The 138,322-nt window shown below is 50.2% G+C and overlaps 2 protein-coding genes and 1 pseudogene across 2 annotated transcripts; 2 read left to right on the plus strand and 1 right to left on the minus strand.

Annotated features, from left to right (window-relative positions):
- The first annotated feature begins 7,347 nt into the window (after positions 1 to 7,347).
- Positions 7,348 to 63,159, plus strand: TP53BP2 (tumor protein p53 binding protein 2). The gene is made up of 18 exons (XM_036277558.1): positions 7,348 to 7,414; positions 29,246 to 29,393; positions 35,083 to 35,196; positions 38,543 to 38,625; positions 42,384 to 42,485; positions 44,355 to 44,529; positions 45,325 to 45,506; positions 45,870 to 46,034; positions 46,379 to 46,607; positions 47,792 to 47,899; positions 48,199 to 48,359; positions 49,035 to 49,494; positions 50,767 to 51,539; positions 54,176 to 54,313; positions 54,993 to 55,126; positions 58,147 to 58,313; positions 59,276 to 59,475; positions 62,263 to 63,159. Exons 1-18 carry the CDS (start codon positions 7,388 to 7,390, stop codon positions 62,302 to 62,304), a joined length of 3,408 nt encoding a protein of 1,135 aa, XP_036133451.1. The 5' UTR covers positions 7,348 to 7,387; the 3' UTR covers positions 62,305 to 63,159.
- LOC118640728 lies at positions 42,846 to 43,797 on the plus strand (annotated as a pseudogene).
- A 2,449-nt stretch (positions 63,160 to 65,608) lies between the features above and the next one.
- Positions 65,609 to 117,434, minus strand: CAPN2 (calpain 2). Its single transcript, XM_036277463.1, has 21 exons — positions 117,170 to 117,434; positions 112,631 to 112,700; positions 90,965 to 91,083; positions 88,754 to 88,887; positions 87,521 to 87,689; positions 86,390 to 86,473; positions 84,479 to 84,564; positions 83,552 to 83,626; positions 82,705 to 82,865; positions 80,424 to 80,593; positions 79,055 to 79,066; positions 78,204 to 78,415; positions 77,114 to 77,150; positions 76,163 to 76,228; positions 75,149 to 75,206; positions 72,498 to 72,562; positions 71,086 to 71,154; positions 70,313 to 70,391; positions 68,979 to 69,095; positions 68,694 to 68,752; positions 65,609 to 66,540 (listed from the first exon to the last, which is right to left on the minus strand). Exons 1-21 carry the CDS (start codon positions 117,404 to 117,406, stop codon positions 66,517 to 66,519), a joined length of 2,103 nt encoding a protein of 700 aa, XP_036133356.1. The 5' UTR covers positions 117,407 to 117,434; the 3' UTR covers positions 65,609 to 66,516.
- Positions 117,435 to 138,322: the final 20,888 nt, after the last annotated feature.

The raw sequence follows: 138,322 nt of genomic DNA on the forward strand, positions 1-138,322 counted from the left end.
AGCGGAATAAACCCTTGCACTGGGGAGAGTAGAGCCCGAAGCAGGCTCTGTGCTGGCCGACAGCCTTTGTCACTAGTTTTTGAAAGTGTCTGTTCTCAGTATTTTCGGCTGGATTCCTCTTGCTTATTAATAGTGAAGCCTCCGTGTTACTTTCAGAAATCTTACCAAGTAGATCTCCCTTCTTTTCGAATGCTGCATAGTAACTATAAATCTAGTTCCTGTGGATGATGACCTCACGGGCCAATCATCAGAAGGGCCCACTTAAGGTCTGTATTCCCGCAGAGGGTTTGAGTACCATAGTCCTTTCACCCCGATTCAACAAGAACCTTCTGTAGCCATTTGTGAAGTGGGTTAGGGGGATAATGAATATAATCTATGGCCACAGGACTGGGAACGTGTACAAAGCACTGGCAGTTATGAACTGAATTGTGTCCCTTCCAAAATTCACTAACCCCCGGCCCACCATGTGGTAATATTTGAAGGCGGGGCCTTTGGGACATGACTAGGCTTAGATGAGGTCACGAAGGTGGGGCCCTCGTGATGGGATTAGCGCCCTTACATGAAGAAATGCTCGAGAGCTTGCTTCCTTTTCCTCCCCCTGCCACGTGAGGATACAGTGCAGAGACGGCAGTCTGCAAGCTAGGAAGGGAGCCCTCACTGGGGAACCAAATTGGCTGGCACCTTGATTTTGGACTTACCAGCTCTAGAACTATAAAAAGAACAAATACCTGTAGTACAAGCCACCTAGTCGATGGTATTTTGTTATGGCAGCCCGAGCTGACTAATGCACTGGCTTTAACCGCATGAGCTACAGACAGGTGAATAACTCATTCATTTAATCACTCTTTTGTTAATTCAATTATTCATTCTACTACTATGTACCAGGCCCCAGTTAAGGTACTGAGGAATGAATGATAAACAAGCACGAGCAGAAGTCCCTACCCTATGGCTTACGGTCTTGTGGGAGAGACAGACATGAATTGAAAAAGACCAGTAACACAAACTGGTCTAAATATTCAGTGGTGATACATGGAGGGTCCTTGGAGTGGAGGAATCATGGAGGGCAAAAGGGACAGAAAAAAGATGGTATGGCTGAGTCTCAGGAGGGGAATGTGGTACCTATGAAGACTGGAGGATGGGCAGGGGCAGATATTCGAGGGCTTGGAGGCAATGTTAAGGACAGACTTTAAGCAAGGATGTCTATGATCAGATTTGTTAGAGACAATGGAGGCTTAAACAGAGTGGTTGTGGTGATAGCAGATGGGGAGTTTGAAGAAATACTTAAGATAGAAAGGACAGAGCTTGAATAGATGTTGGAGATGAAGGAGAAATAAAGTCAAGCATGAGTCCTAGATTTCTGGTCTGAGAAAATGGATGAACACTTGTGCCATCCACTGAGATAGGAAATACTGGAAGAGGACCAGGATTGGGAAGACAGACTATGTCTTTGGTTTTAGATGAGTTGAGTTTGTAATACTTTGAGACAGCCAAGAGGAGGTACCAAGCAGGCAGTTGGATATGACAGTCTCTAGCACTGTTCAATAGAACTTTCTGTGATGATGGAAAGTCTGTACCTACACTCTCTAGTATTTTAGCCTCTACCCTCATGTGGCCATTTACATGTAAATTAATTAAAATTTTAGTTTCTCAGTTGCACCAGCTGCATTTCAAATGCTCAACAACGACATGTGGCCAGTGACGTGCATGGGATGGTGCAGTTCTAGAGCCCAAAGAAACAGTCTGGGTTGGACATGTAAAAATTTGACCCCTGTGTAGATGACATTTAAGACTGTGGATAAGCCTGTCTAGGAAGAAAGTAGTCATGAAAAGAGGAAATGGCTAGGAATGAGCCCCAAGGACCTTCAGCATGTACAAGCTGGTGAGTAAGAGTGGTCCTTCAAAGGACACAGAAGGGAGGCAGTTGGGGAGGTAGGAGAACCCTGACAGCATCGTCCGAAATGTCAAGGGAAATGAGTGTTTGGGAAGGAGGAAATGAGCAACAGCTCAGTGCTACTGGAGGTCAAAGAAGATGAGGGTTGAACATGTTGATTGTACATGTTCATGGAAAAAAAGGTCACTGGTGACTTCAGTTGGGGCTGTTGGGAGCAGGGATGGAGCTGAAAGGCAGACTGGATGAGTAAGAGGGAAGCGAGGTAACAGAGAGAGAACTGACAACAGAAGGTAAGAACTCACGAGCTCCTGGTTTCCATAAAGCAGGAGCTTAAGCCGAATCAAGGTATAGTCTATAGCACAGTTGTCTTCAAAGCACTGGGTTTACCCAATTTTGGATCTTTTGTCATGAATATAGGGAGGTACACATCTACTGTTCCTCCTTCCTACCCTAACTATCTTGGAGAGTGGGTATGAGCTAGACTAAGTGGGGGCTTGGAGGCCATGTTGACAGCATAGTATCCTAACAGAAACAGAAAGAAATGGAAAGCATTTATTTTTCATTAAAAAAACCCAGTCCTGGCAGGTTTGGCTCAGCGGTTAGAGCATCGGCCCACGGACCAGAGTCCTGGATTCGGTTCCCGCTAGGGGCACGTACCTCGGTTGCAGTTTGTCCCCGGCCCCGATTGGGGTTGTGTGGGTGGCAACCAGGTGATGTGTCTCTCTCACATCGATATTTCTCTATCTCCCTCCCTCTCTCCCTCCCTCCCTCTCTCCCTCCCACTCTATCTGAACATAAATGCAAAAGTGTCCTCAGTGAGGATAAACAAACAAACAAACAAACAAACAAAAAACAAACAAAAACATTTACTAACTAGAATTTAAAGCAAACACAGAAAGACAGAAAAGTATAATAAAAGCTCCATGGACTATTCATTATCTGGCTCCAACACATTCAACCTTCAATCCTGCCACATCCATATGCCTGTCCACTTCTTAAAAATTTCATTTATTGATTTTTAGAGAGAGAGGAAGAGAGAAGAAGAGAAACATTGATTTGTTGTTCCCACTTATTCATGCATTCATTGGTTGATTCTTATATATGCCCTGACCAGGGATTGAACCCCCCAACCTTGGGATATCAGGGTGATGCTCTAACCAAGTAAACTGTCTGGCCAGGGCCTGCCTATCCACTTTGAAGAGTTTTAAACGTGGCCTTGATTATATTTCTGCTAAGATCATTCTTGCTACTAGGTAGAGCAGGGATCAGCAAACTTCCTCTTTAAAGGGCCAGACGGTGAATATTTTAGGCTGTGCAGGCTACTCCCCTTTGCTGCCACAGACAATAGGTACACAGGTAAGTGTGGCTGTGTTCCAACAACACTTTACTTAAGGACACTGACATTTACATTTCATATTTTCACCTGTCACAAAATATTCTTTTTCTTTGGAATCTTTTTCTCCCCAACCATTAAAAATATAAAAATTATTTTTGCTCATAGGCCATACAAAAACAGGAGGCAAACCCCATTTGGCCTGGAGTTCACCAACCCCTAAGTGGAAAAAAATTGGAGGGAGCAAGACAAGATGTAGGAAGACCTGCCTGAGGCTATTACAGGAGCCAGAACAAAACCTCACTACACCAGAAGAGAGAAGAGAGCAAGGTAAACATTTCAGTACCATCAACTCTACATTTATTGAGTGCCTACTATGCTCTAGGCACAATGTTAGGGCTGAAGATACACAGGGTCTAGTTGGGGAGACAGATTTTTTTTCCTGTATCATATGGTAAGTGCTATAATAATTAAATTATACATGGCTATGGAATATAGATGAGATATTGATTAATTCTGTTTGAGAAACATCAGACATGACTTCCAAGAATGACATTTAGGTAAGGACTTCAAAGATGAGTAGAAGCTTACCATACAGGAGAAGGGGGGAAGGTATTCAAGGCAAACTCAAGCTTCTGCCCATCTCGCTCTTGAATTGCTGCTAACTGGGAGGGAATGCAGGGAGAAGTGAATAGATCTGTAGGCTAAGAAGCCTGTAAAAATGGAGAAGCTGAGGTTTCCAGAGGGAGGATAATAGGTGAAACATTAAATGGTTCTATGTGATGCAGGCCCTGGCTATACCTTCCACCTCTCTTACAATCCCCTTCTTTGTTCAGTCAGCTCCAGGCACACTGGTTCTGCTGTTCCTTCAAAATGCTACATACTGCCCAGCTGGTGTGGCTCAGTGGTTGAGTGTTGACGGTTTGATTCCCGGTCAGGGCACATGCCCAGGCTGTGGGCCAAATCCTAGTGGGGGTCATACAGGAGGCAGCCAATTGATGTTCTCTCTCATTGCTGTTTCTATCTCTCTCTACCTCTCCCTTCCTCTCTCTCTAAAATCAATAAAGAAAAAAAAAAAGAATCTTTAATAAAATAAAATGCTACATACTTCCGGCCTTTGCCGTTGCTGTTTCCCCAGCCTAGAGTCTGTTTCCTTCTTTACTTCATTGCTCAGACACCTTCTCTGACCACACTATCAACACAGACATTACTCTCTTAGGTTTCCCTAGTCCCCCCCTCCCCCCCCAGTATTCATTATTACCTCATTCATTTGTTGTCTATCTCCACTAGAATATAAGCTTCATGAAGGCAGAGTCTTTGTTTTATTGACTGTGGTATTTCTAGAGTCTAGAACAATGTGCCTTGCAAAATACAGACACACAAGAGTATTAGTAAAATAAGTCAGTGGGAAGAAAGTAGAGAGGAGGCATGGCGGGTTGGAGGTGGGGGGAATGAACTGCAGGAGTGAAGCCCTCCTAGCCTCTACTTTCTTGGCTAAGGAAGGTGGGAGCTGATCTTTGGAAAGGGGAGAGGGATACAACGGTTGGAACCACCATGGGAAATGGGGAGAAAGTTGTGAACTGAAACATCTGAACGCAAGCCAAATAGATAGTTAATTGTTTGTGCCTGGGGGTGAGGTGAGGTGCAAAGAGAAGACAGCTCCCCACCCAGCTGGTGGTAATGTAGCTTCTCTTTCTTGGGGTTGAAGACAGAATTATAGAGGGAGAAGCAAGGAGAGGCTCAGCAGACTAGGCAGCTGAGGGGGCTGGAATGAAGAAGGGCGGTGAAGCCTGGAAGGGAGAAAACCCTCTGACAGCCCTCTGTGAATGGCACAGAATTTAAGGAATAAAACCAAAGCGTTTGTTTTTGGTTTCATGCTTCTCTGATTAAAAAAAAAAAGAAGAAGAAAACAAAAAACCCTCAACATAAACATACCTGCTATTTGGCAGCAGGGAATCTCTCAGTTGGCTGGAAATGAGTTTCGGGACAGGGTGCCAGCTGCTGTCCCTTTTTCCTTCCCTCTCTCAGGCAGGTCATCTGTGAAACAGGCAGTAAAGAAATAGAATCGGAGCATCTTACTCCAATTCTTCTCTCCTTGCTTCTTTCCATCGTAATTGTTTTATTAACAAGCTAGGGCTGCCAATACTCATATTAGATATAATTTGTGTGCGGTCATTTCAGTTTTCAGGTGGTAAAAAGAAATGTTTTTTATTGTTGAGAACTGGAGGCATAGTGATCCATATCTGGAATTGTTTTTCTGGATGAATGTGCATCATGACATTTAGGTTGCTTCTGAAGTTTCTTTGTATGCACAAAAATAATGAGAACCAGTGGAATGTGAAGTTGGTTTTTTGGTGCTAAATAGTCCCTTATGAGCTCCAGGTTGGCAAAAAAGGATTCTGCTTTCCACAAATGTGCTAAATTTCAGGATGAGAGTTTCTTTGATTCTTATTTTCTCCAATTTAACATGATCTTCTCTTCCCAGCAACTTGCTTCACTCCTTATAACTATACTTGGTAATTTATGTAATTATTAATTATTATTATTCTTAGTTATTGGGTTTATTGTTCATACAGTTTTTGTTTGGCTCATTAATGTATCTCCAGCACTTAGAAGAATACGCAGCACTGGGTTGGTATTTGATGAATGTTTACTGAACCAAGGAAGGGATAAATTCCCTTTACTTAGGACAATTCTCTTAAAATAATTAAGCTTTAAACTAGAGTTTTGGAGAACTTTGAATTCTAAATGAATTAGCCATAGCTGACTATTTCCAGGTATGTAACTGGATGGTGCAATATGGAGTTTGATGGAGATTCTGCTTAGGGGTTTGTTGGACTCAGAAAGAATTGTTCATTCTTGAAGCTAGATAAATCTAGATGTTTTACTTCGCTTTCTAGACTCTCAGAGAAAAATGATTCTGAGTGAGCCTGCAGGGAGGACTTGAGCACAACGAAAAGCCCCAGGAGTTAGATTTCCCGGAGTCTGTTCCTCTGGAAGGTGGCGGAAGGTGCCAGAACCAGCTGCTCCTTTTTCTGGTGAGCCATTGTAACTTCCTGCGCCCTTGCTTCGCTCCCTCCGAGGATGATAGTACGAAATCCAAGATATTCTTGGGCATCAGAAAAGCAGCTCCTTAGAATGCTGCTTTACACATTTTTAAATGTGTGTGTGTGGGGGGGCTTTATTTATTTTTCAAATTTACTCTTTGAGTCATTCTTAAGCGTACTTTTTGTAAATTACAGAAAGTCACACATGATTTGAAATTACAATTTGGGATGAAAGGCTGAGAGCTCCTTCCCCCGAGGATCTCCCGGAATGAGCCTGGGGCTGAGCGTCCGCCGCGAATCTCCATCTTGTTGGGACCCGGCGGTGCTTGTGGCCTCCCGGGGGATCGGCTGTCCCCGTGGCCTGCAGGTCCCCCCACGAGGGCCCGTCGCCTGGCTCCGGCCGAGCCCAGCTGTCCAGGAGGACCCAGTCCAGGCGCCGAGTCTCGGCCCAGGGATCCCGAAGGCCGAGTGTTCAACCCCCTGCACTGTTGGAGCAGTGGAGGTGCCGGCCCTTTGCTCCTCCGGTGTCTTTCGTTCCCATCTTATCTTTCCGAGGCGTCGCCCCCCAAACTCCGGGATCCGCCAAGAGGCGCGCGCTCCAGCCGCTCCGCCGCGCGCCCCCGATGGCACGTCTTCCGCGGCAAAGAAAAGGACGCCGGCTCCCGCCCGGGCGCGCGCCTGCCGCCCCGCCGCCCCGCCGCCCTCCCCAGGCGGGCCCGCGCAGGCGCGCCCCCGTCTCCGCACCTCCCCTCCCCCAGGCCCGCCCCGCGCGCCGAGGGCGGGGCCCCGCGCGGGGGGCGGAGCCGGCGCGGGCTCGGCGGGGGCCAGGCCCCGGCGTTAGTTGGTTTCGGAGCAGAGGAGGGAGCCCGGCGGAGGCGAGCGCGGAGCAGACAAAGCCTCGTTCGGAGCCCCGCGGCGGTTGGGCCCGGGGCTCGGAGGCGCCCCAGCCAGCGGGGAGGGCTGTGCGGACCCGCGCGCCTGCCCGCCACCCACCGCCACCAGCTCGCAACAGGTCCGCCGCCTGCCGAGCGGCCTCGCTCTTGCTCCCCTCCCCCTCACCCCGCGACCCCCGGGGCGCCTCCGCTTGGCTTGGGGCCGCGTCGGCCACCCGCTTCGATGCGGTTCGGGTCCAAAATGATGCCGGTAAGTGGGCAGGCGGGCTGGGGCCGGGGCGTCGGGCCCGGAAGTGTGCGGGGTCGCGGATAGGGGTCCGGTCCGCGCCAGTGGTAGGGGCCTGAGCCCGCGTGGCGGTGGCCGGTGTGTTGCGAACCTCGGGGGAGCGGCCACGGCTCCACGCTGAGGTTCCCACCCCGATCCCCGATCTGCGTGCGGGATCGGGGAGACCCTGCCCGGGAGGAGGGTCCCAGCAACTGTTCCAGAGCAGCCACGCAAACTTTCCTTTCTCTCTCTGGCTGGGTCCTGACGTTTTGCATTTCTTGAAGGTCAAGAACTGGGAAACCGGGAACCTCATTGCTTTGTCTTAAAACAACAACAACCAAAACCAAAACCAAACAACTTTTCGTTGGAGTGAAATATACATCCAGAAAAGAGCGCCCTTGCTTTCTTTTTAACTGAATTTCCATCTTGGTATCTGCAGTAGTCGCCAAGTCGCTCGGTATCTTTCTGGAAAACTGGTTTTAGTAAATGCAATCGCAAAGTTTTTGATCGCAGTAAAACGTCTGTGCCTGCTCGCTCTGAGCATCAGAGTTCTCCCTTGGCTCCGCGGGCCACAGGTGTACAGCAGGTTTGAGACATTTTTGAAATGCCTCTTTCCTTAAACGGTCGCACAATCTGGGAGGTTGCAGTGGCCCATGCAAACTTTATTGTACTGTGTTTTCTCGAGGAAGTTGTCCTTGCTCCTCTCCCACTGAAGCAGGATTATCTTGCAGTCATCCGAAGTTTTCTCCTGGCTTCATTTGTTCAAAGAAACAACTTTTAATTTTATACAATCAGTGGATTGGAGTGACGACACGTTTTGTTTATTTGCAGGCACAGATGCAGAGTATAATTATTCTGTCCTCCTCTACTTGTGCTATGGGAGGTGTCCTAAACTTTCACGAAGGGGGCAAACTGAATTTATTAGAATTGATAATTGAGTTTAGATGACTTTGGGATATTTTGCCCTGCCAGGAGCCAAGGACTATGAAAGTGTTAATAGTAGTATGTGTCCTGTTTTAGTTTATTTTATTACCTTGTTATGAAGTTAGGTTTGTGATGTGAATGCCCAATAAATGCAGACAATGGATAAGGGGAAGGATTTTGCTGTTAAAATTTTTATTCCTGGAATTTACTTTTTTCTTTTTCTTGAAATAATTCTTCCTGGCTGGCTGTGATCCCCCCCCCCCCCCCTTAAAAATAAGAGCATGACAAGTGTTGGTCATTGTTAGATGATTTCTTCCTTAAAGGTCGGTTTTATGTCAAGGTATCCTTTTGGACTTTCTTAACACTTTTGTTTCCTCTTCCCAAATGCATATCAGATCATCAGAATTTGTAGAAAGTTATATAGCTCTTGAGACTATATTTAATTGAGCAGTATGATCCTTCTGATTGTCTTTCTAAGGTCAGAGTAGAATTTTAACAGCGAGACTGGCAATGTGGTGTGGCATGTGTACCACCTTTGAAGCCAGACTTTGAAGCCAGACTAACTGTCAATAATGGATTTGCTCAGCTACTACCTCTGTGACCATAGGCTTTTTTTTCTTTTTTAATGGTTTGTCCCTCAGTTTCATCATCTGTAAAATGGGGATTATAATAGTACTGAGCCCTTAGGGTGGTTGTGAAGATTAAATTTACTGTTTATGAAGCAATTAGTTCAGTGCCTAGCTTGGAACAGATGCTAGGTAAGACTTCTTCTGAATTCACAATACTGGTTAAACTGAGATTCTTATCCTTGCATTACATAAACATATGAAACATTTTCATTAAGTAACCTCATGTTATAGGTGTCTTTATCCTGGGATATTTTGGGTACCTACAAATAAGACTGTTTTCTTAAATATATTTTTCACCTTTAGCTTTTTTTTTTTTTTAATCCTCACCTGAGGACATTTTTGCATTTATCTTCAGATAGAGTGGGGGTGGGGTGGGGTGGACATCCATGTGAGAGAGACACATGGAATGGTTGCCACCCACACAACTCCAACCAGGGCCAGGGACAAACTGCAACCGAGGTACATGCCCTCAGCGAAAACTGAACCCGGGACTCTCCAGTCTGCAGGCCGACACTCTAACTGCTGAGCCAGACTGGCCAGGGCATCACCTTTAGCTTTTTATTTTATTTTTTTTATCCTCACCCGAGGACATTTTTCCAATTTTTGTACAGATAGAGTGGGAGGGAGAGAGAAGGAGAGAGAGAGAGAGAGAGAGAGAGAGAGAGAGAGAGAGAGAGAGAGAGAAACATCGACGTGAAAGGGACACATCGAGTGGCTGCCACCCGCACGACCAACCAGGGCCGGGGACAAACTGCAACCGAAGTACGTGCCCTTAGCGGGAACCGAACCCGGGTCTCTCCGGACCACAGGCCGACGTTCTAACTGCTGAGCCAAACCGGCCAGGGCACATTTAGCTTTTAATATTGATTTTATTCCAGCATTGAGTGAGGTTTTGAATTTACTCTGAAAAATCTAACCAACTTACCAGGAAAAACATTATACTTTCTATGAAAAAATGGACAGTTTCAGAATGTAGACAATTGCCTTGATAGGCTTTTTTGTTGTGGTGGTGAAATGAACACAATCAAAATGATCATTTTTAACCATTTTAAGTGTATAGCTCTGGGACATTAAGAGGGCATTCCTTGGTTTGCTTGTAAAGGCATTTTAAAGGTTAACAGTTTGCTGTGTAGACTACATTATATTAAAAATGTGCAAATAAGTTGTGTTCATGTGTTTTCTCACCCAGTAGAGAAGTGATTTTCTTTCATATGGGATGTGAAGTGATAATTGGACCTAAAACCAGAAGGGGAAGGTGCATTTTAATAGGCTAACTAAAAATAAGTAAATAGTGCTGAGAATCACAGTAGAATAATGATGGGGTACTGCAGAAATGGGCGTGCTAATTTCACTCATTTTCAGATACCTGCCATAGTCAGTATCTCTGGTGGTCTGATATTTCCACACCGTAGCAAGGAGAAACTGATTAATCGTCTATACTTGACATCTAATTTTTCTTCATTAAACAAAGGTTTATTTGCAGTTTGAGAGCATGACTTGGAAAAAAAGATATTTATTGATTTTTAGAGAGAGAGGGAGAGAGAAAGAGAACCATCAATAGGCTGCCTCCTGCACACCCCCTACTGGGGATCAAGCCTGAAACCTGGCCATGTGTACTGACCGGGAATCGAACCGGCACCCTCTGGGTACACAGGATAATGTCCAATCAGCCAAGCCACACAAACCAGGACAAGAGTGCATGGATTTTTAGTGAGCCACTCTCATTGTATTTGCTTATCAAAGAGAAATAATTATTAAAAGCAAAATTTCTCAGCTATTTAAAATACCAGATCTCTTTTGTCGTTACTTTGATTTTGTGAAGTGTTCTAGTCAAACAGTATTTTTATGGAAGAGCTTAGCTAACTCTAAAAGCCTTCGCTGTTCTTTTTAGATATGATTTTACAAACACTTCTGTTTTGACCTGCTGCTGAAATGGTAAGTTAAGTTAAAAAGCCCACACACAAAACCATACACAGCATTCTGCAGTGCCACGTGGAGGACCAGGGGACTTGCGTTTGTTCATGTCTCTCGGTAGGAGGTGTCATGTATTGGACATTTATGTCGAGCTATGATGGAGGTGTTCTCTTTCTGTGCTGTCCAGTATGGTAGCCACCAGCCGCCTGCCACTACTGCATTTGAATTTTGACTCGTGGGACTGAGGAACTGACTATTACATTTACTTAATGTTAATTATATCCAAATAGCCACAAGTGCATGGTGGCCCCTGTATTGACAGTGCAGTCCGTTTGACAAAGTAGTACAAAGAATACCTTACATTTGAATTGCTTTGTTGCAGCCTTACCATTACATTAATACTCTAAAATGAAGTAACAATGGCCTGTTTATCCCTCATCCTTTGGGGAAAGGGTTTTCTGATGATTTAATTTAGCATCCTGTTTAAACCAGTTTCATCTTATAGCCCTAATACAGAATAGTATTTTCAAAAAATAATAGCTTATTTTAAAAAGCTCATTTGGTCCAGCTGGTGTGGCTCAGTGGTTAAACATCAACCCAGGCACCAAGAAGTTGCCGGTTTGATTGCTGGTCAGGGCACATGCCCAGGTTGTGGGCCAAATCCTGGTGTGTGGGGGGGGTGGCATGCAGGAGGCGGCCAATCGATGCTCTCTCTCATCGATGTTTCTCCCTCTCTCTCTCCTTCTCCCTTCCTCTCTCTCTAAAATTAATATTAAGGGGAAAAAAAAAAGCTAGGTTGAACTGATCATGATTTAATTTTGAAATGTATGGTGTTTTGTCTGGCCGGTGAGGCTCAGTGGATAGAGCATCATCCCATGCACTTAGAGGTCGCCAGTTCAATTTCCCCTTCAGGGCACATGCCTGGGTTGGGGCTCAATCCCCAGTAGGGGGCATGCAGGAGGCAGCTGACCAATGTTTCTCTCTCATTGATGTTTCTATCTCTGTCCCCCTCTCCCGCCCTTTCTATCTAAAAAGTCAATAAAAATATATTACAAAAGAAGAAATGTATGGAGTTATATCTTTCAGTGCTACAAGAGGCATCATAATTATTTCTAATTATCTGTGATGCTGTACAGTGATGTCTGATTATGTGTGCTTCTAATTTGGGGAGCTTAGGGCAAAAATAAAAAAAGGGATATTACAGTAACTCCTTTAAAAGTTTGATACCTGGTAGGTAGAATTGATACATTTCTAAAGGTAACTGTGCAGTTTCTTCAGCTCCACAGACCAAGAGCTCAGCTTTTGCTTAAATATTTATATTATTGTCAGGTGAAAATCTGGCTTTATTTGTACATATTTTTCAAACTGAAATTGTGTTTCAAATGAAAAAGTTTTCAAGATACAGCTTTGCAGTATTGTATTTATATCACTACAAGTGCTGAAATAATTCCTTTTTGAGTAGGTAATGTAGCAAGTTAGCATAGGTTTTATTCCAGAATAAAGTTTAAGGTAGATTGTAGAACTATGACTCCCAAAGGCTGCTAAATACATCATGTGTTTTAAAGAAAAAAATGTACAGCCCTGGCCGGTTTGGTTCAGCGGTTAGAGCATCGGCCTGCGGTCCTGAGAGACCCGGGTTCAGTTCCCGCTAAGGGCATGTACCTCGGTTGCAGTTTGTCCCCGGCCCTGGTCGGTTGTGTGGGTGGCGGCCACTCGATGTGTTCCTTTCACATCGATGTTTCTCTCTCTCTCTCTCTCTCTCTCTCTGTTCCTCTCTCTCCCTCCCACTCCACCTGAACAAAAAATTGGAAAAATGTCCTCGGGTGAGAGAAAAAATAAAAAAATGTACAAAGTATCTCACATTTCATATGCTGTAGTGAAATTTGTTGCCTTGGGACTTCTGCTGTATTAATTAAAAGCCAAAAGCATTTAGTATTTTCTGTCGTTTTAGCTGACATTTTTTGGTATTTATCTTCAGATAGAGCAGGAGGGAGAGAGGAAGGAAGAGAGAGAGAAATGTCTATGTGGGAGAGACACATTGACTGGCTGCCTCCCACATGACCCCAACTGGGGCTGAGGACAAACTGCAACCAAGGTACGTGCCCTTTCCAGGAACCGAACCTGGGACTCTCTGGACTGTGGGCCGATGCTCTAACTGCTGAGCCAAACCGTCCAGAGCCAGGGCTGTATTTTTAAAATAACAGAATAGCTCTGGCCGGGTTGGCTCAGTTGTTAGAATGTTGGCCCATGGACCAAAGAGTCCTGGGTTCGATTCCAGTCAAGGGCACATACCTAGGTGTGGTTTGGTCTCTTGCCCTGGTCTCTCTCTCTCCCTCCCACTCTGTCTGAAAATAAATGGAAAAATATCCTCGGGTGAGGATTACAAAATAAATAAATAACAGAATAATCTGGAGGGTACATGGAGGGTCATTTATTCAGATATTGCTTCTAGGAGGACCTGTTTCTCTTCCTCTTCGTGTCCCCTGTCCCCCAACAGCAGACAGTAAAAACAGTAAAACAAAACCTCTCTTTTCTGGAACTTTTAAGGAATATCGTAGATCTTTATCTTCTGGTAATTGACCATAGTGTGTGGCACTCCTTAAAACATCTTTCTAATATGTTTATTTATTTTTTTTCCTCACCCGAGGACATTTTTGCATTTCAGATAGAGTAGAAGGGAGAGAGGGAGGGAGAGAGAGAGACTCACACACATTGACTGGTTGCCACCCACATGACCCTAACCGGGGCCGGGGACAAACTGCAACCAAGGTATGTGCCCTTAGTGGGAACTGAACCTGGTCCTCTCTGGTTGGTGGACCGAGCTCTAACCACTGAACAAAAACCGGCCAGGGCTGTTTTTCTTGATTTCTTTCTTTCTTTTTTTTTTTTTTTTTTTTTTTAGAGAGAAAGGAAGGGAGAGAGATAGAAACATTGATTGAGAGAGAAACATTGATCGGCTGCCTCCTCCATGCCCCCTACTGGGGATCAAACCTGCAACCTGGGCATGTGCCCTGACCAGGAATCTCAGGGGACCTCTCAGTCCATGGGATGACACTCAATCCACTGAGCCACACCGGCTGGGCTAAAACGTCTTGCTAAAGCTGGCCGAACACTGAGCCCTTCTTCAGCTCAAATAGGGTAACAACATACTGCTACACGTTATGATTTGCCATATGTATTATAAACCTCTCACCAACCTTCTCTACTAAGTATCTTTTTTTTTAATCCTCACCTGAGGATATTTTTCTATTTATCTTCAGATAGAGTGGGTGGGAAGGAGAGAGGAGAAGAAAGGGAGGGAGGGAGAAACATCAGTGTTGAGACACTGGTTACCTCTTGCATGACCCAGGGCCGGGGACAAACTGCAACCGAGGTATGTGCCCTTGACCAGAACCAAACCCATGACTCACTGGTCAGCAGGCCGATGCTCTAACCCCTGAGCCAAACCAGCCAGGGCCCTACGAAGTATCTTAAAGAACAAGGAAGGGTGGGATGCAGGATTTAGGAATCCAGAGTGTTCTTTCAGCTCCTGCCACTCCGTCAGGTCAAACACTACTTGAAATACTTGTTTTGATGGTGTGCTGGGTACTCAACAGAACATTCTTCTGTAATCAGAAGTAACAGAAAAGAAAACAGTGCCAGACTGGGTATGAAATTTAGACTTACACTGGAGTGGTAGATGAGAGAATTTTACATTTCAGGAGGGAGAGGCAAGAAAGTGTAGCGGCTGGGATCCTGCAGGGGCACTGAGCAGTGGTTCTCAAACCTTCACGCGTCATATCAGAGGAGAAGGATCGGATCAAAGAAATGCCAATTCCAAACATCATCAGATTGAGTGCTGGGAAAGTAGCTTCGCTAACTCAGCAACCGTGGTCACTTTTAGGGTTTCTTTTTTCTACATAAAGTTTATCCAAAAACATTGTTTATTTGAATGATAACAGAACCAGATTTTCATTGAAAATGTTCATTCGGCCAGTAAATACTGACCTTCCATGTTTGAAATGTAGACTATAATTGTTTTTCTTTTTTTTGAGATAATGAATTTTTAAAAAATTAATTTATTTATTATTGTTTTTCTAGAACACATTTATAATTGGTGCTACTTTGTTTAAATCAAGCGTTTCAACTTAAAATTCCTAAGGCACAAGTTGAGAAAGATAGTAGAAAACCTTAATGAATAAACTATTATAGAAAACCAGTTTAAACTACTAGTGTTAGTAATAAAAAACGGTTAGGATGGTTTATTGCTCTTGCACAGTGGAATGAACCATTTCCGTGTGGCCAGTGGGGTTGAAAGCCCTGTGCCTGGTTTCCCACCCAGGGAAGATGAGGGCGCCTCCCCTGAGAACCGTTCTGTGCCTAGCACTGTGCCCAGGGATTTATTTAGGTTGGTCGTCCCATCTAATCCCTTCAGGATCCTGTGAATGCCAGTCTTATCATTCTCAGTCACCAGATAAGGAATTTGAAGCCCAAATGGTTTCTGTAACTTGCTCCTGGTCCCTCAGCATAAATGAGATACGAATCCAGGTCCTCCTGCAAACAACCCCTTTGAGGTGGCAGTGCCTGGATTAGATACTTTCATACGCTTGCAGGGCAGAAAGTGGTGATTGCATCCTCTTGGTTAATCATAACTTCGAGTATTGCTTTCTAGAGCATAGCTTTATTTATTTCTGGAGTAGTAAAAGGGAAACAGAGACATCTTTCCATCCTTAAATCCAAACTGGAGGGGAAGATTGGCAAATGGTTCTCTTACCAAGCTTCAGGGGATGTGGCGGTGATTATCACACGCTGGCCGTGGAAATGTCTCTGTAACTACTCTCTTTCTGCCTGTGATACTTCCATAGAGACCGCTGCAGGGAGAGAGAAGGGGTATAGTTTACCTTTTGTGTGAGGGGTGTTGGATAATCTGTATCTTTCAACAGGGCTTCAAGGTGGTGGTGTCGGAAGGAATCAGAAATTGAACAGTTGTGTTGGGAGATGTGGAGGATGGGGAATGGTAAAACACCCGGGGAACTTGCCTTTGTCATTCCTCAGCCGTTTCCAGTGGCTCAGGTGGTGCAGCAGTGACCCGAAGGAGGCCCACTGCTGGGGGGATGTCAGGATGGGGGCGCAGGACACGGTCTCCACTCGCTGCTTCGGGGTTATCTGTGTAGCAGGGAGTAGTGATTCCATTTAATCAGATGAATTTATTGGAAATAAACTAGGAACTGATGTTGAATGAAATCACATTGTATCGTTGTTCTCCATTCCTCATTAACCTGTTGATTATTTTTGGATGGCCTTTTGGGGACAACATCTGTTCGACAGTGTTTGTAAGCATCCTCTACATTCCAAGCACTGTTCTAAGTGCTGTGGACACAGGAACGAATAAGACGGTTTTCATGGAGCTTAGTGGGGTGGGGTTGGGTGGGGAGATGGAAAGTAAATCAAGAAAACGAGAGTGGGGTGTAAGTAGCGTAACGTGACTGGGATGGCTAGGAAGTGACAGGTCAGCTGAGACCTGCTGACCCAAAGGATCTGGTCCTGGGAAGGTTTGTGAGTAGAGCATTTCAAGTGGGCAGGATTCCTAGGGACTGGTGCGCAGGCCCAGAGGATGCGGCGAGGCTGGCCCGGGGCCAGGGGAGAGTGGGGAGCTGAGGGGGAGGGAGGGACAGCAGGTAGGCTTTCGCAGGTGCGGCGGGGAGTCGAGGTGGCAGGGAAGGGCTGTGGCAGCCACTGGAAGAGTTTCAAGCTATAGAAGTGACATGATCTGACTGATTAGGCAAGGTCGCTCTTGCTGCGGGGAGAGTGGACTGTGGAGATGCCAGAGTGAAAATGGAGGAAAACACCTGCTGCAGGAAAGGCTTCAGAAAACCATCCAAAAGGAGCACGCGTGTTACTATCGCTCCAAGGGCCAGCTGGGGCTGTGACCCAGTTGCGAACTCGGTCAGCATCGCTGGTCCCCTGTCCTGAACATCCAGAAGCCCCAGGGCTGAGAGGAGCAGTGACACCTCCCGAGGGTGGGGGACGACCAAGTCAGCCATGGGGGAGAGTGCTCCCAGAGCCACAAGCTCCTGCCTGCGGGATTGAGGAGATCCCAGACCTTTTATGTCATTAGAGAGCTCTGAAGGGCTTGACAGAAGGCTGCTTCTGTTCCCTCACTGTGGGTCTGTAAACCGAGTGGAGCACCTCGGGTGTCTTAAGGAAGCTGTAACCTTCAAAATGCTTTACATCATCCATACTTGACCGCACAACCATACAACCTTGGACGCTTCTGATGTGTTCACCTAAAAGTTCCTTGACCATTAAAAAAATCAGTGATGTCTTCATTTTATTGACAGAGGTACAAAGTAGCAAATGATTCAGAAAAATCAAGAGAGAGAGGTGACTTTAATTCTAGAAAGGGGCTCCTCAAGCCAGTGTTTTTCTGCCTCACGAGGTCTAGATGGTAACTGCTAGCTAGCTTGTGATACATAGGTCATTTTTGGGTAATCTGTTATTTCCTGGAGAGGGAGCTGTTTTGGACAACACTTTTATATTAAAGGGAAATAGGAGCCTTACACTAGGGCTGGGGGTTTTGCTTGTTGCCTTCAGCAGCAGGAGAGGTGGGTGCTTACCTCTGTCCTTCCATTCTTCCGTTTTCTCCCATGACTTCCAGCCCTGGGTCGCGGTCCCTCCTCTCTAGTCCCTGGGCTCTCCTGCCTTACCCCCTCTTGCCTGGGCTGTTGCAATCCTCTCTTTAGTTATTTTCTTACCTTTACAGTTCTCGGCCCTTCAGTCCATTCATGGTGTTCTTTCTGAAACAGAAATTTGTTCCTTTCCTCTCCAGAATTCTTCCAGACTGACTTCTATTCCATTATCACAGCGTACAATAGACACTCCCTGGTCAGACTGAGAGTGTCTTTGTTGTCTAGCCCAGTGGGTTTCAGCCCTTTATGCCAGCGATATACCTTCATTCCCGAATATCTGCTTCACAGCGGAAATGAGCACAAGACTCAGAACACCGAACACGTCAGCATTGCAGACAGCACCCCGTGGACGAGGAATACGTAGTGTAAGTGTTCGTGGGCGCAGAGCATCCACTCACCTCACTCTCCGTGGCTTTGGTTTGGAATCGTGTTGATTTCAGGGAGATCTGCTCACTGCCTCACACGTGCTCCCCAGGAAACGTGCAGTAGGGCTGTGTGGGGGCTTGAGGTTATGGTGTCTTCTTGTTCCCTGCAAGTTGTACCTGCTTCATGTTGCTGTCCGTGTCCTGCTGTGTGCCATCTGACTTTGCTGGAATTGTGTGTGTGTGTGTGTGCGCGCACGTGCGTGCATGTGAACAAGAATTATTATTATTATTTTTTATCCTCACCCGAGGACATTTTTCCATTTTTTGTACAGATAGAGTGGGAGGGAGAGAGAGACAGAGAGAGAGAGAAACATCGATGTGAAAGGGACACATTGAGTGGCTGCCACCCGCACGACCAACCAGGGCTGGGGACAAACTGCAACCGAGGTACATGCCCTTAGCGGGAACCGAACCCAGGTCTCTCCGGACCGCAGGTGGACGCTCCAACCACTGAGCCAAACCGGCCAGGGCAAGATTTATACACTGAAAGTTTTTCAGCACATCTGTGGCTCCTGGCTTGCGAAGAACCTGTCCCTTCTTATTTGTCCAGCCTTGTTCCCACCTTCATGTTCCAGCAATTTCAGGGTTATAGTTAGACAACATGCCAGGTTTTCCCACGCCCCTGTTCCTTTAAATGTGATTTTCTGCCTGGATGGTCCTCTTCCCGCTTGTCTTACTCATCCTTGGGTGTTCACTTAGTAGCAGTCCTTCAAAGGGGGCAGTGTTTTTTTCACCTCACTGGACGTCATGTGGACCTCCACGAGGAAGTTGTCGCATGGCGTGTGTTTGTTGTTCCTGGCCCCACATTGTTCTGTGTGCTCACAGGGGGTGTGGACCGTACCTTTCATCTTTGCGTTCCTGGCACTGAGCGCCGAGCGTGATAGGCTGTAGGATTCAATAAATACTGTGTCGGTGGACGAGTGTTCTTATTTTTTATTTTCTTCGGTGAGGGTAGTTCTTGTGCCTTGAAATTGAGGTTCAATTATTGCCTTTTGAGCTTTCTTAAAGATTCACAGAGGTAAAATCTTTAAAAGTGGAGAAACACTGCCAAAGTGCAAGGCAGGAAGGGAACAGCTAGAAGCTGTGGATTGCTTGTGCTCATGGCATTGTGGATGGAGCTTAAAAATACAGTGCTTAGTGATTAAAAGTACAAAATAGAGTGAACTATATAACAGCACCTTGATGTCAAGTAAGACATGCCTACGAAGCACTCAGTTTGGAAGAAAGCTTACCAACGCTAAACATACAGAATGGCTGGTGGAGGTAGGAGTTAACTAGTTAAATATGTATTCCTAGGTTTTTACTTCATTTGCTGTTGAAAGCAAAGTAGCTAAAGTGAGTTTCTTTGGAGGATATACTCAGAATTTAACATCCAAGTCCAAGCTTCAGGCATAGTTGAAAAGGAGATAAAAGATTTCTAACGTTATCCTAACATAAGCAGACCGCTTTGTTTTCTTTCTTGGGACATTGTCTGGCTTTTCACGTTGAAGTGTTATACCATGTATTTGTCTGTAAACGTTTCTTGGTGTAATGACGTGGATGCACTCTGTCAGGTTCGGGTCTTCTGTTAACTTTCTCATCTTCCACGCAGCTTGGACTCTCTGAGCAACCTGAATCTCTGAACCACATGCATTGCACATGCGCTGTGTGCGAGACACTGAGATGGCTTTTTGGGGAGCAGAGAAACTGGAAACATTGAAACCTTTGTCCTAAAGGAATCTGTAGACCAGGAGGACAGAGGAGGGGGATGCAGACAGCTACGTGTGACTGGTGTTGGGGAAGCAGGGGGAGGCAGCTTCTGGCGAGGCGTGTGGGGTGAGATGGAAGGGACTGGAGGCAGTGTCCTGGTCATTGAATTATTCTAAGAGTGTAGAGGTGACTCTGACACTAAGGGACAGGGTGCAGGGAACAGGCAAGCTACTGCAGGGAGAGGAGCGAGGAAGAGTGTGGGTTTCTTAGATTTCTCATTGAGTGACCTGAGGCTGTGGAGCGGATAATTTAAAATAAATTTTAGGTCTTAAATGAAAATTCCCTGAAATTCAAAATATGCAAAGGTGAATTCCTAGTCTGTATAAACCTGTGATGTTTGGATGTTGTTGTTGGTATTGTGACTGTCAGTGTGTACTGGACAGGTTAGTGAGGACTGCTGCTGATTGCTAGTGAAACACTAACGATGTGCACTACTTACAGTAAACGAGTAGGAAGCCGAGCTTGGCGGTGCATCCCGGCTTATACCCTCCAGTGCAGTGGTTTGCAAACTTTGGTGGGATGGCTGGACCCCCGACCCCAAGGGTTTCTGATTCAAGAGGTATGGGGTGCGGCTGAGACTTACTGTTTCTGATAAGTTCCCAGGTGATGCTGTTGGTCTGGGGACCACACTTCGAGAACTGCTCTAGTGACTTTGCGCTTACTCAGAAGCCTGCACGCCTTATGTGATGGCCCGTGAGCTGGCCCGGTTACCTCTTTGCCCTGCTCGCCCTGTGTTCCTGGTCGTGGACAGACCATCTCAGGGCCTCTGCAGGCCGTGGTTTCCCCAGGTTTCCAGGGCTGGCCCCTTCAGCTGCCCCACCCCGGGACACCTCCCCTACCACCCAGCGTCCTCCGCCCAGCACGTCTTCCTGACACATCCCTTTAGGGAACTCGCTCGTTGGTTTATCAGTCTTTTCTCCCTGCCTCCAAAATGCTAGCCTTTCCGGGTAGCAGCACTCTTTCTTCTTAGCGAGGGCACAACTGGAACCGTGAAATAGCCAGAACTTCCATTCTTTCCCGCTGGAGGCTGGTTAAATCCCGGCTGTCCGGACTTCTCCACGCTCGCTCGAGCAGCATTACCTGGCTGTCCCCACGGCCAGTCTCCTGTGACCGGAAGGTTTGGGGAGGATTTATGTCACTCTTTCCACAGATTGTTCATCTTTCTCTAACGGATATTTTCCCTCTCATATTCTTTTTTCTCTGAGGCGAACCTAAGGGATTTGAGTTTTTATAAATCAAGACTCTGAAGGTGTTATTGCATAGGTTAATTTTCTTTCACAAGGAACATCACTTGGTTCCTTTTTTCTTTGTCTGGAACGTCATGGTTTCTTAAATCAAAAGAATGAACTTCAGCCCTGGCCGGTTTGGCTCAGTGGTAGAGCGTCAGCCTGCAGTCCAGAGAGACCCGGGTTCGGTTCCCGCTAAGGGCATGTACCTCGGTTGCAGTTTGTCCCCGGCCCTGGTTGGGTCGTGTGGGTGGCAGCCACTCGATGTGTCCCTTTCACGTCGATGTTTCTCTATCCCTCCCACTCTATCGGAACAAAATATGGAGAAATGTCCTTGGGTGAGGATTAAAAAAAAAAAAAAGAATGAACTTCAGCCTCTGACACAAAGTAAATTTCTTGTAAATGCTTTAGCTGTGTGAGTGTGTGTTTCTTCTTGGAAAAGTCTTCCCCATTTTAATCTGAAGTAATGCCTCTTTGAAAATGAATCATTCCTATTAATAGCATAACATCATGGTTCCACCGAACACGTGTAATGTAAAAACGGAACTCTTAAAAATAAATCTCTGACCCATTCTTTTTAAATGAAAATCGTCTGGGACTTTGGTTATTTGGAAGGGCAAGTCTTCACGCGGACATGACTTGGGCACGAATTGCTGTGCGGTGTTGGAGGTTACCTGGCACAGCAATGCTTGATGTTGTACAAACAGTGTTTGTCCTTCCCAGAATTTTCTTTCTCTTCAGATTGATCACTTTAAGAAGCAGACATAAATAATAATGACCTTTAACATTTTTAATGACAAATTTTCACAGTTTACATGTCCTGATAACCCTGTGTTTTCAAATTGTAGATTATTGTAAAAATATGTTAATGCTGAGATTTAAAAAATTTGAAAGTGACATCTGCTCTCCTGATGTTACTGGTTTCTTCTGCAGTATTTCGCACAGGTCAGTTCATGTGGACATATTTTAAATGGTAATAATCTATAAATTATTTTTCTGTTTCATAAATTGATCTTCCAATTTCTAACACTATGCTTATAGAAGTTGGTAGCTGGGTCAGAGCCCCTTCAGCAAATATTTTTATTTTATTTTATTCATTTATTTTTAATGTATTTTTCTTTATTGGTTTTAGAAAGAGCAAGGGAGGGGGAGAGAGATAGAAACATTGATGAGAGAGAACATCGACTGGCCACCTCCTGCATGCCCCCCATTGGGGATTTAGCCCACAACCTGGGCATGTACCCTGGCCAGGAATCGAACCGGCGACTTCTTGGTGCATGGGTTGACACTTGGCCACTGAGCCACACCAGCCGGGCATCAGCAAATGCATTTTAACATACTTTTCCATTGCTGGGTATTTAGTTTTCTGTCTTAATCTTCACAGATCTAACACTTGGAGTGTTAGAAAATCTTTGGGCATTTAGAGTTTTCTTCATTTTAGTGATTTTTTTGAGGATAAATTCCCAGAAGGTTATGAGGTGCCCATAATTTTACGACCTTTGATACATAACTCATTTTACTTTCTAAATGAAATTTTAAACAATGTATCACCGTCATGTGGGGGAGGGGGAGGTTAAACAAAGTATCATCATCATCATGGTGTTGAGATTTGAACAATGTATCTCCATCATGTCCTTGAGTGAAGCACTTTTTTACAATCTCATCTCTGTTGGAGCTTATGTCGAATTGAAAACTAATTTAATAGTTGTAAGTGGTTCCTCGTTGTTTAAATTGATATTTATTTCCCCCTCAGCTGTTATCATTTATATTGTCTTACATGGTCTGTCTGTTATATCCTCTGCTCGTTAAAAGTTTTTTTTAGTTGATTTGAGAGTGAGAAACGTCAATTTGTTGTTCCACTTTCTTGTGCATTCTTGGTTGATTCTTGTATGTGCCCTGACCAGGGATTGAATCCCCCAACCTTGGGGTATCAGGGTGACGCTCTAACCAAGTGAGCTACCTGGCCAGGGCCTGCCTGTCCTCTTTGTCACCAAGAAGGGCTGATCTGGCACACACTCTAACAAGGGGAGAAAAGCCCTCTACTCTGTCCTGGGCACTGTGAGCATTTTCAGCCCCAGCACTGTTGTCTTCAGTATCCAGTAAGATGCTCAGTACATCCGTGAAGGCTGAGGTGTTGTTTTGACCTGATCACTGCTGCACTCTTTATGATGGGAATACTTTAGCTAGTAAGTTCCCAGGAACACATTTGTAGCTTGAGTCAGAGAGAATAATCAAGTTTCTCACAGCTGTTTCGCAGGGGAGTTAACTGGAGGGAACCCATTCTGCTGCTTCCGAATGGGAAAGAAGCGAATGAAGTCATCTCTGTTTCTTTGGAATATGGTGTCTTATTTGGAATATGGTGTATTAAAAAATAGTATGAGCCAGGAAAAGATGGCATTTTGGAAATAAGATTACTATAGATTAGTTTTTATGCTTTCCATTAATTTATGTTTCTGGGCTGAAACCTCAGCCTATTTCAGCTCACATTCATTTTTTTCCCATTTCTTTCTTTCTTTTTACTTTAAAATTTTTTTTTCCCTTTATTGATTTTAGAGAGAAAGGAAAGGAGATGGAGAGATAGAAACATCGATAAGAGAGAACATTGATTGGCTGCCTCCTGCATGCCCCCCGCTGGGGATTTGGCCCACAACCTGGGCATGTGCCCTGACTGGGAATCGAACTGGTGACCTCTTGGTGTATGGGTCGACACTCAACCACTGAACCACACCGGCCGGTCTTTTCCCCATTTCTGAAGTTCTATTTTACCTACAAGTCTCATTCATGTAACTTAGTACTAAATTGTTCTCTGAATTTTCCATGAGTAAAATGTATCTTCCTAAAGAGATTTTTATATCTTGCCTGGCTGGTGTGGCTCAGTGGCTGAGCATCAACCCATGCACCAAGAGGTGGTCGGTTCGATTCCCCATCAGGGCACATGCCCAGGTTGTGGGCCTGATCCCCAGCAGGGGGCATGCAGGAGGCAGCCAGTTGATGTTCTCGCTCATAGATGTTTCTGTCTGTCTCTCCCTATCTCCTTCTCTCTAAAATCAATAAAGGAAAAAATGTTAAAAAAAAAGATTTTTATATCTCACAGAGTAAGCATGTAGTAGGCCTTTTTAATTGTGATATAATTTGTATACCATAAAATTCACTCTGTAAAGTTTACAATTCAGGGGTTTTTAGTATACTCACAAGGTTATGTAACCATCAGTGCTAACTCCAGAACATTTTCATCACCCCAGAAAGAAGTCACTCTCCAGCCCCTGACAACCACTAATCTACTTTCTGCCTCTTAATGGATTGCTTCCCACGGCCTCTTAGATTAGAATCCCAATTCTTGTTTGGGCCTTAGAACAATGATTCTCAGCTTGTGTTTTCTGGACCAACATTATCAGTGTCACAGGACTCTTGTTAATAGTGTAGAATCTCATTCCCCCTCCCAGATCTACTGAATCAGAAACTCCAAGGCTGGGGCTGAGCTGTGTGATGAGCAGCTCTGTCCACACCATTGTTGAGGACCAGTGGCTTATAAAGTCTTGGCATGATCTGGCCTCATTGAATTAATGTCTAGATCATCCTTTCCCCTTGCTCTCTCTAGTGACCTTCCTCTTCCACAGATGTGGCCAACTCGATCCTTCCTCAAGGTCTTTCCACTTGCGGCTTCCTCTGCTTGGAACGTTAGCTGGGCCATGCGCTCACTGTGTCGAGTTCTTTGCTCAGGAGCCCTCTCTAACCAGGCAGGTGCTGACATCATTGAGTATGAGTATGGGGAGGATTGGGGACCTGGGCACCTTTTGCTTGTCCTCCAGATTCAACTCTACCTTTCCCCACCCTGCTTTGTGCCCCAGGAGGTTGATTTCTATAAACTGCTCCCCGTGTCCACTGACTGCTAGTTGTTTGTCCAGTGGGGAGTGATAGGCGACGGAAGAGGGAGGGAGCCAGGCTGGGGCATTTATTGACCTGGCTCTGACCCTGGGGGCTGGCTGTGCCCCTCTCCACACAGCTCTCTCTCTCTCTGTCTTGAATTTTGTACTGTGTGCGGTCTTAGCTCTTTATTAAAGATCAGTTCTTAAGAACTTAGAGAATAAAATAGATGGCCCATAAATATCGAATGAATGAAAGAATGTTGAAAGGAGGGATGACTGTAGCATCATATAAGCTGAAGAAAGGAGGAGAGGACACACTCCTTTCTCTCCTGTATGCTGTACCATTTGTCATACCTGGAAGAAAGCTTACTGTGAAAATAAATCAGTAACTGTAAAATGCAGTAATACCTACAGAACTTTATTGATCATAAACAAATGCTGATTGTTTGCTTGTTACATACCAGGCACATTCATGATGCCGAGGATAGAGCATTGAACGGACAAAACCCTGGACTGTTCTAGTAGGGAGGACCGATAATAAAACCGTGTTAAATACATGTGATAATTAAATAAATATAACACATTAGTGACTGTGCCAAGAAGAGACATAAAGCAGGGAAGTGTGCGTGTGCATGTGTGGGGGTGGGGGTGGCATTTTAGGAAGAGTGGCCAGGGGAGGCCTCACGGAGAAGGTGACATTTGAGTAGAGACCTAAAGGAACTGAGAGGCCTCTGGTAGCCTACAGGGAAGAACCTTGCAGAGGAACAGAGGGTGTAGCCTCCCAGAGTGGACTGTGCCTGGCGTGTGAGGAACAGCAAGGAGAACGCTGGTGGAACAGAGAGTGCGAAGGGGATGCGGGCTGGGGAGGGAGTGGGAGCGGTGTTGGTGTGGGCAGGATCAGGCAGCTAACTCAAACCCGACTGCTCCCTCTCCTGCCCTGTCCTCCGGATGCTGTCACAGTCACATGGCAAAGCAACCTGGTTTTCTTCCTGAACTGATTTTCTCATCACTGGATCTTTCAGTTCCCACACGCGCTGTGCCCCCACCCTCCCTGTCACCAGCCTGTCCTCTCTGTCTAATCTGCCCCTTTCTCGGGCCTCCTCACCACTGCCTTCCTTTAGGCCCTCACTTCACGTCTGAATTGCTCAAGTCCAACTTGTGGGCTGTTGTAAAGATGTTGGCTTTTACTCTGACACCGAACAAACACCTAAAATAATGGTAGCTCTTAGAGAATTTGAAGACTCTTATTTTGAAGATATGGAGGCTGTGATTGAGGGAGGTGATATTACTTCCCTAAGGTGATTTAACTAATTATTAACAAATCTGGGCTCAGGACCCAGACTGCCTGCCCAGGAATCTGCAGCATGTCACTTGCCGGCCCAGCATCGAGGATTCAGCACAATGACTAACATTGCCTCGGAGCTAAACTTCATACAGGCCAGGTAGAAATGGGGTCAACTCGTGGATTCGCCATTCGTGCCAGTATGAAGTCCATGGTTTGGGGGGAAATAGTAATCTTAAACAGCACACCTCTCACCATTCTTATTTGAAATTTTGCTTTGAACTAAACAAAGCTGTCGTTTTCCAGAAAGTAAAAGACCAGATCTCTGTAAGGTTTGGGTTGCTGTGGTGAAACAGAGCATTTCCTCATGTTTCTCTGCTGTAGGGGCAGCATGAAGGCTGGGGACGGAGGGGAAGGATAGAGCTTACCCTGCCCTCCCCTTCGCCAAGTAGCCAAGTAGACCTGAAGGCTGGGGACGGAGGGGAAGGACAGAGCTTACCCTGCCCTCCCCTTCGCCAAGTAGCCAAGTAGACCGCTTCTCTGAGTCCTCTGTTAAACATTTATTTATGCAGAGAAAATAATACCTGTTCTGCCTGAGAGTTGATGTAAGTTTCTGAGATAATACGTGTAAAAGCACTCTGCAGGATGACATTGACCAGGTAAGCTGCTATTACCTTATGTAATAATGGCCTTTTTATTTGTTGATACAATGTGTGTTTAGTAGGCAGACTGTGTATTAAATATTTCTGTATTTAATAAACACCCCTAAGTCTCATAATTACAGTGAAAATAGTTACTATTCTTGAAGTGTTCAACTTCAAAGACAGTTTTGGTGTGGGTGGGAGGACAGAGGAGAGAAGTCCTGCTTCACAGTGAAGTGTAGATCGTTGACCTCTGTCATTACGTACGCTGTGTATTTTGCCAGAGCAGCAGCAGGTGGAATTCTGTGAGCTTAATCTTTATTTTTTCAATGTTTTACAGTTTTTTTTATAGCAGTTAAAAAAATTTTTTTTTTCTTTATTGATTTTAGAGGGAGAATAAGGGAGAGGAGGGAGAAAGAGATAGAAACATCGATGAGAGAGATGAGTTGGCCGCCTCCTGCATGTCCCCCAACTAGGGACCTGGCCCACAACCTGGACATGTGCTCTGACCGGGAATTGAACTGATGACCTCTTGGTGCATGGGTTGACGTTCAACCACTGAGCCACTCTGGGCTTGTGTAACAGTTTTAAAGTGCTGCCTTGGCCCGGCCGGCATGGCTCAGTGGTTGACTGTGGACCCCTGCACCAAGAAGTTGCTGGTTCGATTCTTGGTCGGGGCACATGCCCAGGATGTGGGCCAGGTCCCCAGTGGGGGGCCTGCAGGAGGTGGCCAGTCAGTGTTCTCTCTTATCGATGTTTCTCTTTCTCTCTCCCTCTCCCTTCCTCTTTCTCTAAAATCAATAAAAATAAAAAAAATCAAAGTGCTGCCTTGTTGGCCGAGTTGAGGCCTAGAACTATGTATCAGAATGTGCAAAACCTGGTATCATTAGCTCGAAAGGTTCTGACCTCATCCTGGGAAACTACAGCTTTTTTTTTTTTCATTCATCTTATTTATTGTTTCAACAGAATCCACTATTATAACTTTTCTGGATTACCTTCTAGTTGTAATGGGTTGCTGTCTATGTTTTCTAGTTTTCTGGGTCACTTTCTGTGTTACACACATTTATGGGGGTTAAGAGCTTTGGCTGCAAGAAGTGGTGACTTGGATTCCCTTAAGAAAATATGGTTTCATTGCAAGGCTGAGCTTGCCCCCCCCCCCACTTGTGCACACCTTCTCCTCATACTGATCAGATCCTTGAGGCACCCAGTCTGGTGTCTTAGCCAGTTTCCGCCATTGTCCCTCGTCAGATCTGCCTTCTTCACAAAGAGGAGCCCCGTGCAGCGTGCCCAGCTCTGCGGTGATGGGTGGACAAGTTGAAGCTGGAAGGGCAGTTGTGTGACGTTCTTGTGTTGTGTGATCACAGTGCAGATCTTACCCATTCTGCTTTTCACGGTCTTAAAACCCAATTTCCCCCAGTGGTTAGCAGAGTCTCACAAATTATTTTTGCAGAATGTGCTGTACTGGTTCATCAAGCCCACGTTCCACAGCCTTTGCATTCTTTTTCCTGGATCAATTATTTTTGCAGGATGAAGTCTCACAGTGGGGTTACTCTTTCAAATGGTTTGTTTTTCTATCCTGACTCATACTGATTTGCACCGAGTAGGTACTCATTGAATTGCATGAACATAGTAGGTGCTCACTGAGTTTAATGAACCATAGGGGTTTACTGACTGACATCACCATCGACAATTTGTTGTTTCTCTCAGTTTCTTCAGCACTGCTAATTAACAGCATTTTTTTTTCTCTCGGTAATTTAATAGGTGTGAAAACTTGAATTCTTTAGTAGCAGTGTTTTTAAGATACAATGTCTATTTTTGCTGGGGAAAAGATTATTAATGAGTTTTAGATTTAAATCCTCTGCTGGCCTGAGTGTGTTATCTACAGGTCAGATATGTTGTAGCATAACAGCCAGTCATTTTGCTTACACCTGGTTGACATGAAGACATATTTAACGTGGGTATTTCTCTTGATTAAAACATTTTAGGTTTAAAAATACAATTCTTTGAATTGGGAATATATGCGCATGGTATAAATATTAGATTGCCCTCCATGTTCACCTTCAGAAGCAACACGTTATGTTCTCATGTATCCTTCCAAAAAGAGTCTGTGCATGAAATATGTATGCATGGTATCCCCGATCACCTTTACAGAATCGATAGGAAGATCTGCATGTAGTGTGGGTTTGGTGCATACTAAGAACTAGGTATTTGGTAGACAAATCACATGAGTAAAATGTCAGGGAATTATTGAATTTGACCTTGCATGTGAACTGGTTTGACTGTACTCCAAGGCTCCCTAGGGTTCCGCAGGCTGTGCTCTGGAGGGGCAGAGCTCCAGATCCCTCCCCGCACTGGGGCCAGGGTCAGCCAGCTGTTCTGTGGAACATTCGCACTTGACTGACCCTGGGGAAAGGAATCGAAGGTGAACAAAAGTGAACAGCACCCGTGTGGACAGCGCTGATAACTGTTGTGTTTTCTCTCTTTGTTTCCAGATGTTTCTTACAGTGTACCTCAGCAACAACGAGCAGCACTTTACAGAGGTGCCTGTCACTCCAGAAACAATATGCAGAGATGTGGTGGACCTGTGCAAGGAACCCGGCGAGAGTGATTGCCACTTGGCTGAAGTGTGGTGTGGCTCAGGTGAGAGAGCCAGGCAGCCCGGTGCTCTGGTTACGCGTCTTCCGTGGTCATTGGTTTTGGGATGTGGCAGGGGTGATGCTCATCTTGATCCAAGCTGTAGAAGAGCACGTCCATCAGGAGAGAACGGTCTCCATCCAGCCTTGTGACACATAATGTCTTTTCTGTTTCTGCAATACGATGAAGACACCACAGTAGAGAAGGTCAAAGGCCAGGCAGCTGATATGCCAGGTGGAAGCGTCTGGTGTGCTCATGAGTATTTTTTATGTGCTTGGGCTGAGCTTGGTTAGAAACTTGAGGCCTTCTGATTGTTCTGCCCTTTCTAAGGTTTTGTAGGTTTTTAGGGAACGCTGTCAGTGTTGAGTTACGATGGTGGCAGAAGGCACTGGCGAAATCTAGGCATTACTTTAAGCCTTGAAATCGATCCCTCAGTATAGTTCTTTGGAGCTCTAAAATGGGGCACCTGGTTTCTTGTTGGCCCCCTTGGAGTCTCTAGATGTGGGAGTAACTTTTTCTAAGTCCTGCTTGTTCCTGCGCAGCCTGAGTGAGCTCCTGCTGTTTCTTTGTTCTTCTCTGGGGTGCAGATCACACAGTGTTCATTGGGTTCACACCTGTCATGAAAGCTGACTTTGGCTGAGCGCTCAGTTCTTACCAGGCAAGTCCTCTTATTCATCTGTGGTTGACTTTCCCACCGTTGGGTGTTCTAGGTCTTCTTCATGTTCCTTGAATTGTTGTTGTTGTTTTTTTAAATTTTCTCACAAGAGCTAGATTAGACAATTTGCATAAAGGAACCCAAGTGATCATTTTTATTTTATTTACTTGTTTGTTTATTTTTTATTTTTTAATTTATTTTTATCCTCACCCGAGGATATTTTTCCATTTTTTGTACAGATAGAGTGGGAGGGAGAGAGAGGAAGGGAGACAGAGAGAGAAACATCGACGTGAAGGGACACATCGAGTGGCTGCCACCCGCACGACCAACCAGGGCCGGGGACAAACCGCAACCGAAGTATGTGCCCTTAGCGGGAACCGAACTCGGGTCTCGCCGGACTGCAGGCCGACGCTCTAACCGCTGAGCCAAACTGGCCAGGGCATGTCATCCTGATTTAATCGCCTGTGTGGATATGTCACTCTGTGTGTGTGTGTGTGTGTGTGTGCGCGCGTGCATGTGTGCGTGTGCGTGTGTGCGCACGTGCTTATTACTTTATTGCCTCTTTAATCCCTGGAGCCCCAGACACGTGCACTGGAGTGTAGACTCCCTAAGGGAAGAGGCCTTGCTTACCTTCTTCATTGCTGCACACAAGCTCAGGAGGGTCTTGGTAGGTGGTAGGTGTTAGTCAGTGTTCACTGATGGAATACAGGAGCTTCTGGCTGCTTCTGGTCGCCTCCTTGCATCCACCACACTGCCTCTCCTTATGCCCGGCTGAGATGATTGAAGCACCCGGTAGAGTTCCCTAGTTTCCTGCTCTGTACTTGCCTCAAAGTCTCTTCGAAGGTGCGCCTGCCCTTCCTTCGATTTGCACAAAGGAAGAACGTTCTCTCTTGGCCGAGGCTCACTCTTCCGTGAGGCTCTGACTCTGCCCCCGCTTCCTCTCTAGTGTCTTTGCTCACTTGAGTCCTAGACCCATATTATGTGATGATGATTAAGGCTTTTTCTTCTTCTAATTTTAAAAATTAAAACAAAAGAGGTGAATAACATCTGAATGTGTTCTTTTTGTAAAAGAAGTAATACAGATAGAATGGAAGTCTCTCCCCCAAACCCATCTCCTGATTACTTGATATAATTGCTTCTAATTTTAGCAGATAGCTTTTTGGAATTTTTCACTGCATTTGTATGTAACTATAGAAATAGTTTTGTGTTATTTCTTTCACTTTTTGCATTACGTAACTAGCATTATACATACCAGTATCCTGCAATTTACTGTTTTATCTTACAGCATAGCTTGGAGATCTTTTAAATATACATCATCTAAAAAAATTACGTAATTTTTCATAGTATACATAAACTGTGGTTGATTTAACTATTTCTTTGTTCATAAACATTTATATTAATTCTGCTCTTGGTTTTTTTTTGTTTTGTTTTTTTTATCCTCACCCAAGGACATTTTTGCATTTATCTTCAGATAGAGCTGGAGGAAGAGAAGGAGAAAGAGAGAGAGAGAGAAACATCGATGTAAGAGAGCCACATCAAGTGGTTGCCACCCGCACGACCCCCACTGGGGCTGGGGACAAACTGCAAGTGAGGTATATGCCCTTAGCGGGAACAAAACCCGCGACTCTCTGGTCTGTGGGTTGTTGCTCCAACTGCTGAACCAAACTGGCTAGGGCTGTTTTTTTAAAAAATATTTTTATTGATTTTTAGAAATAGAGGAAGGGAGAGGGAGAGAGAAAGAGAGAGAAAAACATTGATCAGTTGCCTCCTGCATGCCCTCTACTGGGGATCGAGCCCAAAACCTGGGCATGTGCCCTGATGGGGAATCAAACCAGCAACCTCTTGGTGAATGGGACAGTACTCAATCCACTGAGCCACACGGCCAGGGCCAGAACTGGTTTTAATTACTACAGTTTTACAGTATGGTGTGTATCTGTAATGCAGGTGTTTATTTCATTCTGCTTTTTCAAAAATACCTGAGCTATGCTTGTATATTTTCTTTTTCAGAAAAATTTTAGAATTACCTTGAAAGGCTCCATGAAAAATTCTGTTGGGATTCTGCTTGATTGCAGTGAACTCATAATTAATTTGAGGGTTGTTTGTATGACGTGATTAAGGACGAGGTCATCAAAATTCTGTCTCTGTCATTTACTAGCTTTATAATTGAAGGCAAGGTACTTAATCTCTGTAATTCTCCAGTGTTTAATCTACAGAGTTGGAAAATAATTGAATCAATCTCATAGGCTTGTGTGAGGATTCCAGGAGATAATAAATGTAGGGGCTTAGCATAGTCTCCGGTACAGTAAGTAATAGCTTTTATGCTTTTGTTTTCCTTTAATCCTTACTTGAGGATGTTTATTGATTTTTAGAGAGAGAGAAACATTGGTTGCTTCTTGTATGTGCCCCGACTAGGGATTGAACTCACAACCTAACTATGTCCCTGACTGGGAATTGAACCTGCAACCTTTTCAGTGTACGGTATGACACTCCAACCAACTGAGCCACCCAGTCAGGGCAATAGTCATTATGTTTTAAACTCCCCTCGCTTTTTTTGTTATAAATTATTCAAGGTGCCCCATTTAAAAAATAGTAAATACGCCCTGGCCAGTTTGGCTCAGCAGTTAGAGTGTCGGCCTGCAGTCCAAAGAGTCCTGGGTTCGATTCCTGCCAAGGGCACATACCTCGGTTACAGTTCGTCCCCGGCCCTGGTTGGGGTCTTACGGGTGGCAGCCAGTCGATGTGTCTCTCTCACATCCATGTTTCTCTCTCTCTCTCCCCCTCCCCCTCCCTTCCTCCCATTCTGTCTGAAGATAAATGTAAAAATATCCTCGGGTGAGGATTAGAAAAAAAAAGTAAATACTATTACTTTGATTTTATTAGCTTCTCAAGTTACTTATTTTCTTTCACCGACAATTTTTTTTTAAACCAATAGTTTTTATTTGCCATCTCCATTTCTTTGCTGCCCACTCACTCGCTTGTGTAGAGAGCATTTCTTAGGTTCCTGTGATGGGCCTGGAACCGGCTCGATTGGGAGGGGTGTAGAGGTAGGTTTCCTGCCTCCACGTGGAAGCACGTTTCAGCAGACGCGTAGCGTGCAGTGTGATAACTGCAGTGGCGGACGGACGTCTCCAGCGGCAGGAGCAAAGGGTGCCGGGGATGGTCGTCAGCACGAGGAGAGGCCTGCTCGGAGGCCCAGATGCCGTGACCAGGAGATAGGTGTGGTGGAGCCTGGGGTGAGAGCCGGGCTTTGGGAACTTTGGCCTGTAACTCAGCAGGCGCAGGCCCAGCCTGATCTTCCTCATCACAGGCCAGCAGGACCTCAGCTCCTAACTTCGGAGCCGGTTCCTGCCCTTTTAAGATGGTCCAACCCATCGAGGACTGGGAGTTGCTTCACTTTCTTTGAGTTTCTTTCTGCTTCTGGAATCTGGGGATTTTATTTCTTTTGAGAGACAGAGAGAGAGAGAGAGAGAGAGAGAGAGAGTGAGTTTGGTGAGGAGGTGGAGGGGTCTATTCAGTTTCTTTTGAGGGGTTGTCTACTCATCTGTGGGTGTTCCCTTTGGGAGGTAGTCTTAGTTAGAATTTCTCAGTATTACGCTCTGTTACCGAGACAGAACCAGAACTGTAACCAGGCCGATTGGGTTAGGGTTAGTTCACAGAATTGGCTGCTGGATGCTTGGCTGCTCCTCTCTGCCTGTGTTATTTACCGTACTTAGAATAGTGTCTTTTAAAAAATTTTTTATTCCTCACCTGAGGATATTTTTCTACTTATTATCAGATAGAGTGGGAGGGAGGGAGGGAGGGAGAGAGGGACAGACAGAGAGAAACATCAACGTGATAGAGACACATCAACCGGTTGCCTGCCGCATGACCCGACCAGGGCTGGGGACGAACCGCAACCCAGGTACGTGCCCTTGACCGGAATTGAGCCTGCGGCTCCTTGGTCCGTGGGCTGACACTCTACTGCTGAGCCAAACCAGCCAGGGCAGAATAGTGTCTTTGATTACTGACAAGTGCATTGAGTTTTCTTAAGGTGGCGGGAGTGGAGAGGAAGGTGTCAGTGGGGGAAAAAGGAGAGACATCTGTAATACTTTCAACAATAAAGATAAATTAAAAAAGATAGTGACATTACTGGAGCTTTTTGATTTTAAGCAGTTGCATCCTCAAACAGTATATTTGGTTTTTATATCCAGGTCTCTAGAGACAGGAAGATTTTTTTTTTTAATAATCACCTGAGGATATGTTTTTCATTGATTCTAGAAAGAGAGGAAGGGAGAGTAAGAGAGAGAGAGGGAGAGAAACATTGACCGGTTGCCTCCTGCATACACCCCGACTGGGGATCGAACCCACAAACTGGGTATGTGCCCTACTGGGAATCAAACCAGCAACCTTCAGGATGATGTGCCAACCAACTGAGCTACACCGGCCAGAGCTGGAAGATTTTTTGAGAGGAGCTGAATGTTGTTTTTCCTGAAGTTCCTATCTATTAGGGTATTTAGCTGAGTCCCCCCCCCCCTTTTTTTCTTTAGAAAAGTCCTGGCAATTGGCATTCTCATTGGAGGGGCCAAGTGGATGTATTTTTAGTGCAGTGAATAGCTTTTGGAAATAGATACGTCCAATTTTTGTAACAGTTTTAACAATTACAGTTTAAAAATCGTCTAATAGATGGTAAGACCAGGCTATTTAGAAAGTTGTGTATATATCAGAGAATCCGAGAACCATTAGAGTCAGACGGGCCCTCAGAGACCCCCTGTGTAATAGGTGACAGAAACCTCGGAAACCATGGGCGTGGAGCGGCAGTGATGCTAGTGAGGGGCCCACGGAATGAGGGGCTCACGCTCTTTCCAGCCGGCCCAGATCCAGCCCTCTTTCCAGGTCTCCACAGGTTTGACACTGATCGTATATGTGACAATTCTGTGATACTTCATTTTCTAAGGGGTCCTATGATGAAAACAAATGACCTCAGATGTGGTGTATTTCCTACACTCCCAATGTATAATTTGCATGAAGGATAGATAACATGATGTGTTTGTCTTTCTCTAGAACGTCCCGTTGCAGATAACGAGCGGATGTTTGACGTCCTGCAAAGGCTTGGAAGTCAGAGGAACGAAGTGCGTTTCTTCCTTCGTCATGAACACCCTCCTGGCAGGGACATTGGTAGGTAGCATTCTCTGAGTCATCACCAAGATTTGAATGTGATTTTATGCTTTGGAGCAGAACCAGGTGATCCGAGGGGTGAATGAGAGGTAAGTAGGAACAGTGGGAGAGACGACTCTTCTGAGACCTGTTGGGGAGCAGGCAAGGGATGGTCTTGTTTGTTTTGTTTTGTTTGAAGGCGGGAGAAGTTGATGGGTGAGTACCTCAGCCCTGGTGGAGAGATCCTTGTGGGCAGAGGAGGGAGCCTCTTCCATGGTAACAGGACAGAAAGAAACTGTTGCAGATGCGAGTAAATACATGTGTCTGTGGGAGCAAGTCAAGGAACTTCTCTCTGAAAACATGCTTGCTCGGAAGTCGGAGGCAGCCGTCTGAAAGTGATGATGGACGTGGTTGGCATTGTGCGCTGTTGTGAAGACCAGGAGAGAGCCCTGTGGGGCAGCCGATTGCCAGGCCCCATGGAGGCCAGTGGACCTCCACGAGAGGGCATGCAGACCAGGGGTGGCAGCTCTCCGGCCCAGGGGGTTGTAAGAGGGGGAAAGGTGGTTGAATTGACCCGAGGTTGGAGTTACACCAGACCAGTTCAGTGGAAGGTCAGTGGGACAGGGACGAAGAGGATATTGGCAAGATGACATCTAAGCTGGGTGGGGAAGAAGGGAAGATAGGAGGGGAAGGGCTACCGGGGTTCAGAGGTGACAGGCTCAGATCGGTGCAGGGGCAGTGAGAGATGTTTGAATGTAAGATTTTGAGTGGAGCGCTTCAAGGTGATGTGGCTTCAGGTTGGTCATGAAATGAGCTGGAGATGGAGTGGAGACAAGGAGGCTGCAGAGCTGAGCGAGCCCCTTCTTAGGAGGGGAGTTATCTGGGATGAATGCGGGACCCCGAGTAGAGAGGACACGGGAGTCAGGTGGTCTCATCTGGTGATGAGGGTTGTGACCAGAGTTATAGATGATAATGAGAGGGTAGGAGGCAGTACATGACAGCGGAGAAATAGCAGGCTGAACGCGTCGCTAGACGTTGAGGACACAACCGTCCCTGGGACCCTGGAGGTCTCGTAGGATGTGGGAGAAGAAACAGTTTCAAATCTGAGGTCATGGGAAGCTCTGTTCTCAGTGGAAGCGAATTACTAGGTATTTCTAAGAATGTTGGAACCTTTTTTTTAATCCTCACCCGAGGATATTTTTCCATTTACCCTTAGAGTGGGAGGGAGGGAGAGAAGGAGAGAGAGAGAGAAACAAACATCCATGCGAGAGAGACACATTGACTGGTTGCCTCCCGCACGACCCCTACCAGGGCTGGGGACGAACTGCAACCGAGACACGTGCCCTTGACCGGAATCGAATTCGAGACTATTTGATCTGTTGGCTGACGCTCTAGCTCTAACTGCTGAGCCAAACCGGCCAAGGCAGAATGTTGGCTCTTTTAAAATGGAAAGTTGAGGGTTTGACTTCTGTATATAATTCTTGGGAGTAAGAATGTAGGTAACAGATGTTACTTATTGGACGTTCTAGTCTGTTTTATGGCTCTTATGCAAATGTCCATATGATACCCAGCAATTAGAAAGTATTAAATTTAGACTGGGGGGACCCCAAAATTGACTTGTCCGGCCTCTTCCACTCTCCAGATGAGAAATGCTAATACTTGGGGTTAAATGGCCAGTCAGAGGCCACACACCTGGAGGCAGAGCCAGATGTGGAACTCGAATCTCCTCCTTCGGGCTGGCTGCCGAGCCAGCAGTGACGTGCCTGTGGTTTTGATTTAAATAAGCATGTATTTTCTCCTGACGCCTTCTTTTTTCGTAATTTTAAACTGGCACCTGCATCTCATTTTTATTTTGTTTTTTATTTATATTGCTGCATGCATCCTTTTCTAAGAAATGAGCTGGATTTGACCTGCTTGTCTGCCAGTTCAAATGTCCTCCCCTGTAGTCCTGGGTAAATTATTGAACAGCCTCTCCGTAGTGCTGTGCAGTTTCAGTGTGTCTGTAATGTGAGAAATATGATCTGAAGGTAAAGGAGCTGTTTCCTCGTAGTCACAAAACACCAGTGCCACCTAGTGTTGGAATCGGGATAGAGCAGTCCTCTGTCAGTGTCTTAGTAAGGCATTGGTGGCCTTTTTCAGTGTAGCCTTTTAGGTCACGGATTAGGAGACTGTCAGCATATTCTTCCAGTTTTATTAGGACTTGGGGCCCAGAATGTACATGAGATTATTTTTACAGCTCTTGCCTTTCTGATTGTGCAACTGAACTTGCTAAGGAGAGACTGGTTGGGTACTCTATTTGAGGCAGCAAAGAAAGCAATTATTATTCCTAAATGGTAGATTTGTTTTTCTTTCAGAAATAATGTGACAGATCACTGGAGCTGTTTTATGACAGAATTGAACAGTCTTAAAGCAAATGTCACACGTTAGAGTTAGGTATAAGTGTGATACTTGGCTTGAGGACATCGTATTTATTGGCGTGGGAGTCTGAGCTAAACTTTGGGGCAGATAGAGTAGACATTTGAGTCAAAGGGAATTTTAATCTAAAATTTTTTAGATAATTTAATAATTTTTTTAATTTCTGGAAGTACAAATATAAGCTTAATTTTATGTATTTAAAAAATTTTCTTTGTTGATATTGTTTCTTATGATGTATCAATTTAAATTAACACTATTTCCCTCTTATGATGCATTAAGTGATACAAAGAGATCCATATATTTTGGCTTGGTGTATTATCATTAGCCAAAAAAACCAGAAAAACAGCTTTCCAGTTAGTACTTTCCCAAACTAAAAAAATTGAAGTTTTTTACTTAAATAAATGGGGAAGTACTTCATAGCACTTACAAATGACCACAAAATGTCCTCGATAAACCAAATATTCAAAATACCACTTGTATTTTCAGTTGCTTCCTTCCTGTATAAGTTACAATACACTGTTAATGAGCTCAATGATGGGTTGATTTAATTTTCACTTAATTCTTTCAATGAAACTATTCCTGATTTCACTGCTGAGGAGCTAAATGGAGAACTAGGAGGAGCTGCTATGAGAGAATGGTGTGGATTACCCATAATCAGAAGTATACTTGTTTTGTTAATCCTGTTTTCCTTTCTGGTCTCTGAGTCATGGAGCTTTCCTAGGGGTAGTTAGTATGTGGTATTTTCTCGAGCTCACTCTTCACTGTTCTGTATTTTCCGAAACAGGCTGAATTCTGAGACCTTAATGCTGCTGCTATTAGAAAAAAATTTATTTGAAGTTTACTTTTAACTTAATATATCAAAGGGCAATAATTACAGAACTAAGAAATAAACTGGTACTTAGACTATCTTCCAACTCTGGTTTAATGCATAGTTTTTGAATTTTGTGCTTAGTGAGTGGACCAAGGTCTCAGGACCCAACTCTAAAAAGAAATGGCGTGAAAGTCCCTGGAGACCATCGGAGGAAGGAGAACGGGGTGAGTGATTGTCTTTGCCCTGCTAAGTACACACCGCGGGGCTGCTGCTGCTCAGCCCTTAGCGCTCCCTCATCGTCACCTTGGTGTTCAGTGGGTTAGTAAGGGTCACCTTTATTTTTAAAAGGTTATGTCTGTTTCATAGAAACAATTTTAATGATTTCTAAAATGCTATTTATTTACTTAATTATTTCTTTAAATCCTCACCTGAGGACATTTTTCCATTTCTTGTTCAGATAGAGCAGGAGGGAGAGAGAGGAAGAGAGAGAGAAACATTGACGTCAAAGGGACACATCGAGTGGTTGCCACCCACACTCCCCAACCAGGGCCGGGGACAAACTACAACCGAAGTCCGTGCCCTTAGCGGGAACCGAACGTGGGTCTCTCTGGACCGCAGGCTGATGCTCTAACCGCTGAGCCAAACCGGCCAGGGCCAATGTTGACTATTAAAAGAATTTAGATGCTGAATATACCACAGATTCAGAACAAACTAAATGTAGAGTGTATGTGAGGAAGTATTTGCGCTGATTTTATTTGTTTGATGTAATGCTTTTAGAGAATTGGAAAGTTGTATATCCATGCTTTTGCTACTGCATATGAATGTTAGCGAGCATCTTTTTGGTACTGTCTACACTTTCTTTTTGCAGTTCAGAATTTTTAATACTGTTAGGAATTAGCTAAGTTACCTTTCTGCAATCTGCAGTGACTCCTGTTAGAATCCAGATGATCTAACGTCGTCCTGCTCCACCTGTCCTCGGGCGTGGTGAGAAAAGGCTGATGCAAGGACAGCGGTGGTCTTAGCCGTTTACAGGGGCTGAGTGCATCTCAACGCAATGCATCTTTTCCCTTCACGGGGCATTTTTTTATTTCTTTTTTAAAATTAATGTTTTTTTTTTTCTTTATTGATTTTAGGGAGAGAGGAAGGGAGAGGGAGAGAGAGACATCGATGAGAGAGAACATTGATTAGCTGCCTCCTGCACACCCCCAAATGGTGTGCCCTGAACCTCTTGGTGCAGGGCTGACACTCAACCACTGAGCCACACTGGCTGGGTGACGGGGTATTTTTTTAAAAACAGCTTTATTGATGTATAATCAACACACAATAAACTACACATATTTCAGGTGCACAGTGGGGAAGTTCTGACATACTGCACACACCTCTGAAAACGTCACCATAGCCAAGATAATGAAAATGTCCATCATCCCCCCAGTTTCCTTGTCTCCTTTGTGATCACCCTTGCCTTCCAGCCGCCCTCCTACCCTCAGGGTCCCGCCACTGGGTCCACGTGCTGTCACTATAAATTAGTTGTATCTTCTGAATCTTCTATAAATGGAACCATCCAGCATGTACACTTTCTTGTCTGAATTCACTCAGCATAATTATTTTGAGAGTCACCCGTTTTGTTGTGTATACCGGTAGTTACTGCCTTTTTATTGCTGACAGGTGTTTCACTGTCTGGATATGCCCCAGTTTGTTTATGCGTTCACACTCACCTGATGATGGACATGTGGGTTGTTTTGGCTATTCCATATCAAGGTGCTATGAGTATTTGGTGCAAGTCTTTGTGTGGACAAATGCTTTTATTTCTCTTGAGTAAATACCGAAGGGTGGAATGACTGGGTTGTATGCTTGGTGTATGTTAACTTTTTAAGAAGCTGCCAAACTACTCTAAAGTGATTGTTTTATTTTACATTTCCTCCAAAGTTCTAGTTTTTCCACATCCTTGCCAACATTTGTATGGTCAGCCCTTTTACTTTTGGTTAATAGGTGTGTAATGGTGTTACATTGTGGTTTTAATTTGTATTTCTGTAACGGCTATACTGTGGGTATCTTTTCATGTGTTTGTCATTTGGGTATCTTTGATGAAGTGTTTGTTCAACTCTTTTGCTCACTTTTTTTTCTTTCTTTTGCTCATTTTTTTTTTCTTTATTGGATTGTTTGTTTTCTTATTGCATTTGAGAGTTCTTTACATATTTTGGATCCCAGTCTTTTATTAGAAATGAAGTTTGAAAATATTTTTTGTAGTCTGACTTGTTCTTAGTTTTGGTAAAGTATAATAGATCAATTTAGATAGAAGTTTTGTAGTTTTAGTTTTTACATTTAAGTTTATAATCCATTTTGAGTTAACATTTGCATGTGGTGTGAGAAAGCCCCCCCCCAGTATTTGGATATCCAGTTGTACAAGTTGTATTTGTTGGAAAGATTATTCTTTTCCCACTCAGTTGCTCTCTGCACCTTTGTCTAAAGTCAGTTGTCCCACATATGTATGGGTCTGTTTTTATACTCTTCTCTCCTATTGATCTATTGCTCTCCCTTGATGTCAGTACCACACTATGTTGGTTACCAAAACATTGTAAGTCTTAAAGTCAGGGAGTCTTGTCAAAGTTGTTTTGACTATTTTAGATCCCTTGTATTTTCATGTGGAATTTTAGAATTTGCTTGTCAATTTATACAAAAAAGCCTTCTGGAATGTTGGTTGGGATTCTGTTGAATCTATAGATCAGTTTGGGAAGAATTGCCATCTTGACAGTGTTGAGCTTTTCAATTCATGAACAGGATATATCTGTTCGTTTGTTTCGGTCTTTCTCTCAGCAGTGTTTTGAAGTTTTCAGAGTATAGGTCTTACATATCTTCTGTTAGATTTATTCCTAAGTACTTTATATATACATACATATGTGTGTGTGTGTGTGTGTGTTTATCCTCACCCGAGGACATTTTTGCATTTATCTTCAGATAGAGCGGGAGGGAGGGAGGGAGGAAGAGGGAGAGAAACACATCGACTGGTCGCCACCCATACGACCCCAACCAGGGCCAGGGACAAACCGCAACAGAGGTATGTGCCCTTAGCAGTGGTTCTCAACCTGTGGGTCATGATCCCTTTGGGGGTTGAACAACCCTTTCACAGGGGTCGCCTAAGACCATCGGAAAACACATTTCTGATGGTCTTAGGAACCAGACCCTGCTCCCCTATCCGTCTCCAGGCGGGTCCGCCCACATGCAGATGCGCCCACAGACAACATGAGGAGCTGCGTTAGAAAGGTTGAGAACCTCTGGCTTAGCGGGAACCAAACCCGGGACTCTGGTCCGCGGGCCAGCAGTCTAACCGCTAAGCTAAACTGGCCAGGGCTGTTTGTTTTTTCAATCCTCACCCGAGGATATTTTTTTCCATTTATCTTCAGATAGAGTGGGAGGGAGGGAGGGAGGGAGGGACAAGAGGAGGGGGGAAGAGAGAGAGAGACAGAAACATTGATGTGAGAGAGACACATCGACTGGTTGCCTCCTGCACGACCCTGAACTGCAACTGGGGCACGTGCCCTTGACCGGAATCGAACCAGGACCTCTCGGTCCATGGATGAGGCTCAGTCCACTGAGACACACCAGTCAGGCTTTTTCCTTAAATCCTCACCTGAAGATATATTTATTGACTTTGGGGTGAGGGGGGGTGGTAGAAACATCTATCAGTTGCCTCCCATAAGCGCCCCCATCAGGATGGAACTTGAAACCTTTCGGTGTACAGGATGACGCTCCAGCCGTCGAGTCGCGCTGGCCAGGGCAGTTATGTTTTACATCCTAACCTAATAAGTCAGTGTGGGGGTGTGGATATGAAAATCAATAGTCTCTTTAATATTGTGGAATAAAAATGGCTAAACAATTTAGACATGATTGGTTCAGGTGAAGCTTATAAACAGTATAAATAGACCTCAGAGGGAGAAATCTCTGCGGTCGTTTTATGGTAAGTAGTTTGTGTTTTGATTTGTAGGTTAACAGTCCTCGGATGGATCTGACTCTTGCTGAACTTCAGGAGATGGCGTCTCGCCAGCAGCAGCAGATCGAGGCCCAGCAGCAGGTGCTGGCCACGAAGGTAGGCTTGCTTGTAAGGGCCTCAGGCCACCCGTGCTGCGGACGCGCAAAGCTGTGTACGTCCTCCCGCATTGCTGTGCCAGTCACCTCCAGGTCGAGTGTGTACCCTCAGCCCCAGCGCCACCTGCTCCTGACTCCAGCGTGTGGCAGAAACCCTTACATCACCCATTGTTCAAGGTCTTCCTGAGCCCGACTCTGATCAGGTCACCAAGCTGTGTCGGGTATCAGTGAAAGAGGCCCTTTTCTCAGTGTGTTTATTGAATATATAGTAACTATGTAAGGGTAGAGGTTTCTACTTCACATTTTATTTAACCCTTACATCGCCCTGTGTGTTAGTTACTATTGATCATCCATTTTATAGATGAAGAAACAGACTTTTCTGCTCGGTGAGCTTATGTAAGTTCCCCCAAATGTCACTGCTAAGGTGTGAGCCAGGTTGCTGGAGTCCCAGCTATGGCGGCTGTCTGCCGCCCCAGGGAGGGCTCACCAAAGGAACAAACACGTCTGTTCCGGAGAAAGCCGCCTCTCCAGCCCTCGCTCCAGTGCCAAACAGCTCAGTTCCTCCCCGTGTGTCTCTGGTGCCCCTCGAGCTGCCTCCCCCACGCTGGAGCCTGGAGGGTGCGAGTCCGAGGCTTTTTTCTCGGAGTCAGTGTTAAAAGTGGCTCAGCCTGCTTCGGAGAGCAACAGAATTTTCACTTTGAACCTGTCTGCACCATTTATTAGTCAGTTCTACAAGGAATAATTTTCACTTTGAACCTGTCTGCACCATTTATTAGTCAGTTCTACAAGGAATCATTGATGAAAGTTATGCCTTATGTTGACATACTTTTGCAAATGAGACAGAAGCTGCCACTTTTGCTAGCGAGCAAGGCCTTGAGACTGAAGACATTAACGAGATAGGCGAAAAGACACACGCTCTGCCAAAGGTGAACTCGAAGAGGCTGCGAGTCGTGATTTTCACCCAAGGGAGTGATGACACTGTCACGGCTGTGGAAAGAGAAGTCACTGCTTTTGCTGTCTTGGATCAGGACCAGAAAGAAATTACTGATACCAGTCGAGCCGGAGATGCATTTGTTGGAGGTTTCCTGTCTCAGCTGGTCTCTGACAAGCCCCCGACTGAATGCATCTGTGCCGGTCACTGTGCAGCCAGCGGCACGGTCCGGCGGACCGGCTGCACCTTTCCCGAGAAGCCGGACTCCACGGACGGAGAGCGGGAGTCCCAGGCCGGGAGCACAGACGCCGCCCTGAGCGCGTCCTGGGATTCCCCCCGGGATAGACAAGACAATGACCTGCCAGCTTTTCCTGTGTCATAATGTCCACCCTTAATGTAGAGGGTCTAGCAATGCTCAGTAGAATCTTTATTCTCCCAACAGACTAAAAATGATGTTTATTTCCATAGCATGATAGTGCCGCTTAAATGTCAATTAAACAGGAATATAACATTTCACTAGAAAAAACAAAAAACAAACAAAAAATCTCATTGCTAAAAAGTGCCCAAACTTGGGTCTGAATCCAAATTTGACTCCAAAGCTTATCATTTAACAGCTTCCTTAGACTGCCTCCCCCTTGTCATGAGCTCCTTACAGCTGCACCGGGTTCATGAAGGCCAGTTCAAGGGTCCTGCTTGCTTGCTGCACAAGGACCACTGGATTGAGATCCTGATGTCTGGACCTTACCCCTGAGAGCCGCTGGGGCCGGCCCAGCAGTGCCTGTTGTAACAAACGTCCAGGGTGGTCTGGTGGCCGTGTACAGGGCAGGACAAGCGCTGGTGCACCTCATCCCTGCATCGCAGGGTTCTGGTTAGATTATTTTGGGGTGGGTGGTGTCCCTGCTTAAAATGATACGGTCTGATGACAGCTTTTACCTGTAGGAGCAGCGCTTGAAGTTTCTGAAACAGCAAGATCAGCGTCAACAGCAACAGGCTGCCGAGCAGGAGAAGCTGAAGAAGCTGAAAGAAATAGCGGAGAACCAGGAAGCTAAGCTGAAGAAAGTGAGGGCCCTTAAAGGCCACGTGGAGCAGAAGAGACTGAGCAACGGGAAACTCGGTGAGTCCTCTCCCTCACTGTGTTCCGTTCGGAAGGCTGCACCTTAAACCGCGGGTGTGCAGAGACACACGGGCGTTGGAGTTTATAGAAGTTTGTAGTAAGAGGGATAAGGTGAGGCTTTGCATATAGCTAACTTCAAAAGAATTTATTTGAAAGTAAAAGTCATTGTAGTTTTGATGCTGCTGGTTCCCCTGAATTGAATTCAGCTGCTGCTTGTGTAGACAAGGTTCTCATGTTCCCTTTGAAAAGTGTAGTAGTAGTTTGTTTTTCTTCCAGTTATTTTTTTCTTTTTTAAAATTTTATCTTTATTGTTCAAAGTATTACAGATGTCCCTCCTTTTTTACCCCCATGGACTCCCTCTGCCCCCGCCTCCCCTCCCTCCACCACATTATTGTCTGTGTCTTCTAAATACTGTTTAACTGACAAGCAGACAAAGGCAAGGAGTTGAAGTCATATAATAGCTCCATCTGTTATATGACCATTTAAATGAAGATTTTAGTGATTTAAGCACTCTATCACTGAAAACTGAGATAAAAAGTGTAATGCAATGAATGGAGTTTAATGTTAAATTATATTCATAATACGAATTCTGCCAAAAATACACTCAGAACGAGGCACAGATATTTTGAGATGTCTCTGTTGATTTCAGTTGTTTATGAAAAAAAATAGGTTGGCTCTAGGACATTTCTGGCAAATTCCTCTACGTTTTGTTAGAAAGTTCATTGTGAAGCCTGGTCGCCTGGGAAGTGGTCCGTTCTTAGTTTTTTTCCAGCGATTGTTGTCTTTTAACTCCAGTGGAGGAGATCGAACAGATGAATAGCTTGTTCCAGCAGAAGCAGAGGGAGCTCGTTCTAGCCGTGTCCAAAGTAGAGGAACTCACAAGGCAGCTCGAGATGCTCAAGAACGGCAGGATCGACGGCCACCATGACAACCAGTCTGCGGTGGCGGAGCTCGATCGGCTGTACAAGGAGCTGCAGGTACCCATGGGCTGCTGCGATGCTCGGTCGAACCTCCTCCCCGGGCACACGGGGTTGTCCTTACAAGTGCAGGAAGTGTTGGATTTCCGTGTCTTTTCCTTAAAGGGCACGGAGGGGAGGAAGACCTAAGTCCCAAAGAATCCAGAGTAAATGTCACAGCCCCTCACACAGGAAATCTGAGGCTTTCCTCAGAACCACAGCAAGTGGTCTCACCCTGAACTTGCAGCCTTGCGATGAGAAGTGTGGAGGGGTGGAGGGGCCTTGCACGTGCAGGAATTATGTAATCGGTAACCATGTGGCTCTGTGAGAAATTCTTCTCCCTCCTCCTTGGCTACCTGTTTCTGTTTTCCCCCATTTATTCAGTTAAGAAACAAATTGAATCAGGAGCAGAATGCCAAGCTGCAACAACAGAGGGAGTGTTTGAATAAGCGCAATTCAGAGGTGGCGGTCATGGATAAGCGTGTGAATGAGCTGAGGGACCGGCTGTGGAAGAAGAAGGCAGCGCTGCAGCAGAAAGAAAACCTGCCAGTGAGTGGGCTGCTCCGCCGGGCGGGGAGGGAGGGACGGCCAGCCAGCGAGCTCCCGGCTCATCGCAGCTGCTCCCGGGCAGGGCTCACTGCCCTCCAGACAGACGGGCTCAGAGCTGCTCAAGATGTCCCGCTCTTGTGCTCGTTGATGTTGTTACCTGTGTGGCTCAGGTTTTCCTTCCAGTAGTAAGGATGGGGAGCGTGCACTGTGCAGCGTTCTTGTTTGGGATGTTTCTAGTAGACACTGTGGCTAGGGCTGGTTTTTAAACATGAAAATGTCATAGCCTTTTCTGAGTTTGAGCCAGTCCGACTTGTGATTCTAAAGGACCTGTGCTTTCTCCTAAGGTTTCACCTGATGGGAATCTGCCTCAGCAGGGAGTGTCTGCACCGAGCCGCGTGGCTGCCGTCGGTCCCTACATCCAGTCGTCCACTATGCCCCGGATGCCCCCCAGGCCCGAACTGCTGGTGAAGCCGGCTCTGCCCGATGGGCCCTTGGCCATGCAGCCTGCAGAGGGGCCCATGAAAGTCCACACACTGCCCAACATGCGATCTGGGACCGCTTCGCACGCTAAAGGTAAAACAAGTCGTGTTCAAGTCCTTCCGCAGCTTGGCTCCTCCCGTCCTCACCATGTGTTTCCCCAGACTTGAGTTTTAAAAAAAGCCTTCCTGTCCCTGTCCATGATTAAGTTCTAAGAGTCTCCTGTGTTCTTCGCTAGCGCGGTGAGTTTCTACCCTACATAAAACAGTTCTATTCAGGAAACGAAGTAGAATGTAATGTTTTTGCAAATCTGAAAATTGTTTTGAATTCCTTCTTATGAATAAGGAAATTGTGATCGGATGTTAGTAATTTGAGAACTTTTTTGTGTGAAAACACGTGTGATTAACGGTGAGGTGACGAGTCCATCTGTTGATAAATGATGTTTGTATTCAGATGTGCTTATGCTTGAGAACTTGCCTGCTGATAATTTCTAGAATAACGCTCAAGTGAGAGTAACAGAGGCCCCTGTGTTAGTGAGCTTTGCATTCTGGGTAGCCCTCGGGCGCACAGGGAGGGGCGAGCGGAGGTTTGTAATCGGAGGAAAGTGAAGGGAGAACTGAAGGAGAAGAGGGTGAAAACATTCTCCCGACCCCTGGAAGAAGAAAATAACAGCCAGTATTGTCTTTTCCCCAACCACTGTTGTGCACAAATTTGCTAACTTTAAAATGACTATTTTGCCATAATTGCTACTGTGGATCCATGTGGTGCCTAGTGGGTTTTATTGTAGAGGTGCTTTTGTTTTGTTTCTATAAGGAAAAATAAAAGCTTTGAAACTTAAATATCAGTATAGAAAAAACCCAGATACGCTGATCTGGGGTAGACTAGTCAAAGTCATGGGTTAAAATCTTAATTTTTGCCTTTTTGTAGTGCATGCATACTTGTGGAGTTGTGATGTGAGAAGTACCTTAGAGCCCTTGGTTTGCTAACTCAGAACTTGATCTCTGGCTGTGATGGTGACCTTCTGTCACCCAGAAGAGGAGTGTGTCCTTGTTGGCGGACTTTCTGTTTGCCGTGATCAGTGTTCAGTTGTTTGAAGAAGGGTGAACATTCTTAAATTAGAAATATGTGATCTGATCGTTCCTAAATAAGTTTATTGCGATGGTTGTGAGTCTGAAATTTAAAGCGGTTTTTTTAGAGATTCTATTTTTTAGCAACAAAATGAATCATTAACAATTTTCTTTAGAGTGCTCGGTCATTTGCAGTTGTTTTCTGCATTCTAGGCTCCAAAATCCATTCACTTGGCCCCGACTGGAGTCCAAATGCAGACCTTTTCCCAAGCCAGGCCCCTGCTTCTGCCCCGAAAAGCGCTGGGACCACTCCAGACGCAGGTGAGGCGCATTGCGCGGCTCCGGAACTTTCTGTTTGGCCATCTGAACGGTGCCATGTGTTCTTTCTTAGATCATCTGTTTTCTAGTGTGTTAAAACCAAGGACAGTGTTTATTTCCAGAGCACCTTTATTTAGCCAGGGAAATAAGGCAGTACCGGCATTGTGGTGGTGTTTGGGTTATTCCTTAATCAGCTTAACTTAAAAATAGGAAAGCGTTTTGTGGGCACAGGGGTTCAAAGAGATTGAGGAGAGAGAGAGGCTTCTGTGTGGATAAGAATGCGATTTTTTTTCTGTCTTCAGCTGATGATGGGGAGGTTCCACTGAGGGACAAGGAGAAAAAGGTGCGGCCCTTTTCCATGTTCGACACAGTTGACCAGTCGGCCGCCCCACCGTCCTTTGGGGCGCTGAGGAAGAACCAGAGCAGTGAAGACATCCTGCGGGACGCGCAGGCGCTTAAGGAGGTAATTCTAACGTGTCGTTTGGAGGAGTTCAAGTATGGGGGGGGGGGGCGGGGACGCCGCAGCCCGCATCTGCAAGGTGAGAAACCACCGCGTCCTCTTAGTTTAAGTTCTGCTGCTTTAGTCTGTGGTGTCACCACATTGAGGAACGGCTGACACACTTGCTTCTGGGTCGTAGTTCGTGTACGTCTCTAAGACACGAGTGTATTGAAGAACATCGACTCTGTGCTGCTCAGTTACCTTGTTTCTTCAAAATCTGGAGCTGAGTTTATGTCCACTGATTTGATGGGGATCCTTCTGAAGGACCCCGACCGTTGACAACCAGGTTATGGCCTCGTGCTCCGAGGTCGTGTTTCTGAACACAGCGGCCTGGGTGGCACGAAGTTCCGGGAGCAGGAATGTTTCCTGTGTCGATGCCGTCCGCGAACATGGAGAGGCAGTCAGAGTCCCCGGGGGAGTCGGAGGTCGCCCAGGGTTGCATTCGCACTGCCTCACTGAGCCCCTACTAAATGTGCTCAGTGCAGAGATTTAAAACTCACATTGGAATGATTTAAAAATGTAGAGCTAGTATTTTGTGTTTACTTGCATTTGTGAAATTAGGTTATGTAGAACGTCCCATGCACCCAGCCGTACAGTGTTTTTACTGGCTGTGTGTGTGTGTGTGTGTGTGTCTTACAGGCTGCAAATAAAAATGTGAAAGTACCACCTCCCGTTCCGTCAAAACCCAAACAGATTAACTTGCCTTATTTTGGACAAACGAGTCAGTCCTCGTCAGACGTTAAGCCTGATGGAAATCCTCAGCAGTTGTCCAAGGCCGTCACAACCATGGGAAATAAACCCAAAACAGCAGGGCAGCAGCAGAGGGTCCTGCTGGCCCCCGGCGTGCCATCGGGTGGCCAGGACCAAACCCTTATTCCCGGTTCTAAGCAAGAGAGTCCGCCTGCCGCCGCTGTCCGGCCCTTCACTCCGCAGCCTTCCAAAGACGCCGCCCTCCCCCCCTTCAGGAAGCCCCAGACCGTGGCGGCCAGCTCAATATACTCCATGTACACCCAGCACCAGGCTCCGGGGAAGAACTTCCAGCAGGCCGTGCAGAGCGCGCTGACCAGGACGCACCCCAGGGGGCCGCACTTCTCCAGCGGTAAGCTTCTCGGCCACCTTGTCTGCGTGGACCGTGTGACTCCCGCACCACTGCCGTCACCTGTCAGTGCATCAGGTGGCCTGTCCCCACTGGACTGATGCTTTTGTTCAATTATGGCTTCTGCTCCTAATTGGGGGTTTAAATTCGCGTTTCTGCTAAACATCAGCCACTGCAGTGGGCACCAGTGATGAATACAATGAAGTACTGTGGAAATAATCGGTGAATGAAATAGAGGAATACAACTGATAGAACGACAGAGCCTCCTGCATTGTAGTCACCTGTGGGCATCTGTCCACTCACCACGCGCTCCTTCAGCACTGAGAGCGGGAGCTCGCGGGGACCGGAGGCAAATGCCCACGGTGACTACAACGCGCAGGCTCTGTTCACTGCAGGAGGCCGGGTGTTTTCTTGGTGCGTGGACGACCGGACAGCTTCCCCCGTGGAGGTGTTTTAAAAGAAGTAACCGTCTCTATATTACGTTATTCTAATGAGGACACAGCCACTAGCTAAATATAAAAGCACAAAGAGATGACTTTGTATTAAGTATACATAAACTGGTCATTTGTTGGGTTTTTCTGAGAGTCATTATAGGAGTAGAATAAAGTTCACCATGTTTCATTGGGAAGAAAGTGGCTTTCTAGTCATGAAATAAGCATGTAATTGTGGCCTAAAATGTCATAATTAGACAGCAAAGAATTAATATATATGCTACATCTTACTATTTTCATGGGTCTCAGGGAAAACTGCTAATATGATCATTTGAGAATCAGATCATTTTAATATAATCAGAATGTTAAGGGCAGTAGTTTTGGTAAATACAAGTTTTAAAAATAATTTTATAAGCCAAATCTGATTTCTCACATGGATTTACTTTTGAAAATTATGAGAGATGGGATAGTGTGTGTTCAGTTTTAATCTGGGCATATGAAAAGATTACGAATTTCCATTGGTTCTTAGTTTCTTTTACATTTTGGTATTTTAAATTTGGATGCTGCAGTCGTGATTTCTTACCATGGAATTGGTAGCATCTTCTTTCTCATTGGTACATAAGAGAACGGTGTGCGTTCCAGTCGGTGGGCGTTTGCTTCTGTGATATGTTTATTAGGCAAAGCTGAAGCCTTGCTTTGTCATTTGTAATTTTAAAAACTCGGTTGTAGCGAAGGGTATTGTGTGGTGACTGAAGTTACGAGAGGCTTGCATTCCTGTTGGCTGTGCGCGTTACTGCCAGTTTTGTTCGGTCAACGTTGATCAGCTGTTTCCGCTTCCCCGTAGTCTACGGCAAGCCCGTGATTGCTGCTGCCCAGAGTCCGCAGCACCCGGAGCACGTTTACGCCGGGCACCAGGGCAGAGCCGTCGGCCCGGAGCCTGAGGCGGAGCCGGTCTCTTCGGCTCCGGAGAGCCATGAGAACGAGAGGATTCCTCGGCCACTCAGCCCGACCAAGCTCCTGCCTTTCTTGTCGCATCCGTACCGAAACCAGAGTGACGCTGACTTAGAAGCCCTCCGAAAGAAACTGTCCAACGCGCCAAGGCCACTGAAAAAACGGAGCTCCATCACGGAGCCGGAGGGGCCGAACGGGCCGAACATTCAGAAGCTCCTGTATCAGAGGACCACCATCGCTGCCATGGAGACCATCTCTGTGCCGTCGTACCCGGCCAAGCCGACCTCGGGGACTGCCGGCTCGGAAAGCCTGGTGGAGATCCAGAATCCGTATTTACAGTCGGAGCCAGAGCCGGAGGTGCTCTCTGTGGTTCCCGAACCAGTGTCCCCGGAGGAAGCGGGGAACGCGCGCGCAGAGAACAGTGACGTGCCAGCCCCTCCCCCGGGCCTCGGCTACGTGCCCGAAGGAGCCCCAGACGTCAGCCCAGATCTCCAGAGCAGCGTGGAAGAGCCAGATCCAGAGGCTCCCCATCTGCTTGACGTGTACCTGGAGGAGTATCCCCCCTACCCTCCGCCGCCATACCCATCGGGGGAACCAGAGGGGCCCGGAGAAGATGCGGGGAGCATGCGTCCGCCTGAAATCACCGGGCAGGTGTCTCTGCCCCCGGTAAGTAACGTGGGGTCTCATGATCGGTTCGGGGGCCTGGTCACTCTTGTAGGTGCCGATTGTCGAAACTCAGCGAAGTGCCAGTCAGTGTGTCCTGCAGTTTGCCTTTGTACTTGTATTTCCTTTGGCGCAGATTTTATAAATGTCGGAGTGCAACATGCTCAGTAGGAAGTACATTTTTAACTGTTTAGCAGAACCTCTTTTTTGTGCGAAGGAAACAGTTTTCTTATACCTGTAAATACCACATCCGCTCACTCTTCTCTGGCTGATGTCACCTACCAGGGAAGCATCCCTCGACTAGGAATGAGAAGCCTTAGATTTGAAGCATCTGTCCGCCAGTTTAGCTCTGTGAAGTCAGGCAGGTGGTTCAGCTTCTCTCATTGGTGATATCACTCAAACTTTTTTTAGCAGTGAAGTAGATTTTTAATGCGATATGTGACTGGCCCCCCCCACTTTCACCAATGATCACGGTGGAAGGGTTCTGGATGAAGTGGGTGCAGGGTGGGCTGGACACCGACTTAGCCTCCTCTTTACCTTCCGCACAGTGTGGAAACCTCGGAAGCAGGTTCTTCCTGACGTCCCAGGTTACTCTGAAGCTTTGTGTGTTTTCTTGGCCGTGCCGTTCACACTCCGCCACGTGCCAGCTTTGTTCTGGGAGGTCATCGTGTCACTGAAGCAGATGAGAGAAGATAAAAATTCCAGATTGTCTTTGTAAAGTCGGCTTTTTCAGAGTGTAATTTGAAGTCATTTTTTGTTTCAGTAGGATGCCAAGCTATGAATTTTTAAAACCTGGTCAAAAGCAAAATAGCATATTGTAAGGCTTTTTGAAGAAAGGGCCTTCTATGTTTGATTCCTTACCACAGCTTTTCGATGTGACAGTATTCAAAGATAATGATTATCCAGAGTTGCTAAATTTAGCTGCTGGTTATAGCAAAGATGTGCTTCAAAGTTTTATATAGTAAACATTGGATTCTAGGAAAAGTTTTAAAATAGAGGTTAACACTTTAAAAAAAAAAAAAGATTTCAGAGAGAGGGAAGTGGGGAGAGAGAGAGAAACGTCCAGGGGAGAGAAACATCAAGCCCTTACCAAGGACCAAACCTGTAACCCAGGTACGTGCCCTGACTGGGAATTGAACCTGCAACCTTCTGGTGCACAGGACAACGTTCCAACCAACTGGGCCACCTGGCCAGGGCGGCCGTTAACACTTTTTACACAGCTCTGTGCCTTCTAAGTGATTCTCTCCATTTGAGTGTTAACATGAGAAAAAAGGAACGAAGTTTTAACATATACTTTTATTTCCCCTCCCTTTTTCTTGTGTCAAAATAATTCCTTTCAAAAAGGAGAAAGGAAACCTCAGTTTTAAAAAAATTATGCTTTCGCCCTGGCCGGTTTGGCTCAGTGGTTAGAGCGTCGGCCTGCGGTACAGAGAGACCCGGGTTCAGTTCCCGCTAAGGGCACGTACCTCGGTTGTGGTTTGTCCCCAGCCCTGGTTGGTCATGTGGGTGGCAGCCACTCGATGTGTCCTTTTCACGTCACTGTTTCTCTGTCTCTCCCTCCTGCCCACTCCATCTGAACAAAAAATGGAAAAAAAATGTCCTCGGGTGAGGATAAAAAAAAAAAGCTTTCTTGTAAGGATTATGTTACTCTCTTCCTAAAGAAGTGACTTACTTGTTCCTGTTCTGTTGAAATAAGTTGAAGCTGCCGTCTTGTCCTTTATTTGAAAGTGAGTGTGCATGTGGCCTTATGAGTTGTATGAACACAGTCATATCATATTTACACTTCTTCCTCCCCCAGAAATAACACTACACATTTGTGAAGTATATTGATGGCCACTTAATGTTTTTCAGAAATCAGTAGTTTTCCATCTGAAATAAAATAGCGTAGATCACACCATAGGAGGAGATTTTTGTTGTTGCTGGATGTGTTTAAAAACCTATTTTATAGGTTCTTAGATCTAGTCTTAACAATTTTGCCTTATTGTTTAAAGCCTGACATTAAAATGTTGAAAGACTTGATTAATTTACTTATGTATCTTCAAGTATAGTTAAATTTTTAATATAAAATAGTGACCGCATTTTAAGGCTGGTAGGATTGGTATATATAAGACTAATTTTTGTTTACCTTAATTACGGGTTTTCCCTGTAAGAAGGCATTATGTTGTGAAATGGTGAAAAGGAAGAGCTTCAAAGAAGCCAGAGTACTTGACTTTGAGTTCTAGCCAGCTGTTCACTGGCTCTTATAATTCCAAGTTGTGCTCTTCCCCAGTTGAACTGGGCGGGGTTTGCTGTACTATATTGGGTAGGTCATTTAAAGACTAGTCTTGACTAGTTTTGATACTAGACAGAAAACCAGCCTACCTGTCACTGGAGATGGTCCTCTTAGCTCAGTTCGTGCCGTAATGGATGACCAGATGTATTTCACTAGGCTTCAAAGTGATGTTCTTTCCACTGTGTCATGTGGGTATATTCCTTAAGCTATTATGATTTATGTACTTTTCTGAATAATGTTACACTTTACTGAAAAGGGCTAAATATATTTTGCAAGTGTCTTTTACCAACTCAGTTGAGACATAATTCTTCCCCTTTTGTTGTTGGTCAGACCAGGGTCCTTAATTTCCCACACTTTTCTTCTGCAGGGCAAAAGGACCAACTTACGTAAAACTGGTTCCGAGAGAATTGCTCATGGAATGAGGGTGAAATTCAACCCCCTCGCTTTGCTTCTAGATTCATCTTTGGAGGGAGAATTTGACCTTGTACAGAGGATTATTTATGAGGTATGACTGAATTCGTTTCTTAAACACGACCTTCCAGTTTGCTTTAAAGCTCTAATCAGAAAGCTGCAATAGAGAAAGTGTGTTTTTAAATTTTTTGGGGGGAGGGGTGGGGTTGTGGAGAGAAACTCTTAAGGCTTTACTGTTCTCAAGGTATAACATGTTTGAAACGCAGATGTTTAGTTTTCACTGAGGTCCTCTTGAGTCCTTTCCTTTCTCAGGGAGATCATTACTCTCCGGTAAAAATTGCTCCTGTGTGGGTTTATACTAGACTGTGTTAAATTATAGATGCGGTCCCTACTTTTCAGAAGCCTGCTATTTAAAATAATTTTAGTTGACCTTTTCTTCTTTCCATTGAAAATGTCACTTCTAGTTAGACACTAATTTGTGGTGGGAAGTTGGAGGATAAATAAACAAAAACGACTATAAAGATATAGTTTCTGGTTCTTCAAAATTTAAAAAACTTTTTATAGAGTGCCTACTTAATGTGGCTATTTTGTCTACCTTATTTCTAGAATTGTTCTAGGTCTTGTTTTCTTGGGTCCTGTAGGTTTTAATTATGATTAAAAAAAAATAACACAAGTTCTGTTTCTGTTCTCATGATCCTAAAGAGCCAGTAAATAGTGACAGTCGAGGTGTCAAGACACTCGAGTCACGCACATCCTTCTTACTGATGCTCTAGGTGGAGGACCCGAGCCTGCCTAACGACGAAGGCATCACCGCTCTGCACAACGCCGTGTGCGCCGGCCACACGGAGATCGTCAAGTTCCTGGTGCAGTTTGGTGTGAACGTCAATGCTGCCGACAGTGACGGGTGGTAAGGTTCCTCGCGGCTCTGCTCTCACGAGCGGTGTCTGCTGCAGGCAGCGAGTGAGCAGGGCCGTGCCCTGTGGGAAGTGTGTCCTGTGTGTCCTCATGTCATGCCGCCTGTTCCCTAGGAGGAGGAAGGTGGAGACGAGTCTGAGGAATTGACCTGTCCTCCTGTAACAGGCGTCTCGCTCCCATTCTGGAAGCAGGAGTTTGAAAATTTTAGTATTTAAATAATCAAAATAAGATGTCGCAGAGTGGTACACAGTTAATTACCGCGCTTCAGCAGATTTGAGAAGCTGATTTAAGCCGTTTCCCCTCCCCTGCCATGACCTGAAGTTTCTCCAGTCTTCGGTATACTGATGTCCATTGTCGCCAAGAAGGGAAAAGTCGTGATTTGTGATCTCCTCCTAGTATATTTGACCTTGGAATCCATTTTCATGAAGCATCTTGTGGGGCCGTTGTGTGCGTAAAACACAAGAGTTATTCATGATGAATGTTCTGTCATAGGATAATGGGTCATTATAAATACTAACAAAAAAGACGCTAATAAGTTACTGTCATCCTCCAATAACTGTAATAGAATGGACAGTAAATTTTGCATTTTAGTTTTTTGAAAAATTATATTCTTTTTTGGAAGATTACAAAAAACGTTAGTTTTTTTCTATTTAGGATTTTTTAGAAAGTTATAATCACACTATGTTTAATGAAGCATTTTAATTTTATAGCCTGTTTTTTCCTCTTATATGGAAAACATTTATGCTGTAATACCAAATCTACATGTGTACATGTGTCATGCAGACATATACACAATTGAAATATGTTTTTTTATTGATTTTTAGAGAGAGGAAGGGAGAGAGAGATAGAAACATTGATGTGAGAGAGATGCATCTATCAGCTGCCTCCTGCACGCCCCCTATTGGGGATCAAGCCCACAACCCAGGCATGTGCCCTGACCCAGAATCGAACAGGGACCTCTCAGTCCATGGGACGACGCTCAATCCACTGAGCCACAGCGGCCAAGCCATATACACAAATTTCTTTCTTTCTTTCTTTCTTCCTTTCTTCCTTTCTTTCTTTCTTCCTTCCTTCCTTCCTTTCTTTCTTTCTTTCTTTCTTTCTTTCTTTCTTTCTTTCTTTCTTTCATTTTTGCACCATCTTCATAGAGTGGGAGGGAGAAAGGGAGGAAGAGAGAGAGAGAGAGAAACATCAATGCGAGAGAGACACATTGACTGGTTGCCACCCACACGACCCCAACAGGGGCCAGGGACAAACTGCAACCGAGGTACGTGCCCTTAGCGGGAACTGAACCCCCCGGGTCTCTCTGGTCCCCGGGCCAACACTCCAACCACTGAGTCAAACCAGCCAGGGCTGTATACACAAATTTGAAGTATCATCATATTCTACCACAACTATGTGCTCGTGTATTGTGACTGTCTCCCTCGTTAGACATTTTGATTTTTTCCTTTCTTTGTTATATGTAATATTTGGAGAAGCATTTTGGTTATAAAAGTAATGTATGCTCACTGTGGGAAATGGACAGAATAGAGAAATAAGAAGAGGAAAGCAAGCCGTTTGTACTCCACAGAGGCAGTAAAAACATCAGTAATAGTTTAATATTCTCCCTTCAAGTTTGTACATATACATGACATTTTAGTGTAATTTTTAAATTTAACTTGCAAAATAAATTCTTAATGTGTGATAATGTCCTAGTTTTCCTAATATTGGCAGCTCAGATTCTATATAATTGTTCACTATTGCAAGGCCATGCGGTCGAAAACATCGGGAGTGATACTCACTAGACCACTAGTGATAGTGTCTGGATCGGGGACGGGAGTCCAATTTTTTTAAAGTTATGTACCCAAGGGGAATAAAATGAAGAGGGTAGGGAAGAAAAGGGTAAAGAAACGGAATCGTATGTACTTTAGGGCCCGATTAAAATTCTCAAGCCCGTCTTCTGAGTTTGTCAGTGGTCCTGGCCCTGCTCACACCTTTGCTGTTACTCTGGGTCATTTCTGATGCATAATAGAACATCTGTGATGCTGGGAAAGATTCTCTGCAACAGTATTAATGGGTTAGTTCCTGCTGACCCGTGGCCTAAGTGGATTAAAATGTGTGCATTTCATATTACTCTGGGGTGACTGTGATGCGTTATAGAGCATTTGCGGTGTTGCAGAAGAGCTTCAGTAATGTGTCAATAACTATAGTTCCTGCAAGCAGGTGCCCAGCCCAGACTGAAATGTGTACATTCTACAGTCACTGAGGGTCTGAATCAAACTGACAGAAATGATTTTAAATTAAAACTTAATTTGGATTTTTGTTTTATTAATTTTTTTTTTAAGATTTTTTCTTTATTGATTTTAGAGAGAGAGGAAGGGAGAGGGAGAGAGAGATAGAAACATCGATGAGAGAACATCGATTGGCTGCCTCCTGCATGCCCCCTACTAGGGGTTGGGCCCACACCCTAGGCATGTGCCCTGACCTGGAATCAAACTGGTGACCTTTTGGTGCACAGGTCGATGCTCAACCACTGAGCCATACCGGCCAGGTAATTTGGATTTTTAAAAATGTTGACTAAAGGTAATTCTCTATGTGCAACTTAATTCCTTCAAAATTGATGATGATAATGGCACGTGTTTTGAGTGAAGGTCTTCAGTTTAAAGACCGTTGTGTCCTTTACTCCAGCAGAAATAATTATGTTGTTTGCTTCAGAGCATTGAACTAATACATTTTATCTTGTTTTAGATTATTGCACAAATTTCATGTTTTTTCACTCATTTCCTTGATCCCCCTCCCCGCTGCCCCAGCCCCACATAGTCCAGTACTCCTCTGTTTTTCTCTGTGGCTGCAATTCTCTAACGGGCTCACGTGTCTGTGTGTAACTGACTTAAAAGAAACTGAAACAGTCTTCAGAAGAAAGGGCTTGGTAGATGATAGAGTCAAGAACTTTCTTTGCAGATACCTTCTCACAGCAGGTGCCATTCAACGAAAGGAAAACCTTTCTAGCCCTTGCCATGTCTCACTCCACAGGACCCCGCTGCACTGCGCTGCCTCCTGTAACAACGTCCAAGTGTGTAAGTTTCTGGTGGAGTCGGGAGCTGCGGTGTTCGCCATGACCTACAGCGACATGCAGACGGCCGCGGACAAGTGCGAGGAGATGGAGGAGGGCTACACGCAGTGCTCCCAGTTTCTGTACGGTGTGTGCGCGCGGTTTGCCTGCGCCGGTCACGCTGCGGATCCCTCCTGCTGCTATCTCTGGGCTGTAGTGCGATCAGTGTTTTTATTATTTGGAAGAACATTTTTGTTTTGTACATAGTCTTAGGTACCAGAAGTAGGGCCGCCTTGATCACAGGCATTAGTCAGCTTTTTTTTTAAAAAAAAATGTTTCTATTGATTTTTTTAGAGAACCCTTTCTGTGCCCAGCGCTGTGCCCAGGGATTTATTCAGGTTGGAAATCGATAGAGAGCACTTTACTATAATAGATGCGCATTTCTGCTCTTTTTTCTCTGTCTGCTCCGAGTTTTAGGGCGAGAATGAGATAATCATGTTTGCAGACTTCCTTGTCATTATACTTACGAGGCGGCTGAAATTGAAGGGCATATCATTCACTTTTTAAAACAATTTTTTTTCTTTATTGATTTTAGAGAGAGGAAGGGAGAGTGGGAGAGAGAGAGAGAAACATCAATGAGAGAGAACATCGATCGGCCGCCTCCTGCAGGCCCCCCACTGGGGATCGGGCCCACAACCTGGGCATGTGCCCTGACCGGAATCGAACTGGCGACCTCTTGGTGCAGGGGTCGATGCTCAACCACTGAGCCACACCGGCCAGGCTTGCTCACTTTTTTAATGTCCTAGACTCGAACAGTTCTCTTTATATTCCTGGGCTTGCAAAGTCTTTGTGCTCTGCATCAGACTGGTTCTGAGAGGTGCTCGGGTGTCTGTCAGTGTGTGGAGCGGTTTTAGGGCCGGCAGCATGGGGAACTTGTCTCTGTCTGTCCCTCTGCTCTGCTGACCACGCGCCCCTCCCCTGCCCGGGAAATCCACGTACTGAACGTTTAATGGAGTAAGTGCGGACGTTCCCGCATGGATCCCTCGTGCTCCCTTGCTTCGTAAAGCGACACATTCTGAAGGGTGCTGTTTCTTACTGTCCTGATTGTAGGTGTTCAGGAGAAAATGGGCATAATGAACAAAGGGGTCATTTATGCGCTCTGGGATTACGAGCCTCAGCATGACGACGAGCTGCCCATGAAGGAAGGAGACTGCATGACCATCGTCCGCAGGGAGGACGAGGACGAGATTGAGTGGTGGTGGGCACGCCTGAACGAGCAGGAGGGCTACGTCCCGCGCAACCTGCTGGGGGTGAGTGGGGGTCGTGCTGTCAGAGGGCCTTTGCGAAAACCCTGGGGGATGGACGCAGTGCAGGTGACCGCCCTGGGTTAACGAGACATGGGATTTACATTTCGATCATAGGTTTTCAGTGATTCCCGTTTATGACCAAGGGCCCATTTGTATGTTTGCCAGCCCCTCGAGGTCAGGGCTCCTGTCTACACTTACAAGTAAAGATAACCGGCTAATGTGAGGGGCATCGAGCTTGTGACATTTGAAATACGTTTTACGTTTGTCTAAATCGGGATTTGCAAATCTGGTAGTGAGCTTGAACAGGGCATGAAGTAAGTTTCATAAAAACCAAGAAATAGTAAGATCATATAAACCAGCGACGTGAAGGGAGGGTTGTCATCAGGTAAAGACTCTCGGGAGTATTTTCAGGGAAAGGCTGGTGTGGTCGGACAGAGGAAGTAACAGCTCTCGGGACTTTGCCCGAGTCTTACTGAGTTGAGAGGCTGGGATACAAGTGCTCGCAGATCTGGCGGTGAGGAAGTAAGGCCAGTCTGCGGGCGGGCAGGCTGCTGTGACCTGCGGTGTGCAGCATGCAGACGGGCGCCGGTCCCCGGTCATTCACCTGCCCTGAGCCCTGGGACCTGGGCGACCAGGCGGCGGGGGAAGGTGGGGGGGCTGGAGAAGCTCGCCTCCGAAGACGGGATAAAGCGGGTGTCTAATATATAGCAGGGAGGGAGTTTTACTGGTGTTTTCATCAGCTGCTGGACAGACATGGTCTGCGCCCACTGAAGCTGCTAGTCCGGCCCGAGGCTGTGCCCCAGGCTGTCGGCTTTGCTGCTGAGCTGGTTGGAGTGACCACATCTCCTCTCCTGACTCTCCCTTCTCCATTGTGTTCTGTGACTGCAGCACGGATGACTTCATCCGTCCTGACGGCTGCCTCCGTGATGGCACATTGATGTTAGACAGACAGGATTTCTTCATGTGATCACAATGTGAATTACAGAGAATGATGAGGGTGAAAAAAATCAGGCCATGGAGCCCCCTTTTCTCTAAATGTTTTATTGATTTCGTTTTTAGAGAGAGAGGCAGGGAGAGGGAGAGAGATCGAAACATCGAGGAGAGAGAACATCAATCGGCCGCCTCCCACTTGCCCCCCACTGGGGATCGGGCCCACAACCTGGGCATGTGCCCTGACCGGGAATCGAACCGGTGACCCCTTCGTACATGGGTCGACGCTCAACCACTGAGCCACACCGGCCGGGCCATGGAGCCCTTTAAAAGGCTTTGCAGTTACTGACAAAGTAGAAAGACAGACGTGGTTCTCTTGCGAACGCCCCTTTGCTTCTGCTAAGTCTTTGGCGCCGGAGAGGTGTGATGTCTGGGCGCCACTTTTTGTCTTGAATGGACGTCAGCGAAGCAACACTGTGACGTCCACAGTTTACCTGACAAAGGCTCTACCTTGGAGAGCTGGTTGCTTTTAGGGTCTTATTTCAGTCTCTGACGAAGCGGCCTCGGTGGTGACTGGGGGCAGTGGTCGCTCGAGTGTGGAGTGGCCGGCCCAGCTCGGGGCTCCGCCAGAATGTGGCTGCGGCCCGAGGCCGTGGCTGGGCCCCGCGTTCACCCAGGCGGTCCTTCGGAGATCTTTTCCAGATAGAAGCAGCCTCCACGCAACATTGTTGTTTCTTTCTTTGAAATTAAAAAAAAATTGTATAAATGTTGATTTTAGTCAGAGGCTCAGAATGAGCCTGTGTTGGTTGATCTTTCCTCAGAGAGGAAAAGAACCCTTTATGTAACGCTCACCCTCCAGTTAGTTTCTCAGTGTCAGCTGGAAGTGTGACTTTCTCTCAGTAAAACCCTTTTCCCTTTGCAAGTGGAGGGGAGGACTTGTGTGGTCTGCCAGTTGAACGACTAGCTTCACCTGCCTTGGCTTCCACTGGAGATCCGGTGACCTTCACGTACACACTCCCCTCCAGCTCTTGTTGTGGGAAACCCAGACCCACGAAACCCTAAACAAACACTCCACTATCCTCCCTTCAATCTGTGGACCTTTAGTCTGTGGCATTTCGGTCCTGACAGCCTCGAGTCCCATGACACGGCGCTGTGTCCACTTGAATCAAGTTGAAAGGGGCTTTAACCTCTTGTTTCCCTCGAAATGGAGGATCAAGCAGCACGTCCCAGGGCCCCAGCGGTTTGCACAGCACGTCCCAGGGCCCCCGCAATTTGCACAGCACGTCCCAGGCCCCCCGCAGTTTGCACAGCACGTCCCGGGCCCCCGCAGTTTGCACAGCACGTCCCAGGGCCCCCGCAGTTTGCACAGCACGTCCCAGGGCCCCCTGCAGTTTGCACAGCACGTCCCAGGCCCCCCGCGGTTTGCACAGCACGTCCCAGGGCCCCGCAGTTTGCACAGCACGACCCAGGGCCCCCGCAGTTTGCACAGCACGTCCCAGGGCCCCCGCAGTTTGCACAGCGTGTCCCAGGCCCCTGCAGTTTGCAGGTAGGTTGCTCTCCAGGCTGCAAGCGGTGCGGGTCGAGTTCATGCCGAGAGCATTGTGGAGTTTCTGTCACTGCACTGTGCCCTTGTCACAGTTAGGGACCCTGTGACTTCTGAGTGTCCTTGCAGGAGAGCTGATGGGGAGAGTGGCTAAGTGTGAAGCTTTGTGTCCTCAGGCAGCTCTGGTGCCTCCCTGGGCAGAGGGGAGCCCTTTCCTTAGCTTCATCTCGCCCGGCCCATCAGCCGCCCCCTTGTGTTTCTTGAGGTCTTGTGCTCCCACATGTCTGTGTGTAAATGTTTCATAAACTCTCTTACAGCTGTATCCGAGGATTAAACCCAGACAAAGGAGCTTGGCCTAAAACTTGATAGAATTGTAGTTAATGAAGAATTAATCTGTTATCACGAAGAAGAAGTCATATGGTTGTTTTGGGCACAAGTTTTACAAGACTTACTTCAATGACAGTGTAACTTGAAAGCCACGGAGAATGTGCGCTGGAAGCAAATGAAGGATTGAAGGATTCACTGCTAGGGGAGGACATTGGGCACCGTGAAATGGGACTTGGAAGTAGGCGGACCTGCTGCGCCGGGGCGGTGCTCCCAGGAGCACTCAGAAAGAGACCGGTGCCAACCTGTTTCCACAAGAAATAGGGCCGTTGGGCTTCTGGGAAATCAGCCTCGTGCCGTGTTTGCTTGGAGTTGTTCAGCACCTGCCTCTGGGCCTGTCCTCCAGCCAGAAAGGACCAGTGTCCCCGTGGCACCACCTCTGATCGCCCCCCAGCACCACAGGCCCCCGGGGCCTCGCGTGAAGGCTTGGGGTGCCGCACACGTGTACGTTGTCAGCCAAGAACGGTTAGTGGCAGCCGGTGAGCAATAACTTCGTCCTACGAGTTCTTGTAGCATTTTAAGAATTATACATATATTTGAAATATTGAAACCAAGCTACACTACAGATAATTAGGTTTAGAAGCTTGTTTTTAGGCTGAATTTGAATCTATATTTATTGCCTTTTGTATCTTGGAAATTAGAGACTTGTTATAGATTTGCCCATCATACTTGTGAAGATCGTAGCTGACTTTCAAAACAGTTGTAATAAAATTAAACTTTCTGACTCTGTGCTTTTTTCTGGTTTTAGTTTTTCATGTCATACATAAATAGCCTTGTTCAGGGTTTACGAGTCATTGAGATCTCTTACCCAGCTGAAAAATAAGATCTCCTTACCAGTCATGTGATTATAACAGAAGTATCTCTGCTTACAGAAAACCTTAAGTTTTGCAATTTGAGTTTTGTGATGTCTTTGATAGAGAATTAAATTATTTTAATTTTTTAAAGATCTTAGAGACCATGGTGTTTGTGTTCTCAGTTTCATGTTTCTTCGTAGAGTTATAGATATTGATTAATGGGATGGGAACTTAGAGTCTCCACATTGTTTTATTACGTTACCGAGTTTATGGATTGTTTTGGAATCCATTTTGCTTAGTGGAACTATTTTATTTAATAGAAGATACAAATGGAAAACAAAACAGTGGTCACTTTTCCTTATATACTTTTATGAGTAGCTAAATTCTAGCAAGAAAGGAGGATGAAGGGAGAAATTGTTGACAACGTGAACTAATAAATGTCAGAAGACATGCGTGTAGACAGAATTCTAAAGATCACCCTCAGCACACACAAGCACACATGTTCCTGACCCCTGGTGCTAGAGACTGAATGTTCGTGTCCCCCTGAAATTCGCGTCGCAGCCCTAAGCCCAGTGTGCCGGTGGGTGGAGCAGGGCTGTGATGGGATCAGCGTCTGTGGAGGAGTCAGAGTCCCCTCTCCTCCATGTGCGGCGACAAGAAGGCGCCACCTGCAAGCCAGGAGAGTCCACCAGACACCAAATCTGCCGCACCTTGACCTTGGGCTTCCAGCCTCCAGAACCTTGAGAAATAAATGTCTGTTTTTAAGCCACCCGGTCTGTGGCATCTGTTAGAGCAGCCCGGCTGACTGAGACATCTGGTTATCCAGTCAAACACTGAGGGCTGTTGTGAGGGACTTTTCAGATTTAGGTAAACTCACTAATCAATGGACATTAAATAGAGTATCCCAGATTGTCCCCGCAGGTCCAGTGGTCACATGAGCTTCAGAACAGGAGAGGTGAGGCAGAGGGGCAGTTGTGAGGTCTGAGGTGTGGGGAGAACTCGACCTGCCGTCGCTGGCTCTGAAGGTGATGGGGGTCCTGGCCCCTGGAAGGGGACGCCGACAAGCCCCTGGCTGACAGCCCCAGCCCTGGAGCCACGCGGAGCTGAATCCAGCCAACCTGAGTGGGCTGGGTCGTCCTCGGTCTCCGGTAGGAACCGGGTATCCTGATGGGACAGGTGTTGGCCTTCTCGCCTGCCGCACGGTGGGGTAACGTAAGGGACGTTTCCAAGTGTGTGCCGACATGTTACTGCAGCAGTGGGAAATCAAGCCACGTGGATTCGCCCTGGGCTGGCGCACGTCCTGGTCCACCACGTGACCTTGCCGGGACGCTCGCTCCCACCAAGCCGCCGCCGCCTCATCGGACGTGGACTTGAACACCATACCTCTGCGCACGGCACCCAGTGAGGAAACTCGTGCTGGGTACTGTGTGCGAAGGTACTTGGTAAATTAAAGAATTGCACAAATACGTGAAAAGGGAAGATGTGCAAATTAGGAAAACATGATCATCTCACTTGTATTTTTTTAGTCATACAGTTTGAACATCATTTGTTTTCGGTCTCCCTTTTAAAAGTGTCCTTATTTCAAAGCTCCTTGTAGAAATATTGAAAAGCACAGAAAAAGGGTTATAAAGTTGGGGGTGTGGAGACCAGTATTAACATTGGGGCATCTCTGTTCACCCACTTTCGTCACCATCCTCAACTCCCCGATCCCCGGGCCACACCCCCTCGTCTACCTTCAGTCCTTAGTCACTCCCAACGTCTGACTGTCCTAACCTTGAGCTGCTGAATGGAGACGGTCACCTGGTCGTTCATCTTCCTGGTCGTCTCTGGGCCCTCAAACCCCACTCGGCAGGATGTAAACTCATTTGAGTTGAATTTGGGGAACCCGTTTGCTCTCTGTTCCTGAAATATGAGGCTGGCCTTTACCTATTTTGAGTCGTACCACACCCTGGCCATTTTTTTGTGGTTCCCCAGGACCGCTGACAGCAGACCAGCAGTGCAGCTGCCCGTACTCCCAGCTCCCTCGTTCCCACAGGGGGCGCCAGCCAAAGTGAAGTTCAAGGGGCAGGCGAAGCAGGTCAAAGGCCTGCGCCGCCTCCAGACACCACGAAGCAGTAGAAAGAGGAGCTGCGCCAACTTGAAGGTCAATTACTGGAGCCTCCGAATTGGGCTTTTTTAAATCCTCCCCTGGGGACTTTGTTTCCATTTTTGTTCAGATAGAATGGAAGGGAGAGAGGAAGCGAGAGGGAGAGAAACATCACGTGAAAGGGACACATCGAATGGCTGCCTCCTGCACGACCCCAACCAGGGCTGGGGACGCATCGCAATCAAGGTACGTGCCCTTGGCCAGAATCGAACCCGTGACTCATTGGTCCACGGGCCGACGTTCTAACCGCTGAGCCAGACTGGCCAGGGCTGAATTGAGTTTTTAAAAAACTGTATAGTTCCACATTGAAGCGACAGCTGCCTTTTCCTCCCAATATGGGGATTTAGAGGTGTTGTGCTTTGTTAAAGAGGAAACAGGCTGCAAACGGGGCGCCCCCCGAGGGCCCCCCCAGGAAGGACAGCACGCCACGGGGGCTTGCCCAGGTGACTTTATTTAACAGTACATTTGTCAGAAGGTAAGGCAACAAGGCAGTATTTTATAGAGTTAGCAGGGCCCCAAGGAAAAGCCGAGAAACGAGCTTGTGTTGTTTCTACGGGTGTCCTGTGTGTGTCCCCCACGCCATGCACAGACGCTGGGGGCGGCCAGGTGCGGGTTAGAGGCAGGCAGCAAACAGCTTGTCGTGGGCACTCGGTTTGCACACGTGTGGACTCCCTTCGGCATTTATAACACTCGGCATGTGAGACCAGACACACTCCAGGCCTTGAGTTTCACAAGATTTACTGTTAACCAATCAGCTTCAATAAAACCCGTGTCTCCTTCTCACCTGGATTCTTCAGATGCCTCGACACCACCACCTCGTGACCCTCCTAGTCTCGATTTTGCTCAAAAGCCCTGCGCTGCTGTTTCGGAAATGCTGCATTTTCCCACTGGATGTTGCTTTCAATATTCCCAGCAAGGACCCCGGTTCCTCTGAGCTCGCCTGAGTATTTGCTCAGCTGGTAAATACCTTCCTGCACGTTTCCCGATCGATACCGCTCTGAACGGGACTGTGTAAAAGTAAAAAGTGTATACTATTTACAGATTGAAAGCTCTCTTTGAGGGTTAAGCAACTCACGCGAATTTAGTCTACTGATATGCAGATCTTTCCCTATTTCAAATGGTATCATTATGTTCAGCTATAATAATCAGTTTAAGTAATGTTCCCATAATCAAGGTCCAGATAAAAAGTTTTAGTCCGTGGCTGATTTTCTTCCATGAGAAGTCTTCACGCAGGTTACATTATAACTTCAAAGTACTGAAAAACAGAGCCACTGTGAGGAAGGAAACAAAAGAAAAAAAATCAGTGACTATTTTTCAAATTAAAGGCTATTTAAGTACCTGGAGATTATTCTGAAAGACTGGCTGTTGTATCAGAAGAGCTGAGCGAGGGTTAAGACACAGTGTGCTGACTCACATTCTTTCTCCCTGATTTCCAGTCTAGTTTTTTACAGGTTCGTAAAAAGCTGTTATCTGAAGCAGGTGGTCGTGGATTGTATTATGGGGTTGACAGATACATGAAATGGGAAACCACATCTGGATTATCATTTTCAGTCTGCTTTCTGACATCAGAAGTCAGTTTGGGGTGTGGCTATCCCTTAAACTGGTGGTTTTCAACCTTGGTTCTCTACTGGAAGAATCTGGGAAGCCGGAATCAGGTTCGGATTGAACTGACCTGCGATGGGCCCAGACTGCAGCACCTTGACAGAGCTGGCCAGGTAATGTCACCTGTAGCCGAGGCTGAAAATCACTGCAGACCGAGGGAAGGACGAGAGCGTGGGGCTCTCTAGGGACCCGGGAAAGGGGAGGCGTAGAGGGGAGCCAGGGGTAAGACGCTTCTCGGAGGAAATGGGGAGGGAGGACCGAGGTGGCCGGCCAGCACGGACCGGTGGGAGCTGGGGAGGAACAGGGTTCCCAGCAACAATGATAATGGGGCTAGAGTTTCCAGAACGTACCAGATGGCACGTTTATGTCCATTGTACTGCTGTTACTTGAGAGAAATCTCGGGAGGGCTATCTCCTAGGCTACAGAGTTTTAAGCAAGTTCCTGTTACTTGTAACCAGCTCAAGTGTATTTTTAGCTGGCGAAAGGCACTTGGAATGAGTAGCAGAATAAAGTAGCTATTTAGTTGCTGCTTTTCTCTAGAGTTCAAAATTGAAGGAAAAGAGTTGCCTTCTCATCACTTTGCTCCTCTCTGGTACGTGGGACTTTGTTACCCCCCCACCCCCACCCCAGCACGGCCACCTGACCCAGCCCTTTGTAGCCTGTGCTGCCCCCTGCCCAGTGCCCGATGAAAGAAGCCAGCATATCCTAGCTGGCTTCTTTCTTGGGTGTGAGAGAACTCTATTACCAGGATGACCAGAGGACGTTTTGTGCTTTGCTTTTTGTGACACTGGTGTTCCAATTTAATTTGGACTGATGAGCATTTCAGAAGTGGGCATTGCTGGGGATCCAGACACATGAGCACGATACTTATTTAAGAGAAGCTTATTTACTATTGTCAGTTTTATTTTAAAAGAGGAAGAAGGAGAGGAAAGTAATTTTCTCAGCAATTATTATTATTATTTTTAAATCCTCACCCGAGGATATTTTTCTGTTTATCTTCAGAGTGAGAGGGAGGGAGGGAGAAAGAGAGAGAGAGATCGATGTGAGAGAGACACATCGATTGGTTGCCTCCCGCACAACCCCAACCAGGGCCAGGGTGAACCACAACTGAGGTGCATGCCCTTGACCAGAATCAAACCTGCAACTCATTAGCCTGCGGGCCAACGCTCTAACCACTGAACCAGACCGGCCAGGGCATCAGCAGTGATTCTGAGCAGATCTGTTCTAAGAAGCCAGGTCTTCCCTAAACCCTCAGATCTGCCCTTAGAAACGTCTCTGTTTCTGAGACAGACTTGCAGCCTTGCGCTGCTCACGACAAACTCCTGGGAAGAGGGACCAGGTGTGTTTCCTTGGACTCCAATCAGTAGGCAGTCCTGGCCTATTTGGCTCAACACTTAGATCATCAGCCTGAGGACCAAAGGGTCTCCAGTTCGATTTCCAGTCAAGGGCACATACCTGGGTTGCAGGTTCAATCCCCATTCTCAGTCGGGGTCATGCGGGAGGCAACCAATGGATGTGTCTTTCTCACATCGATGTTTCTCTCTCCCTTCCTCCCTTCTACTCCATCTAAACAATCAATGGGAAAATATTCCCTGGTGAGGATCAGCAACAACAACAAAAGAATCAATAGGTAACTGGGTAAAGACTGCAAATCGAAATGCATTTTGGGATCTTAGAACCATTTACAGGCCTATCAACCCCAACAGACCAAAAGAGTTGAAAAAAAAAAGCGTGTCAGTAAACCCTAGGTCTCCGTCACCCAGGTAACAGCCCCCCCCCATCCCCATGGGAGTGCGGGGCGTGGTGGAGGCTGCTGACTTACAGAGATAAGGTCGAGCTGTATTGTCCCAGTGTTCTCGGGGTCCAGCTGCTTGAATATCCCTGTGGGGGAAGGAGAGCAGGATGTCCCATGAGTGAGCTGCAGCAATGATACATGATCTCACCCCTACCTGGCTGATTTACTGAATGTCACAAGCTGTTATTTCTTCCCTCCTTCCCCAAATGAAAGAAGGATTTCCATTCTCAACCGGACAGACACATCTCTGGTTCCGGTGATTTTTGTCTGCGTGTAGGAGCGGAAACAGGTCTTCCCCAGACGGCCACTTACTGAAGAGTGTTTCCAGTCGAACCAAACACCGGACAAAATTGTCGAAATCGATGATGAGGTCGTCGTCTGCAAAGCGAGCAACGATGACTTGGTGGAGTTGACAGGGCATCTTGAAACCTGAGGGGACATGAACAAGGAACCAACGGCTAAGGGTGAGAACGCAGCCTGGGGCTCTGGTTACAGGTCACCGCGGATGAGGCAGTTTAAATGACACTTATCATTTGTCCCTTGGCTGTCTCCTAGGAGGCGGCATTGATTTTGCAGAGCCAGGGCCTCCTGGCCATTGTTTCCAAACTGTTCCCCTTCCCCCTGCCTGGCTCCTGCTGACCAACATGGAAGACCCTTCCTGTCTGTCCCCATCTCCACCGTCACACTGCTCCAGGTGGCGAACCAACTCCCTCTCCTGTTTGTTTCGCTCTGAATTGTCTTGGAGACTAGATTCTTCCTGGATGTAGGTGGCAGAAGCTGTTCATAGGAAACTAACATTATTTCCCTTGTTTCCCCACAGTAATAGATTTATCAATGGGTCTTGGCTGCCTGGAATCAAGGCCACATTTCCCAGCATCCCAGCAGCCCTCTGAGGCCTGGTGACTAAGTTCTGGCAGTGGGACACGTGTGCAGAGTGATGGTGCCCTTAAGGCAATGAGCTGGACTGTCCCTCCTACAGTCAACCCACTGCCAGAATGGGGTTGTGGTGGCAAGCCACCCTCGGCCCCATGGGTGAGGACAACATCCCTAGGGCTGGTGACAGAACGGGACAGAAGCAGCTGGGTCCCTGACAGCAGGAGGCACCCCCCAGCCTTGAACTTCTCGGGCTTGGATTGTTGAGTGAGAAGAAAATGTGTCTTGTTTAAGCCCATTAGTTGGGGTCTTTGGACAGCACCACGTCCCGGCTAATACAGTGAACAACCTCACGCTGTCCTGTCTGTCCCCAAACACACCTGCCTCTCACTTTGCTGGTCCCCTACGAGCTTGTGTCCCTTTATCGCAACCACATTCTGCCAGGGACTTCCCTAATAGTGGAGCAGAGACATCCTGTTTGTGCCCAACCAGCCCTGTACCCGAAAGGGGCACCTGGGGGCGCTGCGCACGACGGCTTTGCCTGCTGGACCCCCAGGCTGCCCGGGAGGAAGCGTAGGTTCAAGATAGTTCAGTGGGCAAAGCATCCTGGACTGCATTTTATTTTACCAAATGGTCTTTAAAGGGGGATGAAAAGGATGTGTTTGTACTAGATGAGCACCTACTGTATTTCACAGCTTACTCAACTCTGTTGTATTGTGTGCATCACATACGCTACAAACAGGACCAAAGAAAACCCGGTTGTGAAGTATCACCTGCTGCTTCTAGTGCTTTGCGCATCTCATAGGAGTTCATGGTGCCAGACCTGTCCACGTCGATCTCCCGGTAAATTTTCTGGAACATGTAAAATAGTTGTGAGAACCGTGACCCCAGGCGAGGCAGGCGGCGGGCTCCCTCTGTGCCGTGTCCTGCGTGGGGATGGAGTTTCTGCAGCTCTGTGCCCCCCGTTTGGCCTTGGAGGAATCACCGTTTCTGCCTTCGGCAGCTAACAGTGTCTGCCTCTCCGGGTGGCTGGTTTGTACATCTGCCCATCAAGTCAACTCGCCAACTACCATGGGCCCATGTTCATGTCTTACGTATTTTTATTTTTTTTTGGTTCAGGTAGAGTGGGAGGGAGAGAGAGGAAGAGAGAGAGAGAGAGAAACATCGACGTGAAGGGACACATCGAGTGGCTGCCACCCGCACAACCGACCAGGGCCGGGGACAAACTGCAACCGAGGTACGCGCCCTTAGCGGGAACCGAACCCGGGTCTCTCTGGACCACAGGCCGACGCTCTAACCGCTGAGCCAAACCGGCCAGGGCTGTCTTACGTATTTTTATACTCAACCTGCTAAACTCTAAAATATGAGGGGCCCCCATCAGCCTCTGAGGGTGGCTTTCAGGGGACCCCATTTCCGGAGCAGACCAATGAACCTGCCGAGTCCTCTTCTGTTTCCCTCCCAGCGCCCGCCCCTCGGGAATGCTCCTCGCAGGCCCGCACAGGGGCCCACACAGACCCGCCCCTGCTGTCGGCCTCCTGGTGCGCACCTGGTACTGCTGAATCTTCGTCCAGAGCACGTAGAACTCCTTCAGGCCCAGCTTGCCGCTGCCGTCGGACTACCTTCAGTTAAGGGGACTCCCAGCTGCGCTCCTGCGGGCACTCTGTCCGCAGAGGGACCCTCCTGAGGGACCACACCTGCTGGCACACCTGCTGGCCCCCGCTGACTGTTCTGGGGGTGCCATGGGGGCCCCATATCTGCTAAAAGGGGGGCCTTCAGAGGACTTGAGGTACTTTGCCAGTTTGGGGAGTATTACTGGGCATATTTCTAAGATGACTTTTGTGAAGGGAGCTACACCGTGGGTGCCGTGAGCCCTCTAGACAGAGCTGCTTAGAAACACGGACCATCTGTGCCCAATAGCATCAGGAACAAGGGGGGAGTGTTTGATGAGTCTGCCTGGGGGCAGGGGGGGCCTAGGAGGGCGCTGGAGCAAAGGGCACGGACAATGCTCGTGGAGGGGCCCTGTCTCCACAAATCAAGAACATGTGGCCAGAGACAGCATTCGCATCAGAAATACCGCAGTTCAGGGTAGTTTAGGGAACACAGCTGTCCACCCTGAGAGCATGGACTTGAAGTGTGCAGGTCACTTGTGTGCGGATTTCTTTCAATAAACATGTGTGTCCCCCGCCCTGACTGAGCAGTGTTAAAAATGAATGTTCTCTTACGCTTTTTTAAATAATATCTTCTTTTCTCTAGCTTTCGTGTAAAAATGTGGTATATAACGCATATAACACAAAATAGGTGTTAATCAATTATGTTATCGGTAAGCCTTCTGCTATTAGTAGTTAACTTTTGGGGGAGTCAAAAGTTATATGAGGCCTGGCCGGTGTGGCTCAGAGGTTGAGCGTCGATCCACGCACCAGGAGGTTGCCGGTTCGATTCCCGGTCAGGGCACATGCCCAGGTTGTGGGCCTGATCCCCAGTGGGGGGCATGCAGGAGGCGGCCAGTTGGTGTTCTCTCTCATCGATGCTTCTATCTCTCCTCCTCCCTTCCTCTCTCTCTCTCTCTAAAATCAATAAAGGACAAAAAAGGTCTATGAGGATTTTTGACTACGTGGGGGTGGGTGCCCCTCACTGTTCAAGGGTCAAGTGTATTTTCCTAGAGGAAGTAGTGGAAACACTGTCACTCAGGAAACAAGCACAAACCGCTTCGGGCAGAGAGCGGTGGACGCTCTGCTGGAATGTCCTGCCCCAGCCCCGGGAACGGCTGACCTGTGTTCTGAGCCTGTGGAGGTGACCAGGGCGTGTGACACGTCACTTTCCCTCCTCTGGAGCTACACACGTTCCCTAGTGACCGCAGTCCTGTGACCTCTGGACTTTGCGGAGGGCAGTGTGTCTGAGTCTCTCGGGGTGGAATTCCAGACCCCCCAGCCCGTGTTCTCTGAGCCCACGAAAGGATACGTCCAGCATGTCGACCATGATTTTGCAGGTCTCGATGCTGAAGCCATCTGACTTGATGTCTTGGCCTAGGAGACAAGGTGAGTGTGAAAAGAGAACCTTCTAGAGCCGCGTGATCCTGAAGTGACCTCTCGGCCACGAGGGCGGGCCTGCGCCTGCACCTTTTGACACGGTAGCCACTCGAGTCATTTTAAATAGCTGCGTCTGGCCACAGGCTGCGACGCTGGGGCTGCAGAGGCGCTACGTCGGCCTGACTGCTCTGTGTACCCGCCTTGGGCACACAGGGCCCCACAAGAGCTTTCAGAGTAAACGGAAGAAGGATAGTGACAGTCCTGAGGTGTTCCAGGTGGTGGGCAGGCAGGGACAAGAAGGGGGCACGTGAGTTCGTGAGGCCAGGCCCCGGGATAAGAGGCTCACTCGGACTGTCTGTCTGCCCACGCGCTGAGCCAGCTGAGGGAGGGCCCAGAGCTGTCTGAGACCCTGTTCTCTGCCAGGTGAGTCCTGTCTCATCGGTGCTCGGCAGGTGGTGGTATGAGACCCTTGTCACCGTGTGAATGTGGTTCCCACAGACTTCACGAGAAGCCCACTGTTTTTGTCACGTCCTTGTAAAGGTTAAATCTAGCCCGTCTCAAAACTGCCATTCTGGGCCCCGACCCCCTCTCGGGTATGGGCGAGACCGTGTGTGGGGTCCGTGGGCAGAAGACAGGGTCACCAGGCAGCTGGGGAGGGAGGGGACCAAGCTCAGAGGCACAGGGAAGCGAGGAGCAGATGAGTCCAAGTGTGGCCTGATTTTCCACCCCCTCCGCCATCTGTGGGGAAACAATGAGGCTTTAGTCCACTTGGGCTCATGCCGGCCACACATCTGAGGAGCCCGTGACCTCACTTGTGCCTGGCAGCCGCGGGTAGACACCGTCTCCTTGTCCTCAGTCCGGATTGGAGAGGGAGGCGAAGGCCAGGCCTGTTTGGGGAAGCCCGGCATGGGACTGGCCCGGCCACCCTCTGGTGGGGCTCTGACTCACAGCAGCTCTAACCCAGCCATTTGGTGGCTGCAGGGCAGGGGCCAGTTATCTATGGAGACGCAGCTGGCCCCGGACTCTTCGGCGCTCTGTCTCCTGGGTTAGTCTCGGGAGACTCCAGAGACCTCCATAGGGCTGAGGCTCGGGACATGACAACATCCAGCCTGTTTGTTTTGATCCAGGTTTGTAACTGCTGACGTTGTACACGCCCTGCTCAGTGCTGCTATCCTGTCAAAGGCAGCACCGCTCCTGTGATAGTTTGGGGGCAAAAATATATCTGGGGGAGTCAAAAGTTATACAAGGATTTTTGACTGGGGGGGGTGGGTGGGTGGTAAGAAAAGGCTGAGTCAGCCCAGATGATAGGAGACAGGAAGCATCTCCAAGTTCCCTGGCTGTATTTAGTAGGAAATCACTGATAGAGTGACGACATCTATTGATAATAAGCCAGAATGGAAAAAAGAAATAGACCATCTTATACTCAAACTGGGGGTGGGGGAGGGGGGGAGTGTGTGTGTGTGTGTGTGTGTGTGTGTGTGTGTCCCACCCCCTAGTGGTCAGCAGCCAGAGGTGAACAGTCCATCCTTGGATCTTTCGTGCTTGAGAAATAATTCCAAGCTGGAAAAGTTGTGAGAACATGACTCTCTAGCCCTCCTCAAGTCTCCATCCTGTCTGTTCATTCTCTGGGGAAGCCCCTGCCTGGCCTGTTGGCTCAAATGAAGTGACATTTCCCCCAGTAAAGAATGGGTCAGATTAGGCTCCTTTAAACACACATTTGGGAGAGGAAGCTTTTTAATGCCATTCCCTTAGTTTGAGTATAAGATGGTCTATTTCTTTTTTCCAGTCTGGCTTATTATCAGTAGATGTCATCACTCTATCAGGGTGATCCTACTACAGCCAGGGGACTTGGAGATGCTTCCGGTCTCCCACCTGCCTCCCATCATCCTGGCTGACTCCGCCTTTACTTACCAAAGACTCAGACTAGCTTTTCTGGGGTGCAGGCTTTAATTTCTATGTCATGTAATAAGTTCAAACATTCTTTTTTAAAAAAATCTTTACCCTGAGGACATTTTTGCATTTATCTTCAGATACAGCGGGAGGGAGAGAGGGAGAAAGAGACAGAGAGAGAAACATCGACGTCAGAGAAACACATCGAGTGGTTGCCACCCACATGACCACAACGAGGTGGGGGCAAACTGCAACCGAGGTACATGCCCTTAGCAGGAACCGAACCCGGGACTCTCTGGTCCGCAGGCCGATGCTCCAACTGCTGGGCCAAACCGGCCAGGGCAGTTCAACCATCCTTAAGAGGTAAGTAGTAACGCCACTACCCTGCAGATAAGGAAACAGTCAAGAAGGTTCTGTAAGCCGGTTTAGATCATCAAGCTAGTAAGCAGTAGAAGCCTGGATGTGACTTTGATCTCCAGACCCTGGGAACCTGTGTTCTTTGGAAAAGCACATCACATAGAACCCCCTTCCACCAATTCTTTGGTGGGGGCAGTGGTGGGTGGCATTCACGTGGGAGTAGGGCGTGATGGTTCGGCCACAGCAGCGGAGACAGGACAAGGGAAGGATTCCCATGTTCCTTCCAGCCACAGGGGAAGCAACAGGATGAGGGATTTACAAGGAGGGGAGACTTACGCTTGGCGAGAACTCTTCTCAGGATCGTCTGCAGCTCAAAGGCAGAAATTTCTGCATCCTGTGGACAGGCAAGCAGAGCACTGTTATTGGCCCCCTTGGAGCCGCGAGCCGCACGTGTGTCCTGCACGGCTGTTCCGGCCAAGCCGTGTGCCGGGCACTGGGCAGGTCTGGGCTGGGGTCGACGCGTGCGCACTTCTAACGAGGCCCCAGGAGCTGCTGCTGCTGGCCCCTGACCTAGATTCAGTGTGTGCATATACAACGCGCTCCAGGTAGAGTTCTCTCACCAGTGCTTTGCAGTAGAGAATATAAAAAATAAATCCCCTTCTACCCATACTTGTGGTCTTGTTCTCTCTCACTTTCCTCCCACCAGCGTGCCTTCTTCGCCTTTAACAACTCAGCTCTGGCTTCCTGTAGGCTGGTTAGAACCCACCGTCTCTAAGAACCGGCACTTTCTCCCGGCTCCGCAGGAGTCACTCAGGCGTCTCTGTTCATTCCCATCCGTGGAGTAATTGGGACAAGCCCATCGTTTAAGACCAACATGGGCTTTTTCTTGGAGTTGTGGGAAGACAAAGGGCTGAATAACTGTAGCCAATGAGGCCTACTGGCTGAGGGGTTCTTTTAAGAACAGGGAACTCCAATACTTGTTGCACGTTGCTGGCATTCTTGAAATTTAAAACCCTTCTATCTCCCCAAATATTTCGGTGGAAACCAAGGGCGAGGGGCCGAGTTTCACGTCTCAGTTGCAATGGAACAGAAAACTCTAGAAGCCGCAAGGCGAAGCCCAGGGCCGAAGGCAGGAGGGGCAGAGTCGGAGCTGACCACTAGCGGAGGGGCCTGCGACGGCAGAGGTCTGGGGGACGCGGGCATGGAACCCGAGCAGAGTCCGCGCCGCCTGCAGTTCCCCTCGGCTTTGGCTCAGTCGGTTTCCTCTCCCCTTTAGCTGACGTCTCTGAGGACGAAGTGTCTTTTCCTTGGTGTCAACCAGAGCATCACAGAGATTTGGGGAACACCTACCTCCCCGGCCAACTGGGCGAACAGCTTCCTGAATCCAGCATCGATGTCGTCCTCACTGATGTCGATCTGGAAGGGGACACAAGTGAGGGGACAGTGGATCCGAGGAGGGTGACGAGCAGGTGCCTGCTCTCTTCCAGGGCAGCTCCCCTCCCCCACCCCAGTCCCCTTCTTCCTCGCTTTGGGGCCTGAACAGGAAGGTCTAGGATGGAGACAAAGGACAATGTAAACACTTTATACCTTTTTTCTAGTTAAAACCCGGGAGAGGGACTAGAAACGACGTGGGAAGGAGTTACACTCCACTTCCTTCGGCTTCTCGAACACTCAACCAAATGGCCTTTTGTGCTCTACCCTAAGGGGGATCCAGAAGGTAAGACCCGCTGGAATGTTCTGGAAGGATTTTGAAGCTGTGTGGCCTCTCAGTGAGGACACAAAACAAGCCCAGAGCTCCAGGGACTGAGGAGTCCCAAGTGGTCAGCCACGGCAGGCCCGGGACGGCGGAGAAGTCCCTTCCTGTGTGTGAACTTGTCATGACGGAGCCTTGTCTGACGTTCCGAGTTGTGTCACAGCCTGTCAGGAGCTGTCACTGAATCACAACTCCCGGTCTCCCCAGAGATCCGGTCTCCCGGGCCATTTCACTTTACAGAGAAAAGCGAGGCGCAGCGAGGGAAGGGATGAGGGCCTCGCACCGATCAGAACAGCGCCGGTGGCCTGTCCGGGGGCCCATCCTGTGCCACGTCCCACGGGCACAGGGGCTCAGCCCGCCAGGGCGGGGGCGGGGAAGAGCGGGTGCAGGGGGCGGGGCCGGTGCAGGGAGGGGGCGCTCTAGGAGGCCTCAGTTTCCTGCTGTGCCCAGGAAATCCTGGGACCTCCTAAACCCTTCGGACTACTGTTTGCTCCTCTGCGCCCAGGGTGGTCCAAGACAAGAGGGTGAATTCCAGGAGCTTCAAGTACCTCTTCAATGTTGCCCTCGATCTCATCATCGACAACCCTGGAAACAGAGGGAGACTGCGCGTTACTGGCGGGGGCGTGAGGGGGACGGCGAGTTGCAGAATCACAGCCACAGTGAAAGCGACATCAAGTCCAGCGGGGGCGGCAGAGCGGATCTCCGCCTCCCTAGCTCTTTCACGTCTCCTAGGTAACAAGGGTGACCCGAGGAAGAGTCGTGGCCAAACAGGTTGGGGAGTCCAGAGATTTGGGGGGTTTGCTGGCTGGTTTTGGTCATCAGACAGTGCAGCGCCCCCTGCCCCTGGTCCTTAGACAGCTCGCTCCCTGGCTTCCAAGAACCGCTTTTCAGTTCCATTCAAGTCTTCGCCCTCATCAATCGTTCACGCTGAGAACCAGGCGACACCGCTGCCTGCTTGTGCACACGCGGAGGCCTGTGTGCAATTCTCCTTGGAGCTCGGGCGTGGTTACTTCATCCCGTGCACCGCTCTGCGCTTAGGAGGGTCTTCCTCAGGCCCCCTGGGATCTTAAACGGGGCCCCCAAGCGCCCTATCTGAAGTGCCGGCGCTCGAAGAAGAATGGATAAGGGACCTCTTGGTGCTGGCGGATGGAATCGGGATGAATATCCTGGGACAAAGAAGTAGGACACCTCTGAGGGGTGGAGGTGGGGGGCGGTGTGCTGTCGGGGTGCGGAGCTCCTCCTGGACAGCAGGAGTGTTGAGGGGTTGAGGCTCCCAGCTAGTCTAACATCATTTACATAACAGCTAGTCATCTTTTCTCCAAATGATGGGCTCCTAGCTAGTCTAACAGAGGTCATTACACTGAAATCAACATGACCATTCAGTGACATTAGATTGTGCAGTTTGCTCACAGTCACAGTCACCCATTTCTAACCATATTCTGGGAGGCAGTTTCCTTTGCTTACCTGAGTATAACACTGAAAGTCCCTCAATACCACAAACCCTCGCTCTAACCTTGGAAGCAGGCAGGTATCAGAAAAAGATGCTGATGTTCAGAGAGCCAGGAGCTCTGCATGGGACAGGCCGGCGGCGGGACAAGAAGGGGTGGGTGGAGAGAAACGAGAGGCGGAAGGACCTACTGGTAGTCAGCCTTCTTCTCGGAGAAGACCCGGATGCAGAAGTCGCCGTCCTTGTGGGGTTCGAAGGTGGAGGGCACGACCACGTACTCCCCGGGGGGCAGCCTGAAGCGGTTGAGCACCTCCCGCAGGTTGATGAAGGTGTCCGACCGCTCCCGCGCTCTGTTCGTCAGGAAGAACTTCTTGCCGAGGTGGATGCTGGTCTGTCCAGCCAGCTGACGAATAAGCAGAAACAAGTGGGCACGGAGGGCAGACAGGGCGCCCGTCGGTGCTGTTCTCACGTGTCCAGACAAGAGGATGACAGCAACAGTGTCTGCACCGTCTCAGGGAAACAGCAAACTTTCTACCCGAGCGACAGACGCCCACCGAGGAGCTCAGAGGCACACGCTCCAGGGGACCCGACCTTCCTCTCAGTGACTCTCGGGGACACTTAGCATCCACATGGCAGGAATCAGGGAATTGGGTCCAGGTCTGTTTCTGTGCCCCGACACCGCCTTCTAACCCGCAGGGCCCACCTCCTCCCTTCAGGCCTAAGAGCACTACAGGACTCGGGGAGAGCCTCCTGGGGTCCCGGGACCCGGGTCATCCACCCAGAGCTAACCCCCACGTGGCCTGTGCCAGGCCTCAGGGAGGCAGCAGCCCCCGGGGACAGCCTGAGACACCGTCCCTGAGCTCGCACGAGCAGGATCTAGGACCTGAGCAACCTCACCAGGGCCCTAGAGGGGCCAGGGACTCATCTTCCCAGCCACCAGCCCCTGCCCACAGCCCCAAGAACCCCGAGCCGACAGTCTCAGCCTTTCACTTGTTGGTGAACCTGAGCGCCAGGGGGAGGGGCTCGCACACGCCAGACGTACCTCCTCCGGAACCTGCAGAGATAAAGAAGTGCACGCTCTCTTAGGACGCTGGGAAGATGTGTGCAGACCTGCCACCGCTGTGCCGGACGCCGGCTGTCCCCTTTCACTAGCTTCAGCAGTATTAACTGAGTCAACACGGTCATTATTTCCCAAGGAACTCAAACCATTCCCACATTTAAAAAAATCCTATGACCCAGCAGCAATGTCGATAAGCCCCTGGCACCATTCCCAATGTACAGAGCATACAGTTGAGGCATGGAGCTTTGAAGTGACTTGTCCAAGGTCACCCAGCCGGCCACAGCAAAGCCCACAGCCGTCTCCCACCGGGAATGCAGGGCCCTGCTGTAGGAGGAAGCGAGGAAGCAGCCCAGCCAGGAGGGTGCATTCTGGGCTGGGAGCCAGCTGGCCTCAGTTCGAGGTTTCTGTCTGCCACATCCTGTCTGTATCTCCTTGGACAAGTCATTTCTGCTTTCTGACCTCAGCTTCCTTAGCTCTAAAATGGGACCAAATGAAGACCCAGAGGCGTTTCTCCTGAGTGCTGTGCTGGGAAACTGGTCCTCGGGGGAGGGCAGGAGTCCTGGTCTATAGTATTTGCCAATTTCCATGGTGTAAATACTGCCCTGTTCCACCAAGGCTGTTTCCAGCCTGCCAAGGTGGCCTCCCTAAACGTGGGGCTGGGGAGATGGCACGTGTGGCCTTTGGCAGCCACTGCAGCACGTCACTGGGTTCCACCCGTCACACCCACGTGCCCCACTTCAGTGGCTCTGTCTTCCTTGCCCCCCTTCTCCCCCGGCAACCGAGGCTGTGAGCTCTGCTCTGTGCTGCAGAAAGGAGCGGGGGAGGGAGTGTCCAGGAGCTCAGCATGTTGGGCCCCAGAGAGGGAGAGCTGGCTGTCCCTGGACTGTGGCCGAGCTGGACTTGAATGTGGTGCAGAAAGAAAGGAGGACATTCGGGCAGGGGGCGTGTCTGTGCGGGAACGGCTCCAGCGGACCAATGGTTCCGTCCTGAGCCCCAGGCCAGCGCTTGGCGAGGCTCTGACCAGCTGCTCTGCTCCTGCCTGCCGTGTCCCACGTGGTGCAGGACACTCAGCTTACACTGCCCGTGTCTCAGAGACCGGTGGGCCAACCAGAGCACCAGCTGGGGGCAGGAGGGCATCTGAGAGAGTGGGACTCCCAGCAAGCTGGCAGTGGGGGTCCAGCCAAGGGCTTGGAACCTCCCGGTGACACAGAGCCATGGCAGGGACGGCCCTGTGGCTCTGCTTTTCCTTGGCCACGCTCCCTATTGGGGTCCCGTCTCCAGTCCTGCGTGTGGGGGTGACCTTCCTCAGGGGCTGAGCAGTGAAGGGGGAGGGCTGCACCCCGGCACACACCTCGTAGATGCCGAAGCCAATGGTGTGCATGTCCTCGCCCATCTTCCTCTGCCGCCGCCGGTGCTTTTGGATGAGGCCCACCAGGAAGGTGCAGCCGCTCTCCCCGTCCTCCTGGTCCTCGTCCTCCTCCTCCAGCTTGATCAGGTACTGAGGGTTCATCCAGAACGTGTCTGGGGCCAGAGAGGGGCTGGGTCAGGCCGGGGACACAGGAGCCCAGCCCTGAGCTGGTGGCCGGGAGGTGAGGGGGGAGGGGAGGGCGCCAGCGGCAGAGCCTGGGGAAGAGGGGCCAGAGCCTGGGTGGGACCGTCAGGTCAGGGATGGGAAGAGGCCAGAGCCTGGGTGGGACCGTCAGGTCAGGGATGGGAAGAGGCCAGAGCCTGGGTGGGACCGTCAGGTCAGGGATGGGAAGGGGCCAGAGCCTGGGTGGGGACCGTCAGGTGAGGGATGGGAAGGGGCCAGAGCCTGGGTGGGGGCCGTCAGGTCAGGGATGGGAAGGGGCCAGAGCCTGGGTGGGAGCCGTCAGGTCAGGGATGGGAAGGGGCCAGAGCCTAGGTGGGGACCGTCAGGTCAGGGATGGGAAGGGACCAGAGCCTGGGTGGGGGCCGTCAGGTCAGGGATGGGAAGGGGCCAGAGCCTGGGTGGGGGCCGTCAGGTCAGGGATGGGAAGGGGCCAGAGCCTGGGTGGGGGCCGTCAGGTCAGGGATGGGAAGGGGCACTGTGGGCCGAGACAGGACCGCTGCACTTGTCTGCATCTCGGGACCTACTTTAGAAACTTCCCTGTATTTCCCTCTCCCTTGCCCCAGGCTGGCTTGTCTTGGAGATGGTTCCTGTCCCCTGGAACAGGGTGGTTAGCGCTGTGGCACCCCCTCGTGGTACCTTCCCCTCCCGGCTCTAATTGAGAGGTCAGAGGAGGGCCTGGCTGGCTTGGCTGAGGAAACTCGGGGGCTGGCTTCCGCTCCCCCCCAGTGAACACAGACACCAGGAACATCCTCTTGTTCTGTGTCCCCGTGCCCACCCCCAGGTGTCTCTGCCCTCCCTACTTCCAAAACCCATTTACACAAAGGACCTGAGATTCATTCATGTTTGAGGAGAACTGTGCCGCTTGCCTTCCCTTACCTAACGGAATAAAACTCTAATTGTGGAAATGAAGGCATCACCTAGCGCAGGGTGCAGACTCTGGCTCCACAGGCTGCTGGTGGCCTGTTTTTGTAAATAAAGTTTTATTGGAACACGGCCACACCCATTCATTTAAGTATGGCTGCCTCCAGGCTACAGCAGTACAGTGGAGGAGTTGCCAGAGACTGAATGGCCCCCAAAGCCAAAAGTTATTTTCTGTCTGGCTCTTAAGAAAGATTTCCTATCTCCTGATCCAGTGGGCAGGAGAGACATTTTTGTCTGGGGCGCAGGGCCTCCCCAGAACCTCTGGGACTGCCTGGCCGCATACTTGAGGTGAAGGATTCAAAACACCAGAGCTAGAGGAGCTAGAGGCACTTGCTCTGTAGTTTCCTCACTGGAAAGAGAATCAATAGGTGACGACGACCTGCTACCATAGCACTTAAAGTACTGACTCTTCAGACAGCCTGGGTTCGATCCCAGCAAGTTGTGTGGCCTTGGGCAAGTCATTTAACCGCTCCAAGCCTCGGTCCCCTCATCTTAAAGATGGAGATGCTAATCAAGGACCTGCCTCCAAAGGGAGGGTTCACTGGGAGAATGTATATCCCCAGTGCCCAGCTGTGCTCCGCAGCAGGCAGAGGCCATCGTACTTCGATCATTTCTGAGGGGCGAGGAGAGAGAAGGCCTGAGCCTTCAGGTCGAGGAGTCAGGAGAATCAGTGGAGGATGCACCAGAGGAGAAGTAAATCCATCTGAGCAGGGCCCATCAACATGGGTGCTACGGTTGCTGGGCAACAACTAGGGCCTGGGCATGAGGCCCGGGGGATGAGGTCCCCTGCAGGGCTGGGTGCATGAAGAGGCCATGGGCACGAAGCGGGACTGAGCGCTGCCTCACTGGGGGTGGTGCAAGGCCATGTACAGGGAATCTGGGGCGTGGAGAGAACGTCACAGAAACACAAGGCTTGGGTTCAGCCTGGGTAGGGAGGCAGGTGAGGGCAGAAGGTGAAGGGCTGAGTGAACAGAAAAGGGTGTCGAGATGGAGACCCAGGGAGAAGAAAGACAGAGGGTCCCAGTGCGTAGGAGCTGCCTCTGGGCCTCAGGCTGCGGTGTAGCACGTTAGGGTGGGGGGAGGAGAGACCTGGCCTCCGGTGGCCTTACGGTGGCCTTACTCGGGTAGTTCCTGCAGCCTCCCGCGGTGGAGCCCCGCCTCCAGTTGCCATCCAACTTGGTGAGTTTCCACTTCTTGTAGGTATCAGACGTGAGGGTGTCGGGGGTCAGGTTGCAGATCTCCAGGCGGGAATAGTGCCTCAGGAAGTCGCTGAAAGACATCCTGCAAAGGAAGGACACGGGCGTCCAGGTTACCGGTGGGCACACCAGGAGTCCTAGACCAAGGCCAGGCACAGCAGCCGGGAGACAGCACCTCGGGGCCGAATGGCCATCAGGTCCACAACCGGAGGGCACAGATTCCAGTCCTGGTGCCGCCCCTGTCTGCTGGTGACTCTGAGCAAGAGCTTAAACCTCTCTGAAGCTGAGCCCTCGCTGGTGAGGATGGGAGCCCGAGAATGGGCTGAGAGAGCATACAGGCACTCACTGGTAAATGGCAAGCAGTCTACAGCTGGTGGTCACAGTGGCGTGTGCGAACACACATGCACACACGAGCATGCGCGTGTGCACACACGGATCCATTACGCTCTCCCAGGGACCAGTTTCTTAAGGTGTTGGGATGAACTTTAGAGAAATGCCCGTCTTTCCCGTTTGCTTTTGGGATCTGCGCAGGACGGCGGGGCTTCCTCAGAGCCTTCCCCGGGAAACTGCTCAGCTCTTTACCCCCGGGGGAGAGATGGGCAAATTGAAGAGCTTTGCACATTTTTTTTGTTCAGGGTCTTACCGTGATTTAAAACAACAATAAAACCGGATCCCATTCCCCAGGGTCCTGACACAATAATCTCACTAACGTTCTAGTAAAGGTCCCGGGGCAGACACACACCCCTTTCCCGAAGCCTCTGATAGTCTTACCAGAATTCTCCGTCCTCATGCCGCCTGGTCAGCCTCTCCCTCACCTCGGGGTCAACAGTGTTCCAGTTCGAGCAGCTGGGAAACCAAGCCATGGGAAATGCATTAGAAACTAATGTAGGGTGATCAATGACTTCTCCCCAAGGCCCCCTAAAACTGAGGACCAGGGACATGCTGTCTCGCCTCTGAGGGCCCAGACCACAGTCAGGGAGGGAAGTGACACCCTCATGGCTGAGAGGTGCAGGGGAGCAAGAGGGAGGATGGGGTCCTGGGAGACTGCAGCAGGGAAGAGTCCAGCAAACACTGCCCATCCGAGAGAGACGCAGACCACTGCCCGGACAGGTAGGCTGGCAGCACTTTAAGGGACCACGGACAATCTGATGAGGAGCAGCTCATGTTGGCCTCTGCTGCTGACCTGGAGGCCCTGGCTGGGGTCTCTGCTGTGGGGGCCCCAGGGAGAAGGTGCTGGGCGGTGGCGGAGGAGGGGGAAGATCACGAGACAGGCTCCTGGGAGAGTTAACCCCGGCTTCAGGTGGAACAGGCCTGCCAGGGAGCCCTGGAAATCACCAGAGGGACTCTCTCTGGTCTTGAGCCATGTTCACATCCTTGGAACAGAACAAGTGTTTGGGGGAAGAAAGGTGTATTTCCCCCCTGAGGGTCCAACAGCAGGTGAATCTGAGCAAGGGAAGGATGAAGCGTGAGGAGATGAAGGGAGGGAGCATCACAGGAGCCCTGGGCCTTGTGAGAAGGCCCCCAGATGGCTGGAATGTGCTGGTTAAGTCTTAGGGCAGCCACCTGCCCCCTGGGTCCCACTCGGTGTGGCCTGTGCTCTCGGGGCTCATTCCTCAGCCCGGTGCGCTTGCCTCCCCTCTCTCCCCAGAGCCTCCCAGCAGGATGCACACCCCCTCCCCCCCAGACTTCCCTCCTCACTTGTCATTCCACTTCCCGGTCCACTCCACCTCTCCCCAGGGATTTCGGATGCGGATCAGTTTCTGCAGGCTTCCTCTACTTTCCACCTGCAGGAGGGGACGGAGGCACTGAGTTCAAGCCAGGCCTGCAGGTCCGCGGGCCCAAAGGCTCCTTCTCCGTGAGCCAAGGGGGCTGAGTCCGTGTTACAATGGGAGTCACGAAAAGGCAGAGCCCACTGCTACCCAGCTTTGATGGCTCTTAGGACCTGGCCCTCGGAGGACCTGGGCTCTTCAACCTCTGTCGTGAGCCTGGGGCACAGATGCACTTATTCTAGATGCTGGCACTTCACCTCTGAACCTGACTACAGGTGGTGTATTAACTGACTACAACAGGATGTATTTTTGTCATAGGCGTTCAGGGAAGCTTTGCCACCTGTCAAAAGACTGGTGACAAGCAGCACGGTGCATGCCTCTTGACTGAATCCTGGATTGGGGGGCACTCTATAAAGGATATTTTGGAGGGAAGTATAAATACGGAGTATATATTAGATGATGTTATTGAGTTAGTGTTTATTTTCTTGGGCCTGACAAGAGGACGGGGATCATGTAACAGAATGAAGTGTCGTAACATCTTCAGTTCCATTCCAATGGCTCAGAAAAACATACCCGCACAGAGAGAGACCAGACAGATGAGACAGAACATTATCAACGGTTGAATCTAGGGAAATAGCCTTTGTATATTTACTATGCTACTCTTTCAACTTTTCTATAGACTTGAAAATGTTCAAAATAAAAAGATATGTGTCAGGGTGGTGGGGAGAATAAAACAAAAATTCAAGGTAAAAAGAAATCTCTGGGCCCTGGCCGGTTTGGCTCCATGGTTAGAGCAACGGTCTGCAGACCAGTGAGTCTCGGGTTCGATTCCAGTCAAGGGCATGTACTTTGGTCGAGGTCATATGGGAGGCAACCAATTGACGTGTCCCTCTCATACTGATGTTTCTCTCACTCTCCTTTTCTCCGAAGATAAATAGAAAAATATCCTCAGGTGAGGATTAAAAATAAAAGAAAACCTCTGGGCATATTAGAAGGCCTTCTAGTCTGGGTTTTGTAATTAACAGTGAACTTGGGATGCTTAATAATATTTATAATAATAATAACAGCAGCAGCGAGTACAGCTACATACTTAGACAATGTTTAAAAAATATTTTTTTTTCTTTATTAATGTTAGAAGAAGGGAGAGAGAAATAGAAACATCGATGTGAGTAGATTGGCCACCTCCTGCATGCCCCCCACTGGGGATCAGGCCCAAAACCTGGGCATGTGCCCTGACCGGGAATCGAACCGGTGACCTCTTGGTGCAGGGTCGATGCTCAACTACTGAGCCACACCAGCCAGGAGCTTAGACAATATTTCAGGCACAGTCTGAGCACTTTACAGATATTAACTTGACGGAATCACCCCCAACAACCTTACAATGGATGTTATTATTTCCCATTTAAAGACGAGGACACAAAGGGGCAAAATATATAAGGAACTTGCCGGGGCACAGAGCTGGCAAGAGGCAGTCAGATTTGAACACCAACTGAGGCACCAATGCTTCTGTGGGGTCAAACGTGAGGGCACTTTGGAGAGTACCCAACACCACATGCATGGCAAGTACCCTTTATTTCCAGCTGGCCCAGAAGAACAAGGTAGTTCTGAAGCTGTAGAATCAGAGCGCCTGGCTCGACCCTGCGGCCAGCAGAGGGCAGCGCGCGCCTGGGGACCCGAGGCTCCGGAAGGGACAGGAAGGACCGGAAAGGCCCCTGAGTCCTGTCTGAACTTCAGGAATGCGAGGTCTGTTTGGATACAGCTGGGCAGTCACAGGCAAAAACGTGCTTTGCACATAGTGTTACGGAGAGAAAGACCCCTGAGAAACCCCCGCGGGCGTTACCTCCTCGGCTCCGGTGACAGAGTACGCGTGTCCCTTCACCAGCTTCTGCATCGTGACGGCCTCCGAGTCCGCGATGCTGGTGATCTGGAAACGCGGGAAGAGTCAGCTGCGGCTCCCGCACCGTGCCTGCGCCCCATCCCTCACTCGCTCATTCGGGAGCCGGGAGCACACGGCAGGGGCGTGGCCCTCAGGGGCGTGGCCTGTGGGGCGTGGCCTCGGGGGGGCGCAGAACTGTGCTTTCCAGCACCTGGCACACCCTGCTACCGCTCTCGGATGCTGAACCGCCTTGTACAACCTGGGCAAAGGCTAAATGCAGCAACCCTCTGGGAGAGTGGGCGCCCACCTGAACGTGTGCAGGGTGCACCCACACATTTGTGCAGGCTGAGGAGGGCGGGGTTGGGACACACCATGGAGAGAGGACTGGTGGGCGCCTGGGCTCAGGACAGACACCAGACATCAGGTGGCCCAGCATGGGGTGTCTTGGTAAATCGGAAGATGGGCTGTGGGCAGATGGGGTCTTTTGCCGCAACATGGTCTTTAGAGTTTGAGAATCCCTGCCTGGAGTTGGACGGAGATTTGGGCCCCAAGAGCCAGGGTTTCTCTTCTCTGACCCACAAGGACCAGGTCCTGGATAGGACAGGGCTTGGCAGTGGGCCAGCCTTTGCCTGGAGGCTCATGGAGGACAGGCATCGTCCCACCTCCCTTCCCCTGGTGAGGTTTGCCAGCGAGGCTAGTATGAGGGCCTGGTTTCTTCTGTGCCTTCTGAAGTCTTCCCATCAACCCTGAAGCAGAGAGGGGAAGGCCTCTGGGCTCCAGGCACAGGCCCTGCAGATGGGGGCCTTTCCTCAGGACAGCAGAAGGCAGGGGCTCAAAGGAAACCTTTGGTCTGCGGTGGTGATTCACGGGAGGTTGAGGGCTGGAGAGTGAAGGGCTGGAGGTACCATCACCCCTTCGGCCGTACCCCAGACAGCCTGGCTGTTGCCTAGCAACCCTGGGTTCCAGGTGATGCTCACTAGGGTGGACAGGGATGGGCTAATGTAAGTTGGGCAGTGGGTTTCCTGGGGCACCGCTGGAGGCCCGCTCCAGCTGGAGCAGACCAGAGGTGGGGCCGGGAGGGAGGCCAGCACTTACATCAATGGAGCAGCCCAAGAGTGAGCCTTTCTGCAGAGCCTTCTGGATGATCTTGAACAGGTTGGCAGGGGCCTTCTTCAACTCATACCACTCAGCGATGCCTCCCGTGAAGTCCTCGAAGCCCTCGGTGGTGGCGCCCCCTGAGAGCGCTTCGTAGCACCCGTTGATCCTACAGGAGGGAAGAGATGCTGCTGCCACCTGACGCCGCAGCCTCTCGGCATGTCCGCCCCCTCCTTGATGCCTCCTTTGTCGGGCGCTCCAGGGACCCTCTGCTCGGATTACTCTTGCCTTTGTCTCCAACTCAGGGTGCCCATGAGGGCAAGTTACCATCTCCAGCGCCACCGTTGCCCTGGGACTTGGAGAGGTTTCTGAAAACCTCCTAGAACCTGAGAGTTGCAAGGCTCTAGTGATTATCTGGTCCAGACTTTGTATGGAGCCTTCCTACTTGGTGACAGGAGAGGGGAGGCCTGCCAGTTAGCTATTTGGCACTTACAGCTTTAAAAAAGACAACAACTCAATAATGAAGGCACTTTCCTGGAGCAATAGGCAGTGTTTGGGGGCTCTGGGCGTCCTGGGGCCTCACTAACTCTACTATTTGAGCGTGTGACTTAGAAGTGGCTGTCAGGGCGGGGTATGTACATCCTGCCCTCCTCCCTGGCAGGGGCAGTACGAACGGAAATTCCCCAAAGCCTTAGTGCCAGTCACTTCAATGGACTAAGCCAGGCAGCATGGCCAGGACGAGGCCACTCTGGAGGGGAGCTGACGTGGGCCTTCCTATTGACAGCGGGCACTGGACAACTGGACTCTGGGCCACGTGGGTGGGACACGGCTGGGAAAGTGTGGGAAACCATTTCTAATCAGAGACTCTGTATGTTCTGGGCAAATTTCCATCTGCAATGGATGGTTTGGCCCATTAGCAAGAACTTTTTGCTGCGTTTAGCTGATAAAAATGTAACATGACCTGCCAGGGCAGTGGAAGGCCCTTCTCACGGCGGGCACACTCGGTCCCATCATCTGTTCCTGCGCCTTTGGCTACAGTGCAGTAGTGGTCATGTGTCCGTCCGTAATGGGGCCAGGCGCCCTGCACGCATTGTCCTTGAATTTAGAGCCCAGTGTAGGCCCACGTAGTCCTTCTATGGACCAGGTCCTTTACTCGGAGTCGTGGAGGATGGTTCCTGGTTTTCTGGGCATCCGGGCAGCTGGGCAGCTGCCAGGGAGCGCGCGGTCACTCACTTGGCGTAGGCCTTCTCCAGGAGCGCGCTCCAGAACTCGGTGCCTTCTGCGGAGTGCACGAACAGCAGCTCCCCGTCCTTGGTGGGCAGCCGGTCGTCCACCACCACCTCCACCCACTCGCCGTACTGCCAGAACTGCGGGACAAGGGGAGCGAAGGGGTGGTGTGGGGGGACTGCAGGCGCAGCCGGTGGCAGCAAGGGGACCCCGAGCCTCAGCTGCATTTGGCTTTTTCCCCACAAAACCATCTGAGGTGGAAGAGGGCCACCCAGGGTCCACTGGGCGTGAATTGCTTGCGAAGCTTTGCTGAGCCCATCTGAGCAGAAGCTGCTTGTGTGGGTAAATCCCCACCGAGAAACCAGGACAGCGGCCCTTGACCTTCCCTCCAGAGCCACACCCACCTCTGCAGCACTCTGCTCTGCACCGAGAGCTTTGAAGTGTTTCTCATTTCCGAGCATGAAAGGAGCAGAGTGAATAGTCCCTTAACATTTGGTTTCAGACCTCAAATAATAAACTTTTTTTAACACCTGGGAATGACTTCCTAAGCACCGTCCTACCTCCCTGCTTGCCTGTCCCAAGAGGCCCCCATCACTGTCCTCACAGGGTCGGGGTAGGGGCAGCAGGGAGCTTCCTGCTGTTTCTCCGTGTCCTTTGCAGAACAGCACTGGCCGTAGGAGTCCACAGCACGGGACCGACGAGCTCGGCCAAGCCAGGAAACCTGTTCCTGGTCCCCGGACCTGTCCTTAGCTTCCAGGACTGGCTTCTAGTCCCCAGGACCTGTTCCTACTCTCCCGGGTCTGTTCCTAACCCCCAGGACCTGTTCCTAGTCCCCAGGATCTGTTCCTAGTCCCCAGGATCTGTTCCTACCCCCAGGATCTGTTCCTACCCCCAGGACCTGTTCCTACCCCCCCAGGACCTGTTCCTACCCCCCAGGATCTGTTCCTACCCCCAGGATCTATTCCTAACCCCCAGGACCTGTTCCTACCCCCCCAGGATCTGTTCCTACCCCCAGGATCTGTCTCTAGCCTCCCGGGTCTGTTCCTACCCCCCAGGACCTGTTCCTACCCCCCCAGGACCTGTTCCTACCCCCCAGGACCTGTTCCTAGCCCCAGGACCTGTTCCTAGCCCCAGGACCTGTTCCTAACCCCCAGGACCTGTTCCTAACCCCCAGGACCTGTTCCTAACCCCCAGGACCTGTTCCTAACCCCCAGGACCTGTTCCTAACCCCCAGGACCTGTTCCTAACCCCCAGGACCTGTTCCTAGCCCCAGGACCTGTTCCTAGCCCCAGGACCTGTTCCTAACCCCCAGGACCTGTTCCTACCCCCAGGATCTGTCTCTAGCCTCCCGGTTCTGTTCCTACCCCCCAGGACCTGTTCCTACCCCCCCAGGACCTGTTCCTACCCCCCAGGACCTGTTCCTAGCCCCCAGGACCTGTTCCTAGCCCCCAGGACCTGTTCCTAACCCCCAGGACCTGTTCCTACCCCCAGGATCTGTCTCTAGCCTCCCGGGTCTGTTCCTACCCCCCCAGGACCTGTTCCTACCCCCCAGGACCTGTTCCTAGCCCCAGGACCTGTTCCTAGCCCCAGGACCTGTTCCTAACCCCCAGGACCTGTTCCTAACCCCCAGGACCTGTTCCGGATCTGTTCCTAGCCCCAGGACCTGTTCCTAACCCCCAGGACCTGTTCCTAACCCCCAGGACCTGTTCCTACCCCCAGGATCTGTCTCTAGCCTCCCGGGTCTGTTCCTACCCCCCAGGACCTGTTCCTAACCCCCAGGACCTGTTCCTACCCCAGGACCTGTTCCTAGCCCCAGGACCTGTTCCTAACCCCCAGGACCTGTTCCTACCCCCAGGATCTGTCTCTAGCCTCCCGGGTCTGTTCCTACCCCCCAGGACCTGTTCCTAACCCCCAGGACCTGTTCCTAGCCCCAGGACCTGTTCCTAGCCCCAGGACCTGTTCCTAACCCCCAGGACCTGTTCCTAACCCCCAGGACCTGTTCCTAGCCCCAGGACCTGTTCCTAGCCCCAGGACCTGTTCCTACCCCCCAGGACCTGTTCCTACCCCCCCAGGACCTGTTCCTACCCCCCAGGACCTGTTCCTACCCCCCAGGACCTGTTCCTACCCCCAGGACCTGTTCCTACCCCCCAGGACCTGTTCCTAGCCCCAGGACCTGCTCCTAGCCCCCGGGACCTCCTGGGCTGACCACGGAGTTACCTGGAAATGGAAGATCCCGGCATAGTTCTCCTGGAAGCTCTGGTCTAAGGGGACGACTCGCGCCAGCACTTCTTCATTCAAGGTGAGGGAGGCGATGGCTGCCAGCAGCCAGCAGTCACCTGTGAACACAGCACGGGCACGCTCGTCAGGGGGTCTGAGCGCCGGGGGATGTTCAGCATCTTGTCCCGCCTCTGCAGGCTGGAGCCTGGACCACCAGTGACAGCCACATTTCAGACGACCCTTCGGGACCGGCAAGTAGGCGGGCTGGGGTGAGGCTGGGGGATGGTAACTGGGTGGTGGTGGGGGAACTCATTCTCTGAAAGACCCAGACCCCAGCGATCCCTGGGCCGCGTCCTCACAGTCCGCAGAGACAACCCGCAGGAAGTAGGTGCGGGGGAGGGATCCACGGGCAGCAGAGGCTGCCGAGGTCACAGGGCTTAAAGGCCAGCCTGAGCGAGAGGAAGCAAGTGTAGCTCTAATGGGAGGTGTCAGTGTTGCACGTCTCCTGGGAGAAGGTGCAGAGGCGAGAAGAGAGACCGGCAGGTGCTCCGCTGGCAGGAAGTACCCAGAGATGCAAAGGCAAAAGCCAGGAGTCAGAAAGGGCACCGAGCTGGGCTTTGACCTGGGGCAGGGGGAGGGCATCCAAGCACAGATCCATTCTGGGGTGTGTGCATCATGGGGGTGGACAAGGACGGGGACAGTCAGAGAGCAGCTGATCAGGCAGCCTGACCCCTCCTCTGTGGCTCCTGGCTAACCGCGCGGCGCAGCGAGAACACGTGTGTACAGCACTCATGTCCGTTTGGTGCCCGGCCAGGGCCAGCACCTGGGCCATTTCCCATGGCTGGCTGGAGGCCAGGAGGGCGGCATGTGTGCCACCCTAACTGTGGGTCTGGGAAGAGGATGAGGAAGTCTCCACCATCCTTAAGGAATATCCACTTCCCATGACGTTCATCGGAAATAGCCTTTGATGAGCTGAATTTTCATTGTTGGGCTTGTTTCTACTAATTGGCAAGTGCAATGAAAAATGTTACTCGAGTTCATCGAGTTTGTTGCATTCTGGTTGACTACTTAGTGTCCCAGTAGTTCTTGAACTGGGCTGTCCTGTTACATCCAGAAATGCTGGGTGTCGCTCTCTGAGGCCTGACTGCCCGCGACAGTGCTGTGGTCAGTGGAGCACCTCCCTCCCGAATGACCAGGACCCGAAGGAAGGCTAACAGGTCCTCTGCTCCTACAGCTGGATGGCTGCTTGGTGCTGTGATTCACCTGAAGTTTTCCAGTCCCACCTGGTCACACCACAGTCCCTGTCAGAAACCAGCCTCCCCCCATCCTCAATCTGCAAGGTTTCGGTGGTGCTGACTCTGCCCCCAATTCCTGGGGTAGGCCTACGGCAATTTCTGCGTCGTCCTCTCCTGCTTCAGTGGTAGACTCAGGGGAGGTGCTGTGGCCTTGGAGAGAGTGGACAGATGACCTCTTCTACTGCCCTGCCTAGCATGATGTGTGGCCTGCACCTGCTGAAGCCATCTTGCTCCTGTGGGAGGGACAGCCGGTCAGAACGGAGCCAGCTCCGGAGGAAGATGGGGAGAGCGGGAGAGAAGAAAACCAGATCCTGGTGGTATCACTTGAGTTCCTGGATCAAGCTGTACCTGAAGCAGCCCTGCCTTGGACTTTTCAGTTACATAAATCCATCACTTCCCTGCTTCCTTACCCTTTCCGCAGGGCTGCTACTTGACTGATAGGGGAACTTGGGCAACAGCCATTATTTATTGAGACCTTCCTATGTGCCCGCGACTATTCTAAAAGCTTCCGTTTCATGTGTCACTGACCCCTCACAACAGCTCTAAGAGGATGGCACACTGACCGGCTCCATGTTAAAGCCGAGGTGACAAGGCTTAAGTGCACTGCCAACACTAAACAGCCACTAGTTTACTAGGCCTGGCATTTCTGTCAGATCTCCGGCCTTTTGGGTCAACTTGGCCTTTATATAAACCAACCACAGTCGGCCCTCATGTATCGCGCTTAATCTGTTCCAGACTCGGCCGTGATAAATGAATTTCCGCGAAGTAGGATTCTTTATGTACACAGTCGTCCCTTGCCACTCCGCGCCTCGAAATGCTTGCAAAATGCTCGGCTTTGCATCTGTCACCGCAGGGAGGCAGAAAGACTCGTGGATAAAGTGGGCCCAGTTGATGGGACCCCAGTGGCAGAGGAGTCCTGGGTCCGCCACGCCACAGTTCCTGAGGCCCTCCCATCAGATCCCCGAGGGCTGCCGGTCTGTCTGACTTTGGGGCGGCCAGCTCAACGCCCTCCCTGTCTGTTCCCCATCGTACCAGGTCGCTGCTTCTACACTGTACATGTGTTGGCCTCACACGTGTGTCTGCAGGACGGGTCAACTGCTATTGTGGTCGTGGAGGTCACAGTGCACAGTGTGCTATTCGTGGAACAGCGGCTGCATGGGCGAAGGACTGGCTTCAGGTAGTGGTGCTATTTTCTTTTTGTGGGTCAGACATCTAGGCTAGTGCTGATGGCACCCATCTCAGATTACTGCTCACTACCGGACCGGGATGCCCTTGCCTCAGCCCAGAAGCCAGTGGTCCAGCCTCATGGTTCCAGCTTGACACGTTTGCACGCCGTCCTCGCGCAGGGCCACGCTCACCTGTCGTCCAGTTTGAGTACACGTACTGCCGAAGCGAGCACAGGGCTGCCACCTTCCTTCCTTCGTGTCTCGGAAGCACTTTTCCTGATTTCCCAGGTGGGAGCCAGGCTCACCTCCCCTGTCCTTTGGAAAGGATTGCTTTCCTCATCCCTGCTAATCTAACCTCATTTACTTCCTCTGAAATGACTCAGAATCCTAGAGTGTTTCCTAGACGATGAACTTGGGGCTTTAAGAGATCAAGTGACTTGCTTGAGGTCAAGTAACAAGTAGGGAGCAGAACCTGAACTCTTGACGTCTAGTCTGTGCTCTTCCCACCAGCAGGAATAAAAAGAGTGAACGCGTAGCTAATGCTGTAAAATCCTTCGCAGCTTACAGAGAACACGTTCCCCATTTTATTTGCTTTTCACAAAAATCTCATGAAACGGCTGTCCTTCTTATCACCATCACCTTTGGGGATGAAGCTTCGGAAGTCTGTGTACTAGATCGTTGGTAGGTCTCACAGGCAACGCCTCTGACTCCAAATGAAGCGTTTTGTTTAGAAACTAGGCCTGGCTAGAGAGAAGAGGATCTGATTCGTGCCCTGGCCGGTTTGGCTCAGCGGTTGGAGCATGGGCCCTCGGACCAATGAGTCGTGGGTTCGATTTCGGTCAAGGGCACGTGCCTTGGTTGCAGTTCGTCCCTGGCCCTGGTAGGGTCGTGCAGGAGGCAACCAGTCCATGTGGCTCTATCACATTGATGTTTCTCTCTGTCTCTCTCCCTCCCTCCCTCCCACTCTATCTGATGATAAATGGAAAAATGTGTTCGGGTGAAGAATAATAATAAATAAAGAGTATCTGATTCTTTTAACAAAGGAGAGACCCCACTAAGAATATCCAACTTCAATTCAAACTTCAAACTAAAGGGTGACAAGCTGGCAACTCCCTGAAATCCTATATTATCTTTTAATACCCTAAAGTCCATTGGTATGAACCATTAAAATATGTCACCTATTCAATGCGACAGAATGCACTAAGGCAACAGGAGGGTGTGGCCTATCATTGCACAGCTGAGACCATGGCCCTGGAGGAAAGGAGCCAAGAGTTAGATGCACGTTGCAGTCAAGATTCAAAAAGTTCTTCATCAAGAATGGAGTCGCGGGAGACTCAGAGGTCACCAGAGGAATGTCGTCTAGATTCCTAATAGGGCAAAAGCATTTGAAATCCCACGTTATACTTCGGATATCTTACCTCTCTCTTACCCCAAGCAGCAACATATTCTTACCTAAGTTGGGACGTTTCCTGACACAGCCCATTTCTTTGATTTATTGTCTGCTCATATAAGCTTTCTCAGAACCAAGATCTGAACCCAGATTAGAACAGTTTGCATTCACGGGGACGCACTGTGTGCCAGGCCCTGTGCCCAGCGCTTTCCAGATCACCGTGCTATCTCATTTTGTTGTCACAGACAGTTGGAGCTAGGCAGGTACTGTTATCACCCCCTGTCACAGCTGAGGAATCTAGGAGGCTTGGTGGCTCACCCGTAGGTCCCAGTTCATGAGTGACCCAGTAGGTCTGTCTGAGCAAAGCATGTGCTTTTTAAAAAAATTTTTTTTTTCTTTATTATTTACTTATTTATTTTTTAGAGAGAGAGGAAGGGAGAGGGAGAGAGAGATAGAAACATCGATGAGAGAGAACATCGACTGTCTGCCTCCTGCATGCCCCCCACTGGGGATCGGGCCCACAACCTGGGCATGTGCCCTGACCGAGAATCGAACCTGCAACCTCTTGGTGCATGGGTCGACGCTCAACCACTGAGCCACACTAGCCGGGCCAAAGCTCATGCTTTTTTTTTTTAATCCTCACCCGAGGACATTTTTGCATTTTTTGTTCAGACAGAGCGGGAAGGAGAGAGAGGAAGAGAGAGAGAGAGAAACATCGATGTGAAAGGACACATCGCGTGGCTGCCACCCGCACGACCAACCAGGGCAGGGGACAAACTGCAACCGAGGTACGTGCCCTTAGCGGGAACCGAACCCGGGTCTCTCGCCGACGCTCCAACTGCTGAGCCAAACCGGCCAGGGCCAAAGCTCATGCTTTTTAATGTCTAATCTAAAACGGCTCCTTTGTAAACAGGTGTCAATTTCTAACTCACCTACACAGGACACTGTCCTGGGGACTTTTGTCCTCGAGGGTGACCCGATTATGTTTCAGTGTCTGGGTGGCCTGATGTTCTGTCACCAACTTCCTGCTGGCTCTGCCTGGACAGCCCTATCCACGTGTGGGTTCTCGCCCACGTGGAAACCTGTTACACAGCCTCCCTGTGGCCCCCGTCACCCTACCCTTCCCGGAGAGGGCTGATCCTCAGTTCTCCCTGTCACGCGCCACATCCCCCCTCCCTAAAGTGACTTATGACAACCTTCTCCCTGCACAATCCTGCAGTGGCCTGTCCCACAGAGGTGACGGTGGAGAGGTCACTGGGTCTCCTCCCAGCACAACCTGCTTGGGGCAGTCGCACCCTGGTCCGGGCAAACCCAGGCCATGAGCGCAGGACCGGGCAGACCGCCCGCTACACCCGCGAACGGTTCTCAGGCTCTGAGCTCCAGGGAACCCAGCCGCGCCTTCCGGTGACCAGGCCCTGGATGCCCCACGTGGGTGGGGCCTGACAAGAAACACCGGGCGTGTTTGGCGTTAGAATTATATAGAAGAGACTCTGGACTTGAACAAACATTTTTTCCTCGCGCTCTTTTCTTTAGGTTCTGTGTTCCGGTCACAGAAGAAGAAATTTTGGCAGAGGTAGGAGAGGGACAGTCGCCAGACCACGGGAGGGACTGCACTGAGCAGCAGACCCTGAAACTCTTGCCTGCCTCTCCCCGCGGGCTCCCCAGTTGCTCGGGCTCCTAGCCCTCCTGCCCAAGTAGAGTCCATTTAGATATGGTCGCCTGTGCATAACCCTTGTTTACTCCATTTATGTCCCAGCCATTGTCTCGGGGGCGAGTGCCTGGTGGGCTGGAGGCGGGCACCCAGCACCTTCTGGGTGCTCTCTGACCTGCGGCTGAGCTCAGTGGGTGAGATCACAGGGTCCCGGGGCCTCTGGCTGCTGGTGGGGTTTGGTCCATGGGGAGCCCTGGAGATCAGAGGAAGGGAGGGGAGCGAGGTTAGGGTATTTCTCCCCTGGCTCTTTGAGCTCAGCTCCAGCCGTGTCCCAGGACACTGCTCCTTCTGGTGGTATCTGGACAGAACCCACTTTCAGTTCTAGAATCCTGACAGCTGCCTTCGACTCAGATCACGGTCTCTGGGTCACGCCTCCCGATCTGATTGCAGAGGCTTCTGACACAAGCACTTCCTCTGCAGCAGGGTTCGAGACTCTCCGAACGCTGGTCTGTCCTCCATCAGCTGTTCACCCTGTAAACCGACTCCAAGGGCACCGCCTGCCTGCAGAGGCCAGGCAGTCCCTCACCCCGGTGACAAAGCGGCCCATCTTCTCGGCTAGAGTCATTATCATAAAAACGCCGCTTCCTCTCGCCAGTCTCTAAATTTAACGCAATCCCAATAAAAATAGCAGGAGGATATTTAAAAATTTGAAACTTAGCTGATTCTAAAATGTATAAATAGGAGAAAAGTAAACAGAAAGCACAGCCAGAAGAAAATCTCAAAGGACAGGGAGTCTGCCTCTCGCAGATATTAAAAACATGTAAAGCTACAGGGATCAGAACAGTACAGAACTGTATGGGTACAGACAGATAAATGGACAGAATAGGCCCAAAAACAGTTCCAAACATAGGCATTAATAAAGATAAATTATTTATAAATGGAATTGGAACAGCTGAGTAGCCATCTAGAAAAAATCAAGTTATAGCTCATTTTGTCACAGGGCTAAATACTAAATGGGATAATATTTATTTATTTTTTTTATCCTCAACCGAGGACATTTTTTGTTCAGATAGAGTGGGAGGGAGAGAGAAGGAGAGATAGAGAAACATTGACGTGAAAGGGACACATCGAGTGGCTGCCACCCACAGGACCCAACCAGGGCCGGGGACAAACTGCAACCGAGGTACGTGCCCTTAGCGGGAACCGAACCCGGGTCTCTCAGGACCGCAGCTGACGCTCTAACCAAACCGGCCTGGGCTGGGATAATATTTATATATAAACTTTTAACAATATCTCTCTTAAATATATATTTTATTATATTCACATATAAGTATGATAAATCTAGAACTTTATATTATTTGTACATTTATTATTTATGTGTTGATATGCTATATTTTAATTTATATTTTCATAATGATAACATTATAATGTAACTTTTTTTTTTTTTTTTCATCCTCACCTGAGGACATTTTTCCATTTTTTGTACAGATAGAGTGGGAGAGAGAGAGAGAGAGAGAAACATCGACGTGAAAGGGACACATCGAGTGGCTGCCACCCGCACGACCAACCAGGGCCGGGGACAAACTGCAACTGAGGTACATGCCCTTAGCGGGAACCAAACCCGGGTCTCTCCGGACCGCAGGCCGACGCTCTAACTGCTGAGCCAAACCAGCCAGGGCTAATGTAACTATTTTTTTAAAAATGTTTTTTCTTTATTGATTTTTAGAGAGGGAGGAAAGGAGAGAAAAACATCAATGAGAGAGAACATCGATTGGCTGCCTCCTGCACGCCCCCCACTGGGGACCAGGCCGGCAACCTGGGCATGTGCCCTGACTGGGAATTGAACTGGTGACCTCTTGGTACATGGGTCGATGCTCAACCACTGAGCCACACCGGCTGGGCTAAATGTAACTATTTCTATAAACATTCCACAAGAGACCACTGGAGAATTCTGTTATAATTTCAGAGTGGAGCTCAGCCACCAAATTGTAAACTGGAAGCCATAAAATTCTTAAATGATAAATTTAACTACATTAAAGAGGGAAAAAAAATCACAATCAGCAAAGTCAAACTAAGAAAATAATGGAAAAATGTCTGCTAACTCAGATCCCAGACCAACGGCTATCTACAAGCCTTTCTAGTATAGAAACAGGAAAAGCCCGAGAGCCCAGTACAAAAAGGGGCAAAGACAGAGGCAGAGCTAACGGGAAAAGGGAAAGTTCATGCCTCACACATTCGGAAGGGTTCACCCTCAGTCATCACAGAAATACAGAGCAGAGCTGCTCTGAAGAACCCTTTTCCACCTTTCAGACCGTTAAGGATCAAAACGCGTGATGGTGTGGAGAGGCCGTGGGGGATGAACCCTCCTGCCTGGTCCGTGAGCCCAGAGTTGGGTGTGGCCCCTACAGAGACACCCCAGGACTGTCACCTGCCCCGCTGGTCTGTACCCAGCAATCTGCCCTCCAGACACTCCCAGAGGCTGCCTCATGCCGGTCCCTCCGAACCGCCCTCGCTGGTTCCCCCTGCTTGGAGCTCCAGTCTGTCTCACTACCCACGCACCCCTCTGCTGCTGGGCACCGGGAGGGGCCCTCGGCAACCCCCCTCTGGGCCTCTTCATCCAGGTTCTGGGCTCTTGGCTGCCCTCTCAGTCCCCTGTGGCTGGGTGTGTTCCTGCAGCCCCTAGGGATCCCCCTTCCCGCACCCCACCCCCGGGGCCAGGTGCCTGGCATTCTGCAGGGTTCCAGGGGCCTTCTCTTCGGGCACTGCGCTGGAAGGAGGCCGGCAAGCCCCAGGCAGGGTCCCTGCCCACCAGGAGTGAGAGCCTGGTGCACCGAGAGCTTCCCTGGCAGGCTGCTGGCCAACCTGGGTGCTGAGGGGCCCGAGGAAGCCTGGGGCTGATGTGCTCACAGGTGACAGGGCAGAGCGGCCTTTGCTGGCCGTTACCCGGTGGCTGGGCACAGGGCAGAGGCTCCACCTGCACGCGGCAGCCACGCTGGGCCTTCAGGACACCCCCACGCCAGCAGGGAGGAGAGTGGACAGACCTGGTGGATCCTAGGAGGCCGGCCAAAGGCGGGTAAGGATGAGTGCAGGGTTTGCGATGAGAAGACCTGGGCTTGAGTCCTGCTCCACCACCTTTGATTGTGTGAACTGGGGCACACATCTTCATTTCTCTCACCCATGTTTTCTCAGCTGTGCAAGGGGAATAAAACTCACATATCCTCAGAAGGTTGCCAGGATCAGAGGGGAGAGGGAAACTAGGGGTTCATGGGTGGCCTCTGAGATCTGGAACCCCAAACATTTGGGGCTCATTTTGCATGTATATGAATGTATGAACTTTTCTAGGGAGAGTCAGGTTTCTCTCCCACCCCACAAGGTTAAGAACCCCGAGATCAAGTCCTGGCTCTGTGCTGGGGCAACCTGGTCTCGCTGTGCCCCAGTTCCCACACATGTAAGACGGTGTGAGGACAGTACACGCATCAGAGTGGAGAAGGAAGTTTAGAAGTGTCTTTAAGTGCCGACTGTCTTTATTTCTAATTTTACAGGGGAGAAAAGAGACCTGGAAGGGGTGGTCTGGACTGAGGGCGAGTTCGTGCCACACCGGCCACATTCGGCAGTCCTGTCCCCAAAAGGTGCTGGGGTGTGGTGGGGGTTGTGATCAAGGCGGAATGAGGATGTGGGGGAGCCACAGAAGGGCTGTGACCTCAGCAAATACTTGGGAAGTGAAGGGGGTGGTGCCCAGTAATGAGTAAATCAAGATAAAGACTGAGTACTGACAAGTTGTACATACCAAGGAACTGACCCCCATCCACCCTGCTCAGGCTTGAGGGAACCACCTGGGACTGCTGACATCCCCCCCACACCCCCGAGGGCTGGACGGGGCCTGAGAGCCCCCTCCCTGGGGTGAGGCTGGCCTTGCAGTCTCTTCTGGGATTTGCCCCTCACCTAACCCCAGGAAGAGGGCCCTTCAGAGCCAGACCGCGCCCTCTGGCCTCCAGCCCGTCTGAGCGGGGTAATCACCGGCTGCCTGCGCGCCCGGCCGTGGGCTTTTTGCGCTGAATTCTACCGTTTTGCTGCCTACACAGAGAGCTTATGTGTAGCTTGTTCATTTGTTCAATAGCTAGTGACATTCGTCTGGCCCACCCTCGGCCATCTGCAGAGGTCACGTAAGCCACTTTTCCTCACGAGGGACCCCCTCCAAACCCAAACCTCCTGTCTCTTCTGGTTTGCCTGGTTTGCCGAGTCAGGTTTTGGGGTTGAGGAGCCCAGCGCCTGGCCTCACCCTTTCGAACTCGGGCAACCTGGGCCTAGCTGGAGAAAGGTTCCAGTGCCAGCCGCGCCAGCCTCACCCACCCCCTGGCCTGGGCATGAGCGCCCCAGGCACACGCAGCCCCCCCCCCCAGCCAGACCCCCCTGAGGACACAGCGCCCAAGCAGACCGCATGAAAGGCTCATTTAAGGCCCAGAGCTCTCTTCTTGAAAAGACAAATTCATGCAGAGCCCGAGCAGTAAATTTCCAGAGCCACCCTCTGGGCCTCCGGGCCGGGTCCTGAAGGTCAGTCTGTGCCCAGGCGGTCACCTGGGGCCCATGCGGGGAGCAGGGTGTGGCGGGGCTACTAATATTTGTAGCTGGAGGTAGTTTTTCCAAGAGGAGAGCATATCTGTTGTGTGCTCTGTCCTTTTTCCTGTCCACTATCCCATCTTTCCTCCACAAACAGGAAGCGAGGCAGAATCAGCGGGTGCTGGGCTTCTATTCGCTCCCCTGTCCTGCTAGTTTCGTCACACTGGAGCACAGGGACCGTTGACAGTCCAAGTTCTGTGAGGGCAGGGACTGTGTCACAGTGCAGTGGGCAGAGACTGTGTCACAGTGGAGTGCGTGCTCGGTGGAGTAAAACACGTGCACATGCACACACACTCACACAAAGACACACATGCACACACTCACATGCACATTCTCACACATGCAGACACACATGCACACATGCACCCATACCTACAAAGGCATACATACACACACATGTACGCTCTAACACTCACACATACAAAGACACATGCACACTCACACACATGCAGACACACATACACACACAAAGACACACATGCACACAAAGACACATGTACACAAGACACACATATACACACTCACACACATGCTCAAAGACACACACACATGCACGCAAAGACACATGCACGCACACTCATGCACACACACAAGCATATACACTGAGCGGACAGAACCGACACCCAAGGCCAGCCCCTTCCGTCCGGAAGCCTCCCCGAGTCCGCAGCCATCTCTGTCACCTCTCTCACTGCTGTGGCCTGACTTGCCTGTGTCGCCTGTGAATGCCCCGAGCGCCTGCCTGTGTGACTCTGGCGTCCGAGCATCTCTCTTCCTCCATCTGATCTCGAGCTCCTGCCTGCTCACCCATCCCTCCGAGCCAGGCCGTGCTCGGTAGAGAGGAGGGGCCTTGCTCTCAGGGGCTCCCGAGCCAGTGTGGGGATGGCCAGAAGATGGGGGGAGCGCCAGGCTTCAAGTCCCAGCAGGGCAGGCAGGCTGCGGGAGGGAGGGGTGAGGAGGCTGGGGTGGGGGGGGAGCTGGGGCTGAACTAAGGACAGCAGGGTGGACGTGGGGTGCAGAGCACTTCAGGGGGAGGCAAGGTCAAGTGCAGAGGCCCAAAAGGTGTGGGGGTAGCACCGTGTGGGCGGGACGGGAGCGGGGACAGGGGAGCACAGGGTGCTGGAGGCCTGAGGCCTGAGGCTGGAGAGATGAGGTTAGACTCCCTCCGGGTTAGGACTCTGAAGGGACCCGGGCAATGAGCAAAGGTTCCCTCCCGCCCTCCCCTCAGCGCCAGCCCCTCTGGCACGGTGAAGAGTGGTTCTTGCCAGGGAGACTGCTCACTCTGCCCCCGCTTCCTCAGCCTGGAGCTGTGCTCTCCTCCTCCCCGGAGTCATCCTGCGGGCTGTCTCAGCCTTACCCATGCCGATCCCCTCCTGTGTCCTCAGGCTGCTTCCCCCCCCCCCCCCCCGGCCCCTCTTCCAGCATGATCAGTTCTTATACTAAATCCGTTCATTTAACTGTTCGTTTCCACCACTGGACTGTCGATCCCTGAACGGGGCCTCTGGCAGGAACGTCCAGGGTGGGTCGGAGCCAGGAGGCGCCCAGGGTGCCGGCCTGCCCTGGAGTCAGGGGTGGGCGGGATGTTAAAGGCCCGGATGGAGAGGACTGGGTGGATGTGGGGAGAGCAGGCAGAGGCAGGAGGCTTGGAGAAAGGACTGTGTTTTTCTTTTCTTCTGCCCGAAGTCCCAGCCCAATTACTTCCCCACTGAGCCGGCTGAAAGGAAGCAGAGGCAGTGGGCTGGTCTGTGAGGTCGGGGCTCCCGGGCCTGGCAGGGTGGCTCAGGAATGCTGGGCGGGCGAGTCCTGCAGCTGGCATAGTTGCCCAGCCAGCCGAGTGCCCCTCTGCCCTGCCTATTGGGAGGTCCCAGAGAACACACCTGCCCACCCATGGTGGGCTCATGTCCGGGCACCTCAGGTCACCATTGGTAAAGAGCAAGGAGGTCGCTATTCAAAGGGAACCGTGAATGACGAGGTACCTGGCATCTTCCAGAATGGCCAGGGTATAGCTGCCCTTCGAGCATCTCGCCCGCCGTCAGGAGGCAAGGAGGGGGACTCTGTGCCCTGCCCCTTGAAGACACTGGGCAGGCCTCCACCTGTCTCCACAGATGGGGTGTGGCAGAAGTGACTCTGTGCCTTCCCGGGCTGGGCCATAAAAGGCGAGACAGCTTCCCAGCCTCTCTAGGGACACGCACCACTGGGCAAGAGGTTCAGCTTCCTCAAAGCCTCCGTGGGAGAGCCCAGGCCCCCAGCCCAGGCACCAGACATGTGGGTGAGGGGCCTCCGGTGACCTCAGTGCGGCCCCATCTGATTATGTGAGAGACCCCGAGAGTCACCCAGCTGAGCCCAGTCACCCTTCAGAACCACAACAGTGAATGAGAGAATGATTCGTGCCTCAACCCACTGATTTTGGGGGTGGGTTGTCACACACTAGATCCAGATGTAAGGAGACAGGGACCCTCCTAAAATCTGTGCCTGGTCAAGGACAAAAGCTGCACCCACCCTGGTCAGGGAGCCTCTGAGACAGACAGTCCTGTGGGAGCATCCTCGTCTTCCGTCTTCCGAGAAGCAGGGAGGCCCATCCCCCCTTGGCTGCAGCAGCTCCGGTGTGGGAGGGGCTGCACTCCTCACCCAACAAGGAAGGTCAACCATCCCAGGAATGTGCCCTGACTCCCCCCAGTCAACCTGCTTCTCCTTTTTTTTATCCTCACCCGAGGACATTTTCCCATTTTTTTGTTCAGGTAGAGTGGGAGGGAGAGAGGGAACAGAGAGAGAGAGAGAAACATCGATGTGAAAGGGACACATCGAGTGGCTGCCACCCGCACGACCGACCAGGGCCGGGGACAAACTGCAACCGAGGTACATGCCCTTAGCGGGAACCGAACCCGGGTCTCTCAGGACCGCAGGCCGACACTCTAACCGCTGAGCCAAACCGGCCAGGGCTGCTTCTCCTTTTTTAACCTTCACTCCCAACTGCCCTGGGGTAGGTGAAGCCATCCAGGGAGTGTGTGGAGTTGGCTTTACCAGTTACCACCACCACTGCCCAGACAGGGTCCTTCCCACTGGCCACTCCCTTCCCCAGGTCCCAACATGGGCACTGCGTCCAGTGACCGCCGTCTGCCCTCCCTGGGCACTTAGTTTCCCTCTTTCACCCCCCCCCCCCATTTTATCAGTGGTTTTCCATGGGGGAATTTTGCCACCTCCCACCCCTACTCTGGGGGCAATGTCTGAGGCCTAATTTCTTTCTTTAAAAAAAAATTTTTTTTTTCTTTATTGATTATTTTAGAGAAAGAGGAAGAAAGAGGGAGAGAGAGGTAGAAGCATCGATGAGAGAGAACATTGACTGGCTGCCTCCTGCATGAGCCCTGCTGGGGATCGGGCCACAACCTGGGCACGTGTCCTGACCAGGACCCCAACTGGCGACCTCTTGGTGCACGGGTCCAGGCTCAACCACTGAGCCACACCGGCCAGGTGGTCTTTCTTTCTTTCTTTTTTTAAATCGTCACCTGAGGATATTTTTCTATTTCTCTTCAGATAGAGTGGGAGGGAGAGAGAGTGGGAGAGAGAGAGAAACATTGAAGTAAAAGAGACATATCGGCTGGTTGCCTCCTGCAGGACCACAGCCAGGGCCCGGGATGAACCGCAACCGAGGTACGTGCCTTTCGCAGGAATCAAACTCGAGACTCACTGGTCCACGGGCGACACTAACCGCTGAGCCAAACCGGCCAGGCAAGACCTCTTTTCTTTTTCAATTTAATTTTTTACTGTTGACACTGAGGCCTCTGACGCCATGCTTGGGGGGGATGCTGGCCGACCTAACGGACGGGGCCAGGCAGGAGTGTCGTTGTGCCCCCACAGCACGCGGACACCCGAGAAGGGAGACCCCGCCCCGAACACCAACAGGGCCCAGGTCGGAAGCCCTGCTCTGTCCCAAATCTCATTGCTTTAGGGCCTCGTTCTATTCCTTCGCTGCCACGGGGCAGATCCACGTTAACCGGACAGGACCTCGGTGCCGCTTCAGGCTGAACGTGAGCCCTTCCAAGACGCCACTATTCCAGGCTCTGCAGCCCTGACGGCTGCCCCAGGACTACTGTGGAGGCCACCTGGGCCACTGTGTCTCGCTTCGGAAGGGAGGGGACGGCAGTCCTGAGGAGCGGGTGAGGCCACCCCAGGAGCTGGTGGGGAGGAGTTTCTCTGGAGGAAGCGCACACCCAGCCGGGACAGGCGTGTGTGGTGGCTGAGTCAGAGGGGCTGTCCCTTCCGTGACTGGTTCGCGCCTGGCAGCAGCCCAGGAAAGGATACCCCAAACCGGAATCCCCCCAGCACAAGCACAGCATTTATACCAGCGGCTGTGGGGGGAGGCGAGGTGCCCCACTCAAATCTCACCCCGGGGAGGCCTGCAGCCTCCTTTCATGATTGAACACAGGACTAGACCCAAACCACGTGTCGCCTGCCTTCCTGGCCCCTGCTGCCCTGCGGGAGGTGGGAGGGAGGGAAGGGTACTGAGGCCTAAGGGTCACCCTCACACCCTCTGAACTTGGGTGGCAACTTCTGGACTCTCAGAAGGGTGTCGCACCAGGCGCTGAGCCCTCTCCTGTCCTCAGTTGGGCCCTGGACCAGGAGGAAGCCACCTGGTGCAGGTGTCATCTCTGTGCCCCTGTCCCCTGCAGCCAAGGCCCCCAGAGTCACTGCCTGAGAGCAGAGCTTGCATCTGCCTGGACTCCAGCAAACGCGGCCACTTCCTGCCAGGCAGTAAGTCACGTCCGTCCTCCCCTAATCTGGGTGCCCGCAGACCTCCACAGGAGGGGGGCCTCGCCCTGGCCGCCTGCCCCAGGGAAGGCCTCCGGCCCTGGACTCTCCTCCCTCGCCTCCTGCAGGGACCAGCCGCATCACTGTCCTGACTCCCTGGGAAAAGGGCTCACTGTGGCTGGGGCTGCAAAATGCGGGCGATGATGGGGAGGATGGGCCCAGCATGATGAAGGCTGGGGTGCACTGAGCAAGTTCCCTGGGCCTTGGAGCTCACAAACATGAGCTGCAGCCCAGTGTGGGGGACCCAGGGAGGGGCTGCCAGCAGGGAAGGGGTGGATTTTCAAGTCACAGGATGTCAGAAGTCTGATCCAACCTTCTCATCTGAGCGACAGGGGACTGAGGCCATCGAGGATGTCACCTGGCTCCTGACTCAGGGGACACCCAAATAAGCCAAAATCACACTCTGACCCATGGGCCATGGGGGGCAGGCAAAACCTCTAAGTGTCTTGACACGAGCCTCCCCCCCCCCCACCGGGGGCACCCAGTGGCCTCAGAGGGAAGTTTGTGGGACAGTAGGGGAGTTTTTGGGAGGACTCCCCTTGCTCCTGCTCTCAGAAGGAGGGTCAGGGACAGCCCCAGAGACATTGCTCTTTAGGCCTCGGGTGAGGCTGGAACCCTGCCGTGTGGGGGCCAAGCCTGGGGCAGCCGGGGCGAGACAGGGGCCAGGGGGAAGATGAGGGCTAGTGATTCCTCCCTGCTTTTATGAGACGGTCTGAGATGCAGCAGGAAGGGAGCTCAGCAGCAGCCACAGGGGAGAAGCTCTGTGAAAGAACGTTTATAACCAGAAGATAAGCCAGAGGAAGCGATGACTCATAGACACCGGGCATCTGCTGCAGGTTGGGAGGGGCCGTCGCTGGGGCTGGGGGAGGGCGCTGGCCGGTGGTGAGGACACTGCTTTTAAGAGAAAAAAGTGTACTGACTTTCCTCATCACAGCACCAACACTTATCTTCTAGTCTTTTTTGTTTTTTTTTTAAAAAACAACTACGTGCAAGATTTTTCTAAAAAAGAGCCCTGCCAACTCCACAAGAAAGACATCCTGCAAAACCCCTGACCAGCACGCTTCAAAAATGTCAAGGTCGCCAAAGACGAGGAGAGTCCAGAAACACTCACGGCCAAGGGGAGCCGAAGGGGGCCTGACGGGCACACGTCATAGGGCATCTGGGTCGGGATCTTGGAACAGAACAAGGACACTAGGTAAAAACTAAGGAAACCTAAATAATCTTGGCACTTGCGCCCTCGGATTATGCACTTTAGTTAATAACAATGACTCAATGTCAGTTCATCAATATAAGTAATAAATGCACCACGCTGATGTAAGATGTTAATACAGGACAGTGTGGGGTGGCTGGAATGATCTATTCTGTCATCCCACTTTCTCTGTAAACCTAAAACTGCTCTCAGGCCGGGTAGCTCAGTTGGCTACAGAGTCATTCTGATACACCAAGGTTATGGGTTCGATCCCCAGTCAGGGCACATACAAGAATCACCCAATAAATGCGTAAATAAATAGAACAACTAATCGATGTTTCTCTCTCTCAAATCAATAAAATTAAAAAAGAAATAACACTGTTCTAACAATAGTCTATTAAAATTTTAACAAGATACCTATTATAAAAGGATTTTTTTTTTTTTTTTATCCTCACCCGAGGACATTTTTCCATTTTTTGTACAGATAGAGTGGGAGGGAGAGAGAGGAAGAGAGAGAGAGAGAAACATCGACGTGAAAGGGACACATCGAGTGGCTGCCACCCGCACGACCAACCAGGGCTGGGGGCAAACTGCAACTGAGGTACATGCCCTTAGCGGGAACCGAACCCGGGTCTCTCTGTACCGCAGGCCGATGCTCCAACTGCTGAGCCAAACCGGCCAGGGCTATAAAAGGATTTTTAAAAACCATAATTAATTTAAAAATCACGTACAACATTTAGAGACTCAGTGTTTAGGCGGAAGAGTGCATCACGCCCTCCCTCCATCTCCCCCACAGTTCCGAGTGTGACCACCTGGTACCCACTCACAGGCACCGGGTTGGCCTCCCGCTCCCTGGCTCTTCCATTCGGACGCTCAGCTTTAGAGGCAGGGACCTGCTTTCCACCCAGCTCGGCTCCTTTCCCATCCTCGCCTGTCCTTTCTCTTGTCTGTGATTTACCGAAGGGACCTGTCACACACCTGAGCTCGGGTATTCTCATGGCCTTGGGAATCTGTTGAGGACTCTACGGTTGGCCAAATGTGTTCACCTATATTAATCTCACTTTTCACCCCAGGCCTGGAAGGGGGTATTATCATTATTCCCGTTTTACAGAAGAGGAAACGGAGGCCCAGGGAGGGTGGGTAACCTGCCCAAAGTCACTCAGGCGCGTAAGCAAGCGGTGGAGGGAGCTGGAAACTTCCTTAGGTCATGCTTTCTGTGGGCTGTTCCCATTGGCCTTGTCCCTCCTCACCCTCTGCAGAGCTGGTCTATGGGGAGGGGCACCCTGGAGTCCAACACTTCCCAAGAGGTGTTCTGGGGGCCCATGTGATTCTTGGGGATAGAGTCAGGGTGACCCACTTCTGAGGGGCCTCAAAGACATTTGCCAGGTTACAGTGAAATGGGGCCGTGCTGTTTCAGCAGCTTTGACGGGCTTGGCATCCACCAGCCCTGACCCAGGAAGCCAGGGGCCTTGGAGGGCACCAGGTGGGGGCAGCTGTGGGGGCCGTGGAGGCTTGGGGACTGCAGAGAGCTCGGCAGGGGCCCAGTGAAAACTGAGGGTAAGTAAGAGGAGCCCAGCTTTGGAATTTTCTAGGCCCCTGGCGGCCTTCAAAGTGGCAATCACCTGTAAGAACAGGTTGTCGCCAGCCATGACAGAGATTACAGAGCCACAGTTGGCAGCAGGGCCCGCCTGGGTTTCCGGCCCTTCCTCCACATGGCAGTTTCTTCGCCCACTCCAGGTCTGCAGTGCAGGCGGCTCGTTGTCAGAGCCGTTCTGCAAGGTGCTCTGGATTATTCGGTGAGTCTTCGAGCCTTCTGGGAGAGGGGGTGGGGGGAGCGCTAACCACTGCCTGGCAGTGCTGTGACGGTCAGCAGGGCGTTGGGAATGTGTACGTCCAAGGACAGCACTGCCCAGTCTCACTGGTGAACTGAGTCCCAGGGGGGAAAAGGCAGGTAAGCAAAGGAATTTTCCTTAGAGAATTTCACCTGCACATTCCCTCATCACTGCATCTCGGCAACGCGGGGAGGCTGGGCTTACGAAAAGGGCTCAGGGAGATTTCAAATCAGATCAGGGTCCTTACTTTGGGCAATTGTTAGCTGTGTGGCCTTACACGTGCCCACCCACCCCACCCTGCCTCAGTCTGCTTATCTTCACAGTGGGGGTGAAAACAGTTGGGATGAGCCTGGCCGGTGTGGCTCAGTGGATTGAGTGTCGTCCCATGGACTGAGGGGTCCCAGTGCGATTCCGGTTCGATTCCCGGTCTGATTCCGGGTCAGGACACGTGCCCGAGTTGCAGGCTCGATTCCCAGTGGGGGGCATGCAGGAGGCAGCCCATCAATGTTTCTCTCTCACATCAGAAAAAGAGAAAACGGTTGGAATGATGACATGAGCTAACGCACTGGAAAAGGCTGAGTGCACACTGGTCTAAGGTGACAGGTGTGTCATTGTTCCATACGTGAGCTGAACCTGACCTTGAGGTGCTCTGCCCCTCCAGCACAAGGTGTCACTCAGCATCGGGCTCAAGGAATGACTTTAGAACAGCTCGATGCCACACTGTAGGGGATCTCTGAGGTCACCGTGCCACCAATATTTAGAAGAGACCGAGAATTCAAGTGATGACTTGCCCACAGTCTCCCAACTAAGAGCAGAGCCTCAGCTCATATCTCTGGTTGCGCGGACAGGGGTCACCGCAAGGCCCCTGAGCCTGCTGGGACTTGGTGATAGTCACCACCCTGTGCCCAGATGTTAGAACAGGGTGAGTTCAGTCACATTTCACAGATTGTAATCTAATCAGGTCCCTCTAAAAGAAAAGGCCAGGCCCTGGCCAGGAGGCTCAGCTGGTTGGAGCATTGTCCTGTGCACCAAAAGATCTCGGGTTCGATTCCCACTCAGGGCACAGGCCTAGGTTGCAGGTTCAATCCCCAGTCAGGGTGTGTATGGGAGGCAACTGATCGATGTTTCTCTCTCTCTCTCTCACAAACCAATTTAAAAAAATCCTTGGGTGAGGATTAAACAAATAAAGAAACAAAACAAAACAAAACAAAACAAAACAAAACAAAACAAAACAAAAAGAAAAGGCCCAGAAAACAAATGGCCCAGAGGGTGTAGAAAGACCTCAGGAATGACAGGTCAGTTACTGAGAAGCTTTAAGAAGACTTACGTTTCATCAGGTGTCTCTTTGACTAGGGCCTACCGTGGGGAGCTCCACCCAGGAGTGGAAGCTTGTCTCCTCCCCAGGTGGCCTGGCAGGGTTCAAACAGGACTCAAAGCCTGTATTTGTTACTTGCAGCTTGGCCTTCAGAGGCCATTAAACTTTACTTATTAAAAAAATTTTTTTTCTTTATTGATTTGAGAGAGAGAGAGAAACATCAATGAGAGAGAACATCGATTGGCTGCCCCCTGCATGCACCCGCCCCCCCACACTGTGGATCAGGCCCATAACCTGGGCATGTGCCCTGGCCGGGAATGGAACCGGCGACCTCTTGGTGCAGGGGTCGATGCTCAACCACTGAGCCACATCACAGGCGAGGCCATTCAACTTTGAAGTGGATGTTTAGTGCAGGCGTGGACTTTAGCCCAGGTGTGAAGCCCCCAGGGTTGGTCAAGGTCAACATCAGCTCCCAGCCCTGTTAACCTCTAACTCCGCTGGATAAGTGAACTTTCCAGGAGCACCCACCTTGGGCACCAAGGACCCCGGGCTTCTGCCTCCTGGGGGTGGCGAAGGCGGGAAGTGGAGGTGTGTTCTCAGGTGAGTATGCGTGCTGGCATCTCAGGAATCTGCGCAGAGGCTGAGCCTTGCCCTGGGTCAGATCTCCCGGAGACGCATTTCCCATGGGCCCCGGTGCCCACCCTGATGACTCACACAGCTGCCCTGACTTTTAGGCAGAGAAACTTTTCTAGGCCCTTCTATGGAATCTAGCTCAGGGGTTAAACACACAGGCCGGAGTCAGATTGCGCATTTGTACCCTCGGCGCCCACTTCGGCGGTGTAAGGACCTCAGATGAGTTACTCCCAGGACCTCTGTGTCCTCACCTGTCAAAGGGAGTACAGTTGACCCTTGAATCACTCAGGCATTAGGGACACTGACCCCTGTGTAGTTGAAAAGCTGCATATAACTGTGATTGCCCCCAAAGGTGACTGCTGAGAGCCCACTGTTGACCAGAAGCCTCACCGGTAACAGTCTATTAACACATATTTTGTAAGTTGTGTGGGTCACATACTGGATTCTTACAATAAAGTTAGCTAGAGAAAAGAACACATTTAAAAAGGAAGAGAAAATACATAAATAGTACTATATCTATTTATTGGAAAAATCCATGTATAAGCGGACCCACGCAGTTCGAACCTGTGTTACTCAAGGGTCAACTGTAATCACATTACCAGAGATTCTGCTGTCAGAGCTTAGGGTCTGGCACATAGTATATACTCAGTAAACATTAGCTGTTGTTATTCTGAGTATCGAAACCTGCAGGCTCATTTCAAGGTGATCAGCTTTGGGACGGATGGACTAGTTGGGTGGTGAGTGAAAGCTGATGGCAGGAAGCATGTTTCCCGTTCATCACGAGCCGTATTATTATGAGTCCAGGATATTGAGGGTGGAGTCTATGAGAATCTTTTTTTTTTTTTATCCTCACCCGAGGACATTTTTCCATTTTTTGTTCAGATAGAGCGGAAGGGAGAGAGAGGAAGAGAGAGAGAGAGAAACATCGACGTGAAGGGACACATCGAGTGGCTGCCACCCGCACAACCAACCAGGGCCAGGGACAAACTGCAACCGAGGGACGTGCCCTCAGCGGGAACCGAACCCGGGTCTCTCTGTACCGCAGGCCGACGCTCCAACCGCTGAGCCAAACTGGCCAGGGCTCTATGAGAATCTTAAATGATGGTCCCAGGGTCCCATTTGAGACCCCAGGCCCCCCCCCTCAGCAGGCTCTGTGTCCAGCGAGGAATCAGGGCTCGGCTTCCCAGAACGGTTTCAGACTCTCACAAGTCAGCGACCCCAGTGAACCACTTAGATGAACGTGGCAGCTGCCTCTGCTACAGTGAGCGCTGGCCCCCGGGCCTCGGTGCCATGGTGACTTGACTCGTAAATACTGAGAACACCCCCTAAGTTCACTTCCTCTCAACAGTGAGCCCTCATCAGGGTTTCCTCTTCCTGCACACTGAGTCACCATCCCCTGTTCCTGCACCCCAGAGAAACTGAGGTCTCAGTGCCATCACTGGCCTGGGGTGTCCTCCCACCTGGCCCTCAGCCCAGAGCCCGAGTGCTTCATGGGCTACTGTAAGACTGGCCCCAGGAGGTGCCGAGGCCGAGGGGCAGCCCCTCCGTTCCCCAGTGGGGGCATCTTTGAACCTCAACAGCTCGCCCAGTGCACATTTGTGCAAGTGTGTCCCTCAGCACGAGGCCCTCAGGGGACAAGAAATTCGCAGAAGCTTCTGGAAAAGGAAATCGCCAAGCTGCTTGGGAAGGGAGAGAAACCCCAGATCACCCCTCACCCCTGCCAGTCACAGCCTTGTAGACAACACCCCAGGCTGGCTCTGGCTGCCATCACTTACCCAGGGCTCCTTGGCAGATGTCTGTGCGGGTGGCTCCTCCAACAATAAATTGGGGATCGTCGCAGATCTCCTGGGGACGAGACCCACAAAGCGCCGTCAACCCACCAGGCATGTGCTTTCGCAGTGAGGGTGCCTCGGTTCCCAGTGGGCGCATCACACCCCTTCTCCCCACTCACCTCCCCGCTAGGGTATAGTTAGACCCCCGTGGGGCCCTTTTCTGACCCCTGCTTCATGGGTCCCGATGGGTGGGGGAGACTCTCCTGGCTGAGGAGTCATTGCCCAACCCGCCCAGAGCCTGCACCATCGCGCTCTCTCCCAGCCGCGTTGGCCTGGAGTCCAGCCTCCTGCAGGGTGGGGAGCCCGTCCACACGCTGGGGCTGCTTGTCCTGCCACGCTGGCCCTTCTCCTCTGTCCCTGCACGTCAGCTGTTTCGCTGGCATGGATTCCTCCCTTTCCCATCCTCTTCTCCCCTCCCGACATCTGCCCATATTTCAAGACTCACTGCCACCTCCTCCGTGAAGCCCTCCTTCATAGTCCAGCCCTCACTCCTCCCTTCGATTCCGAGTCCCAGAGTAGTCGTACTCCGCATTTCAGTTCTAACTGTGCTCTGTCTGGCGGTGCTGACGGGCAGCCCTGTCTTCCTAACACTCACACCCGTCTGGAGGGCTGGGAACGAATCTAGCTTTCTGGGTTCGTCTGTGGGGCCAGGGTACTCGAGCACCCATGTCCTGTGAACCTGCTGCACATCGACACTGTGCCCGGTGCTGTCTCTCCCGAGGCCCTCTCAGAACGCAGGACGGGCATGGTCCCCGTGTGACAGGTGAGGACGCAGGCTAAGGTGATAAAGCGACGTGTCTCGAGCGTTGCTGCTCACAGGTTACGGACAGCGCTGGGGTAGCTGTGAGCTTCCCGGTGCAAGTCGTTACTCTTCCTGATCCTGCGCTGCCCCAACTGAATAGCAGCAAACCTCTAAGGGCGTTAAAACCTCAGGATCGCCCACAAGCAGCCTGGGAGAAGCCACCCCTGCACCGTTCAGGCCCCTTCATGGGACCAGCCCTCTGGGTGCTTCCTGATTCGGCAGAGCCCCACCCAAAGCCACAGAGGAAGTGAAGGCATCAATCTGGGCTGCTCTGGGCCTGAGCAACCAGGTCGGAGCTCACCCCACGCCCTCGCCCCTCTACCGAGCAGAAGCGTTTCCTGGGTGAGACCTGGAGCTGCAATGCGCAGCTGAGCACATTCCTCTGCTGTCTCTTCCCTGTCAGGGCGCTCTGTGGGCAGATGACAGGGACAAGAGAAAGTGGGGCCAGCTTTCCCCGAGGCCTGCCAGCCAAGCACTTACGCAGCTGATGGAGTGGACAGGGCTTGGTGCTGGGAGCCCCAGAATCATGTTGATAATACTGAGCGTGCCAAGCGCTTAGCCCAGAAGGATTTTTCCATTATGTTTCAGAAACTTGCCTACATCTTCGGCAGCCTCTCCATAAAGGCCAAGTTCAGACTGGCGCTCAGAGAAGCTTTGGAAAACTCAACCGTGCGCATAGCATGGAGGGCGTGGAATTAAATGTGGATGCAACAGTCCGAGGCAAGGGGCTGAGGGCTTGGACTGTGGACTCACACAGCCTGCGTTTGAGACTTGGCCTGGCCACTCCTTATATGGCCTCTATGATCCTGCAAGGTACTTCTCTTGAAGCCTCAGTTTCCTCATCTGTAAAATGGGGACGGTGATGACAGGTGTACCTACCACATAGGGTTGTTATGAGGGTTAAATGAGATAACTATGTAAATGTGCCTTGGTAAACACTCCATAAGTTACCTATTATTATTATTATTATTATTATTAGTGAAGAAGCTGATCATAATCCCTGAATTTATGCTGGTTTGAGGCTGAATTCAGCCAGCTGAGTACAACAAGCAAGTCCCAACCCTCTCTGAGGCTTGGTTATCTCAGGAACAGACGGGGACTAACACCACCTGTCCCCACTCGGCCCTGACTGGTGGCATCCTTGCATCAGGCCAGCTTTCTCCTCACCCTGCCCCTGCATCGGTGACTCGAGCCATTTCCCTCCAGCCCCCTCTCGCTCCCCAGGACCCTCTGTCTCCAGCGTCAGGACACCCCTCTCTGACATGGTGCAACCCCCCACCCCCACTTTTACTTCCTCGGGGGCCCTGTTTCATTATCTCCTCCCTGCCTTTGTCTTTGGTCCCTTCCTCTCCAGTGACTCAACATAACCCGGCCCAGCTGCTCATCTGAAGGAACGGCCTCCAAACCCAGGTCCCGCTCTCCTTCCCACAGTTCCTCTCTCTCTTCCCACAGGCGCCCTTCTGACACGCGGGGACCACTTCCTTCATTTCCGGTGCCCTCCTCCGGAGCCTATAATAATCTGGCTTCTACCTGGATGAAATTCTATCCCACCGCAATGCTCTGTGAAGTCACCAATGACTTGCTAACGTCCCAGCCGGTGGACACGGTTTTGTTTCCCTGGCCCGACCCCAACCACGGCAGTGTCTGAGAAGGCAGGCCCGGGGCAGACCGGGCTTTGGGGCCCGTGCGCTCCAAACACCCACAGGCTGCGCACAGTCTCTGCCCCGGACAACCGTTCGAGCAAATATTTCATCTTTCCATGTCCTTCACCTGCTGAATGGGAACATAGTGGCCACACTGTCCCTTGGTTGTTCAGTGCACAGCCTCTCCCACACGGTTCCAGATCTGCTTCCCTTCTAGAAGCCCTACAGGCATTTCCATTACTGGGTGACCTGACTCCCTTCACTGGCCCCTCGTAAAACCACCTGCACTGCGAGAAGGCACAGCATATCGTTTATATACAGTGAGAGTTGCTAATAGTTTAGAGGCAGAAACGGTATGTGCTGTGTTCGGCATAGAGTAGGTGTTCAATAAATGCTTATTGAATGAGTGGAAGAATAAATAGACGAGTGTGCAGACTCACTTTGTAAACCGTAAAGTACTGCACAAATGTAAGGTGAATACAGTCTTGTTTATCACTTTTATAACTGTAACTTCCTTTGAGGCTTGTTACAGTCCTGCGTTCATTCAGTCGTTCTACACATCGTCACTATCTTTTTGTTCACAGGAGTTTAAGACAGTGCCTGGCATATAATATCAATAAATATCTCGGAATGAATGAATGCATAGTGTGGAAAGCACTGACGCTGTAGGCACTGAGGATATACTGATGAGTATAACACATGGTGCCTGCGGTTCAGAGAGAGTACAAACAAGTATATGTAATTATATTTGTAGATTGTAAAAATGTTAGGAAGGAAATCAGCAGGGTTTGTGATAAAGCATAAAACGTTGGGGAGGGGGCTGCTAAGACGGGTCAGGAAACATGACTTCGGGGCGGGGACATCTGACTACATCCCAAAGAATCAGAGTGAGTCAGACTCCAGAAAACCCGGAGAGAGCGTCCCTGGCAGGTGAGAAGGCAGCAGAGAGGGGTGCCTTTGAGAAGCTGGGTCTGAGAGTCAGTGAGAGAGGAAACTATGTAGCCATCACCTCTTCTTAGGTGAAGACATGGAGGCAAAGAGGTTGAATGTCTCAGGCTGGGTCACCAGGCAGGTTAGCAAGAAATGAACTCAGGTGCTCATGTCCTGGGCTACGGCACATCCTAAGCACCTGCTGCCCCTGGCCTCTGTTTGGGGTGACAGAGAAGGTGACCTGGGGGGCTCCGAGGAGTGGAAGCAGGAAAGGAATGCTTATTCTCATAACAGGAATCCAGAGGTTGGATTGGCCAGGAAGCTGTGTTAGGATTCGGTCCCACAGGAGGCGGAGCCAGCAGGGATGCCCTGGAAGCTGGTGGACAGACAACCAGAGAAGGGAGCAAGCTGTGCCTAGGCCTGCCAGGGCAGAGGACAGACACTGGGGATCGAGACCAGGGAGCCTGGAGGGACTCCTGAGGTTTCCAGGGAGATTCTGGGCCGGTGGAATGATCAGGAACTTGTTCCTGACCGCATGTCCCTGTCTTTGTTTATTACCAGCTCCCATTTGTTAAAATAAACAAGAAACTCTGGCTAAACCTAACCAGGACGGCATGAGACAATCCTTAGTCACAAAAGGGCCAGGCTGTGGACTTTCCCCTCCCTAAAGTCATCAGCACCCGAGTTAGAGATTGACTTTTCCTGGTCAGATGTTGTCTCCCAAGCTCCTTTCCTCCAGACCCTTCTCCCCGCCTCCCACCATCTCCCCACTGGGGTCCCATAAAAGTTGTCCCTAGGCCCCCTTCGGTCACCTCCGTTTTAGTGAAGGCCGTCAAGGGCTCCCCTGGCGGGCCTGCTAATGGGATTTGAGGGCAGTGTCCACCAAAGCGTGCGTGGAAGTGGGGACAGGTGCCCTCTGTGGACGCAGGCCACCCGGTAACGGGCTGGGCAGCACCGGGGATGCGCGCGATCTGGGCTGCGGGCTGCGGGCCAGGCGGTGCGGGCTCGCTCGCTGCGCCCCCGCCCGGCCCTCTCCGGCCCCGCAGCCTGGGCACCCGCGCCGCCGGCCCGCACCCGCCCCGCCCCGCTGCCCGCCGCGCTTCCTACCGTGGGCCGCTTCCACTCGATGCCCTGCGTCTTGCTGGAGTAGGGTCCCAGCTCCTTGAAGCCCAGGGAGGACGGCATGGCGGGGAAGGAGGGGTCCTGGAAGAGCACCCCGGCCTCCAGGCACTGGTCCCGCAGCGCCCCGTAGTCCTGGTTGAGGTACTTGACGGCCCGCTCGTGCGAGCCCAGCCCCGCGGCCGCCTCCCGGTCCTTGGCCAGCTTGGCCGCGATGCCTGCCATGGCGCGGCTGCCGGGGAGCGAGGCGGCGGTCTCGGCCGGGGCGCCCGCAGGAGCTCGGCAACGGGACTGCGGCTCCGCTGCGGGCGGTGATTCACCAGCCGGGAAGCGCCCTCCGCCCGGCGGGGTGTGGCCTGGCCGCTCCCGGCCTGCTCGGCGTCCGGCCGGGACGCCGCCTGCAGAGCGCCCGGCTGGTGCTGCCACCTGCGGACGGTCCCGGGATGGCCCGGCCGCCGGCGCCGACGCTGGGGCTCGGGCGGAAAGAGTTGGGACGCACGCCCAAGCCCGAGGCCGCTTTCCCGCCCCTGGGGAGGAAGCCCGGACAAATCCCGAGGCCGGGGCAGCTGTGGCTCCGGGAAACACCCCGTGAGTCAGCAGGCCAGGGAGCCCAGTCAGGGAGACGACATCAGCTGCCCTCAGTTGGGCCCCAACTCTGTGCTACTGTCCTAACTGCTATGCATCGGTGATCTCATTAGTCCTCCCAACCAGTGGGGAAGAGAGTTGTCCTCCTGCTAGTGCCCCCATTTTACAGATGCGATGACCGAGCATCAGAGAGGTTCAGTGACATAATTCAATGTGACACAGCTAGTCACAGGCAGAACAAGGATCGGTCACCAAGGCCTGTTGTAATCAGGATGCTACACTTCTAGCAAATAAAAACACAATCTCCCAGTTCAATCTTAATTTCAAATAAACACCAGTAATGTTTAAGTATAAATGTGGGGTGGGAAGTAACTTTCCTCTACCTTTCTATACTCTTCTACTGGTCTAATAACTACACAGACATGAGACAGATTAACAAGAGAAATAGCCAAATTTAACTACAGACATACACATGGAAACCTCACCTACAGGCGCGGTTCAGGGACAGACAGGGAAAATGAGGCATCTCTGGTATTCTGAGCTAAGGGTGAGGTGAGGTGTCTGGGGCGTCAGAGGGGAGAAAGGGCATTTTCAGGAAGAGCAGATGGTGAGTAATTAGTGGTTCTCCCTGCCCTTTGGTTAGGTCAGAAAGGTTATCTCAGATAATCTTTTATTATGGACAAGGCCCCTAACTCAGATTCTTTGAGGGAGAGGTAAAGTTTCCCAGGGCTCCATTGCCTTCAGCTCAAAGTAATTCACATGCCAAAGTAGCACATCCTGGGGAGGTTCTGAACCCCTTCAAGCGTATGCTTCAAATACTGCTCGGGGCATACTTATGCCAAAAGATCCTTCCTTGTCCATCTGAAACTCACATTTAACTGGGAAGACTGAGTCAATATTGTGACTCTTCTGTTGGGAGATACTGTAACAATGGGAAACTGTAGCCCCACCCATCATTCTTTTGACATTGTATCTGTAAGTGCTGACTCTGACTAACATGTAGCTTGTGGCTAAACAGCATGTTTGTAAAGAATCCTAGGAACTAACTTCAGAGGATAAGACTCTGATCTTCTGTCATCCCAGTTCTGGGAGATTTGCTGAACCTCAACCATAGAGCCAGGATGGCGTAAAACCAGGATAATGCGCACCAGACCATCACTTGACCAGTGTTGAGATCCTTATCAAAATGGACTGTGCTGGCCTGCACGTACAGAACTTTTCAATCCCGTCCCCTTGATTTCTGTGTTTTTTCTTTTTTCTTTTTTTAAATCCTCACCAGAGGATATTTTTCCATTTATTTTCAGATAGAGTGGGAGGGCGGGGGGGTGTGGGGGGGTGGGAAGCACTGATGTGAGCGAGATACACCAATTGGTTGATTCCTGAATGACCCAACCAGGGCTGGGGACAAACTGTAACCGAGGTATGTGCCCTTGACTGGAATTGAACCTGTGACTCATTGGTCCTCAGGTCGACGCTCTAACTGGTGAGCCAAACCAGCCAGGGCCCCTTGATTTCTTCGTTCTGCTTTCTCTCTCCCTCTTTATGAAAAACCTCTGCCTGCACTGAGATACTGAAATGGGGTTTGTGACACGAGTCCCCCATTTCCTTGAGATACTGGCACTTGCACTTGAATTAGCCTCTTTCCTTTTTCATCAGCATCTGTCTCACGAGTGTGATGTTTGTGGCGGCAGGCAGCAGAACTTGGGTTCTGGTTGCAATACCATGAGATTCTCAGCTCAAACACAAGAGAAATGGACGCGTGTCAAAGAATGCATTCCTCCTTCCCTTCCCTACACTCACATGGAAGAATGTGTGCTTTCATGGAAAACTATGCATTGTTTAGATCAGTGATTTTTTTTTTTTACTGCAGGCAAATTTGTCCTTTCTACCCCACCCAGGGTACATTGGCAATGTCAGAGACATTTGTTATGGTCATGAGTGGGGGATGCTACTGGCCTCTTTTGGGTAGAAGCCAGGGATGCTTATGATGCCTGGGACAGTTCCTCACAACTGGACCAAAGAACTGTCTGGTCTAAAATGTCAATAACGCTGAAGCTATCTGATTCTAGCCTTTTATTGCTTTTGAATTATTTTACAACCCTAAGTTGTAGATAACTGTAGCGATGCAAAAAGAATTATCTATAGATTATGCAAATTAATCCTGTCCAATGGAGGGACCCCTCACCCCACTGGAGAAGCCAGGTGAGTCTATTTGCCCATCCATTTCAATATTCTTTACTTCATATAAATGTGAGCTTCTTTGATTTCTGCTTTGGACCAGTTATAACATCTGCTTAACTAACTCATTGAATTAATGAGTTAAATGAAATCTTTAAAATGCATTCATTTTATATCTCTATGAGAGTCATAATTTTTAATTTTACCTTTTTTGAAAATTATCTTTTAGCCTGAGAAAGGAAGTGTAGATAATGATCTGTGGAGAAAGTGGCATTTAAGTTGATCTTGAAGGATGGTTTGAGATTTGATATTCAGGATTTTTCTGCAAAATAATGACTTGTCAGGAAAAACTTAAAAGTCTTTGGGGAAAAAAAGAAGATTGCTGAGTGTCCTATGGAATTTTGGGGGGAGTAGAGGGGGATCAGGTCTGTAATGGTCTGTGCCTTTATAGTTTTCAAACTATTTATCACTCTGTAAGTTGTAGAAAATGGATAGTGATGCAAATAAGTCTTTTCTACATATATGCAAATGTATTTTGTCTGGTGCAAGTGTGGTCAGCCTCTCTCAGTGTTGTATCTATTAACAAATTTCAGTTCTGCATTCCTAATGGTCTGTTTTTTAGATCCTCCTTTGAATTATTATTATTATTAAAATATTTTAAAAGTTGATTTGAGAGAGAAACACTGATTGGTTGCCTCAGAACTGGACCCACAACCTGGGTTTGTGCCCTGACTGGAAATCGAACTGGTAACTTTCCAGTGCCCCGGGTGATGCTTAACCAACTGAGCCACACAGACCAAGGCTTGAATTATTTTTTTAAAAAACATCTACTGCCCTGGCCGGTTTGGCTCAGTGGTTAAAGCGTCGGCCTGCGGTACAGAGAGACCCGGGTTCAGTTCCCGCTAAGGGCACGTACCTTGGTTGCAGTTTGTCCCTGGCCCTGGCTGGTCGTGCGGGTGGCAGCCACTCGATGTGTTCCTTCACGTCGATGTTTCTCTCTCTCTCTCTCTTCCTCTCTCTCCCTCCCGCTCTATCTGAACAAAAAATGGAAAAATGTCCTCGGGTGAGGATAAAAAAAAACAAAAAAAACAAATGGGTTACTGAGGAGATCAAGGAAGAAATCAAAAACTTCCTGGAAACCAATAAAAAACAAAACAAAAAAAAAACAACAAAAAAAATCTACTGATTCTCTCATCCATTAATGAATTAAATAAAATCTTTGACATGGTCATTTTGTATATGGAAGACAGTCTTTATTTTACCCTTTTAAGACAGTATTTTATTTTATTTTAATCCTCACCCGAGGATATTTTTCCATATATCTTCAGATAGAGCAGGAGGGAGGAAGAAAGAGAGAGAGAGAAACATCTATGTGAGAGAGTCACATCAATAGGTCGCCACCCACACGACCCCACCTGGGGCCAGGGACAAACTGCAACTGAGGTACGTGCCCTTGGCCGGAATCGAACACGGGACTCTTTGGTCTGCAGACCGGCACTCTAACGGCTGAACCAAACCGGCCAGGGTTAAGACAGTATTTTAAAATTAAATTTATTAGGGTAACATTGGCTAATAGCACTATATATTTCAGATGTATAGCCTTATAATACAGTATCTGTATACTTTATTTGTATTGGTTGACTTTTTGTTTTTTTTAGAGAGAGGAAGGGAGAGGGAGAGAGAGAAACATCGATTTTTTTGTTCCGTTTATTTATGCATTCATTGGTTGATACTTGTATGTGCCCTGACTGGGAATTGAACTGCAACCTCGACGTATCAGGATGATGCTCTAACCAACTGGGCTACCCGGCCAGAGCCTGTATACTCTGTGTGCACACTTTGTGGACAGGCCCAGTGCCTTAGCCTTTGTTACGTCACATGCACATCATAGGCTCTTAATGGGGAAGTAAATAAATGGGTGAGAAGTATTTGAAGAGATGAAGGCATTTTTCTTGCAAAAGCGGGAACTGGGGCACTAGATGCGAACCTCATAAAAGAAAACCCCTTTTCTGTTTGATTTTGAGATACTTGCAACTATCTTTGTGGATGAAAAAGGGGTGCTGTAATAAATCATAAACTCCTAGCTGGGCAGGTCATGGTGAGCAGACAAGCCCCAGGCCCATTGCTCTTGTGCATCCGGGTTAACACACCTTTGAGATCCACCGAAGAAGGCAGAACCACCCAGAAGAAAGCACATAATCTTGTTAACTGTTCTGTACTCCAGTCCCACCTTGGCCTTGCTTTCTCCCACCTCCATGGAATCTTCCCTGGGGTCTTCTCCTTAGTTCCAAATGCACAGAAGAAGCTGCAACACTGTTATTCTCGGCAGAATCTGAGATCTCTCTTCCCAGCGTCTGTCGTCAGTTTTGGCTCCAATAAATGCATGACAATTCTCTACAGGTTTTGACGTTTCTTGCGTCCACAGACTGGAGAGTTCTTCCTATTGCAATAGGCTGTGTCATGCTCCATTCACATCTAAGTCTGGGCACGCTGCCTGCAGGACAGGTACCACTGCCGGCCACCTGGCTCTGCTTTCCGTACCCTCAGATGACACGGGGACACAGGCATTCATTTCTAGCTCCGTGGTTTTTGGTGCAATGGTTTTATGAAACCATCCCAGTGGAGAACAAAGACAGCTCTCCCTGCAGCTGTTAATTTGTTTCACTGTTCAGTTACCTTTGGGCTCACCTGTATTTCTCTGGGCTCTGGGGAGCAAGCTTGTCCACCTGCCCAGTGTGGCGAGCATCTGGGAGTGATGAGCCTTCTCCTCCCATGTCTACTAGAACATCTTCATCCCTGGGGGGATGTGCCTCCTCCCGGCAGGTGGCTGAGCTTCCCCTCCCCAGGCCTGTAAGCAGCAAAGGACCAGGCTGGTCTATCATCTCAATCAAATCAGAAACTTTATGCAGCCCTGGGGCAGAAGAGCCTCCTGGCTCACCCTGGACACCTGTCCCAGCCCGGGGAACACCTCCTCCGCCCAGCCCTGGCAGCTGACCCGCCAGCCTTCTAGGGCTTCTGTGCACAGCATCCCACTCATAAAGGCCCAGAGCCACCCTGAGCCGCCGAATCAATGTGCAGCGACACATAATGATACTGCCCCCGCCACCGGACAAGCTCCAGTTTTAAGCCTGAATACACATGCTCTTTAAACGTTTCAAAGCCTCGCCCTGGCTGGTTTTGCTCAGTGGTTAGAGCACGGTCCTGTGGACCAGAGAGTCCTGGGTTCGATTTCTGCTAAGAGCACGTACCTCGGTTGCAGTTTGTCCCCGGCCCCGGTTGGGGTTGTGCTGTTGTCAACGAGTTGATGTGTCTCTATCTCATATTGATCTTTCTTTCTCTGTCTCTTCCTCCCTCTCTCCCTCCTGCTCTATCTAAAGGTAAATGCAAAAAAAAAAAAAAAAAAGTCCTCGAATGAGGATAAAAACAACAAGAAAACAAACAAACAAAAACGTTTCAAAGCCTCTCACACGCGCTATCCCATAGGATCAGGCGACATCTCCTCTTTCTCGGACCAGACAATGCCCTGCACGGGAGCCGCGGGCGGAGACAGACACACTGCACTTTGCATGGCCTCACCTCTCACCATGGGGACCTTCCTGGAGTGAGTCCCCAGCCCTGCGGGCACAGCTGAGTCAGAAGCAGCTGGGATCTCCCAGAGCTGCTGGGTGTGGGCCAGAGGTTGTGTGTGAGAGAGAGAGAGACAGAGAGAGAGAGAGAGAGAGAGAATGTATGTGTCCCAGAGACCACAGCAAGTCCATCCCTTTAGATTATTTCCTTCACCTGAGAAGGAGAGAAATAACCCGTCTGAGCCACCCTCTGCCTGGCCCTGGCCGGCCGTGCCACCCTCCGCCTGGCCCTGGCCGGCCGTGCCACCCTCCGCCTGGCCCTGGCCGGCCGTGCCACCCTCCGCCTGGCCCTGGCCGGCCGTGCCACCCTCCGCCTGGCCCTGGCCGGCCGTGCCACCCTCCGCCTGGCCCTGGCCGGCCGAGCCACCCTCTCCTGGCCCTGGCCGGCCGAGCCACCCTCCGCCTGGCCCTGGCTGGCCGAGCCACCCTCTCCTGGCCCTGGCCGGCCGAGCCACCCTCCGCCTGGCCCTGGCTGGCCGAGCCACCCTCTCCTGGCCCTGGCCGGCCGAGCCACCCTCCGCCTGGCCCTGGCTGGCCGAGCCACCCTCTCCTGGCCCTGGCTGGCCGAGCCACCCTCCGCCTGGCCCTGGCTGGCTGAGCCACCCTCTCCTGGCCCTGGCTGGCTGAGCCACCCTCCGCCTGGCCCTGGCTGGCTGTGCCACCCTCCGCCTGGCCCTGGCTGGCTGTGCCACCCTCTGCTTGGCCCTGGCTGGCTGTGAGATGCCAGGCACCGCCCGCAGGTTCTGGAGATGCTACTTGAAGCTGCCTTTTGAATGGAGCACGTCCACGTGCCTGGCACTGAGCTCATGCTCCAGGCACGTTCCATCCTCACCGTCGGTCAAGGGAGATCCTGCGGCCCCATTGAGCAGATGGGAAAACGGAGGCCCAGCAAAGTGGCAGCTGAAGTGTGGCTGAGCACGCCTGGCCCAGGGCCCCAGACCGGAGTCCTGTCCCACTGTCTTTCTGGCTTAGGAGGGCGAAGGGCATGGCAGGGCCCGCTTTGTCACTGAGGCTGAGGCTGAGGCTGAGGAAAAGCCAGTTCTTTCTGGTTCAGGTCTGAGGTCAGAATTCAAGGGAAGCAGAGAAACAGTGTTACTGTACTGGCCTGCTCCTATCGCTTTGTCCTGATTAAATAAACCGAAGGCCAACTAGGAAGCTTTCAGAGGCACCCTGAGGAAGTACCAGCTGGCCTGGTGCTCCTCTGAATGAATGTGTCCTCTAAGCGAATTTGTTAGTTTTTAGAACTTAGATAATAGAATGACTAGCAGGACAGATGTGTGCTGACCCAGTTCACCCAGTTCCCTTTCGCCTCGGCTCCCTCCCACCTCCGTTCCCTCCTGTTTATCCGAACTGCCTGGGCTTCTGTACTTGCTTGCTTGCTCTTCCCCAAGGCCAACGAGAAATGCCAGCTGCAGAAGTTTGTAACAAACCCCCTCTAAAATAAAAAAAATCAGCTGAAAGTCGGGGCTGATCTCCGGGAACTGGGGATCAGTCGCCTGCCGGCTTTGCTCTCTATTTGGCTTTACTTTGGCTCTGGGGGTCTCTCGGTTCCCTCGCGCCACAATGGTTACAACCAATAGTTTTGTTTTAGAAATTTCTCCCTTTTGGAGCCCTTCCAGGGCTTCTTCCCTCCCGGTAGCAGTAGCTTGGGGGTTGGACAGGCCTGTCGGATGGGGAGGGACTTCCCCTGGAATCCAATGGCCGGCTGGGAGATGGGCTGGGCTGTCCCTGGTGTGGAGAGGTGGGAGGCCCCGAGAGGAGGAGGAGAGAGGCAAACTCCAGAGGCAAGCTTCAGAAAGCCCAGACAGTTTCCTGTGGCTTTCTCTGCCAGGCCGGGCCAGGGTGTTATCACCCTCGCCAAGAGGCCGAGACGGCAGAGCCCAGCAAATACCGTCGCTGGGCAGGGTTCCCCTGGTCATAACCTTGCTAGTAATAGCTTATGCCTTGTATTTGTGGGGTCTCTTGCAATTTGGGAGGGAGGGGTCTTTTGCGATTTAAAAAATACTAACCGTCAGTCGCCCTGGCCGGTTTGGCTCAGCGGTTGGAGCGTCCACCTGCGGTACAGAGAGACCTGGGTTCGGTTCCTGTTAAGGGCACGTACCTCGGTTGCAGTTTGTTCCCGGCCCTGGTTGGTCATGCGGGTGGCAGCCACTCAATGTGTCCCTTTCATATCGATGTTTCTCTCTCTCTCTCTTCCTCTCTCTCCCTCCTGCTCTGTCTGAACAAAAAATGCAAGAATGTCCTCGGGTGAGGATAAAAAAAAAAAATACTAACCATCAGTTCTCTCACCTGTTAAAATGGGGCAATACCATCTGTTTTGCAGTGTTCAGACTTGTTCATAGCCCGGGGCCCTGCACAGCCTCAGGTGAGGTCCTCAGCAGACCCCTCTAAAGGCCTTCGGGGCCCCCTGTTCTCACTGCCTGTCTGGGGAAGGGGTGTAGGGATGGGGGCTTTCCTCCAGCGCTGGGAAGTGAGTCTCTGTCTGCACCACCTGCTGCTGGGAGAGGTGTCGGCCCCACCCAGAGTTTCCCTGGGCGGTTTCCTTCTCTTGTCCCCAGTGGCAGGCCGGCCTGTGGTCTCGGGGTCCCCTAACTCCACTGTCATCTCTCATAGGCATTAGCCCCAGTAAGCCTCTGGCACTCCTAACTTGTGTTGGCATTTGCTTCCTGGAGGACCTTAAATGCTCTGCACGTATTTCGTCATTTAATCCTCCCAATAACTGTGAGATAAGTCTTGCTGTTTTTTCCCCCGCACTTACAGAGGAGGAGGTGGGAGAGTTTTAATGCCCCGAGTCGTCCAGCCAGTGAGTAGTGGAGTTGGAATCTGAACACCAGGCTGCGTTTGGGAGCCTCTGCCCAAGCCATGGGGGAAGGCGCTGTGCAGAGCCAGGGGGGCGAAGTGTACATGTTCATTCATCAGCACGCTGCCCGCCCCCCATGGGCCACATCACTGATGGCTGCCCCATCCTGAGTCCAGCCAGGTGCCCTGTCCCCGTCTTGTGTGTCCTGCGGCTGCCCTGCATGTTGCTCTTACATCCTTAGAAAAGTTTCTTCCCTCTGCCCCACAGACACCCCTCCCCCACCCCAGTCTCTGACTATTCTTTCTCAGTCCCTGTCACCGGCTCCCTTTTCTCTGCCTTTGCGTAGGTTGTTCGGGCTTTTTCTGCCTCGGACCTGCCTGGTTCAATTCTTCTCTGCTTCCAACTCCATGCAGGGCCACTGTAGAGGCGGCCAGCGCTCCGGGTAGGGGAGCCGGGCTATTTCCGTGGCCGACGCTCTTCCTCCTCTGGGAGGTCGGTTTTGATTTTGTATTTTTTTCTTTTCTCTTTTCAATATATATACAGAGGAGACTTTTCTGTGGACTGAAATATATTTATTCTTTAGAACACTGATTTGGGCTTCCAGACACTGCTAGTGATCCTTAATGGTACCCACGTGCTTGTCCAGATGATTTATCAAATCTCCATGGGATTTAAGCCTGGGAAGACATGCCTTTGATCGGTCAGCGGCGGAGCCCACCTGTCGCCTGCCTGAGTGTGGGGTCCCAAGGCTCCTTCCTCCAGAGACAGGCTCTGCCCAGCAGCTCCCAGGAGAGAACACGGGGACCCTGCCCGGTCCAAATAAGGGAATGTGACAAGGGCCTCAGAACAGAGTCTGGGTCTGAGTCACCTCTTAGGGATGTGGCCACACGGCATGTGACTCAGAGCAAGAAGAGTCTTCAGCTCTTCATGGCAAGAAGAGTCACAAAAGCAGCAGGCTCAAGGTGGAGTGGGGGGGGGGGGGCAGAGCCAGCTCTCGTCTAACTGCTGAAGATGAGGAGGCACGGCCAGAGAGGGGCTGTGACCGCCGGGGTTCAACGAGGAAGCTGGGGCCAGACTCACAGTGGGGGCCCCATCCTGACGCCTGATCCCCAGGCTTTGCCCAGCTTCTGCTTGGACGCTGGACAAGCTGAGGGGCCTGTCACTGCTCTGGCCAAGCTACGCTGGGAAGGGCGGGGCTTCCTGACTCACGCTCAGAAGGGAGCGTCTGGGAGGAGTTTCTTGCCGCCCCAGCAGTCCAGGGACTGATCAAAAATGCAAGTCCCATTGACGTATAAGCCCTCTGCTGTTTGTTCTGTGATGTGCATTTGAATATACACCAAAAGCACAATCACGAGTAATTAGAGCTAGTACCTTAGCACTTTTCATATGACTTCTGTTATAGCACGTATGACCAGGTAGTATAGGCATTTATGTGTCTGATGACCTACTGGCCTGTAGGTTACTAGAGTGGACTGTGTCTTTCTTATTCACCTCTCGATCCTGGCATAGTCGCTGACACCTGGTGGGTCCTTGGTAAAGGTTTACTGAATGAGGGATCACGGACACAAAGCCGGCCCAAGGCAAAGCTTGTTGGTGTCTCAAGTTCTGTGTCACTGATACGGGATGGGGGACATGCTGCTTGGGGCCGGTGTCCTGCTCAAGGGGTCCCTGAATGGAGAGTTTTAAGGAGCCCAGATGAGCATTTACCGGGATTGTTTCAGACGTCTGTTTAGAGTGGGGTGGGGTATGCCGCCCGTTTTTACAGGAGTTAGAAAATCTCTCCCCAGGCAGGGCTCTGGCGAGGTGGCCTCCAGGGCAAAGGTGAGAATGTTCTTGGCCAAGGGCCCTGCCAGCATTTCCTGAGGTCTCCCTCCTCCCCTGGGCTGGCCCATCCCTCAGGTGCGGATGCTGGTGTGGGGGTGGGGTGGGGACTCTTTAGAGAGTCTGCTTAGGGCAAGACTGGGCATCAGCACACTGCCCAGCCATGCGAGGCTGACCACAAAGTACTGGACACCGCAGAGACCCGGGGAAATCCCGCGGCTTCCTGAGAATTCGTGCGTGGGGAGGGGGTGGGCGGGGAAGGTGTCGGAGGCCAGAGGAGGCCTGAGGTGAGGCTGGGAGGTGGGCAGGGTCCAGATCCCGCGGGGCCGTGTGAGGGCAGCGGGGTCGCTGGAGTAGGTTGGGAGGCGACTGTCCTGGTCAGGCTGGGCGGGTAGGCGTCTGGGTGGGGAGGGCCCTTGAGCCCTGTGCCAGGTGCCAGGTGTGCCAAGCGCACTGAAGGCGCCTTCCTGGAAGCAGACTGACCAGGACTGCAGACGCCCCTTGTGCCCCCAGCTCCCCAGAGCCTGCTCGCCCCTCACATGAGGCCCTGAGGGAAAAGGACCTGCCTTGTTAGAAGACAGTGATTCTCACGTTTTCTCCCCGTCAATTCCCACTCGCAGGGAGAAACCTGAGCACCTCTGTGCCAACAGGCTCCCCTCGCCGGAGACAACACAAGCCCTCCACCCTTCGTGGGGCTGGATGCTCTGAGTCAGAGTTGTAAGGATCACCAAGGTTTTCCCAATGACCGTGAGCCTCGAGTCTTGACATGACAGTGACAACGTGTGAGCAATGGTGGGTGAGGTCTCACCCAGTCAGACGGGCAGGTGGTGGGGGGGGGGGGCTCCCCCGATTGCCTCTTTGGTGTCGCGTGGCTCCACCACCCGGCAGGATGCAATGTGTTATTACAAAGCCAGAAAAAGCCCGAGGGGCCGAGGGAAAGGAGGTCTTTACCTCGAAGGGCCGCAGAGCCTTGTTCCTTTCAGTGGAGAACGTATTTGGAAACCAAGACCTCGGTGCTTGTTGCCATGGAAATGCCAAGGTTCCAGACCCTGATGGCGGACAGTGCCTGCCCACTCTACACAGAGGACCCTGCCACCCCCGCTGACGAGCCCCCCCAAGATTTTATTATGCTTTAAAGGGATGTACCTTTGTTTGATTTGTTATCCACGATTGCACAGGCCCAGACTCTAAAGGTACACGCTCATGTGTACATTTTTGTCTAGTACACATGCAAATCATTTTTTTTCAAGTAAAACAATAGATCAACAAAAAACTAAAACCAAACCAAAACCAAACCAATTGTTGTCCATGTGTAGGAGAGCTCTCTCTTTTTCCTGTTGGCTCAGTCCCCCCCACACCCCTCCTCCCGAGCTGTCTGCCTGCTCTCTGTCTATGAGTCTCTATTTTGCTTTATAACCCAGAAACGCTAACATTGTTTACTCGGTGCCTATAATATTTAATCTCTTAAATTCTCTCCGAACCAGCTTCACCATCCTGTTGGTTCTCTTTTAATTGGGTACAAAGCTCGTTAAAAAATAGGCAAACAGTTCTGGACAGTTTGTCTCAGGGGTTGGAGCATCAGCCCTTAGACCAAAGAGTTGCGGGTTCGATTCCGGTCAAGGGCATGTACCTCGGTTGTGGTGTGGTCCCTGGCCCTGGTCAGGGTTGTGCAGGAGGCAACCAGTCGATGCGTCTCTCTCACATCGCTGTTTCTCTCTCTCTCCCTCCCTCCCACTCTATCTGAAAATAAATGGAAAAATATCCTTGGGTGAGAATTAAAAAATAAAAAAGGTAAATAAAGTTACACTCACGTTAGGAAAGTGAATAAACAAAAGAAGGTTTTAACTGATGAAAAATTATACTTGATCTTTAATTCCAAAGTAGCAACACAAGGTTTGTTTTAAAGTTCCCTCTTTCCAGATTTGTAGTTCCCTTTTCCAACAAGAAGAAATGTGGCTTCTGCCATTCTTTTTTTTTTAAATCCTCACCAGAGGACATTTTTGCATGTATCTTCAGATAGAGCGGGAGGAAGAAAGGAAGGAAGAGAGAGAGAGAAACATCGATGTAAGAGAGACACATCGAGTGGTTTCCACCCAAACGACCCCAACTGGGGCCGGGGACAAACTGCAACCAAGGTACGTGCCCTCAGCGGGAACTGAACCCAGGACTCTCTGGTCTGCTGGCTGACGTTCTAATCACTGAGCCAAACCAGCCAGGGAGCTTCTGCTATTTTTTTTTTTTTTATCCTCACCCGAGGACATTTTTTCCATTTTTGGTTCAGATAGAGTGGGAGGGAGAGAGAGGAAGAGAGAAACATCGACGTGAAAGGGACACATCGAGTGGTTGCCCCCTGCACAACCCAACCAGGGCCGGGGACAAACTGCAACCGAGGTACGTGCCCTTAGCGGGAACCAAACCCGGGTCTCTCTGGACCACAGACTGACGCTCTAACCACTGAGCCAAACCTGCCAGGGCCTGCCGTTCTTAATATAGTTTTCCATTTGCTTAATCCAAGGATGCACAAAAAGTAGTTTTGAACTGCTAAGCCATACACTGTGAAAATGAAAACCACTCGCCAATGTTCAATATTTGTTTATAAATACATATATTTATATTTATTTAACTGAGTCTTAACTGAGTATATATGCTCACAATGCTATGGGCAGACTTTCTTGGATTCATTCTTTTTTCCTCTTTCCAGGGGATTCTGAATCTGAAATCTGCTTAGAATAGGACTGGTTTGGTTTATCCCACTACCCTTAGCTAGAGTGTTATTAAGAGGTCCTCACTTTTTGCACAAGGTGGCCATGTAAATAGAAATATCAAATATACACGTAACAGAATGTAAAAAAAAAAAAAAAAAAAAGTTGAGTTTTGATCATCTCCCAGGAGGTGTGCTTTCAATTTACCAGCGACGTATTTTTACTAGCCTTTGGCTGATTTCCTAACTGCACATTAGTTCTTTCCACCCCACGTGGAAAATGACAGTATCGGCACATTTTAATTAACTCCAGATATTTTTTCTCTACTTAGAACTCTGAGAAACTGATATCCCTCGAAAGGACCCCCGGTAATAAAAAGCAGTCCCAAACCTCGAGAGCCGGGCCATTCAAAGCCAGCCTTAAACAAGAGGGTGGGTGACATTCCCGACTGTTCTGTTTTATATGTGGTTTCAGTGTACTTTTGGTGGTAAGGGAATTTTTTTTTTTATGACTCAAAGAAATGGCATCTAATTTTTAGTTTTTAATAGCTGGGCTGTGTGTCCTGTTCACATTAATGTCAGGAACAAGAGTCTAGCGAAGTCTAAGTAGGGAGAAAACTTGGAGTTTACCTTTAGGGCTCTGGTCCTCCGTTCATCACCCTTTCCCATCTTAATGGTCTTCTCTCTGCTTCTCAGGTATACAGTGCCCTCAGCATTTCTTATACATTTTAAAACATTCTTTCATAAAAAGATCTAAAATTCATTCACACTAAGGTGAAAATAATTGACAATAGCTTAAAGTAGTACTCCTCTCTTCTGACTCCTACGGGGCAACCCAGTTAGTGGTCCATGGTCCTGGCCTCAGGGCTAGCTAGCTACAGAATTTCAGGGTTCATTGCAAAATGAAAATGTGGTCACGTTCATCAAAACCCAGCAAAAAAGTACCATTAACACGCACACAATTTTTTTCCTTTGAAAATATGTTTTCTTGTAAAATGTAATAAGGGTAATAGTGTTACATAAGAACATAAACTCATGAACTTCAATTTTTTTTTAATCCTCACCCGAGGGTATTTTTACATTTATCATCAGATAGAGTGGGAGGGAGAGAGAGAGAGAAACATCGATGTGAGAGAGACACATTGACTGGTTGCCTCCTGCTGGGGAGGAACTGCAACCGAGGTACGTGCCCTTGACTGAACTCGAACCCAGGACTCCTCGGTCCACGGACTGAAGATCTAACCACTGAGCCAAACCGGCCAGGGCAAACTCATGAACTTTAAAATATACTGTTTTTAGTGTCATAACTTTATATAATACAATGAATAATAATATTTATTAATTTGATATTATGAACTATTATAAAAGTTTCCTGGCTCAGTTTTCTGAAAAGTCATCCACGAGGCCATCAAAAAGTGTACTTTCACGATGGTGATGGAGGAGCATTAAATTAAGCAACTGTTGGTAGCTGGGTTCTCTGGACGTAGAAGCTGAGATGGAGTTTGACGTGCAGAGTATTTATTAGGCACCAACATCTGAAAGGAAGTGGGAGGAGCGGGTCTTTGTCAGAGGGAGAAGCCACAATGTGATGCAATCCCATGGGGTGCTCTGGACTATCCTCTTCATGGCCCAAAGGAGATGCTAAATTGGGCCCCAACATCTTTATACTCTTGCGCCTACCAGTCATTGCACGTGGGCCACCCTGACTGGCTGATTGCACCCTCATGGTGCCATTAAACTTGGTGCTCTTACCCAGTGACATTTAACAGGGGTGGTTTTCCTCTCAGGGAACACGTGACAATGTCATGACTGCAGGGGTGGTACTGATGTCTAGTAAGTCCAGGCCGGGGATGCAGCTAAACGTCCTAGAAGGCACAGAACAGCCTCTCCCTGCCCCCAAAGAAGTATCTGGTCCAAAATGTCAGTACAGACATTGAGAAACCCTGCTTAACCTTTTATTTCCTCTAAAAAGGCAGCTAGATCTAGATGTTTGATTCGATTCAAGTTCATTTTTGAAGGATAGATGTCTTCACAGGTGGGCCTGTGCTGTACATCCTATTGTATCAGATAAGAAAGCAAAGACGTCCCATTGGAAAATGCTGCCCAGATCAATAAGTCGATTAGGTGTTGTCAGCCTAATCACTAAGTTCCTCAATAGCCTTTTTTTTTTTTTTTAAATCCTCACCCGAGGACATTCTTCCATTTTTTGTTCAGATGGAGCGGGAGGGAGAGAGAGAGAGAAACATCGACGTGAAGGGACACATCGAGTGGCCGCCACCTGCACGACCAACCAGGGCCAGGGACAAACTGCAACCGAGGCACGTGCCCTTAGCGGGAACCGAACCTGGGTCTCTCTGTAACGCAGGCTGACGCTCCAACTGCTGAGCCAAACCGACCAGGGCCCTCAATAGCCTTTTATCTAATAGTTTTATCATTAAGGGCTGAAGATGGTGACTCCTAATTCTATCACTTGTTTTCCTATTAGTGGCAATTCTGTAAAAAAAAAGTATTGCCTGATCAACTACTGACTTTGAAATGCAGTCTCTACAGGAAAGGCAGGATACACGCAGCGTGCTTCTTTTCTTTTATCAATTTTCAGAATGCCCTAGTCATGAAAAAATGTGTTGAAAATATTCTTCATAGGTGTTTTCAGAAAAGCCAGCTAGCAAACACCCTTTGAGGAGCAAAACAGGGAAAGAGTGTTAGTACAGAGAATATTACACCCAACACTTGGCTTTGAGAGTCCACAAAGCCTGTTGGGATGAAACAGGGCTCTAGGGGGCAGCAGAGACCACCAGCTACTGGAGCCAGAACCTCTTGGCTTTGATACCATTAAAAATGCCTTACCATTTGGAAGGGAGCTGTGCTCACCACTATACCACCAACGCAAAAATTCCTTACCGTTTGTCCTTTTGGGAGAAGTGTCTATTCAGGTCCTCTGCCCATTTTTTAATTTATTTTTATCCTTACCCGAGGATATTTTTGCATTTATCTTCAGATAGAACGGGAGGGAGAAAGGGAGGAAGAGAGAGAGAAACATCGATGTGAGAGAGACACAGCGAGTGGTTACCACCCACATGACCCCGGTTCCCAACTGGGACTGGGGACACACTGCAACCGAGGTACGTGCCCTTAGCGGGAACCGAACCCCGGACTCTCTGGTCCACGGGCCGACGCTCTAACCGCTGAGCCAAACAGGCCAGGGCTCTCTTTAATTTATTTAATTCATTATTAATAGTATAATGAACTCTTATATATCCACCGCCCCACCCAGGAATGAAAACATTACCTAAAACTTATATATCCCTGGGCTTCTCTCCCACGCCATCTACCCCTGTTCAAGATGGGAAGGACAGCTCTTCTGATCTTTGTGTTTATCTTTCCTTTTCTGGTGTGTTTGGTAGGACCTGGTTTGGTAGGATTTGCCCATTCTGGATATTTTCTGCAAGTGGAACCATACAATGTGTGGCCTTTTGCAACTGGCCTCTGCTACTTAGCATAATGTCTTTAGGGTTCGTCCTTTTCACGGCTGCGTGATATTCTCTTACATGGCCACACCTTTTGTTTATCCGTGCATCCACTGACAGACGTTGGGGCTATTTCCACTTTTTGGCTATCGTGACTAATGCTGTTACGAGGCTCCAAGTACACGTTTTTGTGTGGACTCGTGTTTCTCGGTTCTTTCCATCCCCTGGAGTGGAGTGCTACTTGGACTTTCCCTTTGAAGAGCTGCCAGATGTTGTCCAAAGCTGCGTTTACCTTCCCACCATGAGAACCCTGCAATCCGCTTGACCTCGGCTTCATCCCCTGCTCCTTAGACTTCCGAGATGGGAGGGCCCGGGCGTGTGAAGGCTACGGCGGCCTCCACTCACCGCTTCCCGGTGATACCGTCACGCGTGGCAATGGCCCTGCACACTCCGATGGTCTGAGATGCGCACCTGGGTCTTTGGGTGACTTGTCTTCCTTGCTGAGGGGACAATGCGGCCTTGGTGCTTCCAGCCTAGGAGGAGGCGTCTGGGGATGACGCTCAGCTGGTGGGCGTCCTGCAGGGAGCCTGCTCACCTGCAGTTTCCAGAGAATTCTTGTTATGTAGTTAGTTGCCCCGGGGCTTGGTTCTGCCTGGGCCTCATCAGCCTTTATCATGGACCCTGGGCCTCCGGGGAGGGAGCTGGCATTGGCTCTATGGGTGTCTGGGGTGTGAGGCTGGGGTGACATCTGTCCAGGTTGGCAGAGCTGCCAGTGGGCGCAGGCTGCTTCTTCCTGCGTGCCCGGCTGGATGACAGGGAGATGCCCGGCTCTGCTCTGGAGGGGCCTAGGGAGCAGAGACGGCTTCTGAATACGCTGGCTTTGCCCTTTGTGACTCAGTAAGTGGCTCTGCTGTCGCTAGACCGGCTGCCTTGGTGAGTCAGGGTTTGTTTGTGCATCATCTGGATGTGATGAGTGAGGTAATTTTGGCAGGTCGGGGGGCGGGGGGCGGGGAGTGGGGATCTAATCCCAGAGGAGTCCCTCTGAGATTGGATGGAGGAAGGGCTGGTTCATTTTAGTCTAAGGGAATGTTTCGGGGAGGAATAGGGGAGAGATGGAGGCAGGGGAACCATCCCATGAGATCTTTGCCAGGTAACTAATGACCCTGCCTGGCTGTGTCAGGTGTATTTACCTGGTGTTCTTACACCCAACCACTGGGCACCTCATACCCATGGATGTTCATTCATTCAGCGACTATTTATTCAGTCTCTACTACGCTTCTGGAGCTTTCTGGGCTTCAGCAATACAGCTAAGAGCAAAACAGACAGACAGTTGTCCTTGTGGAGCTCAGAGGCTGGTGGGGTGGAGGGCTAATGCTTACATCTTGGCTGGACAGGGCATGGCAGGCTGAGAGCATGTAGGAGGATGGCTTCAGATAGGGGCTCCGGAACACCTTCCAGGGCAGGTGGGGTCTGAAGGATGAGTGGGGTTGGGGGTTGGGGAGGAGAGCGTTTCTGGCAGAGCGCACAGCAGGTGCAAAACCCTGAGCGCCACATTCTAGGACCCAAAGGACAGCCAGGAGGTGGAGAGCAGAGGGAGTGTGGGAGCGGAGCTGGAGAGGGGGAGGGCCAGTCTGCTCAGGGTCTTACAGTCTGTGCAGCACCTGGCCCCGGCTTCTCTTCCTAAGAGCAGTGGCCAGGCGTCGGAGGTTTTAAGCTTAGAAGCGACATGGTCAGATTTGCGTTTGAAATGACCACTCTGGATTGGGTAAGATTGCTCATGGACCTCAGTTTGCAGCTTCAGATAGTTAGGCAGTCGACTCAAAGGTAAAAATAAATATCCATTCCTTTTGTGCAGAGTTGCTAGATTTCTCCTGTAATCCAATGTGCTTAAGAAGATTCATCGAATGGAGTTGTGTTTCTGTTTTTGTTTTTTTTAAGAGAGAGAGGTAGAAACATCTATGTGAGAAACATCAATCAGCTGCCTCCTGCACGCCCCCTACTGGGGAATGAGCCCAAAACCTGGGCATGTGCCCTGACTGGGAATCAAACCAGGACCTCTCAGTCCTTGGGACGATGCTCAATCCACTGAGCCACACTGGCCAGGCTGTGTTTCAGGTTTTAAAGGAGAATGGAGCATGCCTGGCCAGTGTGGCTCAGTGGCTGAGCTTGGACCCCGCACCAAGAGGTCGCCAGTTCAATTCCCAGTCAGGGCACATGCCCAGGCTGTGGGCCAGATCCCCATTGGGGGGCATGCAAGAGGTGGCCAATCGATGTTCTCTCTCATTGATGTTTCTCTCTCTCCCTCTCCCTTCCTCTCTCTCTAAAAATCAATAAAGAAAAAAAATAAATAGATAAAGGAGAATGGGGCCACACAAGTGAGACCAGGGTCAACTTTGGGGGCTGGTGAAAATGCATCTGTGGACACTGGGTGAACTCGATAGCAGGGGCAGACACGGAGTCGAGGAACGTGGTGCTGAGGTGGGGTCCCCAGAGGGGCCAGGGCACAGTCAAGTCCTTCTGATGTGTCCTTGAGCCTCTGAAGGTCACTCTGGCCTTGACCTTCCGGTGCAGTCTGAGAAGCATGTTCTGTCCTGGGTGCCAGGGGAGCAGAGCCTTCTTCCTGCGTGCCCAGAGCTGCTGCCCTAGCTAAGCCTTCCGCACACTGTCCCTGGCTGAGAAGGTCCGCACGGGGGCCAGAGGTCCAGAGCTTCCCAGAGTGTGGTCTGTGGAACCCGCACTAGCACTCTCTCAGGGATAATAGTTTAAAACCTGCAGACTCCTGCCCAGCTGGTGTGGCTCAGTAGTTGAGCATTGACCCATGCACCAAGAGGTTGCTGGTTCGATTCCCGGTCAGGGCACATGCCCAGCTTGTGGGCCTGATTCCCAGTGGGGGCATGCAGGAGGCAGTCAATTGATGCTCTCTCTCATTGATGTTTCTCTCTTTCGCTCCCTCTTCTTTCCTCTCTCTAAAATCAATAAAGAAAAAAATATTTAAAAAAAACACCCCTGCAGACCCCTGGGTCTCACCTCAGACCCGCTGAGTTGACTGCTTTGGGAGGGGGCAGTGCCAGGGCCTCAGCTCTAGGCAAGGGGCCTCTTAGGCCACTGTATTGACTTCCTGTGGTCGCTGTAGCAGACGACCACCGACCTGGTGGCTCAAAACAGCACAAACATATTCTGGAGGCTGGAAATGCACACTCAGTTTCTCTGGGCCGAAGCCAAGGTGACACCTCCTCTAGTTCCGGTGCTGCTGGCCCTCCCTGGCCCGTGGCTGCATCGCTCGTCTGGGTCTGGACCCAAGCCTTTCGCCCTCTGCTCTCTCATCAGATCTCCCTGTGCCTCTGTCTCGGGAGGACATTTGCGATGCATTTAGGGCCATGACCACCTCCCTATTTCAAGACCCTTACCGTAATTGTATCTGCAAAGACCCTTACGGTAACTGTATCTGCAAAGACCCCTTCCGTAACTGTATCTGCAAAGACCCCTTCCGTAACTGTATCTGCAAAGATCCTTTTCCCAAGTAGAGCATTATTTACAGGTTCCAGAGATTAGGACTCATTATCTCTGGGGAACCATTTTGCAGCTTGCCATACACTGAAGTTCAAAAATCACCGCCGTAGTCCACATTCTTAGGGTAGACCAGGCCTAGGAGACCGGGGCCCCGAGAGAGGAGCCCGTCATTCACTTCTGAGATTGGAACCCAGAGCCCTGACTCCAGGCCTTCTCTTTCTGGTCCCGGTTCTAGGACCAAGGAGAACGGGCATGTGCCGAGGGCGTCCTATGCACTAGTCTGAGCAATGACGCGGCCTGGCTCGTCACTCTTCCAGACACCCTTAGGAGGCAGCTCCGACTATTATCTCCACCTTGCAGATGAGAAAATTAAGGGGAAGAGACGTAAACAATGCGCTGAAGGTCACAGAGCTAATTACTGGTGGGGCTGGGAAGACACCCAGGCAGAGGCGA

The sequence above is a fragment of the Molossus molossus genome, unplaced genomic scaffold (assembly GCF_014108415.1).
Source record: "Molossus molossus isolate mMolMol1 unplaced genomic scaffold, mMolMol1.p scaffold_m16_p_23, whole genome shotgun sequence".
Taxonomy (NCBI): Eukaryota; Metazoa; Chordata; class Mammalia; order Chiroptera; family Molossidae; genus Molossus; species Molossus molossus.

Excerpts from the sequence above, each read along its gene's own strand:
- TP53BP2 (XM_036277558.1), top strand. The coding sequence starts at position 7,388 with ATGCGGTTCGGGTCCAAAATGATGCCG. Across the intron at positions 42,486-44,354 it reads AGCAGGTGCTGGCCACGAAG|GAGCAGCGCTTGAAGTTTCT; the intron begins GTAGGCTTGCTT and ends TTTTACCTGTAG. Across the intron at positions 58,314-59,275 it reads GTGCTCCCAGTTTCTGTACG|GTGTTCAGGAGAAAATGGGC; the intron begins GTGTGTGCGCGC and ends TCCTGATTGTAG.
- CAPN2 (XM_036277463.1), bottom strand. The coding sequence starts at position 117,406 with ATGGCAGGCATCGCGGCCAAGCTGGCCAAGGACCGGGAGGCGGCCGCG. Across the intron at positions 77,151-78,203 it reads GAGAAGAAGGCTGACTACCA|GGTTGTCGATGATGAGATCG; the intron begins GTAGGTCCTTCC and ends CTCTGTTTCCAG. Across the intron at positions 72,563-75,148 it reads GAGAAGAGTTCTCGCCAAGC|GCCAAGACATCAAGTCAGAT; the intron begins GTAAGTCTCCCC and ends CTTGTCTCCTAG.